General features: G+C 43.8%; 2 protein-coding genes across 2 annotated transcripts; one reads left to right on the top strand and one right to left on the bottom strand.

Annotated features, from left to right (window-relative positions):
• The first annotated feature begins 9,183 nt into the window (after positions 1-9,183).
• Positions 9,184-23,116, top strand: SRPX (sushi repeat containing protein X-linked). Its single transcript, XM_056861813.1, has 10 exons — positions 9,184-9,361; positions 10,281-10,340; positions 13,691-13,882; positions 14,953-15,129; positions 17,170-17,296; positions 19,744-19,865; positions 20,912-21,091; positions 21,297-21,430; positions 22,208-22,329; positions 22,927-23,116. Exons 1-10 carry the CDS (start codon positions 9,184-9,186, stop codon positions 23,105-23,107), a joined length of 1,473 nt encoding a protein of 490 aa, XP_056717791.1. The 3' UTR covers positions 23,108-23,116.
• A 9,230-nt stretch (positions 23,117-32,346) lies between these two features.
• Positions 32,347-125,202, bottom strand: SYTL5 (synaptotagmin like 5). The gene is made up of 17 exons (XM_056861812.1): positions 125,076-125,202; positions 112,573-112,788; positions 105,953-106,089; positions 103,513-103,627; positions 97,237-97,344; positions 87,322-87,469; positions 82,321-82,438; positions 81,598-81,704; positions 78,498-78,590; positions 72,148-72,213; positions 65,543-65,721; positions 63,343-63,445; positions 61,995-62,156; positions 57,116-57,224; positions 45,557-45,692; positions 34,487-34,695; positions 32,347-32,510 (listed from the first exon to the last, which is right to left on the bottom strand). Exons 1-17 carry the CDS (start codon positions 125,192-125,194, stop codon positions 32,347-32,349), a joined length of 2,289 nt encoding a protein of 762 aa, XP_056717790.1. The 5' UTR covers positions 125,195-125,202.
• Positions 125,203-131,147: the final 5,945 nt, after the last annotated feature.

Raw genomic sequence — 131,147 nt, 5'->3', positions numbered from 1 at the left:
ACTGATAACTATAAAAATATTGGGGGGGGTGTGTAAGCAGTGCTTGGTTGTGACCCAGCCCCTCGCGCCCTCCTCCTTGGGGGGGGGGTGAGGAGCGCCTCGTGGGGAGGGTCCGCCCGGCCCTCCGCGCCCTCCTGGGCGGCTCCCGCGACGGGACGGGGGGGGGGGCTCCAGCCGCGGGCCGCTCCTGCCGGCCGGACCCCCGCGGCAGACACGCGGCTCGCGGCCCCTGGTCAGGCGGGCGCGGGGCTGGAGGGGGGGGCCGCTCGGCCGGCGTGGGCGGTGGCCCGGGGTCTGGGGCCAGCGGGGGAGGGGGGAGGGGCCTCCCCAGGGCGACCCCGCCCCCTCCCCCCGCCCCCTCGCCGGCGGGGCTCCGTGGCGGAGCGCAGCGGCCGGGCGGAGGAAGCGATGGGGCGCCCCACCGGCGGCGGCGGCGGCGGCAGCGCGGCCCCCCTCCTCCTCCTCCTCCTCCTCCTGCTGGGCGCCGGGCGCGCCGACCAAGGTACCCCCCGGGTGGGGGGCACGCAGCCCCGTAGTAAGGGGGGGGACACGCTCTTTTTAGGAGGGGGTTCCTGGGGGCGGAAGGGCGCCGCGTTGCCCCCTCCCCGGCCCGCCCGCCCGCCCGCCCCGTGTGGGCCCCTGGTCGCCCGAGGCCGTGGGTGTGCCGCAAAGGACGGTGGGGGGGGGAACCCTCTGGGCCCCTTTGGCTCCCCCTGCCCCCTCCCCCCCAAAAAACCCCTCCCCCACCTGCTTTCCAGGCCGCTTTCACGGGGAGGGGGAGGGGGAGCTCTCCTCGCCTGCCTCCTTCTGACTGGAAGGGGCCCCCCAACCCCCCCCCGGGCCCCTTTGGCTCTCCCGCCCCCCGCCCCCCCCCCGCCCCCCCCCCCGCGCCCCCTTGCCCGCGTGGGGCCGAGTCCCGCCCGAGGTCGGCGCCGGGTCCAGCCGGGCAGCGGCCGGCGCCGAGGGAGAGAGAGGGCTGCGGGCCCACCCGGCCTTGGGGGGCCACCCGCTCCCCGGACAAGGAGGCCTCCGCCAGCCCCCTCCCCTCCCCTCCCCTCCCCTCCCCTCCCCCGCTGGCTGGTAGAATAGCAGACGTTCTTTGTCTTGCAAACCGTGTGGCCATCCCCTCAATGTAAATTCCCTGACTTTGGCCAATCCGGGGTCTGTATCAGCCCAGGACTTTACCCGCCTGGCTGTCCCGGACAGAGGGGCAAGGCAGCGAATTAGTAAGGCACAGTCGTCAACATTCACTGCTGTTGGCACTCCAGGTAATGGTAGGCTTTACGAGGTTGATACCTGCACGCGTAGTATAGGAGAGGTATATACTAACCAGTATTACAACTAGAACCTATTATACCAGATGACTGAGGAATTGGGAATAGATTTTACAACATATACACATGCCTGGTTGGGTTTGAACTGTTTGTATTTATTAATGTATTTCTGTAAATGTGTGCAGGCTTAACAAGGGTTTTAATTAACCGCTGATGAAGGCCCCATAGGCTGAAACGCGTTTGGTATGTGGTTACAGTTATCAACCTCAGGAAATGCCGTTGTGCTATTTTAATGCTTTTAAATAATTTTAACTTTTACATAGTGCTTCCAATAAATTATACTTTCAGTATTTATACATAGACTTATATATATATTTTCTTTCCACCCAACCTTGGGTATCCAGCTTCTGTTTTTAGGTTGGGTTTTATTCCCCTCTTTTTTTCTTGCACTTTTTGAACTCGAAACATAACAGCTAATTCTTCCCGATTCAGCTGTGGATAATTGTGTTCAGCAGGGAACAGGGTTCGTGACACAAATCCTATGGGTTTCTCTGATTCTCTGATGAGCCAGAACTGCCCCAGTTCCATAAGGGGAAGCATCACAAGTCAAAACCAAGGTTTTACCCAGTTGATAAAGAACCAGCACATCTGAGTTGCTTCCGAGTTCTCAAAGGCCTGGTCTTGAGAAGCTTTCTAGTGCCATTTGACTCGTTTCTTGGCCAAGGTGTAAAGAGTCCAGAGAAGCATTGAGAAGTTAGGCAAAAGCTTACTATAATAATTAAGCAATCCTTCAGTCTGGGAGCTTTCTGAATTGTTTGGATTTTGTCCATTACTAGGTGCAGCCCTTGAGCATCCTCTTTATATGCTAAGTAGATCAACTCTGGTTTCAAAAAAGAACACTTGCTTTTCTTAAGGTGCAATCCGGTCCCCTTCCGTCTGTTTAAAACTTCAGCCAAATTTCGTAAATGTTCATGTGTTGTGGTTCCAGTGAGTAATATGTAATCCAAGTAAACAAGTAGTGTCCAGATCATGCGAAATGATGGTATTGGTTTACTCTGCTCTGGTTACACCTCACCTAGAGTACTGTGCTCAGCTTTGGGCACCACAATTTAACAAAGATGTAGACAAGCTGGAACGTGTCCAGAGAAGGGCAACAAAGATGGTGAGGGGTCTGGAGACCAAGTCCTATGAGGAAAGGTTGAAGGAGCTGGGTATGTTTAGCCTGAAGAGGAGAAGGCTGAGAGGGGCTATGATAACCATCTTCAAGTACTTGAAGGGCTGTCATAGAGAGGAGAGTGCCGAGTTGTTTTCTGTTTGCCCCAGAAGGTCAGACCAGATCCAACTGGTTGAAATTAAATCAAAACTGTTTCCATCTTGACATTAAGAAGAATTTTCTAACCGTTAGAGCGGTTCCTCAGTGGAACAGGCTTCCTCGGGAGGTGTTGAGCTCTCCTTCCCTAGGGGTTTCTAAGCAGAGGCTAGATGGCCATCTGTCAGCAATGCTGATTCTATTACCTTAAGCAGATCATGAGAGGGAAGGCATCTTGGCCATCTTCTTTGCATGGAGTAGGGGTCACTGGGGGTGTGGGGGGGGGAGGTAGTTGTGAATTTCCTGCATTGTGCAGGGGGAGGTTGGACTAGATGGCCCTGCTGGTCCCTTCCAACTCTATGATTCTAGGATTTACTTTGTCAAAAATTTTAATGCTCATACTGAATAGTATGTCTTTATCAGTTCACCCTTTTTGCTTCCATCCCAAAAATGACAGCTATTGTCAGTTGGGGGCGTAATGGAGCCTACTGGACTTTTCATACCATCAGGGCTTTGTCGGGAAGCCTTTTTAACACCTATTCTCAGTACAAGCAGGAATGAAAGGATTTCTTAAATTAAAGTTCTTTATTTCTTCTTCTTAACTAATTGGAAAAAGGTGACTGAAACATGTACCTTAAGTAATGTTGCCATTCAGTGTACTGCTTATTTCTTTTTCCACACTTCATCAGTTGTGCTAAGGGCTTTATGGGATAGCCTTACTAAGTGTTTGCCAGTGTGGTATGGCAAAGCATGAGTTAGTCTTAGCCAGTCTGTCTCTGATTTACCACAAAGGTTAACCCTTCCAAGAACAGTGGAACTGGCAATTCTGAGAAGGTTTTTGTCACTGACTTTCCACTTCTGATGAAAAATTATCTCCATCCCCTGGATCAGAATTACATTAGAAAGCCTAAACATATAGTTTTCTCTTTATAAATGAGTTTCAAAAGACTTACTGCATATATAAAGTGGATTTCCCCCCCAAACAGATTATTCTGATTTATATCTGATAATTTTCCTTCCAAATATTTCACGGAGCTGTGGTAGTATAGTAGGTAAGAATGAACTGAGCAAGGGCATCCAGATCTCCTCTAAGCCATGAATTTACTATGTGTAGTTTTAGGCAAATCATATTCTCTCAGACTCAGCTGTCCAGTTGTCTGCAATATGAAGATAATGTTTGGGGGGGCGGAGAGAAGGAAAATAACCCACTGGCTTCTTTAGGGGTAATATCCTAGCACTAACCAAGTGCAGAAAATCCCACCTCTTTAACAGCAGTCCTTACAGCCAATTCTGTGAATGTGGAGGAATTTTGAATAGGACACGTATCAAATGTTAAAGAACAGCTGTTTTAATTCACAGTATCTGAAGAAGTGAGCTGTGGCTCACGAAAGCTCATACCCTGCCAGAAAATATTTTTGTTAGTCTTAAAGGTGCTACTGGACTCTTGCTCTTTTCTACAGCTGCTTTAATAAGTATTCATAAAGTCATTCAGAACAAACATTTTTCTTAAGTGGCTTCTGTAACTTTTACCTCATGTTAATTCATGCCATCGTATTCCCTATTACTATGTATGGGTGTGAGAGCTGGACAATGAAGAAAGCTGATAGGAAGAAAGTAGACTCCTACTTTTGGAGGAGAGTGTTACGAATACCCTGGACCGCCAAAAAAACAAATCAGTGGGGTTTAGATCAAATCAAGCCTGAACTGACCCTAGAAGCTAAAATGACTAAACTGAGGCTATCGTATTTTGGACATATTATGAGAAGACCAAAGTCACTGGAAAAGACAGTCATGCTAGGAAAAGTTGAGGGCAGCAGGAAAAGAGGAAGACCCAACAAGAGAGGGATGGACTCAATAAAGGAAGCCACGGCCCTCAGTTTGCAAGATCTGAGCAAGGCTATTAAGGATAGGACACTTTGGAGGACATTGATTCATAGGGTCGCCATGAGTCGGAAGCGACTTGACGGCACTTAACACACACATACACACAGCAAAAACAGTGTTAACAGCTTGAGAGAATGAGCTAGATAGAGGAGGCAGTGGTCAGTTGGCTATAACCATCAACAGAAGGGAGCGGCTGATCCTGGAGAAGGAAATAACCCTCCTGTCACTCAAATTAGGCTCCAGAGATTTTCCAACAGTCCCCTTCTCGATGGGCCTAATTTGAATTAACCAAATTTAACCTAACTTGCATGGTTGTTGGAAGCACTGCATTCATTAACGGTATCTTGCATAGTTTGTTTTCTACAGTGCTACTCACAAACATGTACATCCAGTCCAGCTGTCACATTTGCCAATCATAAACCAGTTGTTCTAGATCAGAAATGTATCCAGCTCATGTGCTTTTTCCTCCCCTCTCACATGTGTATTCTCCTTCCAAGGTTTGCTGTAACTATAATGTGCTATTGTGTACAAATTAGAACTAACTCTGGTTACCTCTACCCAGAAATAAAAAGATGTCAGTTAATTTTTTGTGGCGTTGCTTTCTTGAATGACTTGAGCACCCCTGAATCTTGTATTTGTAAATAAGTAAAATGTATTTTATCAACCTTCAAATACTCTGAAAATTAGTCTTGAAAGGGTTTTTTGTGTGGTAGGTATTTATTTGGCATTACATTTATAGTGGTATCCTCATAACTGAAAACACATGTAGAGGCTTACTCTCTGCTGAGTTTCAAAAACTTCACCAAGTGTGATGGAGCTATTTTTAGGTCCCTGCATTTCCCCCCAATATAAGTAAGTGTTTTTCCTCATCTTTGGCATTATGCCGTTGCAGTTTCTCATAACCAGTTCTTTTACTTTCCTATCCTCATAGCTTCTTAATCGTTTTGTTCATGGTCGTTTTTGATGGTCTATTCATTCCCTTATTTCTTGCTCTAGGAAGAGGGCCACTTTTACAGAAACCCCAAAGCCTTAATAGGGCTCAAGAGTGCCAACTGGAACAGGGGTCCCCAGTGTGGTGGCCGTGGGCGCCATGGTGTCTGCCAACGTTTTTACTGGTGCCCCGAGTGTTTTTTAGAAAGTGGGCGGGGCCACGCGGGGCTTTTGCCCTCCAAGGCTTCTGATCAGCCGCTGGAGATTTGATTGGCTGTACAGATTTTTAACAACATTGCTTTGGCAGCAGCTGCCGCTGCAGCACACAGATCTTCATAGTGTGACTGCAGGTAAGCTGGAGCAGCCATTTTGTGACAGGCTCCGCCTCCTGTGTCAGCCATTTTGTGGCTGCGCGCACCATGCTGTGTCAGAATTCCAAAAGTGCCAGCAGGCTCAGAAAGCTCAGGGGACCCCTGGCTTAGATCTGGGCATCTTAAATTAGAATAACCCATTCGTTTCCATTTCATACTGGGCCAGCCTCCCAGACTTGGTCCTTTTTGTACAAAGGATCATCCGGTTTTGGCCAGACCACCCGTTTGTCATGGAAGCTCAGGGCCATTGGCCAGGTGCTTGAGGGGTGGGACTATCATTTATTAATTTTCTGATTGGTAACAGTAGCCTCTGACATCAGACATGGGGCTTTGCATGGGATTGGCGAAATCAGCTCGTCACTCTCAGGAAGGAGGTTGGCTCAGGTCCAGTTCCAATGACCATAAATTTGTGCACATTTGGGGTTTCCCCTTGTCTTCAGTGGAAACCGGGGTCCACAGGAGGTTGGGTGGAGGTTAACGACCCCTTCGATTTCTTGTTACTGCAAGGAACTCTGCACATGCTCTGTGGAAACTGCTACAGCCTGTGTAACATGTTCTTAGCTGAATTAGATTAACTGTATGACTTTTTATTTGAAAGTCTGCTCTGTTACTGTGTGCCTTTCCTGTTTTCTGTCTTTTTAAAATAATAAACCGTTGTTTAGGAAGACTTTTTGCGGTGGGCTTCGTTTAGTACAATCTATTTCTCTGGGATATTTCTCTTAATCTTTCCCTATGTGCTGAATCACGTAGAGGCTACGTAGTTTATTATAAAGTATTTTCCAGGGGTTCTGCCCAGTTACTTTGTTAACTGGCCTAGTACTACACTGGAAGGATATTGTTTGAGCAGGTCAGTCTTGATATTCTCGGGAGGGTCCTTACTTACTAGAGTGTGTTCCAGGGAACCCTTGGTCCGTAGACCGTTGGTCTAAGGGAATTTCCCGGCAACAAAAGTCCACTAAAGCTTAGTCTTGTGCTTATTGAGCGGGACCCAAATGTCCAGGATGTGCCAAAGTTCTGATTTGCTTAGAAACCGTAATTGCAGATATATATATGGCAACTGTAAGAAAATTCTATGCATAGGCAAGTGCAGCAGTGCTCATGGAAAGGAACATTCAAGCATCCCCCCACTTTCTGCTGCAGCCTGCTATGCTCCCCCTAAAATCCTGCCCCTGGATGTTGGTGGACTTTCAGCAACAGCTTTGGAGGAAGTGGGAATTGGCTGAAGTCAACCCCGTCCCCCCACCCCCAGGAAAAAAAATGTAGTTAGGATCAAAGCCATGCTTTTAGTAATACTCCACACCTCCTAAGGTGAACACTAACACTGAAAAATGATAGTTTATTACCCCTTGCTTCCCTTTTATTCTATGCATGTTTGCTCTTGAGTAATCATTGCTGTTGTGAATCCTCATGTGAAAAATAAGATTTCTGAAGGAATTTTTTTGTACAGTGTAGTAGAGAAAGTGTTGTGAATAGTAATGAGTGACAAAAGACAGGTCTTCTCCTGGACTGTTGTTCTTCAAATAAGGCTGAGTGATGTTTGACTTGCAAGGATCGGTTGTATTTGGATGTAGGGGAATCTTAATTTGGATGCAAAAAAAATCTTAATTAAATTAGAAATGACAGTTAAACTACACATTTATTTGTGGCACTGAATATTCTGAAAGATGCTTTGCACTGGGCTTAATTAATTTGATGCGTTCATGAAGCATATGGGATCATCATCGACAGCTAAGTTGCTCAACAGTACTATTTCTTTTAACGTAATAGGTAGTCCATGAAAAAGAGAAATGTCAGAAACTCTCTTCTAACAATAGTGCCTCAGCCGCTTGCTAACCATTGCTGCTGTTACCATTGTATATTATGATTTCAAGTTTTCTCTTATTAATTCCTCTGATCAACTGTGTAACTTCTCGGAATGGAAGGTGTGTGCATCCAACCTATGAAAAATAAGTTATTTGTACTTAAGCTGGCATTACTGTTGATTTTAGGTATGTCAGGTTATGTGGGAGACCAACTTTGTGTTGACATGGATAAACTGGAAGCTGGGTGTGGGATGCTCAACACAGTGAAGACTTTATTGTGGTTCATTGGGAGGTTTTTTGGTACAGGTGGACTTAGTTTTGTTCGGGACCCTGAATTTAAAGAACAGGCAACTAAGGAAGAGCAGTGTACAAGTGATGATCCCTTTCCTCAATTAAACATAAGCCTTGATGCATGGTTGTAATGTACATCTTTCAAAACCTTGCTCCCCCTGAGCAAAGTTTTTTTTTCTAATTTGCATTTCAGCTCTGCAGTAAAGCTGTAAACTCCTCTGCTCCGCTTAGTTCAATGAATTTCAAGCATCATCTCAGGGAACCCTTTAACACAGGGATCTGTCTGCTGAGAAGCCTTTACATACCTACCTGTTTGGAGGCCTGTGGAAGCTGGCTGTCACACTTCGAGTCTACTTAATATCTGCCCAACAATTCTCTGCAGCTGTGTATTGCAAAGATAGATTGATTGTGATGGACAACGTCACCTCCTTTATCAGTCTCATGGAGGAATGCCTGCTAAAGTTTTGTGGAGCCCCAAGTTTCTTAGGAATATAGTTGGAAACCACTGGCTAAGAAAGTGATCTTAGTAGGTGAAATTAGATCCATGGATCCATGTGTTTGGCAGCTAGTTTTACATACCGCACACAAGATCGGTCACCTGCGGACTTTCCAGTAGCCTACTGACCCCTAAGAAATAGATGATTGGCTCTGTCAAAGCTGACTATGCCAATTCTCTGTTAAGGATTGCACAAATTAACATGATCTAGTTGTTGTTGATAAAGTTTATTGTTTGTGGCCAAAAGGCCATCACAATCTACCATACAAAACATTAAAAAACATGATCTAGTGATGGTCACCATTACAGTGCTGAATGGTGGATCTGGGATGTAAAAAAAAAAAAAATTGTACATCCCTCTTTCGCACTCATGGGGTCTAAGCCCTCAAATATTGCCCTTGCTGGATCAAAGCAAATATCTGTGACTCTACCATGTTGGCAAGTTTGTTTAACATGCTAAGATGACATGCAGTACTTCTGGTAACGTGGGATGTGTTCCTGACTTTGTATATGCTTTATCTTCAGTAATTAACAACGAGGCTATATTGATTGTCTAGAATACCATTATATGGTATAAGATGTACTCAAATCAAATCAGATCACCCCTTTATTTGGCATAAATATAAGATGAACTTATCATTGCAGTTGCATAGGCTATACTAAATAGCGTATTTTTCGCTCCATAAGATGCACCTGACCATAAGACGCACCTAGTCTGGGTGCCAGGTCCCCCTAGTTTTAACCCTCGCCTCCCCCCCCCCCTGCACGCACTCCCATTCCACTCGGTGGCCGTGCGTAAGTGCGGGGGCGGCACGTCTCCACACACATGGCCCGGGCCCTGACCCCAGACACACCTTCGGGCGGGAATGTTTACGCGCGCTCCTGGGCCCGGCCTGCCCGATGCCCCCAGCCAGCCAGGCGGGAGGAGGAGCGGCCGGTGCCTCGAGTTCCCGCAGCTGCCCTTGCCTCGCGCCCCTCGGCCGCGTGCCCTCCTCCTCCGCCCAGTACAGAAACTGCGGAAGGGGGGGATTCCGCGCTTTCTCCCACTCACCTTGGCTGTGCCCCAGTCCGGAGAAGTTCCCCCCTGAACCGGCAGCAAAGGGGTCGCTTTGGGCGGCGGGGGGCTTCCAGAAGAGCGGGAGGCAAACTGCTGGGGCGGCAAGAGGAGAAAAAAGCCCAGGAGTTGCCTCTACTGGGCTGGCAGGACTGGCTCCCTTGCAGGCGGCCGCGTCTTACAACCGTTTCCCTGGGCTCTCGGAGGCTCCTCCTCTCTCTGGTGAATGGAAGGCGGGGAGGAAAAGCCCTGGGCAAGGCGGAGGAAAGAGGGCAGGAAAGGGACTGCCTCCTTCTCTCCACCTCCACCAGCTCCAGTTACCGTAACACACACATTCACTCCATAAGACGCACAGACATTTCCCCTCACTTTTGAGGAGGAAAAAAGTGTGTCTTATGGAGCGAAAAATACGGTAGGCAGCTGTGATTCGACTCAGTCGCACCTGTCGAGAATGGTGGCTACATCTGAATTCTGCTTCTGCAGCTGGTTGCTGTGGTGGTTGGGGGCAGCCACTTGCATCACTAAACCCTCTTATAGTGAAATCTCTCGAGTCCTGCATAAGACATTCATTTATCATGTAAGTCCCAAGCAGGGTGAATCCTGGCCTTCTTTGGCTGTAAACTGGGCAACAGTTAAACTTCAGCCTGTGTAAAAAAAACCAAACCAATAGTTTCACCATCTGTAGTTTCACTATAAACTCATTTTGCTGCAAGTCTAATGGACATGAAAGCTTGCATTTACCTCGCTCTAGGAGGTTTTTGCCTCCTAATTCTGCCTCTGCTCATCTTTGCAAGAGTTCCCTTGTGCTTTTCAAATGCATTATATTTCTTTTCTTGCTGCATTTGTTTCTCTTATTTTTGTTGTTGTAGGATCGGGATATTCGCCCCTGGAAGATGATGAAGATGTGTATGCACACAATAGATATAAAGGTGAATTCTTTGCTTATATGCTAACGAGGATCAACTGTTTCCAGGAGAGCTTTTTTCTTTTCCTGCTTGGAGCATGAAGCCTTAGGGTATGTCTGTACAGGCCCATCGTTGCGAGATTTCTTTTATTATCTACTGCTTATGCAGTCTGCACCTAAAACACTGGCTACAGTTGTCACTCTACTGCTATGTTGTTGTTGTTTTTAAACAAACCCTGAAAACTGGTGCCTCACAAAATATGATTTTTGAGCCTGTTCACATATGCCCCATTCTTTATTCCTCAGAGACCTTACTTTTACTTTACTGTTATTATTGTTACCCTCTTTGACCAGTAAAATGCATATTCACATATATATAGAACATTCAAGTGAAGAAGGAAACAGTTTTTGATTAGCACCAGAAGGCTAATTCATGCTAACAGTAAGACCATTTTACCACTTGTATAATTCCAATGACAATGGAGTCTATAAATAAATCTATAAAAGCTAAAATAAAAAATAAAATGCAGTAAAAATATGAATATAAAATTTAAGATTTAAATTCATTTAACATTTTTTCCCATTGACTTACGGCGAAATGTGTATACAAAAACATAGAATTTAGCAACATTACTTGTGATCTGCGAATTTTCATCCGAGAGGAGTTTTTCGAGTTGAGTTTTTTCAGAACGACCTGGGATTTTCTCTCGTAGAGGGTAAATAATCTTCATTCGCATTCCGTTGTAAAAAGGACAACGAATTTTCAGTCTTCTGTGCAGCAGCCCCACAGATGGGACCTGCGCGTGCGCCGGCCGGCCGTCGGCAAGAGGTTTTCCTGGGTCTCCTGGATACAGTGAGGGGGGCGCCCCTCCACCCTTGCAGCAACTTTGACAATTTCTTCCCGCCTAAACCGTCACGTGACCGGGGGGGGGGGGTGCCCAACTTCTCCCTCAGTTCCTTTTCTGCTGCCTATGTGAGTAGAAGTGTATTTTGTCCTCCTGAGATCCTTTTACCTATTCAGTTGGTATGTGAGTTTAGCTGATTTGAAAATGTTTCGATTTTAAGGCACTGTGAGGCAGCTTTCACTGGCCTAATCTGCTTATTGACCCGACCGATTCAATCACTCCGGAGCAGGCCCGTACACACGGTCTGGGAGTGATGGCCTCCAAGGCCCCCTTCAAGAACTCCAAGAGCTGCGGTACAAAAATCCCCCGCCCAAATGAGCCGGAAGAGTGTCCAGTGTGCTTGGGACTTTAGACTTAAGGCCGCACTGTAGGAAAAGGCCCTGAAATCAGCGGTGACGCCCATAAGATCGAGTCGGGGCCAGCCTCGGCACACTCAATGCCTGCCCATTCACCCAGTGAAACCCATTCCGAAATGGCCTCTCAGAAATCAGCTCCAGCACCACTCTGTTCTAGGCCGGTTCCATCAAACCTGATGCCTCTCAGTTCCATGCCGATCCCATCAAATCTGACAACCTCCCATTCCATGCTATCCGCTTCGGATCCGGCTGCAGCTTCAGTTCCAATGGTCGTATATTTCTACTGGGTTCGTTAACCAGCGACTAGTGCTTCAGTTCTTGTATTTACTGAGATATTGGCGTCTGGGATATGCTTAGCTGTAAATGAGATGTTATGAGTGAGACAGGCTGAAATGAACCTGCACACAAGGCGCATGACCCGCTCAGAGTGTGAGGATTGTCAATTGATGATACACACCACCCTAGGTTGTCGCACCAAAAGAGGACCTTTAAATTAGAGAGGGATTCACCCTAGATAGTGACAGCTACTAATATCGGGAATAGTTATAGAAATGTTAAATCCCTCAGAACTCCAGACTGTGCCCATGACTGTGGCCACCTTCGGGAACACCATCGCCTGGCAAAATAGACCCCAAAACCAATACTGCCTGCTGCGTCCTGCGATTGCCATTGTGAGGTGCCGTTGTACTTGGCTAAAAACGACTGCCAGACCTGCAAGTTGGCCTTAATGCCATTCGTTACCCTGACCCGTGATTCGGGCTATCTGGATGGTGCTTCAGTACATCTTGTGTCTACCAGTGACCCCCCGCCCCCGCTTCACATGCTATCCAGGGCAAGGCTTGTCTTGTCATAAGGGCAATCTAATATAAATTCACTGCATGTCCAGGGAGGCTTAGTAAGTAAGATTGCATTATTTGGTATAACTGCTAATTCTGTCACTTGGCCATAGGGCATAGAATTTGGCATCCTAAGATCATAGGGTTGGATCTATCAAATCATGAGCAGAGGCATGGATCTCTATTGCTCCCCTTCCTGCTACAATTTCTGCAAAATTGATATTGATGACTGGTTGGGGAGTGATAGGAACAATATGGAACACAATGTGGAAGACCACAATTTGAAATGGAAATTTCAAACATATTTTCACACAAGCAGAATGGCCTTCCACTTGCACAAGGACACTTTTAAATCCAAACCATGAGTTTAATTTAACCAACAAAAATCTTTAATGATGAAGAGGAAGAATAAGAGTTGGTTTTTATATGCCAACTTCCTCTGCCACTTAAGGGAGAATCAAACCGGCTTACAATCACCTTCCCTTCCCCTCCCCACAACAGACACCCTGTGAGGTAGGTGAGGCTGAGAGAGAATGACTTGCCCAAGGTCACCCAGCTGGCTTCATGTGTAGGGGTGGGGAAACAAATCCAGTTCACCAGATTAGCCTCCACTGCTCATGGGAGGAGTGGGGAATCAAACCCGGTTCTCCAGATCAGACTCCACCGCTCCAAACCACCGTTCTTTACCACTACACCACGCTGGCTCACCACACTGATGCAAACTTGCTTAAAAGGACTGCAGAATTAAGTTTAATATAATCATTGGTGAATCCTGCTCCTTTACAAGAGATATTTTCTGTGCAATAGAAGTAGAGAGAACAAAATATTAGACCACAAATAATATTTTATCCATGTTTGAAGCAAGATCAATTGTTACAGTTTGGGAGTTTTTACAAAGAAAAATTCATCCTCTCTTGGGTAATAAACAGCTGATCATCCTATCTGTCTGCATGGTGGCAGATGTAATCCAAAAAGAAGTTAAGAGGGCCGTCTTCATGCCATTGTAATTGGCATCAGTAGCTCCACTGATTTTAATGGATGAAGACATGAAGTTTTTAAAACAGAAAATATAATTGTGTACGTAACACAGAGAGAAAGAGGGTGCCCCTTTAGGCTGCAGTCCTTGGGAGTCTCACAGTCAGCCTGCAGCTGGCATCTCTCTGTCCAATTGCCTATTCTCTTCTCAATACTCTAGTCCAAATCTGCAGTTGTAAGCAACTACTGGTATGTATTTTTAAATTTAGTCTTACGTATACCTGTGCCTACTCCTTTCACCAGATACCCCGTGGTGCTCTCCTATCAAAGTGAAATATGGCTATGCAAGCTGCAGAAGCCCTCATGGAGGGTATTACAGAAATGTCTTGGGGACAAAATGCGATATTCGTTGTCAGAAAGGTTATGAACTGCATGGGCCTCAGCAGCTTATTTGTCAATCAAATAAACGTTGGTCTGGTAAAGTTTTGTGCAAACGTAAGTAGCTTATCCTTGTACTGAAAGCCTATTTTCAGTCCCATTCTTTGTCGAGTTATTGTTTCAGCAGTATTTCCATTTAATATAAAGAAAATACAACAATTGTTGCTCAGCTTCTCTTTATCTCATCCATCTGTACGATGCGTACACTGAAATACTATTCATAATGTAACTTCAACATGGAAGTTATCGGAGGACAGCACTTTGTCCTAAGACATGTTCTTCCATGCTTTACTACTTCAGTCTTCCAGACTAATCCAGATCACAGTTTGTAAACAAGGTGTATCTTGAGTGGGCGCCTGCCAGCTTGACTCAGGCAAGTCAACCACTTACAAATACAGTAGTCACTTCAGTTAGTTTCAGCTAAAGTGAGAAAATAGACATTGTAGAAAGCTTAGTTTAATTCACTTGGATGGATTCCTTTCTTTTGGGAACTGTAGCATGTTCGTCAAACTGAGGACAGTTTTCTAAACCCAAATTGGGTAGAACAAAGACTGATTCATGCCATATATTTATTAAACATAAGCACAATAATGTGCTGCATTTGTATGAGCTCAGCTATTGCATGGGCCCCGTGGCGCAGAGTGGTAAGCTGCAGTACTGCAGTCCAAGCTCTGCTCACGACCTAAGTTTGATCCGAATGGAAGTTGGTTTCGGGTAGCCGGCTCAAGGTTGACTCAGCCTTCCATCCTTCCGAGGTCGGTAAAATGAGTACCCAGCTTGCTGGGGGTAAAGGGAAGATGACTGGGGAAGGCACTGGCAAACCACCCCATAAACAAAGTGCTTAGAAAACATCGGAATGTGATGTCACCCCATGCTTGGACAGAGGACCTTTACTTTTTTATTGCATCATGAGCACCCTTATCTGTTACACAATGAATACATTAATGTGCTTTTGCAATGCTGCCTTTTGTGAGTTGTCCTGAAATTGAGTAATGGGGGACATGTTGGCCATGTAGAAGTGTCGTATGACAGCTAATCCTCAAAACAAATCCTTCATATGCTGCAATGTATGCAAAGATGCTTTTTAATCTTCTTGGTAATTCGATGATGGATTTCTCATCCCCTAGAAAAACGTTGCCCAACTCTTTCAATGCCACCTAATGGAGGATTCAAGTGTTCAGATGGTGCATATTATAACTCCCGATGTGACTATTATTGTTCACCGGGATATCAGCTAAAAGGAGACCGAATTGTACAATGTTTGGATAACAAATTGTGGAGTGGAAAACCAGCTTCCTGTGTTGGTAAGTATTGTGAGATTGCTCCTGGGGATTATGTGGGCCTGTGTTCTCTGCTTTGGGTGAGACCCCAAATAAAGCAGTTTCCAGATGTGGAATCCCAACCATCATGGGCACCAGTGGGGCACCAAAGGCACCCCTGCATTTGGAGGGGAAGGGAGAGGGGGATCTGGATCACACATGTGGGACATGCACAGATGCTGCCAACTGCATAATGCAAAGAGTCTGTGTATTGTTGCAGCTGTGTCAACATCCACAGGCCTGTCAGGACAGCACTGACAAGTGGTGCCACATAACACGAGAAGCCAAACCAAGACTGTGGTAGGTGTCGAGTAGGGCAATCGGTGTAGTGTTGAGTAAGATCTGAATGGAACTCCTTGAGTGGAAGCAGAACCGTGTGCTTGCTCTCCTCTCTCCTTGGAAAACACAACATTGCTTCGATGCCACCTGACAGCCATTCGGGACTTTGCAGGCTTTCCCAGTGGGACTACGACAGAAGCCCAGGTATTACTGCCCCTTTGTGAATGTGGCGAGCAAGCGGGAAACAGTGGGGTGGGACTGCTGAAATATGCTTTAATTCGCTTTGAGTAGCTTGGTAGTTGGTTTAACACGAGCAGATTATGTTTCCACAGAACTGTCAAACTAGCAGAGCCAATCTTCTACACATACAGCCGCATGTTCTCACCCTTGCCTGCATAAGAATACACACATTAAAAGCATATATACTAGTACTAGACCTAAACTATTAGCAAAAAATTGCATTTGTGGGCTATTTGTTCTTTCAGTTTGTGCCTTTATGATTTTCATTTAGACATCTTAAGATATCGGTGTCTCTCTAGATAGCTTTGCTGAAGCTGGCTCTTAGTGTCTTGCCTTTTAAAATTGTTTATGCATGTGTAGCTAAAATTATATGTGTGGCTTCTGGTATTGGTGCTAAGAAATCCTTGTTCAAAAGATTTTAGTTTGTCATATTTTCTACTATCCTAACTCCTCACTATGTTATTACAGATTAGTGAGGAGAGTGTGTTTTGTGTGTATGTGTGTTTATCTAGCAATTGTCTCTAAGCAATTGAAATTGCTGGAAGCAGTCTGGTCCAGCAAGAAGAGTTCAGTGGGTCCATGGATGCCTGGAGAGGCAGTTCCTATAGTAACACAAGGTTGTTGGATTAATGTGGCAGAAATTCACAGTAATATATAGAAGCCATGCTTATTTGCTGCTTGGTAATGTTATCTTCTTCCCAATAATCCTATATGTGAAACACTGAACGCTCTGGAAAGATTTCCGGTTATGGTCTGCACATATTTAAGTACTCGTTCAAATGCTCGGAATCTGCACTTGTGCACACCGCTATATTACGTAGTGGGTGCTTGCTCTTGTGACTCATCCCTCCAATTCATTTTGCACAAGCAAAAGCTGTGATTTTGCATGTCCTTTCTCAGCCCTGTGGTGAAGATGCTTATAGTCATAAAGCTGCTTCATATATTATATTTTTAGTATGTATTGGGCTGAAAAGATAATGTGTAGTTTTTACATATGCATGTTTGCACTCCCAGGGGGGCATCATGTGCTGGTATTGGGAAATGTGGACCATGTAGTGGCCCTTCTAGCCATGGGGGGGGGGCACTTTTGCATTCTAAACAGCTCTCAGGCTGCATTCCTGTACACATTTATCAGGGAGTAAACCCCATTGAATAAAGTGGGACTTGGTTCTGAGTAACTACAACCAACTGGTTAACGTAATAGACATTGGGGGGATTTTCAAAAGCATTGCTGGTCAAAATTGAAGAAGCAGGATTGAACTCTAACAGTGTGGAAACCCTTTGTTGTTCAAACGTTGTCACCCTTTTGATATCAGACTGCCTTCTTTTTATTGTCTTCAAATTGGGGACTTCTTAATGTTACAACATCAACAACTTCAGAGATTCTGATACTAGCTTGATAATTCACTTATACAAAATCATTCCTGCCTCTTAATCAGAGTATCGTGGTATTTCTTGGGTATATCAGAGGAATCCAAACAGTATTGTTCTTTCATTTGTTTATAGATGCGGAGCCTCCCAGAATCCAATGTCCGCGTGTAAAAGAGAAAACAGCAGAGCCCAATAAATTGACAGCCCGCGTTTTCTGGGACACCCCAGAGGGACGAGACACTGCTGATGGCATTTTGACAGAGTAAGTGAACAGTAGTTACTGATGCCATCATCTAAGGGATGCCAGTTCAATCCTTGAAGTATATATATGCGTGGAGGAGTTTATATAGCAATGGTTTCAGACTTGTCCTCAACAAAGGTAGAACAAAGGTAGAACAGCACAAGACACCCGTATGGCATCAAAGGGTTATGCTTAGCAGGAGATCCCATATATGCTGGGAGTTCATGGGTTAATTTCCATTGGGTCCACTGGTGGTTCTTGCTGATCATCTGTATGCGGTGTGGTTTATATGTTGTCGCCAGTGGGTGATTTATTATTTATTTACATTAGTTATAGTCTACCTTTCTCAATGACATGGCTGATTGTGTGTGTGTGTGTGTGTGTGTGTGTGTGTGTGTGTGTGTGTGTTAAATGCCATCAAGTCACTTCCAACTCATGGAACCTGATGCATCATTGTCCTCCAAAACGTCCTATCCTTAACAGCCTTGCTCAGGTCTTGCAAGCCGAGGGCTGTGGCTTCCTTTATAGAGCCACTCCATCTCATCTTGGGACTTCCTCTTTTCCTGCTGCCTTCAACTTTTCCTAGCATGATTGTCTTGTCCAGTGACTCTTGTCTTCTCATAAGGTGACTAAAGTCTGACAGCCTCAGTTTAGTCATTTTAGCTTCTAGGGTCAGTTCAGGCTTGATTTGATCTAGAATCCACTTATTTGTTTTTTGTTTTTTTTAAGTCTGTGGTGTTTGTAATACTTTCCTTCAACAACACATTTCAAAGGAATCTATTTTCTTCTTGGCCTTCTATGCACGGGTCATCTGCACCGGATTTGCTACTCTTTAACTGTACAGTATTTGCAGTCGAGTTCTCAAAACACTATGCACGGGGGGCTTTTTGCCCTGAAGAAACCCCAGGAGGAATCAAGAGAAAAATTCTGTGATGCATAATTTCCCCTGTGAAAATGCGAAGCTTCTGTACCAGTGGAGGAGTGGTCAGTGACACCATTGGTGTTAAGTGGCTTGCACTCCCAAACAAAAATACCTGGTTGATCCCTGTGCTCTGAAACTGACCACTGTGAAATTGACCAAATAAGGCCAATGGAAGGCCAGGGGAAGGAAGGGGAGAGTTTCTACTTTTTCCTCTTCCTGGGCTGCTTTCCTGATTTATTTATTCCCCCCCCCCCCGATTTTTGGCAGAGGGGTGTGGCTCATAACTTCAGGTGCACAAGGTTGAAGATCTTGGAGAGGAGGTGGCATTCTCTCTCTCTCTCTCTCTTTTTGCAGATGATTTTTTTTTAAGTGGGAGAAATAAAGCAACAGCTGTAAAGTTATTGTCAATTCCTAGAGTGGTGCTTGGAGGTGATTGTTGGCCCGTGACGTGCGGTCCAAAGCCTTGCCTTTTTACAGGCTGTAAATGAAACATTCATCAGATAATTTGTTGTTGGTTTAAAAGACACAAATGCAAGCCCTTCAAGTCTTCGCACACTGGCCTGCTTTCTTCCCTCCCTCCCCCTTTCGCTCCTTCCCCTGTGGCTTGCCCAGCCCCCGTCCACAACCACCACCGCAGCCTGTGGGCCGCTGTTTCTATCTCCTTCATGGCTGCCCTTCCCAGTCTCAAATCTCCTTTGGATTTCTTGGCTGCAGTCTCCCCTTTTGGTTGATGATGGAAATAAGGAATAGAAAGTCCTGAATAATTTCATTTTCCTCACTGTCAGCCTTAAAGTTTAGTAATTCCCCAGTGGTTATTACTTTGTCTTCTTGATGTTCAGCTGTAGTCCTGCTTTGGCACTTTCTGCTTTAACTTTCATAAGTAGTTATTTCAAGTCTTCGTTATTTTCTGTCAGTAATGTGGTATCGGCATATCTCAAATTGTTCCTCCTCCCAGTTTTCACTCCACCTTCATCAGATTTAATCTTTATGATATGTTATGCATATAGATTGAAGAAAGCACATTGTAAATCAGTTCAATCAATACGATCTAATAAACAATGTAATAAGACTAGGAATTGCAGAAATCTGAAACAGCTGTTGTCTGAACAAAACATAAGTATTCAACGAGACATGTTAAACAATGCAGAACAATGGCATTACATCAGTAAAAACACAATGCATTTTTCTAGACCAATCTGTTATGGTTGTTTTTGTTTTATGCTGTCAAGTCGCAGCTGATTTATGGCAGCCCTGTAGTCTTCTAGGCAAGAGATGTTCAGAGGTGGTTTGCCATTTCCTACCTCTGCATAGTGACCCTAATATGCTTTGGTGGTCTCCCATCCAAATACTGACCAGGGCCGACTCTGCTTCGCTTCCAAGGTTGGGCTAGCCAGGTCGGGGCATTATGATTTGGAAAGGGTTAACCATGCATCCCTGATCAGATCCAATATGAACATTGGAACATGGACAGTTTCAACTGTATCTGCTGTAACCTCCCCTCCCCTCAACCTCTCTTAAAGTCTGTCATATCGTTTTCCATTTTTAGTGTCATTTTGAAAGGACTGCCACCAGGTTCACATTTTTCAGAAGGAGATCATAAAATCCAATACACTGTGTTTGACAGAGCAGAGAACAAGGGAAGTTGCAAATTTTTGATTAAAGTCAAAGGTAAGAACCACATTTAGTCCCTAGAAAAAATCAACTTGTATGGTACAGTCAGGATCCATTTACATGTTACTTGGTGCAAGTGGAGCTGCTGCTTCCATGCTTCCACTCCACTCACAAGAACATAAACATTTTCCAAACATGGTTAGGTGTTACATTTATATCACATCTGTCTTCCATTGAAATTCCAGGCTGCGTTCAAAGAGCTCCTAGGAGGTTTCCCAGTGAGGCACTGACCAGAGCCTGGCCTGCTTGGCTGCCTGAAGGGTGCTGCATCATATGCCTATATGGCATAAAGGAACATGAGCTTCTTTAACTCTCTGAGCTGATGATGTGGACCAGTAATCTTCCTGATAAGATTGGCTGAAAAGAAAGAGTGGAAACCTCATGCTTTTGGTATTTATGGAAGCATTTTTAAAGCATGACATTTGTTTTCAGAATCAAGTAAATGAACAGATCACCAGTTGATTGACAAATGGATTCTGAGATATCCTCTTGCGCCAGATCCCATGTATCTGCTTTAGCTGTGCCAGTGCAAATCATGGCTTATGGCATATCCTTTTAAGTGACCCCTGTGACTTGGCAAGCAGAACAGAGCAATGTGCCCCCTGCTTCACTTACTCTGCAAACTCCTTGCTTTGGGAAATACAGCTGTGGGCTGTGCCAACAATCTCAAGCTCCTGTGCTGACTCACTGTAGCGTCAGTGAGCAAAAACCACGCTGAAAGCTGCCATGCCAGAGCAGTCCGACCAGTTCTGGAATGACCACCTCACTTGGTCTGCACAGGACCCTCCCTCATACAGTTTAGGATCAGCTTAGGATACGGCTTAGGATCAGTACCTCCCTAATACATCTTTGGACATGCATTTTCTTCTTGTTGCAGGAGTCAGTTAATGTAAGTGAATTATATACCTACTTGCTTATTAATATATACGTTAAAATGATGTATTTTATAAATCAGTTCCCTGTATTTTTATATTCTCAGTTCATTAGGATGCATTTGAAGAGAGAATGAATTATTGACCGTTCCTGTTATTTTGTATTTCAAGTCAGGCGTTGTGGGAAACTGAATGCTCCAGAAAATGGCTACATAAAATGTTCAGGTGACGGGGACAATTATGGTGCTACCTGTGAATTTTCCTGCATTGGTGGCTACGACTTGCAGGGAAGTCCAGCAAGAGTTTGCCAGTTCAATTTAGGCTGGTCAGGAGCAGAGCCATCCTGTACACGTACGTGAGTAATGGGGAATTCCAGTGGGAGGAGGGGTGTCCTCCTGTGGGACTGGGTTGAGCGCGCTGTGTGATGAGGTCGCTCATCGCATATCACAGAGCATTAAGTTTGGTGCTTTGCTGTTCAACACTTCCAGGTGTTCTAAGATTACAGCAAGTTTAGACTCAAATCTTAATGTGATCATTGTTTTCTTACTCATTACAGCTATGAGTATTAATGTTGGTGTGAGGACTGCAGCGGCCCTCCTGGATCAGTTTTACGAGAAACGGAGGCTGCTCATTATATCCACGCCTACTGCAGCAAATTTTTTCTATAGGCTGCAATTGGGAATGTTGCAGGTGAGGCACAAACCCGTGAATATTTATAAGCAGAAATTACTCCACCCCCAAAATAGGTACAAACAAGCAGCATTCATAATTTTGGCTCTCCATGATAAATGTTGACATAGCTTCAAAAGATGTATCAATTATGAACGTAAACATTGTGCTAACTGAACTAGTCAGTACCAATTCATGGGACTTTGAGTTAATCCCGCAAGTGTCGCCTCCCTTTAAAAAAAATTAACAAAATGTTTCTGACACTCCCTGAGATTTGACAAGATCAGCCCTGGCTCCTTGGGTCAAGGCTCCCTTTATGATACCTCCTTTAAAAAGTGAGAAACTTTTTGTCATTAAATATTGTACATTTTAAAAATGTAACAATTGGGATAAAATTGGGTCCCACACTATTAAGCTTTCCTCTCCATGCTTACTTTTTACATCTCACACATCATTTGTGTCTGAGTGAAATTTTTCACAGTAAGCACAAATTATACTCTCCTGCCACCAGCTACCCTTTGAAAAATTATGGGTGCTTAAGGATTTTTAAGAGGGAGCAGCAGTTTCTGCCAAATCCCTCTTCCCACCTACTATTTCTGTGGGTCCACTATCTCTAGGAACAAAATTTTTAGGGGCTCAGTGAGCTGCAGCAGAAATTACCTCCCCTCATAAGAAAACCTGGTGGCCCCTTAAGTTTAATACCTAATCTCAGGACTCTATATAAAAAACAAACAAAAACAAACCTTTGAGTATATTTAATCTTCATGATGTCTCTCATTCTTGTCTTGGCCATTTTAGCCAGCACAGTGTGGCTTAGCTCTCCGACACATTACTGTAATTGAGTTGGTTGGGATCTTCCCATCCCAGTTGGGAAGAATCGGATTGAAACTGATGCCTCCTGCCCTGGCTTTGCAACTCAGGTAAGTAAAACTCTGTCTGGTGATAATTCTCATTCCTTTGGGGTTTGTTTTCCATGTTTGCCCTTAGTTGTTGTGATTGAATTTTTAAAGCAGAAATAGTTTAGGTGAACAAGATGATTGAAATTCATTTCAGCACATAGCATACCCAAAGAGATTATCTGCAAGAGTTTGAGACAGTTGGGTAAACAGAGATATTGAAAGGTAGTCACAGTGCACTGTATAGAATAGAATACATTTTAATGTAATGACCCAGTCTTATGATCCTGTGTGCGGAGGGGGGAACAAATTATCATGTGGTTGTTTTACCAGTGGGTCTTTTCAACTTAGTTCAGACATGAACAACCCATATAGGGATCATTTTACTAGTCATTTTACTAATCCTGCTTTATTTATGATTGACAAGAAAGATAAGACCCAACCCCCTAAAATTATGCATTATAATGATGCTTCTATTTCACATCTGAAAAGGCAAATATTGTCCCTTCTTTGACTCCAGTAAAAGTGAGGGTGTTTAATGGAAGTGGACATAGAAAACCAGACATATACTGTGTCAGTTGCTTAAGCTGTTCCAGATGTGACTCTCTCTTTTTCCCTCAGGTTGTTGCTTCGAATCCCCCACTATAACTTCAATATGGTGGTAGTTGATAAACACGGTGTGGACAAAGAGCGATATCCTTTCCCAGCTACTCCTGCTGAGCTCTTTACTCTCATTGACAGTTTCCCATTGAGAAAAGATGAGATGAAATTGCAAGCAGAAGCTGCCCAGTCCTGTCCCTGATTTGGGATTATGGCTGTCACTTTCCAAGGACTTTTTGCTGCCTAAATTTCTTTCAGGTGCTACACAAAGTATGGAATTATGGAAGCCACAGATGTACAGACCTTTCTGATGTGTGTATGGTGTTTAATCTTGTGTTGCAGCGCATCTTCCTCCTTAACATACGAATGCTTCTGCATTCGTTCTCCTCCTTGGAAAGTCCTGGAAAAGTATTGAAGTGTCTTGGTTAGGTCTCCAGAAATAATGCTTCCTGTGTAAATGTTTTCCTTCCTTTTGACAGATCTTTTATTAATAAAATATTGTTTTGCATAAAGTGGTAGTTTTGTCCTGAAGCAATCCTTCTGCTCAGAGGTCCAGGTGAAGAGATGCCCTCATCAATGATGCCAGGGGGAGAAGGAAAGGAAGAGAAATGAAGACCACCATTGTACCTTCCTTTTCCTTGGGGATCCCTTCCCTGAGCTGAGGCCGATGTGGGGAGGAGCAGCCTCTTGGTGTTGGTTCTTGACAGGGCCTCCTGGCACCAGCTTAGGCAAGCTGTGGGTTGCTCTGTCAATAGGCCTGTCTGCCACTGGTGCTTCAGAGTGCGATTGGGCCTGCCGGCCACGCCATGTCTATGCTGATACTTCGGCAGGGGAGAAGAGCACAGCAGCTAAAGAAGTGGCGGTTCTCTTCATGTGGCAGCTCAGTATCAGTCGCTGCTGTGGGGCATTGTGACCAAGACCATTTTTTCTTCTTTGCCCCTGCTATCACTCCAAACCACATGGGCCTTGGCCCACCAAAGCCACAAAAGGCTGCCCTCTTCCAGGGGAACCCCTGGATTCCCAGCTCATGCTGGAGGAAGACAATTTAGTTTGTTTCAGTCAGAGCTGGCTGGCCATGCTTTAAGCAAGACAGCAAGCTCTCAGAGGAGTTACTGGTACTGCGTAGCAACCCCTCTACTCATGGGCACAGAAAGATTTACAAGCCTCGTAAGCTAAGGCCTTCGGAGCCCTGAAAGGAAAGGTTCAGCAGGACCTCAGCGGGGTCTGCCACATCTAAATCCAAAGGGGCCAGAGGTTTTTAAGGGAAGGAAGGAGCTTCTTCAGTGAGAACTGAGGGGTGATTGGACCAACCCGTTGTCCAGTAAATCGGGCTTTACACCCTTCTGAGGAGTGCCCTTGATTGAATCCAGACTCCACTCATGGATTACTCACTCTGCTCTGATTTCACAGGTGATAGTGCCAAAGGACAAGAAAGATTTTCTCAAAAACCCCAGATATCACAGGCGTGAGCTTGTACTTTGTAAGACCCATAAGGCAGCAGTGTTCATCAGCAGCCATCTCTGTTTCTGCCAGTGCTCGGTTATGCATCTCCCCAAACCACCTTCAATTATTTCCCCTGGTGACAAGAGTGATGAGGATACAGAAGTTAGTCAAAGCATACATCTTTGTGGTAGACACCTTGGGGGTAAGGAAGCATTAAAGGCATATACTCGCTTTGACATATCTGGCATTAAACTGCTTTACTCAGCAATTTTCCAATGAGGCAAAGAACTTAGATTAGAAGGTGTTCCAGAATTGTGGGACTATTACTTGGAACATCTCCTGTTTCAGACACTATAACCATGGAAGCTCTGTCAGTTCAAGCAGGCTGCTCGAGACTTATGCAACCCCCAGTGAATTCCATGATCACAAAGTACAGGTGTTGCTCTGACCAAGCTAACAGGCAACTCCTGCTGCTGCAGGAACCGGAGCCTGGTGATGCCCTAACTGTTGGCACCTGTTCTTATTAAAACATGTTTATGTTGCATTCTGAGGAGTAAAGCCAGCATTCCAATTCTATACCGTCATACAGGTAAAATAAATCAGCTGTGACCCCTAAATGTACACCTGCCTAAGGATGCTTTGTCTCTATATGAATCACCGCTCTTTCCAGTCAGTGTCTGGCAACTAATGCTGCCATGTCTTTGAATGGGGTATGATTTGATAATTCAGTTACTTCCTCTGCACAGATGCAGCATAACTTCTGCTTCTAAGAAGGCAGTTCGTACAGTGACTCATGCAGAAGTGTTGGGGGAGGGAACTATTAGACACTACAAGTAAACATAACGAGATGACAACAATAAAGATTTGTGGGGAGAGCCATGTATGTGAGGAAACAAACTCGCTTGTAAGTCCAGAAACAAAAACCTCGGGGCACATATAGCATGGATTCTTATGTCTGTACACTAATGTACAGAGTATGGGAAACAAGCAGGAAGAACCTGAAGCCCTAATACAGGAAGGGGATTTTGACCTAATTGGCATTACTGAAACTTGAAGAACAAGGACATGATAAGCCCATTGCAGGGACCGGAAAATGAAAATGTAACAGGAGATGGAGAGAAGAATTGCGCAATTCCTACTTTTCCTCAGTCTTTTCTTGTGAGGGAAGAGGTGCTCAACATAGCATAAACAGAATACATGATGAGGGAAGGGAGTTGCAGCCTAGGATTGGCATTGGGGTGGTGCACAAACACCTAGTTTCTTTAAACGAAACAAAGTCCTCTGGGCCAGATGAACTGCATCCAAGGGTACTTAAAGAACTGGCAGATGTAATTTCTGAGCCTCTGTCCATTATTTTTGAGAATTCTTGGGGAACAGGTGAGATGCTAGACGATTGGAGGCGGGCAAATGTTGTCCCCATCTTCAAGAAGGGGAAAAAGGAGGATCCGGGTAACTACTGACCCATCAGCTTGACTTCTATACCAGGAAAGGTTTTCAAACAAATCATCAAACCGTCAGTCCTTGAGCATTCAGAAAGGATGAATCTGATCACTAAGAGCCAGCACAGGTTTCTCAAGAACAAGTCATGTCAGACTAATCTTATCTCCTTTTTTGACAAAGTTACTAACTTGCTGGATCAGGGGAATGCAGTAGACATAGTTTTCAGTAAGGCTTTTGATAAGGTTCCCCATAATATTCTTGTTGACAAATTGGGAAATGTGATTTAGATCCTGTTACTGTTAGGTGGATCTGTAGTGGTTGACAGATCACACCCAAAGAGTGCTTGTTAATGGTTCCTCATCCACTTACAGAAGAGTGACTAGTGGAGTGCCTCAGGGATCTGTCCTGGGCCCTGTGTTGTTCAACATCTTTATAAATGATTTGGATGAAGGAATAGAGAGGATGCTTATTAAATTTGTAGATGATACTAAATTGGGAGGGGTAGCAAATACGGTAGAAGACAGAGACAGGATACAGGATGATCCTGACAGACTGGAGAATTGGGCTAAAACTAATAAAGATAAATGTAAAGTTCTGCATTTAGGTAGGAAAAATCAAATGCATAATTAGAGGATAGGGGAGACTTGTCTGAGCAGTAGTGTGTGTGAAAAGGATCTTGGGGTCTTAGTAGACCAAACACTGAACATGAGTCAGCAGTGTGATGCGGTAGCTATAAAGGCAAATGCGATCTTGGGCTATATCAACAGAAGTATAGTGTCCAGATCACACAAAGTGATGGTATCACTTTACTCGGCTCTGGTTAGACCTCACCTAGAGTACTGTGTTCAGTTTTGGGCACCATAATTTCAGAAAGATGTAGACAAGCTGGAACGTGTCCAGAGGAGGGCAACAAAGATGGTGAGGGGTCTGGAGACCAAGTCCTGTGAGGAAAGGTTGAAGGAGCTGGGTATGTTTAGCCTGAAGAGGAGAAGACTGAGGGGATATGACAACCATCTTCAAGTACTTCAAGGGCTGTCATATAGAGGATGGTGCCGAGTTGTTTTCTGTTGCTTCAGAAGGTTGGACCAGAACCAGTGGGTTGAAATTAAACCAAAAGTGTTTCCGTGTAGACATTAGGAAGAATTTTCTTTCTTTTACATTTTTTAATTAATTTATTAATTTATTAAATTAAATTTAATAGTAATACAAAATACTGAGAGTAGTGAGTTATCTAAAGAGGAGACCATCACAAGGTTAGTAGAGATGGGAGGCAGTAAAGCTGGAGAAGATTGAGACAGGTCTACCTCTGCGTTGACTGCAGTGGGGGGAGGGGTCTGGACCAGAAACACTAAGGTGACCCTCCCTTGTTTCCAGAAGTCTGACTTGCAACTGCTCCAGCCTGTCTGTTATCTTCGTCTGCTCTGAGGCAGGGAAATCTGTGAAAGAGCTAATCAGATTCTCCTCAATGCTGTTCTCAAGATGGAGTTGGTCTTTGTTGTTTTTACTAAAATTAACCGCATCAGTCCAGCTAGTTAAGTCCTGTTGGATAGTGTTATAAGGAGTCTCCCTGGTAGATTTGTCTGGAGCCATAGATTTGGGTGAATACTCAGTCTTTGAAAAGAGTGAGGATTGAACAATATTGGAGAAAACCCATGTGGGACAGATGCCTTTGGAGCTTAGATAATGATTCTTCTGCAAAAGTAGTGAGGGAAATATGGAACTATTGAAGGTTAATAACACCTTACCGGACTGTTGTGAGAAGTTAAGAAGCTCAACTAACTTCAAGTCTATAGTACTGGATCTATTTCCAAAAAGGATCTCAAATGTTGGGTAGCAAGAAACTTAGTTTTCCAGTCCGGGATATATCCATTAAAATGGCGGATATTCAGACAGACCTTGTGTGGCTGGAGAACAAGCTGATAAGAATCTCCTTCTACATTGGAATGGAGGCGTTTAGAACCTGTTCAGCTTCTTGTAGTATCATGCTGAAATAAATGAGGCCTGCCCTGGAATAATATATTCTGAATACCCAGCCTGTACCTGGCTCTTATTAATGAGCTTGGTCACCTGTTGATAGATGGTCTAATTCTGAGCACACAAGGTTCAAAGTTTCAAAAATGCTATTCACTGTTTTGGCTGTCAGGAGAGAAAAGCCCCTTTAAGGTATTATTAGAATCCCTGGAGTTCCGCCTCTTCGGCTGTCAGCGGAGGCTTTGGGACTTCATCTGGGTCTTTGCACTGAGTATTAGGTTGGGAGGCTACCGAGGGGGGTGGGGTTGCTGGTACAGCGTAGCAGTTTGGAACAGGAACAGTACACTCAAAAGAATCAGCAGTGGTAAGATAGTCCCCAGTCTTACTTCGCTTGCATGCAGGGGTAGAGCTTACGTTCTCCGAGTCACGAGAGCGTTTGCCAGCCCCCATTAGAATGCATCTGATTTTTACTTATTGCAGAGTAGAAATACTAATTAATGTTAAGACTCAAACCCAGAGGCTTCCTGACTCAATCCAGAGAGAAAGTGTAGCACAGTCCACATCCAAGCAGCTGCCTCATGGAAAATAAATCTCTGGGTTGCTGAACTCCTACTCCCAGTTACCAGGTCATAGATTTATACGTAAAGCTTATCACAGGACCGGAATACTCCCCTGCAGGTAACAGTATTTCAAAGTTGGCTTTTTCAAAGCAACTTCAAGATAATTTGCTAAGGTTTTAAGTAGCTGAATTATCAAAAATTATATTTGAAAAACAATTATCACAGAGGAGATTCAGTTTTCTGGTGTTACTCGGTCGCTCACCAGAACCCCTGACATTAGGAAGAATTTTCAAACAGACCCGGTTCCTCAGTGGAACAGGCTTCCTCGGGAGGTGGTGGGCTCTCCTTCCCTGGAGGTTTTAAAGAAGAGGCTAGATGGCCATCTGTCAGCAATGCTGATTCTGTGACCTTAAGCTGATGATGAGAGGGAGGTCATCTTTGCCATCTTCTGGGCATGGAGTAGGGGTCACTGGGGATGTGTGGGGGAGGTAGTTGCGAATTTCCTGAATTGTACAGGGGGTTGGACTAGATGACCCTGGCGGTCCCTTCCAACTCTATGATTCTATGATTTTTGCATGCAAGAATGAAATATACTGGGAACATAGTGGGTCTCAACTGTGAAAAGTTTGGGAAATAATGACTTATGAGGTTTTACTTAAAAAAACACTGATAGCAAAAGGATTAAAATTTGTAACATGGCTAAAGATTTTAATTGTACACAAAATAAGACTTAACTTTACAATAGCTACAAATAGTCTTCTCCCACGGTCCACAAATCTGAATGTACAAATACAGGGGGGAAGGGGAACGGTAGCAACCTCGAGTGGGAAAAGGTGATTTTTGGCAGAGTATAGCATAAAGTAGATATATCATTTGTGAATTTTTGTGCCCAGAATACAAATTCCAAATGAGACAGTCTTAACAAATAACTTCTAACTGGACTAAATACAATAGAAGGACATCTAATTATTGCTAACAAATACAACAAAGCCTATTTGCTGGTAAAAATATCAGTAAATTACACAAGTGTTTTAATCTGCTGCTCCAGTCATCTGGAGACAACCAATTAAATTTCCCAGGACAGTTATTAAAGCAGGTGGTTCATGTAGTTTATTGCCATAAAAGAATTGTGCTGGTCAACCTCTAAAATTAAAAGTTAAGTGGAGGAAGGAAACAACCACATTTTTTTACAAGTTGAAACTTGCTTATCTGCATTGCCAGATGTACAAGGACTACAAGATGTAGTTAAACTATATTGTGCCAAAGAGCACATTGCATGCGCCAGTCACAAAGCAGCACCCCCACAGACAAAAGCATCCCCAGGGCAACTGAATATGGCTCGACAGTCCTGTCAAGTGTTATAGAAGTAACTGACACTTAGAACTTACCTGTTGGAATTTGCAAGACCCACCCTTTTATATCCCAGGTACCAACATTGTTACAACAGAAATAATTAGAAAAAGAGACAGGATGTACTTTTTCTGTATACCAGATTTGTTCCAAGAGGCCGTTTTGGTGTCATTCAGTTTTCAAATAATACAATGATGCTCCCAAATTTAAGAACTTATTATGAGATTGGTCTCTTCTATCTTTAGGCTTTTAAAATAAAACTTATAATTTATAGATGACAAATCTATAAACAGGAAAAAAACTAAACTTTTGTGGTTACATGCCAGTGGGTATTTTGGTTTAGCATCTTGTGCTTAGATCATTATTTAAAATAAATATTGTCCTAAAATCTGGTTATGTACCAATAAGCAGACATGAATTATTTCTGAAATTTCCAGTGTTTGGCTCTACTTATCACTTGTCTATATGAGTCACACACAGTTTAGCTAGTTAATTCAACTGTGACTAGATTTCAGTGTTGAATAAGAAACATGAAGGTTTTTTGACCCTGACCTTAATTGATTTACATCAATGAGCACGCAATATATATCATGACGCACAATCACAAGTGGGAGTGGGGGGTTAGCTCGGCACTGTATCAAGTTTTGAATGCAAACGGTCCCAGGGTAGAGATCTGGTTTCTCCAATGTTTTTTAAAAAAGAAGAGTTAGGAAAGATATCTGCCTCAAACTTCTGAGAGCCGCTGACAGTTGGAGTAAGTACTACTGAGCAAGATGGACCGACAATCTGACTCAGTATACAGTTCCTTCTCATCCAAGTTTCACAAATAATTAATGGCATGCCAGATCTTACCCATAACTAGATCTTAACTGTTTGCTTTTGGAAGGGGTGGCTTTAGCTTTAACAGTCCAGTGACGGGCATCTAGCAAAAGGTCCAGAGTAATACAGCCCAAGAGCCTCTACAGGAGTGATACCAGGGCTGGTCTGACACAGGAACCATTTCTGCCAGCTCCTTATCACAAATGTGGCTCGTTGCTTTGTTGCTGCTCCAGTGGCAAAGATCAAATTGAATACTGTCATTCTTACCCGCCAGTCCATTTACATGGAATGCTGCTATGCTGGACCATTTGACTCCTTCATGCAATGTCCTGTCTGAAGTTAGTCAAAAGGATTAGTGCGTGTGTATCTTTTGAATGCTAAAGCCAAGTAGCAGCAGCATGGGGAACAGGAGAAATTCATTAAACTCCCCCCCCTTGACTGAGCCTAGGTTTATGTGAAAAAGATGCTGGGTGTTGTAGCAAGGCTGTAATTCAAATTTTCATGTCTCAACCCTCACAAATGTATTTCTCTATATAGAAAACAATGGCTAAGGAAAGGGATGGAAGTGATAATAGATATATTATTGCATGAGTGCAAAGGGCCATCAAGTCACAGCCAACGTACAGCTGACCACGGTGGGGGCTTTCAAGGCAAGTGATTAAGCAGAGGTGGGGTTGGCCACGGCCTTCCTCTGCAGAGGCTTCCTTGGAGTACCTTCCAAGTACCGACCCAGCTTAGCTTCCGAGATCTGACGAGATCAGGCTATGCCATATGCCACTACACATATTATTAGTTTTCAAATATTTAAAAGAAGAGCTGGAGGCTTCTGTTTGTGTGTGTGTGTGGGGGGGGCAATTCTTCACTCCCACAGATTCCCACATCCACTGCTGGGAAGTAGATTTAGATTAAATATTAGGAGAAATCCGAACTATTAGTGCAGTTTAGCTCCCTCATGTGGCTGTAGACTCTCCATCCTTGGCACCAGCTGATAGCCTATCCTAGAGCAAACGATCTGCTTAATTTCCAAATACAAAGAAAATGGATCCTCTTGCTTAGATGGTATCTTCAGGTTGTAGAAAGAACTACCTTAAGAGTGCTCTATAAGAGAACATAATGACAACTGTGTCCTGAAGGTTCCCCCCCACACACACACACTACATGCCCTTGTTGCTTGGAACTTTCCAACCTTGACTTCTACATGCAGTGCTGAAATACAAAGGGGTGCACTTTTACTGAGATTTATGAGACTCTTGTCCCTCACGTGGCATTAATATTTGATGGTTGCGAGCTCCAACAAAGCAGATCTTTTTCTGACTGGAAAATGGAGATTGTCAACTTGCTTTATTACCAAATTCACTATAGGGAACCATTCATGGAAATGAGCATCTGGGTTGCAAGCAGGAAGTAGATGGAAGTAATTATTTTTGCAGCTTGCGTATAATCTGAATCTTCCTTTCCTCATTCAAATTATTCAACTTCTTTGAAAGGCGCTTACATTGAATGAGCCTGAACAATTATCACTCAGGTTTTTTGGCTTGTTTATTTATCACTGTTTTTCTATGACAACATAAACTATGTTTTAAAAAAAGTTATCAAAGGATGTGCTCTAATTGTGTCCTGTAGGGATAAGTGTTGATGGTAATTTTCACCAACTTCATTGGCGTTTCAAACTACGACAGTGGTAAGAATGCAAATGTAGGAAAGTGCCGAATGCATTTAAAATCCATTCCAGGAAATTTAAAAATCGAAACTGAAGAAGTCGGGTTGTCTTCTCCATTGTTACATGTGCAAACTGTAACTGAAAGAGCTCCCACTGCAAAACAGACTCCCACTCTTATATCCTACTGTAATCATATTACTAATGTATGGGGGAGCCGTTCTTGCGCCTTCGTTTTCCCATGCTGGCTCTCAGCATCAGTGTACCTTCCACAAAATCTCCGGGGCTGTCAATCATCCTTTGCCAAAGAAGCTGCTCCTCTCCATGAGAATCCATCCAGTCAACTTCTTTACCATTACTTAAACCTGGAAAGTTCAATATACATTATTTGTTGCACTCAGAACATACTTAAAAAAAAAATCTACCCAGTATATTCTGTGCTATAGCCTGTGGAAACAGCATTTGTTTGTTTTTTTAAAACGGGGGGGGGGGGGAGAGAAAATATATTTATCTAGTGACAAATATAGTTACTTTATAGACAAAAAATTAAAATGTATTATTTTGAAAATATATAGAAAGTTATGAAAATGCTGTTACACGTGTTCAATGGAGGATGCGCCAAGTGATCCCACTTTTCAATTAATGGAAAAAATAATAAATGAGCTTTGAACAATAAGTGAGAGAAATGTTGGGTTGGCACTATAACACATTGGAGATCGTTAAAAATGAGATCTGCAGAGACTTCTGGGAAGATGGCAGACCGACCGGAGTAACATACAATTGCTCCCTTTTCAGCCATTCTCCCTCTGGGCTCCGGTTTGCTATAATCGGCGCCAGGAGGGCAAAAACGTTTGTTTCTTCCTCCCCGCTAAGATCGGCAGCTGAGCTTGCCAGCAAGACCTCTTTGTAAGGCTTCATAGGATCGCAGCACTATCAAAGTGCTGGGTTATTTCCCATTCAGATCCTTCCTTCCCTACTTTCTTTTTTAAATTTGCTTGTCTTCCTGTATATGTCTTTCTGTTTATTTGTTAGAGGCATACATTTTTAAAAGTTTTTTTATAAAAGTTATACCGAAACATTTGGACTTATTTGCTCCCCCCACCCCCAGGTGAATGAAAGACTTGCTGACTCTTCATGCCTGAGAAAAACATCAACCAGTACAACTTAATAGTAAGAGAAGCCTTCGCCACCATTTCAAAAGCTCCCTTCAAAGTGCAAACAAAGTCATCCCATTTCCAAAGGGGGAGGGAGGGGTTCGGATCGGAAATCCCCAACAACAATTTTAATTAAGATCAAAAGCCCTCCCACTCCTTAAAGGATAGATTGGCTAAAGAAAAAGGCAGTGTTCATCATATATCTCGTTATGATTGGATTGCAAATGAGTCCCCTGGAGAGTGAATGGCATCTAGTGGCTTTTGGAATAATGCATTTGGAGTAATAGCTGGGTGGTTTAAGTGTTTGCTCACAGCACATGAGAGCATCTCTGTATAGCAACTACAAGAACTAAGACACTAACAGAGCATTCCTAACGAGTGTTACTCCAGTCTAAGCCCATTCATGGACTTAAACCGGAGTAACTCTCTTTAGGAATGGACTGTCTTTTCTCACTCCTTGTAATTTATTATAAGGCTTTTAGAAGGCTTTTTCTTTTCTCTCTCTTGGATTTTGTAGAAACAGACTTACAGCCCATTTCTTAAAATTGGGCCGAAAGTCTTCAGGAGGCAGCGTGACCTCACCACCAGCGTGTGTGTAATCGCATGTTTACCCGGTGACAGAGCGCCATGGGACCGTGCCTCCCCCCTCCGCTGGCGTGGCCTCTCCGTGGCGCAGGCCACGGTGTAGAGAGGCCACGCCAGCACAGGGGGGCGTTCCGGGAGAGGAGCCGCCGGGTAGGCGGCTTCCTATCCTGTTTCAGCCCTCGCCACCGGCACCAGGAACGGCATTGCTGTGCCTGCTTTTTAGCAGGCGCAGCCTCACTGTTCCCTATGGGGCGAAAGGCCCCGGTAAAACCAAAAAAAGCTGCGAAACGGCTTTTTGTTTTGTTTTGCGGAGTGTTTGAAATAAGCATCATGTTTGAAATAAGCTTTTCTCTAGTTATCTCCCCTATCCTCACCCCACCTTTCTATTAATGTAAACATATTGGCTTAAAGGGTTTAAGACTTGATAGGTCTGATGAAATCAGCTATGTCTCACAAAAGCACATGCTGATGACATAAATTTTCTGTTAATATCAAAGGTGCTGTTTGTCTCCTTTAACTTTGCTGCTACAAACTAACACAGTTACCCATCTGGAATTATGCAGGCCTATGTAGTCCACAGCTATTAAAATTACCCCTCTTACCACTTCCAGTGCTCAGTCGAACGCCTCCCAGAAAGATATTGCTGGCAAGGGATTCTTTGTCCCAGACCGTCAGTTCTACACAGACATTGTGTATATCTCTGGGATTCAAACCACTGAAAGTAAAGGTGTGATTCCAGTGGGGATTCACACTCTTTTTAATCACAGGAGTTTTATGTTTTGATGCTTTATTGTTGTCTGGAAGCAGGTACCTGAAACAGAGTAAATAAAGGAAACAAGATAAGCACAAAGGGTTGGTTTCGCATCTTGCTAATGCAGAAAGGCCCAGCTGAGAATACAACCACTGCACAGTATTATGAGGCACATCTAAGAATATTAAGAGAAGGTTAATACACAACGGAAGAAAATATTACACATCTTATTGGTAATGAACTACTAGTGCCATGTTATAAGGGCACGGCCTTTTAAAAAACCAAGCTAATCGTTAAGTCTTTTGCCCAGCAGATAAAGCTAAGACTAAAGTACTAATATTACCCAAGAAATAGCAGAGTTGGGAACTGATCCAAACTAAATCAAGGCCAAGAATCACAGGTATTTTGATTTCAGTGTATCACTGTTACAGTTTTTCACTGAATGGGTGCCTCTCTGTTTTCTCACTCTGAGGAGGAGGGCATCTTGAAACATTGGGTGATTCCCACTGGTTGATCAGGGAGGCAGGATCAAATTTCAACTTCCTGTCTCCTGGGCTGGAATTTCCCCTTCCTCCGTTCGTTTCCTGCCTAGTACAGTTGCAAATCAGCTCGCAGCTGCAAATTAGTTTCAATTTTACTTTAGGAAATTCTCTTTGTTCTCTCCTTTTTGCTCCCTACTGCAAATAGCTCTTTTCTTAACTTTAGAAACCTGCCTTTCTCTATTCATTTTAAAAAATTCTTACCTTCATTCCTAATCCCAACTCTGAGCTGGCTTTTGCTCTCTCTCCTCTCAAGGTTGTACTCCTTCCCGCCAAAACAAAATGATGAATTGGCAGCACAGAAAACAGATGGGTCCACTCGCTGCATAGACGCAGAGGAGCAACAAAACTTCCTGCAGCCATTGCTACAGCAAAGAACGGAGGAGGAGAGCTGATGCCAGGAGCGACGAAACCTCCCGCAGCCATTCTTATGGCAAAACGGAGGAGGAGAGTGGGGGCAAGCTGACCGTGGCAACAGGCAAGAGCACAGATGTGGCAACCAGCAAATGCCTGGAAAATAAAGTGCCTCCCCCCACCGGCTAACGGCTTGGTCCTATGCGATCCTTGCTCTCCAGAGGGAACACTTTTGAAGCAGATGGCTCTGGCTGAGTTTTCCATCAAATGCTAACGTATCAACCCCACTCCAGCAGCAGCCGCCAGGGGGTACCCAGCATTGCATGCCAGTTATGGTGACTGTACAAATGCCCTAGAGAAGGGGTTGCAGTTTCTAGACTGCCCTCTCGCCTCCATGTTCATTAGGGGAATGCAGGGTTCCTCCCCAAGCTCCCCCCTGCAAGGACTCTCTGATTACGAAAGCATAAGTATGGGACCTCATGCTTATCAAGGCCAGTGCTATGGATAAAGGTCCAGTAAGGCAGCTAGGAAGTTTATCCCTTTGAGTACCCACTCCAGCTGCATGGTGCAGTATGCTCCCTTCCCCCTCCCGCCCCTCATGATGAGGTATGGGAGGAAATAAAAGTTTCTTCAAAGGGACAAACCAACAAATTGAGATGTAATAACCAGTCTCTACGTAGAGGAGTACTATTCCCTGCCAGACATGGCCCTTAAGCCATGACTCTGGTTGAAAACTCCAGACTCAGGGGAGGAACCAGAGCAAGACCTCTTGCCCTAGGGCTCTAAGGTTTTCACATATGAATAGCCTAAATCAAACTAGCACCGCTCCCAGCATGTCTGAGTCAAGGCCGATGGTGTGTGCGTGGGGAAACCCTGGTAAGCAGATCACTACTAAAGGGCTTTATTGGCCGTAGGTGACCTTGGCGAGGTGCCCCCTAGAGGAACTCCTATCTCAGGCTTACAAACAGCAGATGTTCAACCAAGATTCCTTGGTTAGGAGAGCTCTCTTAGCTCCTGAAAAGGCGCACTGGCACCAGTTCTTGATATTCAAGCAACAGTGTCCTTAGCCAACATTACTGGAGCTGTGTTAGCCTGAGCCTCAGGTTATAAGTTAAACTCAGGACTGTCACATCCCAGGGGCAACTTGTGGTCTTACAAGGATCTCCTTCCTTGCTGTAACTCTGACATCATGATTTCCTTACCCTTAGTAGCTGCCTTTACCTATCAAGGTAAAAGGTGGGCACTACAGTTCAGGGCATGACAAGACTATCTGCACACAAGTCATGTTTACATTCAACCCCCGGCGGGGGGGGGGGGCTGGACTGTTCGGAGACAATTGACTAAAATATCTGTAGAACTAGAGACAAGAATAAGAGGCATGTTTGCAGGGAGACCAGGGGTTTCTATCCACAGTATCTCCTCCCCACTCTCATCTCTCCCTACCCCGGTAATTTCTAGAATAGGGGATACACAGTGGTTAAACAGCAAGGGTCCCCCTCTTGGAGGGTCTTCCCTAAGGACAGCTCTCTGCCAACATATTCGCTCTAATAGAACTGTAGGAGCTTACCATACATGGAAGTAGAGGTGTCAGGTCACCAGAGATGAGGGGAAGATTAAACTAGTCCCTAGCTGTTGGCTTCCTTCACTTCCTGAGTGCAATAATTAAAATTGGTCATCTCTCAGAGCTCCATTCTCCACCAGGGCCACCTCATTTGATCATGGCGGTCATTCAAATGCTAGAGGCTGCCCTCTGTTTGTTTCTATATGGAGTGATCAAAACAGTGCGCTGTCAAACACACATTAGGTGCAGCCTTGGCTCCCTTTTCTCTCTATTATTAAGAAAAAGGAGATTGACATAATGTACTAGACCCAACCGCACCAACACATCCATACTGCAGAAATCCTTCCACAGGGAGACTTGGTGGGTTGATCACTGCAGACCCAAGTGTACTCTTGACCTCCCTCATCCTTTCAAAGACTTTTGTTTACACAACACAATTAGCAGCAACCATGGCGGTTTTCCGTGGTTCATTCCCTGGGACCAGCCCTTCAGCTTTGGGCCCTGCCTTCAGCCTTCTTAGTACCCAGGGCTTTCCCAGGTGTTTATGTCTATAATAGACCAGTGGTCCGAGCCCTGATCTTTCGATCCAGCCCACTCAGATCCTAGGGGATCTCTGGAAAATCGCTAAGTGCTTACTTTTCATACATAGGATCAGCTCTGTAGGCCTCTCTTGCACACCAGACTACTCCAACAATCTCTCGGAACCTATCATTAGATGGCTCTGACAAGAGGGTCAAGTGATCACAATTACCACTCCTGTTAAACAGAGCCTGTTCTGGTGGGCCATTACAACAACATGACCAGGGGTCAGCAACACTCCCATTAGTAGTAGTCCCATTACTCTTTAATTCAAATCTCTTGTTCACCAGGCTAACTGGGTGTAGGGATTTCCCCCCCCCCCAAGATCAATCAACTCAAGTTTCATGGTCTGGCATGGGATTCTGAACATACTGGAACTAAGGGCCATCCCTAGAACACTAGAGGTGCTTCCTCACTGTCGAGGTCAGGCTAACCAATCCGGGTGGACCAGGCTAGCCCGAGCTCCTCACACCTTAGGAGCTAAGCATGGATTTGTGCCCTTGTTGATATTCTGCCCTTGACAGAATAGACTACTCACTGATGAGTCCACATAACAAGCTAGGAGGACACAGATCTCTTCCTTTGCCAGAGGATCAAAGAAAGTAGAGACACCAGGGCTATTTCTTTCCCATCTTTATCTAAGATGCCTGTTCCTTCCCACAAAACATACACAGGGGTAGCCCACAGTACAGGTGGAATGGCTAAGCCATCAGTTCACAATCAAATGAGAAGTCAATCACGTTTCCTCCAGCGGGTAGTGCCCAGACTGGGCTTCCACTGTGCTAGCCTCTAATCCAGGGGTGGGGAACGTCAGGCCCGGGGGCCGTATAAGGCCCGCGAAATCATTTGGTCTGGCCCTTCATGGGTTCTGGCAGATCTCTAGCTCAGAAGGATGCTGCCCTGCCTGAATCTCTTGGGCCCAGCTGGGGACAGCAGAGCTCAAAAGCGAGTCGCTCTATGTGGCAGACACTCGGTCATGCCTCTTGGCTAAATATTTGGCCAAATATAGCAGGCTAATTTTTAAGTTGATAATTTTGTATGGCCCGCGAATGATGTTATAAATATCCAAATGGCCCTTGGCAGAAAAAAGGTTCCCCACCCCTGCTCTAATCTCTATGGCCCAGAAATTTCTCCTGGTATCACCTCACAAGGGTGGGATGGAAGGGACGGATGCCCCTCTTTCTTCTCCTTGGTCTAAGGCCTAATGTTTGTCTTTTCTCCTCTATAGAGTATTCCATGAGCCTGAGAAGCTGTATTTGTGTACCTATGTTGGCTAAGGTAAAACATGGTTTCCATCTGGGGTAAACTGGTCCATATAAGAACCGTGGAGGCTCCCTGTATGCCAGAATTTTTACTCACAGTCTACTTTAATTCCCTGGATCCAGACTGACCATTACCAACCGCCTGGTTATCAAAAGAAACTGGCAGTGATTTGTGGGAGCTACTCCAGCCACAGCAAGTGCTTCTAACCCTCTAAGAGGATCTGCTGTCTCTCTTGAAGAGTGTGTGTCCCCTAGCTCATGCCTAAGCATATGAAGCCCTAAGTTATTAGGTCTAGGTCTGGCAGTTACTAGCGTTCCTGCAGGAAGGAGTACGCCATGGTGCCCAGTTCTTCACTTTGTGCAGACAAACGACAGTATGATATCAGCAGTTTTATTCTCTATTCCTCGTCTAATTATGGCCAGCATGGAATTTGCCTTTTTTACAGCAGCCACACACTGGGTTGACATCTTCATTGAGCTATCCACTACCATCCCAAGATCCCTTTCTTGGTCTGTCGCTGCCAGCACAGATCCCATCAGTGTATATGTGAAGTTGGGATTTTTTTGTCCCAATATGCATCAGTTTACACTTGCTCACATTGAATCTTATTTCCCATTTTAATGCCCATTCTTCCAGTATGCAGAGATCCTTCTGCAGCTCTTCACAGTCCGATTTTGTTTTAACCACCCTAAATAATTTGGTGTCATCTGCAAACTTGGCTACTTCACTGTTTAACCCCAACTCCAGGTCATTGATGAACAGGTTGAAAAGCACCGGTCCCAACACAGATCCCTGAGACACCCCACTGCTCACATCCCGCCATTGGGAGAACTGACCATTGATTCCTACTCTCTGCTTCCTATTTTTCAGCCAGCTCTCAATCCATAAGAGGACTTGTCCTCTTATCCCATAACTATGAAGTTTGCTGAGCAGTCTTTGGTGGGGGACTTTGTCAAAAGCTTTTTGGAAATCCAAATACACAATATCAACAGGCTCATTCCTGTCCACATGCTTATTGATGCTATCAAAAAACTCTAATAGATTATTGGTTCTTGTAGGTTATCCGGGCTGTGTAACCGTGGTCTTGGTATTTTCTTTCCTGATGTTTCGCCAGCAGCTGTGGCAGGCATCTTCAGAGGAGTAACACTGAAGGACAGTCTCTCTCAGTGTCAAGTGTGTAGGAAGAGTAATATCTAGTCAGAAAGGGGCTGGGTTTGAGCTGAATCATTGTCCTGCAAAAAATAACAAAGGTAATGTGCTAATCATTGTCCTGTAAGTATCCAGATAATGTGCTAATGAGGGTGTGGTATGTTAATATGGAACCATTGTATCCTGAAGTGATCTGTTAACATGTGGAATCCAAAGCTAATCTGCATGGCTATTGTTGACTGTAGTCTTTGTTAGTCTGGAGGTTTTCAAGACAGGAAGCCAAGCCTTATTCATTCTTAAACTCTCTTCTTTTCTGTTAAAGTTGTGCTGATGTTTATGAATTTCAATAGCTTCTCTGTGCAATCTGACAAAATAGTTGGTAGAATTGTCCAGTCTTTCAGTGTCTTGGAATAAGACCCTGTGTCCTGTTTGTGTCAGTCCATGTTCAGCCACTGCTGATTTCTCAGGTTGGCCCAGTCTGCAGTATCTTTCATGTTCTTTTATCCTTGTTGGAGTTTTTGTGTAAGTAGCGATCTGTGTGAGTTGGTTTCCGGTAGACCTTGTGACTTAACTGAAAGTTTGTTTTACGTATGACAAGGGTATGTGAACCACAGTTTCTCAAGGAAGAAACTAATCATCTAAATCATGCACTGCTAGCAAACGGCTATTCCAAGAAAGAAATCAGAAAGGCCATTAAACCAAACAAACATCAGAAAACTCAGGAAAAACAGTCTCCCATAGGAAAGGTATTCTTGCCATTTATTAAAGGAGTCACTGATAGGATGGAGAAACTTTTGAACAAACATAACCTACAAACAGTGTTTAAACCCACCAAGAAAATACAACAAATGCTACGATCAGCCAAAGACAAAAGAGATCCCCTCACCTCTGCAGGAGTATATCATATACCTTGCAGCTGTGGACAAGTTTACATCGGGACAACAAAACGCAGCATACAAACAAGGATAAAAGAACATGAAAGATACTGCAGACTGGGCCAACCTGAGAAATCAGCAGTGGCTGAACATGGACTGACACAAACAGGACACAGGGTCTTATTCCAAGACACTGAAAGACTGGACAATTCTACCAACTATTTTGTCAGATTGCACAGAGAAGCTATTGAAATTCATAAACATCAGCACAACTTTAACAGAAAAGAAGAGAGTTTAAGAATGAATAAGGCTTGGCTTCCTGTCTTGAAAACCTCTAGACTAACAAAGACGACAGTCAACAATAGCCATGTAGATTAGCCTTGGATTACACACATTAACAGATCACTTCAGGATACAATGGTTCCATATTAACATACCACACCCTCATTAGCACATTATCTGGATACTTACAGGACAATGATTAGCACATTACCTTTGTTATTTTTTGCAGGACAATGATTCAGCTCAAACCCAGCCCCTTTCTGACTAGATATTACTCTTCCTACACACTTGACACTGAGAGAGACTGTCCTTCAGTGTTACTCCTCTGAAGATGCCTGCCACAGCTGCTGGCGAAACGTCAGGAAAGAAAATACCAAGACCACGGTTACACAGCCCGGATAACCTACAAGAACCAATGAACTCTGACCGTGAAAGCCTTCGACAATATTCTAATAGGTTAGTGAGACAGGACCTACCCTTACAGAAGCCATGTTGGGTTTTGCCCTTCTATATGCTTGACAATTCTATCTTTAATAATGCTTTCCACTAATTTACCCAGAACAGACGTTAAGCTAACTGGCCTGTAATTTCCTGGGTCCCCCCTGGAACCTTTTTTATAAATGAGTGTTACATTGGCCGTTCTCCAGTCCTCTGGTACAGAGGCTGATAGAAGGGACATATTACATATCTTTGTTAGAAGTTCAGCAATTTCCCATCTGAGTTCTTGAAGAACTCTAGGATGAATACCGTCTGGTCCCTGTGACTTGTTAGTTTGCAGTTTGTCTAGACGTTCTAGGACTTCCTGCCTTGTTACCACTATTTGCCTCAGTTCCTCATTTTCCCCTCTCCAAAATCTCTGTTCAGGAGAAGGAATCTGCCCTGTATCTTCAACAGTGAAGACAGATGAGAAAAATTCATTTAGTTTTTCAGCAATCGCTTTATCCTCAGAGTTCCTTTACTCCCATTGTCATCCAATGGTCCAACCGCTTCCCTAGCTGGTTTCCTACTCCTACTATACTTAAAGAATTTCTTATTGTTTGTTTTGATGTGTTTAGCAATAAGCCCCTCAAAATCTTTTTTTGCATCTCTAATTATCTGCTTGCATTTCCTTTGTGCAAGTTTGTGTTTGCTTCTGTTCGTCTCGTTTGGGCAAACCTTCCAGTCTCTGAAGGAAGACTTTTTTTCTTTAATTGCTTCCTTCACCTTACCCGTTAGCCATGGTGGTGACCTCTTGGACTTATTACTACCTTTCCTGACCTGCAGTATACAAGCTAGCTGAGCCTCTAGTAATGTGGACTTGAGTAAACCCCAAGCCTTTTCAAGAGATTTAACCCTCATAACTGTTCCTTTCAACTTCCTCTTTACCAGTTTTCTCATTTTAGAGAAGTTCCATCTTTTAAAGTCAAAGGTAATTGTATGAGATTTCCCAGTCACTTTCCCACTTACATCTAAATTAAATTTGAAGCCATTGTGATCACTATGGCCAACTGGCTCAACTACATCCACATCCCGCACTAAGTCACCAGCAGCACCACAGAATATTAAATCCAGGATCGCCTCCCCTCTGGTTGGGTCTATGACCAACTGTTCGAGGGCACAGTCATTTAGGATGTCTAAAAAGTTTATCTCTTTGGCTTGTCTGGAGCATACATTTATCCAGTCAATATGAGCGAAGTTGAAGTCTCCCATTATTACTACTTCGTTACCTTTACATGCTTCCCTAATTTCATTCTCCATCTCAAGATCACCCTGATCTTGGGAAGTCTTCAAACTGAGGAAGGGGAGATTCCAGCCCAGGAGACAGGAAGTTGAAATGTGATCCTGCCTCCATGAGCAACCAGTGGGAATCACCCTATTTTTCAAGATGCCCTCCTTACCTCACAGCAGAAGGAACCTTCACAGTAAGTAATCCAAGGTTCGTTCTACTAATATAGATATACCCTTCCACACTTAATGTGGTATGTATTTTGTGTTGGGCAATCTTTCTACACTACAGTAAATGTGTACAAAACTCACCATGAGAATATACAAATACACAGTGGGAAGTTACGCTCCTCCCATCCATACAAACATAACAGCACAACCATTTTGTGTGTGCGTGTGTGTGTGTTAAGTGCCGTCAAGTCGCTTCCGACTCATGGCGACCCTATGAATGAAAGTCCTCCAAAATGTCCTAACTTTGACAGCCTTGCTCAGATCTTGCAAATTGAAGGCTGTGGCTTCCTTTATTGAGTCAATACATCTCTTGTTGGGTCTTCCTCTTTTCCTGCTGCCCTCAACTTTTCCTAGCATGACTGTCTTTTCCAGTGACTCTTGTCGTCTCATGACGTGACCAAAATACGATAGCCTCAGTTTAGTCATTTTAGCTTCTAGCATCAGTTCAGGCTTGATTTGATCTATAACCCACTGATTTATTTTTTTGGCAGTCATGGAATCCATAACACTCTCCTCCAACCCCACATTTCAAAGGAATCTATTTTCTTCCTATCAGCTTTAGTCACTGTCCAGCTTTCACACCCATACATAGTAAAAGGGAATACGATGGCATGAATTAATCTAGTCTTGGTGGCCAGTGACACATCCTTACACTTCAAAATATTTTCTAGCTCTTTCATGGCTGCCCTTCTCAGTCTCAATCTCCTTCTGATTTCTTGGCTGCAGTCTCCCTTTTGGTTGATGGTGGAGCCAAGGAATAGAAAGTCTTGAACAATTTCAATTTCCTCATTGTCAACCTTAAAGTTGTGTAATTCTCCTGTAGTCATTACTTTTGTTTTCTTGATGTTCAGCTGTAGTCCTGCTTTGGCACTTTCTCTTTTAACTTTCAGCAGTAGTCGTTTCAAATCTTCACTATTTTCTGCCAATAATGTAGTGTCATCAGCATATCTCAAATTATTAATGTTCCTCCCTCCAATTTTCACTCCATCTTCATCTAAATCTAATCCAGCTTTCCTAATTATATGTTTTGCATATAGATTGAAGAGACAGGGAGATAAAATACATCCTTGTCTGACACCTTTGCCAATTGGAAACCATTCCGTTTCTCCATATTCTGCTCTAACTGTGGCCTCTTGTCCAGAGTACAGGTTGCGGATCAAAACGATCAGATGTAGTGGCACACCCATTTCCTTTAAAACCAGCCATAGCTTTTCATGATCCACACAGTCAAAAGCTTTGCTGTAATCTATGAAACACAAGCTGATTTTCTTCTGAAACTCTCTCGTATGCTCCAGTAACCAGCGTATATTTGCAATATGATCTCTAGTGCCTCTTCCTTTTCTGAAACCAGGTTGAACATCAGGCATTTCTCATTCCATTTTGTACAGATGCAATTTCCTTTGCAAAACTGTGATTGGAGACACATGCTATTAATTCAACCTTGATAATTTGCACTGTACACAATAAATGTTTTCTCTATATTGGTACCAAGAAGAAAAGTCTAAATATTACAGATCCTGATATTAGCAACGCTTACAATTTGACTGTGCTCAGTGTGCTGTAACAGAAGGGAGACAATAGTGTTTCCTTTAAAAGTGACCGTCACGCTCAAACAAGAGCACAAAAAGACTATCAAACTCTAGCAAAATGAAAGTAAATTGACAGCAAGGCAAATGAAAAAAAGAAAGTCAAGCATATTCCTATAAATCATTTAGGGGAAAAATAACAATTTTTCTAAATACATCAGGAGCAGGAAACCAGAAAAAAAAGGGGGGGATAGATTGACACATTAATGAGTGCAAGATTTCTGAAGATAAAGAGATCAAGGAGAAGCTGAACAAAGTCTTTGCATAATATTTTGCTATGGAGGATGTTGGACAGATATCTAATTCTTGAGCTTTTGCCCCCAGTCTTTCCTAAACTTGCAAAAATGGATTGTGCCCATTGCTTACCACTATCATGCAAATATTGCATTAATCTTCAGACTCAGTGAACAAATCACAATGTCCATGCAGTTATAGTAGTCAGGACTCTGGACTAGGACTGGGATGATCCGGGGTTCAAATCTGCAACTCAGTCTTGGACAGTCCTCCTCTCTCAGCCTAATCTACCTCTCAGGGTTGGCATGAGGATAAAATGTTGGACAGGAAAACTATGTACTGCATCCTAGGTCATGTGAAGGAAAGATAAGTGATGTGCTATTCAACAAGCCTCCTTAAAGACTACTTTCCCTACAGAACATTTAAAAGAAGCAGGAAGAGAGGTTTTCCTTACCCCCCCCCCAAAGTACCTGATTGAACAAAAATATGGTCAGATAAATGATGCATAAAGCAGTCCAACATCATCCAATAATACTAAGCAAAAGACAGAGGGAGAGAAATTACCCTTTCACAAATGTGTCTGAAGTGCCTCCTGACTTCACAGCTGTTAAATTCTTGGCTTCCTTAATGACCACTTCTAAAATGCCTCCTGATGGCACTTGTGGGTTTACCTTCTTTCCTTTCTTAGAGCTTTTCTTTCCTTCAGTAAAAATAAACCAAGAGAAGAAAAATGTCAGCACTTATCTCAATAATGTTTTATAAGACTTCACTCTCTTGGGTAGCATCCTGCCATCCTAGACTAAAAAATCCAATAGGAATTCAAAATGCCACACATTCCTATCCCAAAATACCACCACTGATAAAGAACTCTCAGTATGCAAAGCAAGTCATACATCTAACCAGAGAGATCATTAAAATGCCTTTGAAGGATAGGCCAGTACAATTATCCTCATGTTACGGATGGAGGACTGAGACTGAGAGAGACTTGCCTAAGGTCACCTAGTGAATGAGAGATTAGATTTGAACCAGTGATCTCCCAGATCAAAGCTAATTCTCTTAGGTTTTATTCAGACAACACAAACAAACTGAAGCCTTTTAAAAAATAAGAATGAACTTGGTTTATTCTCATCTTAACATTCACCCTCCTTGCATACAAAACCAAGATTGAATAGGTCTGAGAAGTCTTCGATCTAACCTCAATTTTGTTATGATGTCTAAATTTAGGTCTTCAATAAACTGGAATTTCTTTTTTGCCCCAGAACAGGACTGGTTAACAACTAAAATACTTCAATTTTGGCTTTCTGTGTGATGAGAAAGGGTAAGATGAAGTGTAGGAGCACAAGAATAAACCAGACTCAAGTTCAGCACAAACAAATTCTGGTTTATTCACAACACATGAATACATGCTTAGCCACTCTGCAGTAGCAGTTTATCACCAACCTACATTTATTAACAAAATGTTTATCCTGTTTTTCATCAGGAAATTTCAAAGTGATGCACAAAATAAAACTATTAAAAATTTCAATAGTACTCAAACAAATTATAGACAAAGAAAACAGCGAAGAACGCTGTCACCAAGAAACATGCCTGTCACCCAGATGGATTCACGTGCCTCAAACTGGCAACATATCTACCAAACCAGTAACCAAGCTAGCCCTTGTCTCTCAACCTAAAGGCTTTCCCTCACCCCACATTAATTCATCCCTCAATATAATTATTTCCCTCTCATCAAAGGAAATCTTTGCCATTCCTATATGTCCCACCAATCTCATTAACTAAACTGGTTAGACTATCTCTATAAAAAGACCTAAATGCACTCTGATGAATATGACATGGTTTACCAAATAAAAGCATTTGAGAAATGTACAGATGTACACTCATTTGCCTTCCTTATGACAAGTGCAGTTATCACGACCCCTCATGTGTGTGCTGAGGGGGGGGGGGAGAGAGAGAGAGAGAGAGAGAGAGAGAGAGAGAGAGAGAGAGAGAGAGAGAGAGAGAGAGAGAGAGAGAGAGACTGCTTGTCAAAATGTTTGCTTGGAGTTTTAATTTTTCTCCTTAGTCCCCTTTACTTATTTTACCTCATTGGAATGAGAAACCAGAGGCATTTTCAAGTTAACAATCAAATAACAGAGATTTATTGAACACTGTACAAGGAATGGATTTGGAGGGGAAATGGTGGTTATGAAAAGCATAGAACCAGAGATATTTTATAGGTTTCACTTCAGAGATGGCATAGATCTTAGATGACATAGATGGTACTGAATTACAGTTCTTAACTTAAGTTCTCAAATTCGTTTCAGTTCCCAGAACTTCTTATAGATGTTCCTATTCAGACTCTGCTGCCTAGCTATCAGGAAAGGTAGAGATTAAACAACCTCTCTTTCCTAGAGAACACAGAAGTATGGAGATTTCTCCTCAAATCTCTCTTTCTATTCTCACTATAGAACTACCCCACCCCAGTGGCAGTAATCCATTAACAAAACCCTCTATCTGGAGTATCTCCTTCCAGTGACCTGAGAAAGGGCCCTTTTCCTTCCAGTCTCTGCCTGTCACTCCACTTGATTTGTTTTACAGCAGCTTAGGCAAATCTGAACCCTCAGGTTCTCAGAGTCAAACACAACTTCTGAACACGCAGGTTACCAAAATCAGAATCAATTCCTTTCTTCAGGACAGAGAGAGTGAGCTTCTTAGCTACACCCACTCCCCTTCTCTGAGCTTCTCTCAAAGATTTAACCCTTGTTTCATCACAGTAGTGTTCCAATTTGTGAGCTCTTGACCCATCGAACCAGAAATCACCACAGAGACAATCAGATTCCAAGCAGATGGCTTTACTGGTCAAATAGGCAATACAGTGCATGGAAGGCAAGATGACAGCTATGGCTTGTCTTGCCCGTTATTTGGAAATATAAGACAGAGAAACGGCGGGAGATTACAAAGCATAAACAGAGCATTATTTCCCAGGAGTGGCGTTCCCAGGCTTTGGTATGTGTAGCCGTCCTTGAGTCTGGACGGTGCAGCAGAGAAACGAAAGGAAACATCTAAACCAAGATAACAGCCTGACATCCTGCTCCCCTTAAGTCCCCCTCCCATCCGGCAAGGGGGCTGGTCTGTCCGGGTAGGCATCGTGAAAGGCGTTGACGAGTTTGGGGGCGGAGACATCCCGCGCGCGAACCCACTCGTCATAGGAAGGGGGGAAGTGTTTCCAGCGGATCAGTATTGCAAGGCCCCATGGTGTATGCGGGAATCCAGGATTTTGGAGGCTTCGAAATGTTCCTCCCCCCCCACCATTATGGGTTGTTCAGGAGGCGGCTCCGGGTGCCATTGTGGGGAAGCAACATGGGGCTTTAGAAGGCTGATATGGAAAACGGGGTGCACACGCCTCAGAATTTTGGGGAGAGACAGTTCCACCGTGACAGGATTTATGAGGCGGGTGATGGGAAATGGACCAATGTATCTAGCACTGAGCTTATGGCAAGGACGGGTGGAGCGCAGGTTCTTGGTGGAAAGGTATACCAGGTCACCCACTTGCAGGTCCATATTTGGGGAACGATGCTTGTCAGCCTGCGCCTTGTATTTGCGCTTGGCTCGGTCCAGGTTGCTAATCAGCCAGGGCCATGTTGTATGGAGGGTGTGAGCCCATGAAGCAATGTCGGCATCCCCCTCCCCCTCTGATCCTTCTACAGGGGTGATAGGACCGAAGTCCTGTCCATACACCGCATAAAACGGGCTGAAACCTGTGGACTGATGTACAGCATTATTGTAGGCATATTCTGCAAAAGGCAACAGTTCCACCCAGTCATCTTGGTGGTAATTGACATAACAGCGTAAATAACATTCGAGTACAGCATTGACACGTTCGGTTTGACCATCCGTTTGGGGATGGTATGCACTAGACAACCCTTGCTCCACCCCCACCAATTTGAGAAAAGCTTTCCAAAACTTAGCAACGAAACTACTTCCGCAGTCGCAGATTATCTTGCGCGGAAACGAATGTAGTCTAAAGACATGTGACACGAAGAGGCGGGCCAACTTCTGAGCGGAGGGGATCCCCGCACATGGAACCAAATGTATTTGCTTAGAAAATAAGTCAGTGATAACCCATAACACAGTTTTTCCCCCGCTGAGAGGGAGATCCGTCATAAAATCCATAGCAATCACTTCCCAGGGTTTGCTGGGTATTTCAAGTGGTTGCAGTAGTCCTGGGGGTTTGCCTTGAGATCGTTTGACCGTGGCGCAAACAGGGCAGCTGCGAATGAAAGAGTCAATGTCAGAACGCATTCCCCCCCACCAGAACTGTCTGCGCAACAGGTGAAGGGTCTTTAGGAACCCAAAGTGTCCAGCTGTTTTTACTCCATGAGCCAAATGTAAGACTTCTTTTCGGAGCGTTTTGGACACATATAATTTCGAGTCTTTGTACCAACAACCTCCTCGTTCGATTACATCGGGAGGCAGGGTTTGAGCGGAGTGTTCCATTAGGCATTGTGCCCGAAGGGAATTTAAGAAAGACTCGGAGACGGGAACCCCCCCGTTTTACGGTGGAAGCAGGAGCAGATATGGGGGTTGACGAGGGGGAAGCGCTTACGTGCGGCGGTGCGCTGACTGCAGGCGGCTTGGCGGCCGGTTGGGTTGGAGTTGATGCGTCGGTCCCGTGCTTCCGTTGTGGGGGCAGTGTTTGGGATCGGGTTTGTACAGCCAGCACGGGTAGGGCTTCTCTTTGCGCGGGCGTAAATAAAGAGTCTGTTGGCCAATCGAGTTTCACCGGGTACTGAGGCAGTCGGGAGAGAGCATCTGCGAGAACGTTTTGTTTTCCAGGGACGTGCCTCAGGATGAAACGAAACTGAGCAAAGAAATCCGCCCAACGCTGTTGTTTCGCGGACAATTTATGGGTCCCCGTGAGGGCAGCTAGATTTTTGTGATCGGTCCAGACTTCAAAGGGTACTTTAGACCCCTCCAGGAATTGTCGCCACAGAGTAAGTGCATGGTGAACGGCCGATGCTTCTTTCTCCCAAATGGGCCAGTTCAATTGGGAGTGCGCAAACTTTTTTGAGAAGTAAGCGCAAGGGTGAAGGAGACCATCTGGTCCTCTTTGGAGAAGGGCCCCTCCCATAGCCACGTCGGAGGCATCGACTTGCACAATGAACATTTGATTCGGGTCTGGGTGCCATAGCACGGGCTCCGAAGTGAAAAGGCGTTTGAGGGCTACAAAAGCGGCCTGGCATTGATCAGTCCACAGTATCTTAGCGGAGGGTAACGTAGCCGAGCTTCCTTTACCCTTTGTCTTCAGCAGGTTGGTGATGGGCAGCGCCACTTGGGCGAAGTTAGGGATGAACCCGCGATAGAAATTAGCAAAACCTAGAAACTGTTGTACTTGTTTGCGGTTGGAGGGAGGGGTCCAATCGAGGAGGGATTGGACCTTGGCCGGGTCCATGCTAAGGCCATGGTGGGAGATTATATATCCCAAGAACGTTATTTTGCTCTGATGAAATTCGCATTTAGCCAACTTTGCAAAGAGTTGGTGATTGCGCAGGCGCTGCAGAACTTCTCGGACCAGAGCAACATGCTCATCCATGGTTTTTGAATAAATAAGAATGTCATCTAAATAAACCACCACCCCGCGGTACAGTAAATCGTGGAGGATTTCGTTGATGAGTTGCATGAAGACCCCCGGGGCCCCTTTTAACCCGAAAGGCATCACAAGGAATTCAAACATTCCAAAACAGCTAGAGAAGGCAGTGAGGGGTTCGTCTCCCTCGCGGATACGGACGCAGTAGTAGGCTTCTACTAAGTCCAACTTGGAGAATATACGTCCCTCCTGCAACTGCCCCAAAATATCTGAAATCAGCGGTATAGGGTAAGCGTTGGCTTGGGTAACTGCATTGAGCTTTCGGAAGTCGATGCATAGGCGCAGGTCGCCCTCCTTTTTTCGGACGAAAAATGCGGGGGCTGAGTTGGGAGCATTCGATGGGCGAATGAACCCTCTGGCAAGATTTTTGTCCAAAAAGTCCCGTAGTACAGTGCGCTCGGAAGCACTCATAGGGTAAATCTTACTCTTGGTTAATGTGCAGTCTTTCACCACCTCAATTGCACAGTCAGTGGCCCGGTGGGGGGGTAAGGCATCACATTCTTTAATGTTAAAGACATCCGCAAAGTCCTGGTATACATCAAGTAGGGACGGCGGTGATGGGACATTGGAGGTTAATGCTGGAGCGGGTGGAGACAGCACCGCGACTTGCTGTCGGTGCTGATCGCATTTGGGGTTGGCAAAGGAGATAGTGTTCGTCTCCCAGTCTATACTGGGACTATGACCTTTAATCCAGTTAATTCCCAGGACCACTTCAAATCGGATAGGGGCTATGGTAAAGTCTATTTGCTCCCAGTGGGAGCCAATACCCATCGCCACCCCTGTAGTGCGATGATCAACTGGGCCCCCCTTGAAATGGCTTCCGTCCATTTGGGCAAATTGGACGGGGGCTGGTAAAGCCTCGGATTTGACTTTGAGTGCTGCAAAAGTGGCCTCATTGATTATAGTGCGACCGCAACCGGAGTCAATGAGTGCCTTAACGGGTAGTTGGGGACCACCTTTATAGTGTTGTAAAACTGCGTCCACATAAACGGTGGTTTCCACTTCCTTCACCTTGGTGGGAGCTTTCGGTTTAGCAGGAGATTCTGCAGGGGTCTGTGGAGACGCTCCACTCACCACAGACCGGAGCCGTTTTTTGACAAATCAAGGGGGGTTTCCAGGTTCAAAGCTGGAGGATCCCATGGGTTCTCTTCGTCAGAAGGAGAGTTGTCCCCCAATGGGGCATTTGTAATCCGGGACCCGGCGGGGTCACTCGATGTAGGAAGGTTAGATGAGTCCTCAACGTGAAGTGCAGAGGGTGTGGGTCTCCCCGGCGCTGCGCTGCGGGTGGCCGCGGTGCCTCTGCGTTGAGGTCGTCCTCGAGCTCGGGTTGCCATGCTGGGGCGAAAGGGTTCAGGGCGATGTGGGCAGACTGCCGCAAAGTGGCCCAGTTCCCCACAAGTGAGGCAAGCTCCTCTTTGAAACCGTGTTTCGCGATCCTGGGGTGGACGCGCGGGCTTCCGTGGATTGGGGAGCGGTGCCTTGGGCTGGGGTTTTTGGACGCTTTTCTCCTTGTTTCTTTGGCGGACAAGGGAAATAAAGCGCCGGCGGCTTTCTACCTCCTCGGCTAATAGAATCCAATCCTCGAGGGTGTCGGGATCACCCCGCATATACGACCAGTTCAGAATGTCAGGGTGTAAGGCTTCCCTGAAATGGTGAATTAGGGTGGCTTCGGGCCAGCCCACAATTCTGCTTGCTAGTCTCTGGAATTCATCGGCAAACTCTCGAACTGGAGTAGAGCCTTGTCTTAGCTGTAGAAGCTCCGCTTTGGCTCGTTCCCCCAGAAAGGGATCCTCAAACCTCCTCCGTAAGGCAGTCATGAAATTGTTGAGGGAACGGATAGAGCGGGATCGGGTGTCGAACTGGAGGACCATCCAGTCGGCTGCTTTACCTATCAAAAGGGAAGCCACATAGCGAACCCGGCTGTCCTCTGTAGGGAAGAACTGTCCTTGTTCTCGCATATAGCTGTCTACCTGATGCAAGAAACAGGGCAGGGTTTCGAGAGATCCATCGTAAGTAGTTTTCAATTTGAGTTGTTTCCAAGGACCGGGCATGGGTTGGCCCGGTTGCACGGGTGCCCTGGGTGCAGGTAAAACGGGACCTCCGGGAACCAGGGGTTGAACAGGCACATAAGCGGGTGGCTGGGCTGGCACTCCCTGTTGACCCGGTACTGCGGCCCCCTGTGGAACGGGTTGTGCCGGGGTTGTCAGGGCCTGCTGTAACTGCCTGTTGTCCTGAAGAAAGCGTTCCATTAGCTCCTGGAGTTGATCTACATGGCCAGATAGCTCCCGATTCTGAGCTCGTAACAGGTGAACGTCCTCACCCGGGCCACCTGTACGATGAGGTTTGCTTGTCCGAAAACTCGTGGCCCATTGAGAACTGTCCCCATACAAGTCCTCTTCCTCAGACTTCTCGGAGTCTGGGCGTCGTTCTGCGAGGCGGCGTGCGCGTTGGGTCGTGCGCGACGGGGCAAATACCGGGGAAAACGACAGACCCAATGGAGGACTGCTCCGTCCGGAGTCTTTGGGGCGGCTGCCTGTCCGCGCCCGATCCGCAGCCAACTGCTGCTCTTTGTCCCTTGCGGCTTGAGCCTCGGCTTCCGCCTTAGCCGCTTCAGCAGCTTCCCTATCCGCAAAAGCCTGTGCGCTTTCAAGTCTCAGAGCGGCAGCTGCGGTAATGTGCGGTAAAAGTTCCATTTCCAGGAGCGTGAGTAGGGGGTCGGGCTCCTCACCTAACAATGGTTGCACTCGGACCGCGACCGCGGGTGCATCGGCCCCGAACGTCGGGGTCAAACGTTGAGCCAAGGTGGCTATCGTGGTATCCTTTGTACAATCCGCAAAGAGGAGGGCTGTCTGGATAGCGATCCTCTTGGCTTCAGCTTGACAGTCAGCTGTATTGGGTACCAAAGAAAAACCTGCCGGTGCGGCTCCCGCCATGGTACCTTCCCCCAAGGCGGCAGGACGCCTTAGAGCCGTGGATGAGAGAGTCTCACGGGCAATAAGCTTATCCAATAAACCGGTTAGTATTTGTAAGTCCTCAGTTGCCAGCCGGGCATCATCCAGCAACTGATCAAAATCCTGGAGGTCTAAACAAGCATTAGTATCCTCCGACGTTAACATCCAGAGAACCCTCACTAGAGATCGCCACTGCGTCTGGACCAGTCCACTCAAGCGGCAAACCTCTGAATTAGTCCTAAAGAGTTCAGCTACTATGTCCCGTAGGAGGGTAGGATCCTCTGAGGAGGACTCCAGGGTTCCAAGAAGCAGTAGTCACGGTTCACTCGGAGAGCGCCCTCCTAGCTCCCATCCGAGTGGCAGGCGAACCCTCCAGGGCTCCAGCCTGACTAAAGAATCAATGAAGAAGAGTTAGCTGTCATAATGTGAGCTCTTGACCCATCGAACCAGAAATCACCACAGAGACAATCAGATTCCAAGCAGATGGCTTTACTGGTCAAATAGGCAATACAGTGCATGGAAGGCAAGATGACAGCTATGGCTTGTCTTGCCCGTTATTTGGAAATATAAGGCAGAGAAACGGCGGGAGATTACAAAGCATAAACAGAGCATTATTTCCCAGGAGTGGCGTTCCCAGGCTTTGGTATGTGTAGCCGTCCTTGAGTCTGGACGGTGCAGCAGAGAAACGAAAGGAAACATCTAAACCGAGATAACAGCCTGACACAACTCACAATTTAAAATGTACTCAAACTAAAAAGATCTAATAATAAAATGATCTAATAATGAAGGCATAACAAAAACAGTGTAGGGCCATTTCCACACCATGCACTTATAGCATATTATCCTCATGTTTGACCTGCAAAGTTTGGCGATGAATTCCAAATTTCTGTCCGCATTTCACCCCTATCTCTGTTGTATACATTATTCCCAAGAATGTTGGGAAACATATAAAAGCCAAACTATGTCTGCCCCTTCTAGGAAAAGGACCATGTTCCGCAGGGGAGCGTCACGGCATTTGTGATATCGCGAATGCCGAAGATGCTCTTCCCCTTCTCTTCTTTTGTTTTTGCCCATGCACTGTAACATTGGTGCAAAGGTGCGCTGTGATTGGCCGCCGTCTCACTGGGTTACTTTTTAATTCCCCCCCCTTGTTACTTTTGTGTGCTTCTTGTTCATACCCCATTTGGAGAATCACTTAATTTGCACAGCATGTAGAAAGATCCTAACCACAATGTCCATGCAAGCACATTCCCTACCCCCTTCCTCAAACAATCACACAGCCGCCATCCTGTTGGGGTTATTACAACACTCCAGTGTTCCTTTACTAGTTAAAAATTCAACAAATTAAAAAATGAACAGCAGTGAGAACGGGAGGGAGAAGGGAATCCTGTCCATGTGATTGTGTGGTATGGGAACCATTTCAGAGAATGCTGAACTGGTTGCCACCGCGGGGAGATGCCGCTGGCTTGCAGCTTGTGACACAGAGTACCTCATGCTGCCAATTAAAAGGTCCCCACAGCCTCTTTTCATTGCTTGCTTTCTCTCTCGCTGGCCCCCTTCCTCCTTGCCACACACGCGTGCCACCCTTCTTGGCAATCCTTGCTGCCACTTTAAGGGGTAGAGAACCAGAGAAGCAGAGATATTTGGGGCAAGGGAGCCGAGCGGGGCCTCTCTTTCCCCTGCCGCCCTGCTCATGGGTAGTCAGCCTAGTTACAAAGTGCACTTAAGGGAAATGAGATGTTATGGAAAAGTTAAATTACGACCCTGCACACATCAACGGGGTTAGGTCAATGTTCCAACATTCCTTTGGTAGTCCAAATGCAGATTTGGGGCAGGGGAAGCAAAGAAAATGATTGGTGGGAAGAAAGGGGAGGGGATCTGTGCTGGCAGCGACAGACCAAGAAAGTGGATAGCTCAATGAAGATGTCAACCCAGTGTGCGGCTGCTGTGAAAAAGGCAAATTCCATGCTGGCCATAATTAGATGAGGAATAGAGAATAAAACTGCTGATATCATACTGCCCTTGTACAAATCTATGGTGAGACCACACTTGGAATACTGTGTACAGTTCTGGTCACCACACCTAAAAAGGGTATTACAGAGCTTGAGAAGGTGCAGGAAAGAGCAACCAAAATGATTAGGGGACTAGAGCAACTGTCCTATGGGGAGTGGTTAGGACGCTTAGGGCTGTTTAGCTTGGAAAGAAGGCGGCTGAGGGGAGACATGAGAGAGGTCTATAAAATTATGCATGGTTTGAAGAGAGTGGACAGGGAGAAGTTTTTCTCCCTCTCCCATAATACTAGAATACGGGGTCATCTGCTAAAGCTGGAGAACGAGAGATTAAAAACAGATAAAACGAAATATTTTTTCACACAACGCATAGTTAAATTGTGGAACTCCCTGCCCCAGGATGTGGTGATGGCTGCCAGCTTGGAGGGTTTTAAGAGGGGAGTGGACATATTCATGGAGGAGAGGGGTATTCATGGCTATTAGTTAGAATGGATACTGGTCATGCTGCATACCTATTCTCTCTAGTATCAGAGGAGCATGCCTATTATTTTGGGTGCTGTGGAAAGCAGACAGGATGGTGCTGCTGCAGTCGTCTTGTTTGTGGCTTCCTAGAGGCACCTCGTTGGCCACTGTGTGAACCAGACTGATGGACTTGATGGGCCTCGGTCTGATCCAGCAGGGCCTTTCTTATGTTCTTATGGGAGGGAGGATGGGAGGAGACAGGCAATGCAGTGGGTGTTGCCAATGGAGGGGCGGAGAAAGCAAGCATATCCAGCTTGTCCTCACTCCAAGGATGATTGTCTTTGACATGGAGTAAAGAAATACACCGTCATATAAGCTTTTGTCAAAAACACAATGATTAAATGCTTGGAAAACTTTTCTGAGACCAAACCGGGTGAGGGTGGTGGTGGTGCGGACACAAAAAGATAAGACATTTCATTAAATGTTACAAATAATGAGTGTGGAAACAGCCTAGGCCAACCACACAAAAGGTCTACAAGCCTTTTAGTGGTCTACAAGCCTTTAATTAAAGGGTCTACAAGCCTTTTAGTGGTGGAATTTGAGCAATAGCACTAAATGATTACAGGATTTGGAGTGAACTGGGCCCCTTCCCTGAATGACTATCAATAGCAGATTATACAAAGAAATATGGATGCTGAAGAAGCCACATTACAGAAGAAGTGATAGCGCAAGTTTTTCTATAGATTTTAGCAGCATGTTTATTTATGTAAGCTGTTGTGTTCACGTAGTTTTTTTGAAGACGGTAAAAGTATAAATTTTCCTCAGCAGGAAAAAAAGGTTTTGTTGTACTGGTGGCTAATAAATCAAATTTAGCAAAACTGGCTTAATCTACTTGTTCCCAAAGCTGCGTTACTGGCAGCAGTTTGAAATTCTGTTAGTGATTGACAGCTAATTGAATACTAGGCAATTCCAATCTTCCATAACCATGTGATTTTGTGACCTATGTCAGTGCCCAACAGCACATTTCTGCTATCTACCATCCATCACTGGATTCTCTCATCAATGCTCCACTTACCTTGAATCTCTCCTAGGGGAAGCGTCAGGTTCCTCTCAGGTGGAATGTACCGTAAGACAACTATCAACTCTCCTTTATAGTGAAGACCAAGATCAGCTGCAACTTCCATCTGCACAGATGATGCAAAACACAACCGTTTTGTTGAAGCAAATGTTCTCCTCTGCTTTCCCTTGCAAAACTTATAAAAGCCAAACTATGCAGACTGGGGCAAACAACCACGTTTTTCCTGTCTGGGGTTTGTAACATGTGTACATATTTAATATGATGACTGCCAAGATAACAGGTTTTCTTGTACCTTTCCCTACTGCTGCTTCAACATGGTGGCAGGAAGCCAAAGAATGGAACTCAACTTTATACCTTGAAGGCAAAAAAGAGAACGGCATACGAAATGGGAAAAGCACCATCTTGGCCCCCCTGTGCCACTGAGAGAAGGTGCTCAAGCTGCCACTTGGGCCCCCACTGAAGGGCCCGGCTCCACACCTTGACGCTGTATGTTATGTCCTCAGACAGACTGCACACTGTCATCTAAAGTGATGCCACTGCTGGCCTTAGCACATGTTCGTTAGTATTGTGTTAACACATTACCTTTATTTCTTTGGCTTTGTGTAAGTTTCCAAATTATCACTAGACTCAAACTGTAGCACAACCTCTTCTCATAAACTGAGGGCTTCATTTGGGGATGACAAACCATTCAATGAATGCGACTGTAACACATTTTCATGAAGGAAGAGTTAGACAGACTTGAACAATACAGGCAAGCTGAACACTTGTAGGGTGCCAGAAATCTGCATCTCAGGTCATTATCCGAGTCTTGCAGAGCAATCCTGAAGGGAGGGCAAAGGTGGTTAGGAGCCTGCGTGACCCCAGCACCAGCGTTAGTGCCACTTGCGCCGGCTAAGTGGGCACAAATGCCGGCACAGGGCCAGTTACACCAGTGCCGGGGAGCAATGCGGCAGTGCAAGGCTCAGGTGCAACCACAGCCTCCCCGGCAGCATCTCCCCGGTGCAAGGGCTCGTGCTGGCGCCAAAGGGGGTGTGCCTAAGGCATTAGAATTATAGAATCATAGAATCATAGAGTTGGAAGGGACCACCAGGGTCATCTAGTCCAACCCCCTGCACAATGCAGGAAATTAACCACTATCTCCCCCCACATCCCCAGTGACCCCAACCCTGCCCCCGCCATGCAGGATCCCACAATCAAAGCACTCCCAACAGATGGACATCTAGCCTCTGCTTAAAGACCTCCAAAGACGGGGACTCCACCAACCTCCAAGGCAGCACATTCCACTGTCAAACAGCCCTCACCATCAGAAAGTTCTTCCTAATGTTTAGGTGGAATCGCTTTTCTCTTAGTTTAAATCTATTACTCCGTGTCCTAGTCTCTGGAGCAACAGAGAACAAGCTAGTTCCCTCATCAACATGACATGCTTTCAAATATTTAAACATGGCTATCATGTCTCCCCTCAACAGTCTCTTCTCCAAACTAAACAAACCCAACTCCCTAAGTCTCTCCTCATAAGGCATGGATTCAAGACCTCTGGCCATTCTGGTCGCCCTCCTCTGGACACGCTCCAACTTGTCAATGTCCTTCTTAAATTGTGGAGCCCAAAACTGGACACAGTATTCCAAGTGAGGTCTGACCAAAGCAGAATACAGTGGTAGTATAACTTCCCTTGATGCAGACACAATACTCCTATTGATGCAGCCCAGAATTGCATTGGCCTTCTTAGCCGCCATATCACACGGTTGATTCATGTTCAGTTTGTGGTCCACTAAGACTCCCAGATCTCTTTCACATGTACTGTTGTCAAGCCAACTCTCTCCCATCCTGTACCTGTGCCTTATGTTGTTTCTGCCTAGGTGAAGTACTTTACACTTCTCCCTATTGAAATCCATTTTATTGCTTATGGCCCAGCTCTCCAGTCTATCAAGGTCATTCTGAACTCTGACCCTACCCTCCGGGATATTAACTACCCCTCCTAACTTGGTGTCATCTGCAAATCTGATTAGAGTGCTCTCTATTCTATCATCCAAGTCATTTATAAAAATATTAAATAGTACCGGTCCCAGGACAGACCCCTGTGGCACCCCACTGGTCACTCCTCTCCAGGATGAAGTTGTGCCATTAATGAGTACCCTTTGGGTTCAGTTGGTCAACCAATTACCAATCCACCTAACAGTAGCAGTGTCCAGCTCGGGGGCAGAACTGACTTGAGTCAGCTCCCTAAGCCCTGTTGTCTTGGGGATGCCCCCTTTTGCAGGCAGCAATTTGCGCCTGCTGAAATGGTGGCAGAGCCCCATAAAACCCAGTGGAGGAGTTTCAGGTGGTGTGTGTGTGTGTCGTCCAGTCGCTTCCGACTCCTGACAACCCTATGAATCAATGTCCTCCAAAATGTTCTGTCTTTGACAGCCTTGCTCAGATCTTGCAAACTGAGGACTGTGGCTTAATTTATTGAGTCAATCCATCTTTTGAGTCAATCCAACTTTTCCTCAACTTTGGGGGAACTGATTTTATTTTCCTCACTGTGCTACTGCAAGCCGCTCAGGGGGCGGCAGTCTACACCATCCCCAGGCCTACTCCAACTGCCCCCCCACACTCAGAATTGTGCTGTAATGTTTTAATTAAGATGACCAATAAGATTATTACACTAAATCACAGAATTAATTATGAAATTTCAAAACATTTTAAATTTCTCCTCTGTTTCCTAAGGAAATGATTATAAGATAGTTTGCTAGAACAGGGACACACACATCAGGAATAGTGACAGAATATGATGGCTTGAGAAACATTTGGCAACCAGTTTTGTCATGGTAGTATTTTATTTATTAAAATATTTATACCTCTCCCTTCCTCATGGTTCAAAGCAACTTAACAATTTAAATGATGTGCTGTAATGCTCTTCCTTCAGTTATATTGGAAGGGAGATATAAAAAGTTACCTTACGGTGAATGTTTATGCCCTTGCTCTGACGAGAGCATAGAGACCCTCGATCATGTCATGTTTGACTGTAAAATCTATCAAGATACGTGAAACCATCTCCTCTGTAATAGATGGCTTCCCAGGGAGATCCAGAGCAATCCACCTTTCTAACATGCTCTCAGATAAGGACATGGAGCTAACCTTTAAAGTGGCCAAATTTGATTGACGAGCTATGAAGACTAGGCGTGCCTGAGTTGAACTTAATGGATGAACGACTTTTATATATATTGACTGCAATTATGTATCATATTTTATGTATCACATTTTAAAATCATGTTCTTAATGGCTTCCCCATGAGTGAGTGACTATTTTGTCAAATATTAATTGGTGTATATAGTCATTATCCTGTTACTATGTATATATTTTTATCTGCTGGTCTTGGACCATATTAAAGTTATTGGTTGATTGAACAATTTAAAACATAAAATAAAACACCAAATAACCCCTTACCCCAAATGATGCCTGCAGCCAAATAAAATGGTGTTGCAATATCTCCTGAACATTTCTAAAGATAGCGCACATAGCTCTTTTTCAATATTCTTACCTTTTGGTTTACCAGCTGCCTGGAGAAAAAAATGACCTGTCAGTAGAGGCTTAATAGGATGCTTTTTACCTCCATGCTATGAAAAGCTTCAGCAACCCATTTCCTCCGTTAAAGCGACAGGACATTTTTCTCCAAGCCTCCTGGCAACCCTTCTTAGTTTAGTTTATTAGTGTTACACCCTGCCCTCCCCTGGCAGAGCCGGGCTCAGGGCAGCTTAACATAATAAATATGCAACATAATTAACATTAAATATTCAAACATATAATTTTAAATCCTAGTCTTATTTCTGATTATTTCTAGACGGCACCCAAGGGCTAGGCAATCTCTTCCTGTAGGCTGAACTGATTTTAATATGTAAAATAGGTCCAAGATGATAATATGGAGACCGACAGCCTCTGAGAGGTCACAGGTCCACGGGTAGAAAGGAAGGAAACCAAGGACAGGAAGGAACCAAAGGAAAAGAAAGGGAGGAAAAGGAAAGGGAGGGAGGGAGGGAAAGGAAGAAGGGAGAGGAAGGAAGAGGGAAGCGGGAAACAGGAGGCCAGATTATATACATGACCGTCGCATTCCTCAAACATATGCCTGATGGAACATCTCTGTTTTACAAGCCCTGTGGAACTGGAACAAGTCCTGCAGGGCACGGGTCTCACTAGACAGAGTTCCACCAGGCTGGGGCCAGGGCAGAAAAGGCCCTGGCGCTGGTCGGGAACAGCTGGATAGTTCTGGGGGCAGGGATCACCAAGAAGTTGTTTCCTAACAACCATAGTGCTCTGTGAGGGGTATATTGGGAGAGGCAGTCCCATAGATACGATGATCTCAGACGAGGGCTTTGCAGATAAGTACCAAGGCCATGAGCTTGATCCGGTGCTCAATCTGGAGCCAGTGCAGCTGGCGGAGCACAGGTTGTGGGTGCACACTCAACGGGGGTCCCCATAAGGACCCACACTGCCGCATTCTGGACCAGTTGCAATTTCCGGAGCAACCTCAAGGGCAGCCCAGTAGTCCAATCTAGAGGTGACTGTTACATGGATCACTGTGGCGTTAGCACAGGACAGGAAGGGACAACTGCTTATATACTGTATTTTAGAAGCCAGAAGAACTACCTTACTGAGAACCAAGATTTTATTTAAGCTGTCAATTTTGCTGGCTTGGTCCACACAAAGCAACACACTGAGACATTAGCTCATTTCTGAACCTTCAAGTCCTCTGTTTGCAAAACTAACTTCTCAATGAAGAGATAGCCCAAATTGTGATCCACAAAGCATTTATCATCAACACACACCCTCTACACAAAACAAAAACACTTGGTTCACTTGATTTATATGCTGCTTTTCTAAATTAACTGGAAATCTTCACCTTGGGCTGAAGAACAAACCACTCATCCACCTGGTTCTCAAAGTTCCAGGAATCCAAAGGTATCTCCACTTCTCCAAGAAAGCTGTTATGGCCAAATCGGTCATAATGCCAGACAGAAAGCTGTAGGGTTCGAGTCTCAAGCTGCGTATGGCTGATGACATACTATTGAATTACAAAAGACCAATGGGACATATTAGTAAGCTCATAATGGTGACTCTAACAGACTTATTTTCAGGAAGGTGCCAGCAACTGAGAAATGAGGCACAAAAGAAACATTTCCCCCCTTTTACCAGAGCAGACTAATCATTCAGAGACAGTTGTTGTTAAGGAAGAGATCTATAAAACATAATTGTTCTCTTGAAAGGCTATTTTCTAGCTGCTGCTTTCTTGAACTATTTCTTTATTATACAAATATTCCCACAGATAGAGCTTCTTAAAATATCCTTTCCAATTTGTTTCTTATATTTGTTTAAAATATTTTACATAGATTTGTACTTTAAATGCCATTTTAATGTTTGTCATCTTTACTGCTTTGGGGACCCTGATTTGGGTGGAAAGGGAGCGTCATTTAAACCATTTTAAAGTGTATAACAATGTATATTGCTATTAAAAAAACTGACACCCCATAGTTTAAAAAAATGAAATAAAATTAACAGAAGGTATTGAACTGTCCAAAAATTGAGACATGGAAGTTACAGTTAGATGAGATGCCAGAAACCCATAACTCCAATGTCTTCCAATGCCTTTAATTTTATTGAAGAGCAGCTGCAGGTGGTTGTGGGATCAAGGGCACAGCCAAATTGCTATTGGTCCCAGCAGTGTGTGTGTGTGGGGGGGGGAGTAGTATCCTTTATTTATCCTAATAGCAGCTCACAGGGATGGAGGGTGGGGATTTCTATCCGAGAACTAGCACAGGGAGTTAACTGCCCAAGTGCTGTGGTCCCTATCCTAATTACTCCACCCCAGCACCTTTTAGTGAAAATTAAAGATGACAGATGGTCTATTCAAGGATCTCCAGCATTTTGTTCAGTTGCCTCATGACATAAACAAAACAACGTGTGGCTTAGGTCCTATAAACTGCATGCGCAATCGCACTCTTGGAATGGAACTTTCCCACCTCCTCTTTCTAGCTCCGTCTGAACACGTACTGTGAAGTTTTGAGCCCTCATAGATCACCATATACAAAAGGAAAAATTGATGGTGTTCAAAACAGAGTGTAAGGGAAATAAATTCCATTATGAAGTTTGCAAGCAGCCTTCTGTCCTTCCTGTTAACAAGGATGATAATCCAGCCTACCAAAATGACAAAGGGAATTCAGTGTGAAACAGGAATCTGTCTCAGTTCTCACCTTCAGGATTTCATTGAACTCTGGATTGATGCTATTGCTTTTGATTTTTGTCTTCCGTTTACTTTGGCGAGATTTGTCTGGTAGGAGGTATGCTTTGACATAACTGCAAAGTGAACAGTAAATCATTAACGTAACCCAAGTGTTACTCTTATGCCATTACTAAGGAGAGGGAGATGAAGGAGAAGCAGCAGCAGCATAACCAAGGACAGAGCTTTATATACTATCTCCTGTGTCACAGTTCAGGCTTAATATTCACAAAGCCAATAAACCTATCTGGGCTGTGGGGTTGCCAACTGTGGCCTGAGACATTCCTGGAAATTTGGAGGTGCTGCCATTGGAAGGAGGGGATTTGGGGAGGGATTTTACCTAGAATGTATAATAGACCCTAGAGTCTGCCCTCCAAAGCTGCCCTCCTCTCCCCAGGGGGTGCTGATCCCTGTAGTCTGGCGATCAGCTTTAATTCTGGGAGAACTCCAGGGCCCACCTGGAAATTGGCAACCTTACTGGGCTGCACCACTTTTTTATTTTTTTATTTATTATTAAATGCATATCCTGCTCCTCCCTGATGAAGGTCGGGCTCGAAACGGATTACAACCAACACAAACAAAACTTTATACAGTCAATTAAATAACCATATTAATTACCATTTAAAATTCCAATAAAAATCCACAAGGTACATATTATCAGATCCAGAGGAAACAATGAAGCATATATAAACCTTTAGTCAGGAAAGAAATGCGGTTAGGCAAGATGAACCAGGCTTAACTACACACAGTAAGCAGGAACAGGGAGCCCAGTTTTGGTGGAAACCGTTGCAGAGTCACCAACCACAGGCTTGGCGGAACATCTCCATCTTGCAGGCCCTGCGGAACGGGGCTAAGCCCCACAGGGCCCTGCTCTCATTCGACAGGGAGTTCCACCAGGATCGGTCGAGGACGGTCGGATACTTCAGACTACAGGTGGAGATTTGAAAGACCGAATGCTTATACAGACAAAACAGTCCCTATGTTCAAAAAAGTTATGCATCAGGGGAGAAAGTTCCAGCTTGGTTTCCTCCTCATGTTATATTTCTATGTTGTCGTGCTTGGCCTGGGCCTCCTCAATGGTGGGCGCCTCTGCCCTGAAGGGGAGCTTCCTTCGCCTCAGACCAGTCTTGAGGGAAAGAGCGAGCTCCCCTCTCCCCTCAGACGTTGCCAGGTTGTCAACAGTCCTCCTCTGCTGCTGCCACCTGCAACCTTCTCTTCTATGATTCTATTCTCCTCTCTGGCAGCAGCCCCCTCCGGGCCTTTTATACCCTCCAGGCCAGAGAGACTCCACCCTTGCTCCACCCTAATCCCTCCCCCCCCCAGCCACCGCCCGGCTCCCGGAGGCTTCCCTTCCCTTCGAGGAGGTGAGTGGGCCGGGAATGAAGGGCCCGGGAGGTCAGGTGAGAGCCCGTCCCGGGGCATACATGCAAGGTTTTTCTTTGTACAGCAGCACTTAATCTAACGTCGATGTAACATGGCTCAATGAGAACAAGGTTTGAGACTTGCATTTAATCTTGCATTCCATGAAGACTGTAACTGTCATTGTCCTTTTTTACTGAATAATGATTGAATAATAAATCTAATACACTACCCAAACATAAAGCGTTAACTAATAATATAGTATAGTTAAAATGTCCTTATTTGTATATTTGGACCTAATTCCCAATAATTTTTTGAACAGGCCACCTTCACATGGTAAAACAGATTTGTGAAAGCAACCTTATGTGATTCAAAAGCAAGTAATCACATGTTGGAAAATGCTCATTTTCTTGCACTTTTCAGGACATAGTAGCTTTTAATATTACATGGGGCATTCTTTCACAAGGCACATTAGTCTGGTGAATGTTGAGGGAGAAAGCCCACCTCACAATGGTCTCTGTTTTAAAACTGATTTTGTGAAACAATGTATGGTATTTCAAAGTTCCTAATCTTTAATGAGATTATTTTGCTGGGTTTGAAGAACATGAGGAACCCTTAGGAGTCCAAAGGTGTTTGAAAATAGTCAGCATTATAGCATATGTGCAATGTCAAGAGCTAATTAAAACATGGCCCATTAGGATGCAAGCCATATAATTACTTCAGAAATTACACATCGCATAGTCCCATGGGCAGCCTCACAAGCAAACTTAATGGCAAGACCAAAAATAAGCGAAATGAAAATCCTCTTTGCTTACGGATCGGTTCTTTGCTTCTTTTCATCTGCTACAGCCAAGTTTCTGCATTTTTTTACTAGGACGTTAAGGGCTCCAGTTCTGTAGCTGTAGCTGATATGGAGACATATTTCGCCACTGACCCTCACATTTCCATAGTCCCCAGTTTCGCTGTAAACACTCATCATACTATTAATACTAGTCTAAAAAGAGAAAAAAGGGAAAGGAGGAAGTAGAACATCAAGCTTTTTATTTAGTTTCATTATTTCTAGCCTGCCTTTTTTGCTAAGACTCAAGGTAGAATACACATTGATGTTTTACACTTAAAAAGTTGGATCAACTTAGAAAGTTAAATTCGGCATTATACGACTCAAGTGGTAAACAATGTTAAGTTACACGATCATAGTGCACTTTTGTAAGCCTAATTTCCATTTTCACTAGGATCATTGAGAAAACAGTAAACCTACGCCAGTGTTACCTAGCAAGTAATAATAAGTATGAATTCCCAAGCTGAATAATATCAGTGGTCTCTCCAGTTCAGAATTGTGCTTCAGGGCCAGTTCAAAATGTTTACCAATTTCTCCCAGCAGAGTTACTTTAGTTATGAAAAATTAACACAGTATTTTTAAAACAGGTGTTCATTGACCCCTGGGGGGGTCCATAGGGTACTCTAGAGGTTCTATGAATTCTTTGTAAAGACAGAGAACGAACCCTTCTCACACTATCTGGCTGGCTAACATTTAAAAACCCTCAGTTTTTCTTGGAATGGTGGCAGGGGAACCCTCGGGAACAGGACAGGGTTGGGCTCCCCCCCCTTTTCCTCCCCACCTCAGTTCCCTTTTATTCCAACAAAATATGATAATAGCTTTACCAATCACAAAGCGGTTTTTACTTTTATCTTATTGGGATAGATTGAAACAAAATATCAAACACTGGCCAAAAAATCAATACCATTACCATGGCAATACACTCAAAATATAGTTCAATTTTTGCCATTGATTTTTTAAACTTTCATGCCAAGTGTTCAAAATGAACTGTCCTTCAGTGTTACTCCTCTGAAGATGCCTGCCACAGCTGCTGGCGAAACGTCAGGAAAGAAAATACTAAGACCACGGTCACACAGCCTGGATAACCCACAAGAACCAATGAACTCTGACCGTGAAAGCCTTTGACAATAGTTCAAAATAAAATTTACTCTTTTCACATGGTTAGATAATATCCCAATATAAAAAGACTTTTCATTTCATTTATATAGACACAATTGTTTTCTGGCAACTTTTTTTTAATTTTCAAAAGAATAAAGGTGTGACCATAAAAGAAAAGGGATAGGGGGAAATAGGGGGTTACAAAATGTATCAAAAATACTACATCTGCTGTTAAATTATATAGAAGAAAAAGTATATACACTGGGTTAACCTCTAACATTCTAAAGTGTTATATATTTATTCTCTATTTCTATATATTTGTTAAACTAAACAAAAATACCTTTAAAACAGATTTTTAATATTATCCATATTGAAATCTTCCTTACGTATGCGGTTTTCACATAAGCATAACAAAGCCTAGGTTTTTTGTTTACTAAATTAATTAGTTTCACCATGACAGCATATTCAGCCAATTTATTCTTCCATTCTTCTATGTTGGGACCTTCATGCGATTTCCATTTCATGGCTAGTGCCATTCTGGCAGAAGAGCCCCGTGGCGCAGAGTGGTATGCTGCAGTACTGCAGTCCAAGCTCTGCTCATGACCTGAGTTCGATCCTGACAGAAGTTGGTTTCAGGTAGCCGGCTCAAGGTCGACTCAGCCTTCCATCCTTCTGAGGTCGGTAAAATGAGTACCAGCTTTCTGGGGGTAAAGGGAAGATGACTGGGGAAGGCACTGGCAAACCACCCCATAAACAGAGGGTGAAAAAGCATGGTCGCTTTAGCCTCCTTTATTCCGTTTCAGCCAGGATTCAGCCAGGATTGAACACACGTTCAGCGAAAGGCATGCGTTTGATCCTGGCTGAAACAGGGAATAAAAGAGGCTAAAGCAACCATGCGTTTTTGACCGAAGTCTGCTTAGTAAACGTCGGGATGTGATGTCACCCCATGGGTCAGGAATGACCCGGTGCTTGCACAGGGGACCTTTACCTTTACTTTACCATTCTGGCAGTTGTGACCGTATATCTATACAATTCCTCAGATGCCTTTTCTAGTGTTGCTGGTGTTATCCCAGGTAGGATGTACTTAGGATCAAAAGCAAACTTAATTTTTAACATTGTTTGCATTTCTCTATGAACTTGAATCCAGTATTTCTTCACAATCTTACAAGACCACCAGATATGAAAGAAGGTTCCTTCAGTCTCTTTATATTTCCAGCGGGTTTTTTCCTTTTGAATGTCTCTAGGTGTAATATATCAATGGAAGAACATTTTCACCAATCTTCTCTAAGAGCTTTGCAAGCTGTGAACTTGATCGCCTTTGTCCATAACATCTGCTATTGTTGCATAGGGATCTCTTCCCAAAAATTTTGCATCCATTTTATCATTCATGGTTTAACTTGGTTTAACTCGGTGTCATATTTAAGTAAGAGTTTGTAAATCCTTCCTTTATTTTTCAATCATGAGTTCAAATTCTAATTAAGAAGGCTTCTCTGGCTAGAGGCAGAGCTGGGTCAGAGCTGAGGCAGCTCTGGTGTGAGGCAGAGCTACTAGAGAGGTGAGTCCTACTTTTTGTTTTTCCTAAGCTGCTGGGGAGCAGTAGCTGAGGTTGCTGTGTGTGAGAGGATAGTGTATGAGAGTGAGTGGATGCAGGGAGCCTGCTAGGAGGGGATTCTGAGTGGTTCCCTTTGTTCTTTTGTCTAGTTGCAGCTGAGTGAAGAGGGCTTCTGTGACTGAGGTTTATTGCTGGCCCAGCCCTCTGCTGTTGAGTGTTGAGTTTGACCTTAGGCTAGCAAGAGATGCTAAACACAACAAGAAAGGGTTATTTTCCTTTATACAGAGTAAGAATAAGAACAAGGACATGATAAGCCCATTGCAGGGACCAGAAAATGAAAATGTAACAGGAGATGGAGAGAAGAATTGCGCAATTCCTACTTTTCCTCAGTCTTTTCTTGTGAGGGAAGAGGTGCTCAACATAGCATAAACAGAATACATGATGAGGGAAGGGAGTTGCAGCCTAGGATTGGCATTGGGGTAGTGCACAAACACCTAGTTTCTTTAAACGAAACAAAGTCCTCTGGGCCAGATGAACTGCATCCAAGGGTACTTAAAGAACTAGCAGATGTAATTTCTGAGCCTCTTTCCATTATTTTTGAGAATTCTTGGAGAACAGATGGAGTGCCAGAAGATTGGAGGCAGGCAAATGTTGTCCCCATCTTCAAGAAGGGGAAAAAGGAGGATCTGGGTAACTGCCTACCCATCAGCTTGAAGTCTATACCTGTAAAAGTTTTTGAATAAATCATCAGTCAGTCCTTGAGCATTTAGAAGGGATGGATCTGATTATTAAGAGCGAGCACGAGTTTCTCAAGAACAAGTCATGCCAGACTAATCTTATCTCCTTTTTTGAGAAAGTTACTACCTTGCTGGATCAGGGGAATGCAGTGGGCATAGTTTATCTTGATTTCAGTATGGCTTTTGATAAGGTTCCCCATAATATTCTTGTTGACAAGTTGGGGAAATGTGATCTAGATCCTATTACTGTTAGGTGGATCTGCAACTGGTTGACAGGTCGTACCCAAAGAGTGCTTGCTAATGGTTCCTCATCCACTTGGAGAAAAGTGACTAGTGGAGTGCCTCAGGTATCTGTCCTGGGCCCTAGTTTGTTCAATATCTTTATAAATGATTTGGATGAAGGAATAGAGGGGATGCTTATTAAATTTGCAGATGATACTAAATTGGTAGGGGTAGCAAATACAGTAGAAGACAGAGCCAGGATACAGAATGATCTTGACGGGCTGGAGAATTGGGCTAAAATCAATAAAATGCATTTCAACAGAGATAAACGTAAAGTTTTGCATTTAGGTAGGAAAAATCAAATTCATAATTATAGGATGGGGGAGACTTGTCTTAGCAGTAGTGTGTGCGAAAATGATCTTGGGATTTTAGTAGACCAAACACTGAACATAAGTCAGCATTGTGATGTGGTAGCTAAAAAGGCAAATGCAATCTTGGGGTGTATCAAAAAAAGTATAGGGTCCAGATCACATGAAGTGATGGTATTGCTTTACTTTGCTCTATTTAGACCTCACCTAGAGAAGGGTCTCAAAACTGCGGCTCCAGTGCCGCATGCGGCTCTTTGGCCCGTTGAGTGCGGCTCTCCGAACTTGGTTCGGAGCCCCTGCTCTTGCGCCCACTCAACTGTTGGGCGGTGCGGGCTTCCTTTGGTAGACCTGGCCTCCGGCTGAGTCCTATTGGGAGGCCATGTCTACCCACTGGCTTTCTTGGCGGTAGACCTGGACTCCGAGGAGGGGGAAAAGTCCCCCTTCAGAGGCCAGGTCTACCAATTGGCTTCTATGGGCCTCCGGAGGCCAGGTCTACTGCCAAGAAAGCCAATGGGTAGACCTGGCCTCCCAATGGGACTCAGCCGGAGGCCAGGTCTACCAATAGGCTTTTATGGCGGTAAACCAGGCCTCCAGACGAGGACTCCAGACGGGGAGGGGAAAATGGCAGGGACTTACAATTTAATTTTTATCAATAAATAAGATCACTATTAAGTATGATATCAAGTTTTATTCAGTGTACCTATAGTTTAATTAAGACTTAAAACTTTAATTAAAGTTTATTAAGTTAATAAACAGTGTACCTACCTATATAGTTTAAGTTTAAGAAATTTGGCTCTCAAAAGAAATCTCAATCGTTGTACTGTTGATATTTGGCTCTTTTGACTAATGAGTTTGCCGACCCGACATAGAGTATTGTGTTCAGTAGACAAGTTGGAACATGTCCAGAGGAGGGCAACAAAGATGGTGAGGGGTCTGGAGAAGTCCTATGAGGAAAGGTTGAAAGAGCTGGGTATGTTTAGCCTGAAGAGGAGAAGACTAAGAGGTGATATGATAACCATCTTCAAGTACTTGAAGGGCTGTCATATAGAGGATGGTGCCAAGTTGTTTTCTGTTGCTGCAGGTCAGACCAGAACCAACAGGTTGAAATTAAATCAAAAGAGTTTCTATCTAGACATTAGGAAGCATTTTTTAACAGAGCAGTGATAAGCTCTCCTTCCCTGGAGGTTTTTAAGCAGAGGCTAGATGGCCATCTGTCAGCAAAGCTGATTCTATGACCTTAGGCAGATCATGAGAGGGAGGGCATCTTGGCCATCTTCTGGGCATGGAGTAGGAGGTCATTGGGGATGTGGGTGGTAGGCATTTGTGAATTTCCTGCATTGTGCAGGGGGTTGGACTAGATGACCCTGGTGGTCCCTTCCAACTCTATGATTCTATTATTCATTTCTCTAGGCGCCCCCAAGACTGTTTTTCAGTTTAGAAACAAGTTGACAATATGTGAGTCATCTTGCGTTTTTACTTTCTTCTTTAATCCTTTGTCAAGTTTTGACTTCTACTTGTGCATTAATCATGTCCTTGTAAGTAATATAATCTTCTTGCTTTCTTTGTGATCTGTCATAGTATGCTTCAATCAGAGACATTAATAGGGATGGTGTGGGACTGAATCTCTTTTTGTTTTTTCCCATATTTTCAATAAACTTCCATTAACTATATGTTCTGAATACAGTTGTATGAAAATTCTTGATGTTACTTTCTTCCATAAATAATAATGCAGGCTGTTCTTAAAGTTTGCTTTCTCCAGTTTGATTAGTCTTGATTCTGGATTCTTGATCCAATCAGAAATCCATAGTAATCTTGCAGTGTGGTAATACAGTTTAACATTTGGTAACACCAAACCACATCTCTTTTTCTCATCTTGTAGAATTTTTAAAAAGTTTTTATGATTTTTATTTTCAACACTCAAGGTACAGGTAGTCCCCTGTGCAAGCACTGGGTCATTACTGATGGAAGGCTGAGTCAACCTTGAGCCAGCTTCCTGAAACCAACTTCCGTCGGGATAGAACTCAGGTCGTGAGCAGTGCTTTTGATTGCAGTACTGCAGGCTACCACTCTGCGCCATGGGGCTCTTTTATTTTCAACACTACACATAACAAAATACACAACACACATACTTGATACAACACTGAGACAAGACCACATTCTGCCCTTATTCGGGTGAATCATCCTAGCTTCTATTGCTCTTAAAGCTTTTTACACATATAAGGTATAAAAATTAGGTAAACCATAGGGAGAGGGAAGGGAAAGACTGAATATGCATTCAAAGTTATCAATAATACAGATCACATTATCTATTATCTATTACCTTATCTATTATCTATTACATTAATACAATATTAAAGTTATAACATAGATAATATAACTTAATAATATAATAGAGAATACAATTAGGTGTTGTATGGCATTTTAATATAATGCATATGATTTATATGTGATATTATATTATACTTTTATCTTTCAATAAATTGAGGACATTAGCATAAATATATACTTTTTTACTGAACAATTCTATGTACAGGGAATGGAAAAAGCAGGACAAAAGAACAAAAAGGGAAGCCCCCAAACGTGTCAGAACAGCAAGAGAACTTACAGTATCACCATCTGCTTCTGGAACATTTAAGCAGCTCCATTTCCTGTCAGAACTTGAAGGAGAACTCTTTAAGAAGAGAAAGGGAAGGAGGAATGGAAAGAAAAGCATTATGTAGCTGCCACAGAAATTCAGAAATGTGAGGGAAAACCTTAGGAAACAAAGATAAAAACCACACCCAAAGACATGAGAAATATGGTAACAAAAGCACGATGTACCGAACTGACCACTGATGAATTAGCAAGCAATTTCAACCCATATCAATGGAGTAGATATTAAGTTCAGAAGCAGTCAATATTTTTTCGCTTACAGCACTAAATGGAGCACTTGGATGAGGATGATTTGCCAATGAGGGAGATTCCTGTGGCACTTAGTTACTAACAAGCCACAATCGATGTATTTGAATCAACTTTCACAAAATTGCATAAAGGTAGAGGTTTCACTAAGTGCTATTAAAGTTGGTGCTTCTGAAGTGTTGTTATTTGCCAGTTTTTAATCAGCATAATATGCTACCCAAGTGAGGTTATCATTCTAGTTTATTAGGTTAAATATATGCATTAAACTGTTTGGCATTTATCTTAAAAATCACCACTGATGCGCAGTTTTGGTGGGTTTTTGGTGGGTTTTTTGGTTTTTTTAGTCACGGCCAGGAAAACACCCACCTACTTATGACTTTCTCTTCAGGGTGGATAAAATCCCAGATTTACAGTCTGGGTAGGATAGAAGTAGTCATCCACTATAGCATTCAGAGAAATCAATGTTGGGCCACAGCCAGGGTGTGTCAAAACCAGCCTTTTGAAAGATGCCCAGAAGATAGCGGAGAGCCAATGTGGAAGGTCTCATCGGAAGACAGACTGCCAATGGGCCACACTACCTGAAGAAGCTTCAAAGCAATCAAAAGGGAACCACACAGTGGGTCACAGTTGCTTAGATATGAACACGTGAAATGAACCAAAGAAGCTGAACTTGACAAAAATGATAGCAGCTTTCCTGACTGAAGTTGTTGAAAATTGGTTTTTTGCCACCACTTCAACCTAGCTGCCTCCATCTCCAGTTGTTGTACAACAGATGTGGACCTGAGTGACACAGCCAGGCTGAACCAAAGATGGTGTACATATTACCCTTACCGTCCTCAAATGGCGGTAGTGATATTTTGACAAGATACACCCCCAATCATTCCAGTTTCTAAACTGAAAAATATCCTACAGGATTATATACTAGGTTTGAATGAGTACTACCTGCCCCTCATAGTGTTGGCAGAAAGCTATTTTTAAATGATCCTTCAATATTATTTACTTGCAAACTTCCCTTGTAGCCTAAAAGACACAGTGTACATGCTTAGAGCATTATTTATCACCCACATCCTTTAAAAAAATGCATTACTAATCACATTCTATATTATTGTTCTGTGCCAGTGAACACAAACTATACGAAGTCATGAAATGCATTAAATGGAAGAGATGGAAGATGTGAACTAATTAGGAAGGCGCTGCAGGATTTTTGATTGTATTGTTCAACTTCCCGACAAAATTAAGGATTTCTGGAGGAACCCTGAAACAGGCAATATTTCTGACTAATTGCGAAGAGTGCCACCAACTTCAAATCAGGAGAAGGTTAATTAAATGGTGGGTTTGCAGACCCGGTCAACGAGAGCCCACAGTGGCCTTATAGCTGAGTCTAAGATTGATGAGAGTAGAGATACTGGCCACGGCCAGCTGTATTTTGTTTCTGAGAGGGAAGTACTTTCATCAACGCGGACGGTGACCTCCACCGATTTCTCATCCCATTCCCACTATATGGAGATCCCATTTTGTCCCCTACGCTGGGAAGTCTGCTGATACCCTCCCTATTCAGGAACAAAATTTTGGAAGGTTCAGCGGGCGCAGCGGGCTGCGTCACGGGGAACTGGGAGGATAGCAGTGGGTAAAGTCTGTAGATTTGAGGTATGGGTCATGGGGGTAGGCACTGTTTGACATTTGCCTGTTGGGTCGGGAGCTAAGAGAAGCGGAATGTCTTTCTAGTGGCACTTTTTATGTGACTCTGAGCGGGTGGTGTGAGAGGGTTGATCCATCTGGGGGGTTTCATTCGACTGTCTTGGATTTTTAAACTTATGATGGCTGCTTATGATAAAGACCGGCAGAACTGGGGAACTTTATTTTGACTGTGGATTATGGGGGCTGAAGAGTGCTTAGTGATGGAGGTGATTTCCATTTGAAATCACCTTGGTATCCATGTGTTATATTTCTATTTTTAGGTTTTTCTTTTGTCAAAGACACTGAACTATCTTGCAAAGTTTTATGATGGTTTTGCCAGTATTAATGGGGGCCGTTGGTCCTTTTGTTGTCTGTTTTGCCCTTTTTGAGACTTGGTTTTGCAGCCTAGATGGGAGTTTATGGGATTCTTATTATTCACTTTTTTAAAAAATGTATTTTATGATGTTTTGATGTGACCATTTCAAGTTAAATAAATAATTTTTTAATTAAAAAATGTATGGTCATTAGCAGAGGCATCATTAAAGTCCAAACTTTCCATCAGCAAAGCAAATATTAAGGACATAAAATAAGAGAAGCTACAATAGCCAGCAGGGGTTAAAGTAATCTGGTAGTGGCCAGTACAGAGTTCTGATGGTGGCAAAGAAACAATATTTCTCCTCCACCCCTGCAGTGTAGATATGCAGACCTCTTATGAGTAGTCAGGGGCCTCTATTGGGTTCTGGACTATAGCAGGAGGCGGAGGGCTCTGGAGCCCACTATAACCATTTTGCCCAACACTTTGCTGATTAAAATCTCTCATATCCATTCTGACTTGGACTGTGCATTAGCAGTGACAGGATCAGATGGTCCCAGGTGAAGCTGTTCGAATGACAGGCTCTTAGAATGTTTCACTTACTGAGAAGTGAAGGTGTCTTATTCAGCCAATCATCGAGTAAGCAGGACTCAACAACTTTACTTACTTTTAAAAAGCAAGTCTTTTTATTGAAATACTTCTAGTAAAATATGTAAATGCAGATTATAAAGTCTTTAACACTTCTATAAAAACTCTTATAAAATACAATGTATGTATGTACAATGTATGCAGTAAAAGCAAGAAAGTCTTACATACTATTCAGTTTCAAAATCCAACTTCTAAAATATAACAGTCAAATTATTCTGATTCAGTTCAAAGTATCTAATTCACAAAGTCTAGAGTAAAGTATTTAAGCCATACATACCATTCAGCCTTTTCTGAGAGCCTTTTGGAAGGTTCTAAATCTCTGGCTGTACTGTGGCTGTATTTATACTGTTTCAGACTCATTAAGAGTGAAGGGAAATCTTTTATCCCCACTTTCAAACAACATTTTTATCTATCAAGAGGAATACCTTTTATTCCCTCTGTCAGATATTCTGAGCAATGCAGCAATGTCATAGTAGCAGCTGCTCAGCTCTCCATGACCATATATGGGCTTCCTTTCCTTTCAGTCTGTTTTGCTTAAAGTATAAACACTCGTTTCTGAGTTTCATGATCATTTTTATACCATCCTCTTTGTTAGGACAATACGCATTAAATGAGACTACTTAGAAATCTGTAGCACAATATTTAACTATTTAACTCATAAAACACAATTATTGTTTACATTGTCACTTTGTGAACATCTGTTAGTAACACATAGCCTTGAGCAAGATTACAGAAGGCAAGAAAGCATATTACTTGATAGGACTGCAGGAACCTTTAATGCCTTTAAGTTATAAAAAGCACAGTTTAAGCTATTAATGTACTCTTAGCACATTAAGATATCTTGAGACCCTGAGAAGGGCAAAAGTGTTCTGCTTGTGAGATTCTGACATCTGGCAGCTGAGTCAGAAAGGTGATTTTAGTTACCTCTTACTGATAGATAAGGAAAGGTGCTCTGCTCTTCCCCTTCAAGGACAAGACCAGGGTAACATAATTAGTTAGCTCTTGATAGAACTGACCTTGAGAGAATTCTGTCAGCCTGTTCTAAGGACATTTGCATTACACAGGCTTTCATTATACATTACACAAACCTCTGCAGTGGCTCAGTTTGCATGTTATGTTCAAGCTCTACAAGGAATTAATTCTGCACATGTTCACAAAAACCATATTTATATCAGAGACCGTGACACAGGGTGCTGACTTGTCTAGTTGTATGGGATACTTTTGTTAGCTTGTCCAGTCTAAGGATGTGGACATTCTTGGAAGTTTGAAATCTTCCACTTGCTAGTATGACCCTTTCTGCTCCTAGTTTTTAAAATGTGCTGGAAGGGGCTGGTGGACTGGGTCCACTTCTAAAGAAACATACTCTGGACCCCGGGAGTTTTCCGGGGGGGAAATTTCATGCTTCCCCACAGTATCATGGCATTTTTGTGCACCTTCCAGATTTTCCCCATCTTTCCCAAACCTACTTTACAGCGATGTTTTGGGAGAGAGCACAGCAAAGATGGGATGGTGCCCACATGGACAGCAAATCTAGATCTCCCAGGATCCAGCCCACATTGGCACTATGTTCCCAGCCCCAGTCCCCTGCAGCAGCTATTTGCCTCCCACCCCAATGGAAGGTTTTTTTTTTAAATCTGTAATTGAATGTAATTAGAGCATTACAACACTATAACAATGTATGTGGCCAGGTTCTTTGAGATCTTAGCTTTCATTTTTTAAAAATAAGTTTCTAGTTCAGTGGTTCTGAAAAGGGGTTGTACCTCCCCCTGGGGAGGCAGTGGGATTACCTGGGGGGGCACTAAGAAGCAAGCGGGCATTAAGGGGTGCTGGAGGTGGGCCCCTTTGGCTGTGTTGTTCATTTATTCATGGAGTGACAAAGAAAGCTTGGGGTATATCAACAGAGGCATAACATCCAAATTGCAAGATGTCATCGTTCCGCTGTACACAGCATTGGTCAGACCACACTTGGAGTATTGTGTGCAGTTTTGGAGGCCCCACTTCAAAAAGGATGTGGACAGAATGGAGCAGGTGCAGAGGAGAGCAAAGAGGCTGATCAGGGGCCTTGAGACCAAAGCTCTATAAGGAAAGGCTGAGGGAGTTGGGAATGTTTAGTCTGGAGAAGAGGAGGTTTGGGGGGGGGGCGTGATTGCTCCCTTTAAGTATTTGAAGGGCTGTCACTTAGAGGAGGGCAAGGAATTGTTCCAGTTGGCAGCAGAGGATAGGACTCGCAATAATGGGTTTAAATTGTGGGTGGATATTAGGGAGAAAATTCTACAGTAAGAGTTGTTCAACAGTAGAATCAGCTACCTAGGGAGGTGGTGAGCTCCCCCCCCCACACACACACACACACACTGGCAATCTTTAAGCAGAGGCTGGACAAGCACTTGTCAAGGATGCTCTAGGCCGATCCTGGATTAAGCAGGAGGTTGGACTAGATGGCCCGTATGGCCCCTTCCAACTCTATGATTCTATGATTGCCAGGCTATGGCACCATGCTGGCAAATGGGACTCCAGGTTTCTGCCTCTGCATAGTGCTGAGTACCCAGCTTGCTGGGGGTAAAGGGAAGATGACTGGGGAAGGCACTGGCAAACCACCCCGCAAACAAAGTCTGCCTTGGAAACGTCGGGATGTGACGTCACCCCATGGGTCAGGAATGACCTGGTGCTTGCACAGGGGACCTTTACCTTACCTATAGTGCTGCATAGTGCTGAAATCTGGCGGAAACTATCAGAATCTTTAGTAAATAGGCCACCAAAGCTCTAGTCAGACCAGCATGCTGCATTTTGAGAAACCTCATGTGTTTTTTTTTATTTACCAAATTTATATCCCATCTTTTTGCATAATAGCAAACAGGCTGGTGGCTTCAGCCCCATGGGAGCCCTACTCTTTCTCCTTTTCCCCAGCGTTGGCAGCAGGGCCCTATCCAGGGTTGTTTTTGCCTCCCAGTCTCCACCTGATCACTGGGTGTAGGGGTGGAGTGGCAAGTACCTGTAGATCAGTTGAAGAGGGGCCTCCACCGCCCTGATCACCCCAGCTGCTGCCCACCACCCACCACAACTCCAGAGATGGCAAAGCGTCTGTCAGCAGCGTCACCATAGCAACTGGATCCTAGGCTGCTGACCCACGTGCCCCCTGTGGCTAAGGCTGCCCTGGTTTTGAATAGTTTAAGGGGGGGGAAGTGCCCCTTTAGCTGCAGAGAATGGCTACTTGGTGTAACAAATACAAACTACCTCATAAACAGCAGTACAGATGGAAGCTGAAACTCAGTCAGTACAGGAATAGAGCAGAATAAAATGTACTGAACACACAGGAATGCTAAGTAGGCATCATATGTTAATGGCCAAACATCCTTGAGAAAGACATGGTATGTTAACAACAAAATAAGTAACAAACACGTTGGAAGGAATGGAAGCCTTACCATTGACAATCCACTGGCTAAATGTGTCCGTCCCTTTGAGTAGCCACAGGCCACAATGTCATCAATATCTTCTTCTGCCTCATTTAGGTAATCCTAATGGGAAAGATGGAAATAAAATTAAATTCTCGTCAACTTGCTTCAGTTTAGAGGATCAGAGGAGACATTCCAGAGTGATCAGTTCCTCTAGCTTATGCCTGGTATGTGAGGGGTGCCCTACCCTCCTCACGATTCACACATCTAACAGATACATTGCACAAGCAGCACTTGTCTTGTCTCTGCTCCCTGACCTTCTGCATGGAACAATAGGTCTGCATGACAAAGATTAAAAATTTCTGCCCTTGTGGTGAGTGCTCCATCTAAACTCACATTTACAGACTGCATGTTTGAAAGATGCATGCATGTATAATTAGTCAAAGGAATTACATATCACAAAATGTCCTCTGTTAATGGTTACTCTCTCCATTAACTTCATGTTCTTTGATTCTGGCTGTTGTGCCAACCAAAACTTTCTCCGTGTTATTTCAAAGATCTTTTACTAATATATCTGTCTCTTCCTTGTCTCAGTTCTCACATTCAATTCACAGTTATATGGGCCTTCATGGACTCTGACCAGAACAAAGGGCTTTCGAGGCAAGCGGAAATGGTTTGCCATTGCCTTCCTTTAGAATGAAGTTGGATGCCCCAATACAGTGGTTGGCAGACCGTGGCTCCTGAGCCGCCTGCGGCTCTTTGGTTCCTTGGTTCCTCTGGGCTGCAGGATCGCGGCAACCCATCCAAGAGAAGCCACCTTCCCCGGGCGCGGAGGGCATGGGGGGAGGGCTCGCTTCCTTCGTTGGAGGATCGGGGCTGCGCAGCGCAGGGGAGGAGAGCCTGGTGTCCCTTCCCCGCCCCGGCCGGGCTCTGCGTGCATGCAGAAGTCCCGCAAAAGTTCTCCACCTTTCCGCCAGCCCAGAGCTGCGGCGGGTCTTTGCAACGTGCCGGCCCGAGCACCGGGGAGAGGGAGGGAGGCCCCGATCCAGCACATACACATCCTCCCCCACCTTCCTCACCTGCAAACTCCAGCGCATCGCCCTCGTGGCCTGCCCTTCCCTTCCGCCGCTGGAGAACGCCAGTGAGGGGGGGGGGAGGATGCCCCTCCTCCTTCCTCCTCCTCTTTTTCCTCCTCCTCCTCCTCCTCGGAAGCCAAGGCGCTGAGGAGGGGCGGACGGGCAGACGGCAGGCCGGCTGGGGAGGGAGGGAAGGAAGAAGCCCAGGCAGTGGCGGCGAGGAGGAGGAGGTCGGGGCCCGGGGGGGGGGGAAGCCATGTTTGATTCATGCACATTTTCCCCATCCAGATACTCAAAACTCTGCATGGGGGTTATTGGCCATTTATGAATGGGAGGTCTTGCCTTGGATTTGTCACTCAGATGCACATTTTCCCCATCCAGATTCTCAAAACTCAACAATAAGCCCCCCTGCAGAGTTTTGAGAATGCAGATGGGGAAAATGTACAGTGTTTGTCAGTCATTGTCATGATTTAATTTTATGGATACCTTTCTTACAATTTAATTTTTATCAATAAATAAGATCACTAGTAAGTATGATATCAAGTTTTATTCAGTGTACCTATAGTTTAATTAAGACTTAAAACTTTAATTAAAGTTTATTAAGTTAATAAACAGTGTACCTACCTATATAGTCTAAGTTTAAGAAATTTGGCTCTCAAAAGAAATCTCAATCGTTGCACTGTTGATATTTGGCTCTGTTGACAAATGAGTTTGCCGACCACTGCCCCAATACATCACCTAGCTCAATTATGCCCCATAACTGCTGAGGCGGGGGGTCACAATACTGATTCTCAGCTGTACTCTTAGCTAACAGGAGATGTTCTGACCCCTCCAGTTCAAGAAAAATGTCTCTGCTACATCTCAGAGGCATGCATTTCAGCTGCAAGCCTGTGTGACACAACATACAAATTTCCCCCTTTCATTCCAGCAGCTTGCAATTCAAATGCAAGACTCTGAGATGCATCAAAGAAGTGTATGTGTGGGGGTGGGTGGGGGGTGGGGGGTGGGGTGGAATGCTGATTCTCATCTGGAAGAGCAAGCTTCTTGCTATGCAGCAAGAAGTCTGGGTGGGGGGGAAGACCACCACTGTGAGCCACACAACACAGCCCCAGGGCTTGCATGCAGCCCATAGGACTATAAAGTGCACCCATGAACGACTTCATCAGTTCTCTCTTAGGGATGCTTGAGCACCTGCCTGTTCAACTCAATTCCCATTTGTCAGGGGTGATCAGTGGGAAGTTCAGCTGTTTGTGAACTGTTTGTGTGTATTCTTAGGAACAGGGTATTTGCAGCCACCAGCTGCCAACTTACAGCTGAAGAGGGAAATTGTGCTCTACGCCCAGCAAAGATTTGTGGGGGGATGAGGAGCTCTGATCTCCCATTCTGGAAATTTTGCTGCATTGCAGCCTCCCAGACATGCTGAGAAGGAACAAATTGGGAGAGAGGGAGGGAGGGGATGGTCAATAGCCCAGTTGATGTCTCCCCACTCCAAGCTCTTGGCTTGGGCTGCAGAAAAAAGGAGAGAAGCCAGCTTTCTCTTCTCCATTTTGCCACAGAGAGATCAGAAGCTTTGCTTCTGTCCCCACTCAGCTTGGAGGGAAGGAAGAGAAAGGAGCCTCTTTCTCCTCTCCCTTCTGCACCTTTTGTTTGTATTTTGCTGAGGGAGAAGGGTCAGAACCGAACTCCTAGCTGATCCCCCAGTCATCTGCTTCTGAGCAGCAGGCAGCTGCAAACTTGTTGGGCAGCTATTTGAGTTGCTCGATGCAATCGGAATATATCCCTGACAGTGATCGTGAGTGTTGAACAAGATACGTACAAGTGCAGAACAGGTTTGCTGAAAAATTCAAAGCATCCCTGTGTTCTCAGTCCTTATTCCCCATGATTGGTATTGCCCACTTCATCATCCTGTTGCTACAAATTGACTGACTTTATGGACTGTGGTACAAATAAATTGTCAGCTTCAGTTCAAAGCAAATTTCTGTTAGCCATTATGAAGGAAAACAAATATTAAGAATGTCCTCCTCACTTTATGGACTGGTATGATTCTAACTCACCAGCTCCTGATCTAATGCTCCGGGTACAGATTTACTCCTTAAGCTTAAAGTATCCTCATTGCTTTCTGAACAGGATCCACTGAGATCTCTCTCAGATCTGCTGCGATCTGTAATACAGAAGCGAGAAAAGAAAGTGTTTGAAATCAATACAACAAGACTAACTCAAGCTGTGGCTTAACACAGCTTTCAATTTCCTCTCCTCAATCCCCTCTCTTCCTGAAACAAGTAAAGGAAGGGAAAGGCTGAAGCATGTGGGCAAGAGGAAGAATTTAATTTCTGCATTTTTATTTTTCCATCCCTGCTGTTTTTACTTAATAGGGGGGCCGGGGGGGGGAAATAATTTAAACAAGTGGTTCCTCTAACATTTCACAAAACTTATGCTATCATTAAAATTAAAAGGCTGTACAATATAGCCATTTTTTTGCACCCTACTCTTATAGGTATGAATTAACCATATAATTAGATGTTAAACAAACCCACTCCTTATACTGAAGCAACGGCACCCACCAACAAAAGGTACAGTTTGCAGCTACTAACAAGTAGTATGCAAATTCATCTTTTTGAAAAAAATATTGAAAACGGCAAGTATATTAATCTTTGCGATGCGCTAGTTTCTAACAAAGCAAGAAAAAACATTAAAATAGAGGGGGAAAGGTAAAAAACTGGCTGAAGGAAGTGGTCACTAGGATGAATATACATGCTTCTGTTTTAACAAGAACTTACCAGATGACAGGGAAGTCCTAGACACTGCTACAGAGGGAGTTTCAGAGGCTCCCCTATGATGTCTTTTGGCTAAATCTTCACTTGCAGGGTTAGCTATACCATTTTCTAATCCAAGATCCTGCCCAAGGAGAACAGAAATATGTATTTCATGTACCACATTATTAAAGTATTGATATGCAAAAGCTACGTTCGTTAGCTTATTGAAATTCTGCTACAATCGCTCTTTTTGTTGGCAACAACATGCTCAACTTTATGCTAATAATGCAAACTTCTCCCACTTTCCATCTGTTTGTTTCCTCTCTCTATATAAAGAGCCTTAATATATCACTCCATAATTCTTGTTAAAAAACAACAACCCTGCTTTGTCTGAGTGAGCCAACACTCCCCCCACGTAAAAATAACTGCTGTACCCCAGAAACAGAAACGCATCCTGGAATCAAGTGGCAAAAAAGAAACTTAAGAATTAACACTTTGAAATGAACATTCTGTCAGTAATTACTATATGAAATGTAAGCAGAGTTAAATATGAGCACCTGTGGGAAATCTGAAGGGTTTGTGTACAGAAAAAAAATGCCACCTGCAAAAATGTTTTTTCAATGTGCCTGATTTTTCCTCTCTTCATTATCTCAGTTAACAAGTACATAATCAATTCACAACAACATTCCCTTCCTGAAAACCAAAATCAAAATTAGGTCTGATTTGACAAGGTCGGTATCAGTAATGTCCCAAGAGGGCTAGCTGCACATTTTGGGGGAACTGGGACAAGAGGTGCTCCAGCGGGCTTCATGAACACCTGCGCACTTACCCTCCCACCGGCAAAAGTGGAGCACGGCCCGTGCTAGTCCAGGAAGCACCACAGAGCTAAGAGGAGAATGTGTGATTCACGCTCTTTCACCTTTAGCTGCTAGTAGGCAGCGAAGCATCAGTCATTTACACTCTCCTAAGCCCCACCTGTGCTAGCTTGGCTGCAAGGAATACAAAAAAAAACCCTCACTCTGCTGCTTTTCCAGATGTTCCCAAAGGAAGTGGGAGACAGCTTCAGAGGCTCTATCATTATCTCCCCATTTCCTACTGGGAGCAGGAATCCAGTCAAGAGTTGGCAAAGGGTCTTCTGTTGGGCTGCAGGCCTTGGTAGCTGCTTCACTGTGCTGATTTTTGATGCTAACAATCTATATATCTAATTTCCACGTGTGACCCCTGCCTGCAGATACTTAAATCTAAAGATAGGAGGCACGCTTCCCAGCAACAGGTTTTTCTGCAGACTCAGGGGAACCCCTGGGTCTGCAGAAAAATTCAAAAAGTTTAAAAAATTAATGAGGGGGGTTTAAATCCCCCCCAAAACTAAACAAAGCATTGTCTGCACATGCCTGGGATTGGTGGAGGCCAGCACAGGGATCCACACTGGGCTCAGCTGCAGTGGCCAGGCACCGCAGGGATCTGCAGCAGAGGCTGGGAGCCACTAGCGGAACCCAGGAGTCCGGTGGAGCCCGTCTTGTGGCGGCAGGGGCCCCAGGAGCCCATCTGGGGCAGCAGTGGAGCCCAGCAGCTGACGATGGGCCTGCCCAGTGGCGGAGTGGGTCTAAAAATATTGGTTGCCAGGAGAGCAAAGGGGGCCCCCACCTACAACTATAAGGCTATCCTTAAATTTTTATTAATTTGTATTTTTAACATATTGTCTAATGTTTAAGGGGGCCCACTTCATCGGGGGAAGCGAACACAATGGCCAGTCTGCCACTGGGCCTGCCCACTCCCCATCATTGTAAGGTTAGCAATGGGAGGGGGAGGGGAGACGGGATTTCCTCCTCCCCCGCAAGCAAGGCCATCTTAATGCATGGGCCCAATGGGCACTTGCCCGGGGCCCCCACGAGCATAGGGGCCCTATGCTAATCTGTGTATGTTAAGTGACTTGCCATAAATAAATATTACTACACAGTAGTCTAGACTATACTAAACTATAAAATAATATTTGCTGCAATGTTATTGTGTTACAAATGGACATTGTGATTTGTCTATGATTTACTATCCCTGGGTTAGTATTGCAGTAACCTCTGCCACAGTGCTGTCTCACTTGCATGTAGGCCTATGTGTATGGATCTCGTGCTGTATAACGTAATTTAGCGTATATATTACGTCACTTAAACTCAGTTGACTCAATGAGTTTGTCATCTATGTCCCCTGTGCTGGACACAGCCTGAACTTGGTGGGAGTAAAAGCAGCAGTCTACAGACTGTAAAATTCTTTGACTTTGTTCAGCATCTGTATTCATTTTTTGCTGGTTCTACTCATCACTGGAATGTGTTGACATCATCTGTAGGAAAAGATTTTGTGGTCAAGCGTCTGTCTGACACACGATGGTCAGCACATTTTGATGCTGTTCATGCTCTGTATGGGGGTTTCGAGAAAATAAAACATGCACTGGATTCTCTATCGGCTGACAATGAACAGCAAGTGAATACAAGTCAAGAGGCAGAAGGATTGAGCAAAAAAATGGAAAACCTGGAAACAATTTTTCTCACAATTCTTTGGAATGACATGCTAGAAAGAATGAACAAAACAAGCAACGTCCTGCAATCAAAGGATGTGAACATCCTTTTTGCCACGAATCTTTTTGAGTCTATGAAAACCTATCTTCTGAAAACTAGAGACAAATTTAGTGAATATGAATTCAAAGCCAGGAGTATGTGTCCAGATACAGATTACAGTGATGGGGAAAAAAGGGAACAAAAACGAAGTGTGTGTCTTAGTAGATATGATGGATCAGAAGAGGTACTTCTTAGTAAAACCGAAAAGTTCAGGGTGGAAACTTTCCTGCCTATTCTGGACACTCTAATCTTTGAACTGACAAAAAGTGCACAGGCTTATTCACAGATTGGAAATCTATTTTCTTTCTTCAGTGAATTGACAACCATTGTTTCTGATGCACTAAAGAAAATGTGTGAACATCTGGCTAATATGTATCACAAAGACCTGAATTATGATGACCTTTTAAATGAATGTGAGCATCTCAAGCACTGCACGGCTCTTGATGAAAATTGTGAGACTCTCCCTGCACTGTACAGAAAAATAATTTCAGACAATTTGAAATCTGCATTCCCAAATTTTGAAATTGCACTCAGCGTGTTCATGTGCATGATGGTGACCAACTGTACAGGAGAACGTTCTTTTTCAAGGCTGAAACTTATAAAAAATCTGATTCGTAGCACAATGGGGCAGCATCGTTTGAACTGGCTTTCACTCATGTGCATGGAAAATGACATCCTGAAGACCACTGACTTCAAGCCAATAATAAAGCAATTCTCTCAAAAGAAATGCCGCAAATGCTTGTTATAATACGAAGTTCGTAGTAATTTCATACTCTAATCTGTGTGGCTTACTATTATTGTGTTTTTCAAGCCTTGTGTATTGTTCAAATGTTTATCATGTTGATTAGTTGCTGCTGTACAGCATGTTTTTAATGTTTTAACACCAGTTTTGTTGAAGTGCCAATAAAATAAATATATGTTTAATATTATTGACCATTTACTTCTTATTCCTGTGAGTGGTTGTTGTAGGGGGCCCCAGCACACTGGTTTGCCCAGGGGCCCATAATGCTGTTAAGATGGCCCTGCCCGCAAGTGTGGTGGGCCCCCAGTCTTGCTTCCTAATCCTTAGACTTGGGTTAGGGCAACAACAAAGCCTCCCAGAAAATGCATATCGCGCTCAGAGAACTCAAGAGACCTCCCAGAAAATTCTGAAGACCAAATGATCCACAGAACTGCTCCCATCATATAGAAAGAGAGAGGCAAGGGGCTCTGGTTTTACAAGGAGAAAGAACATGCGAGTTCTCAGTTCTCCTCACCATCATGCTCTCTTTGCTGGCCAAACCAGACTCAGGCACTTACAACCTTTTGTGTGGCTGAAGAAGTCAGTCCCATGTTTAAACATCAAGAGCTACCACCCTTGTGTTTAGTCTGGCTCTGAGAGGCAGAATAAGAAAAAAGAATCAGCTAAGTGATGTTCAACGAAATTCACAGAAAGATATTTCAAGACCTCCGTTTAAAGCTAGTCAGCCTCTCATTCAGAATCATTTCCAAAACTGGAAATTGCATCCATAATACTTAAACCTACAGCAGAATGTGTTCTGATGGGCAAATTACCCTTCTCAAATCTTATTTTTCCTTGTGATTAATGGGAACAGAGACCAACTTCACTGTTCTTAAAATGAATGTGAAAAGAGTGGGTTCCAATGTTATTGAATGATGATGTGCCAGAAAGTACAAGTAACTCATATTCTGTGGGGTTTTTTGTACTCTCCGGTGGAATTGGCATATCACACTTTACTGGGAGCTCATGGCAGAACAGCTAAAAATCAGCATCGGCTGACTAAAACCACAACTATGATTGCATAAAAAATCCCCCCCATGTAAATTTAAAAGAGTCTGGTTTCAAACTTACACAATAAAAACTAGAGTAAGTTTTCTCACAAATTTCAACAAACCAGGATTGCAGGCTTCATTAACCAGAGCCAATTAGGTTGGACTTAAACAACAAAGGGTACAGGTCTTTGGTAGCCTTCTCAATTTCCTGGACCTAGTGGGGATTCCCTTCCCCGGCCGCTATCTCCCACCCCCCACCCACCCCTTCAGAAATTGAGCAGCAGAAGAAAAAGTGGCCTCCAAAGCAAAGCTCTAGGTCTTTCCTGCAGAGATTAGTGGAAATTCCTAGAGTGTCATCCAGAAGCAACATCACATATATCCCAAACACCACCACCCTCCCCCAGGCACACCCCCAAACTCCCCATATTTGCCTAGACAGTACTGGGAATCCTAGGCATTTGGGCAAGTCACATTTTTAGGTAGGAATGGCCAATCATGACAGCCCCCCTCTCCCCAACAATGCCCAACAATGCTACAGTTCACCAGGTTTACTTAGTGGGTACCGGAACATTTCGATTTTCATTTAACCTTCTTGCTGCCAACGAAGTCTAAAGAGAAACCTTTTTTACCAACAGTGGACCCTTACCCTGCTGCCGTCTAGAGTCATGCTGAGTGTGCTCAGAGCTGGTGACCTGGGGCGGACTGGGGTGGAGGCACTGCTTCGGTTTGGAGCGCCCACTGCCCCTTTGAGGCAGCTGGGTATGTCCTCCATGTTCAGTGAATACGCACTCTCCCTAGGAAAACACACCAAAAATACATCCTCTTAGTTCAGCTATTCCAGCCTGAACAAAGTATATCATTTAGGACCTAATTAAATGAGATGTTGAGATATACATAAATGAATGGATCTCAGAAGTGTTTGTACTGGTAAAGAACAGTGACGGGGATCCCCAGTTCAAGTTGAGGCTACAGCAAAAGAGGAGGGTTTCCTCTGGAACCTGCTTCTAGATCTGCTGTTTCCCCCAGCAAGGCAAACAGAAGATGCAGGGGAGGTGTCTGAGGATGGGGGAAAGACGCAAGGGGAAAGGTTTAACCTCCCCTCCCCCTATGGTTGCCAGCTGAGCATTGGCAACCAGCAGGAGACTGTGCAAGGTGCCATTCAAATTGCCACTGCTCGGACAGCACAACGTCACTTCTGGTGCAATTCCAGAAGTGATATCATCATATCAAGCGACACCCTAGGATTCCGCTAAAACTCCATGGTTTTGCCACATAATTTCTGTGGAAGCCTAGAGAATCACCCTGACACAGAGGGCCCCTACTGGAACGGACACTGTGCCATTGGAGCAAAGGTGATTTCCCCAGCAATGCTGCCCCCACCTCCCTACTGAGGTGTGTGTGTGTGTGTGTGTGTGTGTGTGTGCACTTCAGCAGAAAACCTAGCAGCCTTACCTCCTCTGCATGGTGGCCTCAATCCAAATCAGGGGTCCTGTGCCTGCTATTTATCAATTTAAAATGCTTGGGAGACCCCAGTGTCTTTTTAGTTCACACCCTTCCTAAAACAACAAAGATAGCTCACCACTAGCTTAACATTTCACTTGACAATCTTGATAGATCATACGTTTAAATTAATCAGTACTCCAGCACCGAGATCACACAACACAGTTTTGGCTTCCTATCACCTGGGCTTCAACCAACATAAGTTTGCAACATAGCCACAACATTTAACACACACAGTCAGTTGCACTGAAAAGTATTCATCCACTGAAAATGTAGTCTAGACATCTAAGCTATGCTCCCCGCCTTTCTGAAACAGCTGTTCATTTTGATACTCAGCCGCCAATCACTCATATCCTCTGCAGATTATCACAGATTTCCAACATCACAAAATTGGCTTAGAGCCTCTTACAGTTTCAGCTTTTAAAAGCATTTCAGGAGGGAACTTTTCTTGCTCTGTGCTTCCTCCTACATGAGCCATTTTCACAGCAGTGTATGAAGTGAAATTAGTTGGCTTAGTCTATGGAGAAAGCCTGAAATCTTGGAAGGCAATTACACCAAGGCAGAAAGAGTGCATCTCCCCCCTTCTCACAAATGGACCACCCTGAAAGCAGCTTGGCCAGCTGGCTTCTGGAAGATTTAATGGACAAGTATTACACATTCTCAAGCCACAAATGCTGCATCTTCAGACCACCATGTAGACAACAGTAATGAGATCGGCCTTCAGAATAACACCAGGTATTCCGTAAATGGTTCTTTAAAAAAAACACTGGATACGCTCCACATTGGAAACACGTCCCATTTATCACAATATTTGAAACAGGGCTCAGTCTCTGGTGCGCAGTCATTAAAGGCCTAACTACAATACATACAGGGGCCTGTCCATGTAATAAAAGCCCCACAACCACTAAGTGCAGCTTCAGTGAAGGGCAATTTGGAGTGGAGAAACCGTGGTCAGTCATGCATGGACGGTTTGTCTTGCGATTCTCCCGTGAATGTCCTGATTCTCTGTGGAGATTATGGGTAATGCTTCCCTCCCTCGGGGCTCAGCTCACTTCTGTTCTGCGATTTCCCCAGGTTTTCCAATCCCTGTTTTATCCCGACATTTAGCTTACTTCTGCACCATTCACAATTCTTTTGTAGGTGCACAGTTCAGCCACGGGTCGATGTTTCCATTGCCTGACACACCTTCATTCTACTTTCCCCCTCCTCCTCCTCCTCCCATTTCCCCTCCTTCCATGATCTCAAAAAAAAAATTCCACCATATTCTGCCATTACTTGCCCATTGCATCCATTAAATTTTTCTTAAATTGCGTTGCTATACCGGTATTTTGACCCTTTGTTGGGATAAAAGAGCCTTTCTCGCTCTCCCACCCCCACCCCAGCCCCTCCAGCATTCATCTAAAACACCAAATAATGCACAAAAACATCAACTGTTAGTTCACTCCCCCCCACTTTTCCTTAGTTCCATCCTTGCTATCACTTATTCTTTTATGTAAGCATTTACGGCTGTTATGACCGACGTATCGGCAAAACGATTCTGTTCTGTTGTGCCATATTTGGATAACTGTACATAATTCATCAGAGTGTAAACACAATTGGTGTGAACTGTAAGTACGTCTGGGGCTTTCACTTTGTGTTTTGTGCTTCTACTGTTACATTTGGTGGTTTAGGGGGCAAGGGGGGGCAGATTTCGTTTTTTAGTTGGCCTTTTTTTCTTCCTATGAGCACCACCATTTTCTGTTCCCTCAGACTCCTGGAACGCCATCAGTATCTGTGCCATGAGAACAGCCATGGCTCTTCTCATGGGCAGTCTAGCAGGTGGCATGCCACGGAGAACTGTTTCACAGACGAGCTTAAGATTCTTGGCTCAGCCTTGCTCTGCGTGTAGTGACAATGGTCACTGAGGAACCGCTCTGTTAGAAAATTCTTCCTAATGTCTAGACGGAAACTCTTTTGATTTGATTTCAACCTGTTGGTTCTGGTCCGACCTTCTTGAGCAACAGAAAACAACTCGGCACCATCCTCTATATGACAGCCCTTCAAGTACTTGAAGATGGTTGTCATATCCCCTCTCAGTCGCCTCCTCTTCAGGCTAAACATACCCAGCTCCTTCAACCTTTCCTCATAGGACTTGTTGCCCTCCTCTGGATACGTTCCAGCTTGTCTACATCCTTCTTAAATTGTGGTGTCCAAAACTGAACACAGTACTTTAGGTGAGGTCTAACCAGAGCAGAGTAAAGCGATACCATCACTTCGAGATATCTGGACGCTATACTTCTGTTGATACAGCCCAAGATCGCATTTGCCTTTTTAGCTACCGCATCACACTGCTGACACATGTTCAGTGTTTGGTCTACTAAGACCCCAAGATCCTTTTCACACACACTACTGCTCAGACAAGTCTCCCCCATCCTATAATTATGGAGTCAGGAAGTGCTCAGCTGCTCCTCAGCTCAGGGTTCCAAACACATTTGCAATGGAAAGCATGCGTTTGGAATTCCATTGGGGGGGGAAAGCAGCTTAGGGAAAGGTGATTAGTAGCAGAGATAAAAGGAAGGGATGAGCGCCCCTTGGGATTTGTTCATTCCACATCATCCCTTAGAATCATAGACATCATAGAATCTTAGAGTTGGAAGGGACCACCAGGGTCATCTAGTCTAACCCCCTGCACATTGCAGGACATTCACAGCTACCTCCCCCCCACACACCCAGTGACCCCTACTCCATGCCCAGAAGATGGCCAAGGTGCCCTCCCTCTCATGATCTGCTTAAGGTCATAGAATCAGCATTGTTGACAGATGGCCATCTAGCCTCTGCTTAAAAACCTCCAGGGAAGGAGAGCTCAGCACCTCTCGAGGAAGCCTGTTCCACTGAAGAACCGCTGTAGCTGTTAGAAAATTCTTCCTAATGTCTAAATGGAAACCTTTTAATTTAATTTTATTCCATTGGTTCTGGTCCGACCATCTGGGGCAACAGAAAACAACTCAGCACCAACCTTCTGAAGCTGTGGTTCCTTAGGAAAAGAAGCTGAAAAGTATTTTTTTGCCGTGTATGATTTCCTGCAGAAAGCTGACTTGGCCGCCCTCACACATGTTTGGGTAACATCTGCACTGGAGTACTGTAGTGTGCTCTACATGTCAGTGGCTTGTGAATCAGACCAGAACCTTCAACTGGTTCATCTCATATCAGCCAGAATGCTAACTGGGGCTCGATGAAATGAACACATTAAACCAATAGTGTGTGTGTGTGTGTGTGTGTGTGTGTGTGTGTGTGTGTAAAGTGCAGTCATGTCGCAGCTGATGTATGGTGACTCCAGGCAGGGGCTTTCAAGGCAACTGATTAAGCAGAGGTGGGGTTGGCCACGGCCTTCCTCTGCAGAGTCCTGGGAGGTCTGCCTTCCAAGTACTGACCCTGCTTAGCTTCCAAGATCTGACAATACCAGACCATGCCACCTTTCCTCCTCAAACCAATATTATACTGGTAGTTTATTCTTCCTCTTCCTCCTTATTTCAGAGTTCAACTCAAAGGGCCGGTTTTGACCTTTACAGCTGTTAATGGCCTGGGCTCAACCCTCCACCCACCTGTTCCTGCCCACGGTGAACCAGTCTCACTGGCCCCTGTTTCAGCCCATGTGGGGGCTGGAAAATTCCACAACCACCCACGGGCTTGCTCCCACGTAACCTACTTCTCTCTTGGCATTTCCGCTGCCACCAGCTAGTCTTAAAGAGTATCTCCTGCTAAAAGACCGGCCCTCTCAACACTCTTTGCCATGTTGCCATTTCAAGGCTCCACTCGGTTGCTGTGTCTCCCACTTTGCTCTCACTAGCTCTCGAGGGGACTGGCTAGGGGTGGATGCCTGTCTCTGACACCGGCTTACCCCGGGGACAAAGGAATCAACTGCACCCCCTCCCCCTACTTCTCCTTGACAATCATGACCGAAGGGGTTTCGTGTGGATACCAAGATCATACTACCAGCATTTAAAATATAAACACATTTAACAGGAAATAAAGAAATGCAAGTGTGGACTAGGTACACAGCAAGGGTCCAGATCAAAAGCGACACAGCCACCATCCTCTAACCCTAACTCTCACATACCCTAAATGACAGCAAAATTAGGACAGGCTATTTATTCTTGGGGTTGCAAGCATTCAGAAACATACCATTACCCTGCTTTTATGGTGGGAATTCTCCTTCGCCTTTGATCAGCAATACATTGTCAAATCTACTCTTGCAATGGAGTTCAAGTGTGAGGCACCTCCCAATAAGAGGGTAAGATGTCTGAAGAGACGAAATGGGTGCTTCTTCCTTGTGTTCAGGGGTTTTACTCCCCCTCCCCTCAGGTTGCTAGATGCACCTGTCTTTCCTGTTCCCAAAGGAAGATTAACATCCCACTGTTTGGTCTCCCCAACTTCTGTGGCTTAGGTGTAATTTTTCCATCCTTTGGTCTTCCCTTTCTGAGCCTTCTGCATCTCTACTGAGCTGGATAACTCTTGTGCTGGGAGATGTCATGCCCACCCTGCCTTTCCCCTGTGTACCCATTAGCCCGTACTTAGCACTCTCTGGGCATATACAGAGTGCAGAGCCAATTATTTAAACCGTGACATAAATTCTGGGGTGTAAGGCATTTAAAGCCAAAACCTTCCACCCACATGTTCTTGCCCATACTCTGAAATCATCTGAGGGGGTTCTGTTACAGGATCTTGCACCTGGACAGAGGCATCTAGCAGGAGCCTTCTCAGCAGCCACCCCTAGACTGCCATATCCCCCCTGTGATATTCTCTCCTCTGGAAACATTGCGTAGACCCATATCCATACAGGTCTTCCAATGTCAGCTCATCTGTTCCAGAAGGCCTCTGAGTAGTGCATCCCGAGACTGCAGTTGTTTTATCCAGTGCTGTTTTACTATGTGTTTTAAGTTCTGTGTTTCGGTGGTGTTTTCACAGAAAAGTAGCATAGAAATTCTCTGAAGAAACAACATGTAGTTCTACCCTTACATACACCAGTGTTAGTTATGGCTGAGGCGCACCGTTTCCATCACATGCCCTGTTACGCAACACTATGGCATCTGTGCCCTATGCAGTGGCCATGGCCACAGTCAGATCGCTCGCGAAATCCTTGGGGGCTCCCATCACTACTCCCTGAGGCAGCTGAGACGTCTCTCACGGTGCTGTTCAGCTGTTCTGAGTGTCTCCATCTGTTCGCCTTTCCCCCCCTAGAGAAACGATGTTCCATTCTGTTGAGTTTAGCTCAAGCTACCAATTCCTGGCCAGAGCTGCCTTCTAATACCTGATTTCTTGTGACATTTCAATGTATAATGTTTTGCCCACAGTGCCCATTCAGTAACATAACTGTATTAAAGATCTGAAAAAGCCAACTTTTCAAAATTTGGCACTGTCCTCAAAATCTGGCACTGCAGTATTTGATTCTCATTTGTCATGATACAAAATATAAAGACAATGGATGAATCTTTTAAAATAAACTTAACAATTTTACTCAAAACACATTGGTTCCCTGTCTAAGCAATCTTTTTGGATTGCTGGCAATTCCATTCATACTAAAAATGATATCTGAATTACACCTTTGCTTGGTTGATCCTGTCATACCACAATCTGATTCCCTGCGGGTGAACAGCCCTTCTTTACGGAAATGAAGAAACCTTTGCTAAAAGGTTGACGACTCTGATTAAAGTTTAGTTGAATTACTCTCATTGCTGCTCAAGAACCCACCAATCCAATCCAATCTGATTTTTTTCAAAAAATATAACATCTGACAAATGCAGTTATAGAGACCCTGATTTATTGTGCTTGATATTTCCACTAAGTGAAATGGAATTCTTCTTGCTCCTCAGCACTGGGAAGAAAATTTTTATGGAGCAAAATCCTTGTACAGCTCTCAGTGGAAGCCTCTGCAATGGCAAAGGCTCCCACTTCCCCCAAGGAGCACCAAAAATAAAAAAGAGCTATGAAAATGTGTATTATGCACACATAATAGGTGATATAAATTAAAACACTTCAGCTAAAATCAATAGGCAGCCCCAAACAACTGCCCTCTCTCCTCCTTTTTTCTCCAAGCTGAGAACTACAATGGAAGAAAAAATTTAACCCAACACTCCAGGCAACCCTGGGACACCAGCTGCGGTATAAAGTCAGGAAAACTGTGTGTGACTCTGCATGTGTGAGGGGGTGGGAAGCTTATGCACATTCACTACACACACTGTTCCCGATCTGAATTGGCCCCCGGTGTACCTGGGTGGCACAGAAATTTAGAACCTGTCCTGCACCGGACGCCACCATCCCTGGCTTGGGACTATCCCCTTACACACACACACACAGATAAGACAGCAACTCACCAGGGTTGTCCGGACAGGAGCCGGACAGCTGGGGCATACCCGAGGTTCTGGTCTCTCCACTCCCAGGGCTCAGGGGGAGCACCCAGGATAATGTGGCACTGGGGCTTACTGGGGCCGAGCCAGGCATCATGGGGCCCATGCTCCTCTGGGAGACACTGAGGCTCGCTGCAGCTGAGTCAAGTGCAGCATAGGGGTCGGCTGCTGATTGCCCCAGGAAGCGCCTTCCCAGAGCAGGCTGGAGGGAAGGAATGGGCTTCTTCAGAAACGGGGGTGGGGACAGGAACTTGATGGGTGGGACAAGTGTTGAGCGGAAGGGGATAAAGGGGGTGGAGGACACAAAGGCTCAGGAGGAAGGCAAGGAGGTAGTCTGGGCTGCCTGACTGACCTACACCCTGTGGAGTGAGGAGAGGACGCCCGGCCCCAAAACTCCCAGTCTGAGGTCTTGCTGTCTCCTCCTGCACGGAGGCGAGGACTCCAGACCCGAACCAAGGTGCCATCCTGGCAGGGAACCCATCTTTGTAATATGTGAAAGCTATGTGTGTGTGTGTTTGTGTGTGTGTGTGTGTGTAGCAATCCACCTTGAGCCTCAGTGAGACAGGCAGGCTATAAATGAAGTAAATAAATAAATTCTGAGAGCCCTTACATGCAACTCTACAGCTGTAACTATAACTGAAGTAATCTGTTAGCATGTGGAATCCAAAGCTAATCCGCATGGCTATTAAGAATGAATAAGGCTTGGCTTCCTGTCCTGAAAACCTCCAGACTAACAAAGACTACAGTCCACAATAGCCATGCAGATTAGCTTTGGATTCCACATGTTAACAGATCACTTCAGGATACAATGGTTCCACATTAACATACCACACCCTCATTAGTACATTATCTTGATACTTACAGGACAATGATTAGCACATTACCTTTGATACTTTTTGCAGGACCATGACTCAGCTCAAACCCAACCCCCTTCTGACTATATATTACTCTTCCTACACACTTGACACTGAGAGACACTGTCCTTCAGTGTTACTCCTCTGAAGATGCCTGTCACAGCTGCTGGCGAAACGTCAGGAAAGAAAATACCAAGACCATGGTCACAAATCCCGGATAGCCTATAAGAACACGTGTAAATTGGTTGTATTGGAAATTCCTGAATATTGTGTCCCTTTGGGGAGAAAGGTAGCACAGAAATTCCTCAAATAAGTAATTAAAGAAATTCAGTGCAGGTGTTTGCAAAAATGGAATGACTGAGCACAAATGTGATCTAGTGTGGAAGCTATCTCTGTATTCTTTTGAAGTACAACCAAAATGATCTAAAGAAAACTGGTTTAGGACATCTGGACTACCTGTTCTGAGAATATGCCTCCAATTCAGGGGAAAAAACACAGTGAAAGCACACCACTGTTTTTAATATACCGCTCCTCCATTGAATTTTTCCCTCTCAGTGACTGTGTGTGTTAAGTGCCGTCAAGTCGCTTTCGACTCATGGCAACCCTATGAATGAAAGTCCTCCAAAATGTCCTATCTTTGACAGCCTTGCTCAGATCTTGCAAATTGAGGGCTGTGGCTTCCTTCATTGAGTCAATCCATCTCTTGTTGGGTCTTCCTCTTTTCCTGCTGTCCTCAACTTTTCCTAGCATGACTGTTTTTTCCAGTGACTCTTTCCTTCTCATAATGTGACCAAAAGACGATAGCCTCAGTTTAGTCATTTTAGCCTCCAGGGTCAGTTCAGGCTTGATTTATCTATAACCTACTGATTTGTCTCCTCCAATACCACATTTCAAAGGAATTTAGTTTCTTCCTAACAGCTTTTTTCAATGTCAAGCTTTCACACCCATATATAGTAATAGGGAATATGATGGCATGAATTAACTTGATCTTGGTGGCCAGTGACACATCCTTACACTTCAGAATCTTTTCTAGCTCCTTCATGGCTGCCCTTCCCAGTCTCAATATCCTTATTTCTTGGCTGCAGTTTCCCTTTCGGTTCATGATGGAGCCAAGGAATAGAAAGTCTTCAACAATTTCAATTTCTCAGTTACTAGTTATCAACAAATAAGGGAAATAAGGGAAATATATCATGGAATTTGAAGCATTAAATATTATAAGTAGGATTTCATTTTTAACTGGAAGATTGTGTCCCAAAACAAGAATCTCACACATTCTTATATGTTAGGACTCTCTATGGCACCATTTGGAGGCTGGCTAAAAAACTCAAAGCATCACACCCTCCTTGCCATGAACAGCTCCACATTTTACAATTTCTACATGTAAATTGATGCTACATCAGTGCTTTCTGCAGCAACTCCCCTCCTCAAATGCTGATGACATTAATATCCTGTACAAGAATCTGATAACTTTCAGTCTGATAAGGGATCCACGTTTAAAGATGTAAGTTAAGTCTGCAACAGTGTTTTCTGCAACAGCCACAGCTTCCATGCACCAATTGTGCTGGCCAAGCAAACTGGAAAACCATAGTGGATTATTTAAGCTAATCCTTGTTGCTTTGGAGTCCAGGCAAGTCTGAGTCATAACATTTCTTGCTTTACAAGAAAAGATAATAAAATCTCAATAGGAAATGGGTATCCAAGAACTTTAAACCAGAGTAACTTCTATACAAAGCCATGTTGAAGGATGGCACTATTTGCTTCAGGTTCTGCAGGTAGCCGAGGAAAGCAAAATCCATAATAAACAAGAGATACCTTTTCTCTTACCTGTCAGTGCTAAGTATACTTTGGATATCTGCATCCGAGCAGATGCTTTTTCCATCCTCTGCCTTCAGACTTACAAGGTCTCCTTTGTTTACTGCTTTGAGGTCCTTCCTGTTGGACAGATATTTAAAGAAGAACAGGGAGATAGCAAACCGATCAATTCAATCACAATCTCCTTTATTGGCATAAAATCGATACACGGAGTGACTACATAATAACATAAAATTGTTGCAATTGAGCATTGCTGAAAAGGTTAGAACAAATGGGTCAGCTTAGCCTAGCGGTTCCTTTGCATTTTTTGCATCAGAATTTCTGATAGCAAATCAAAATGTTAAACCTATAGCTACCTTTCTTACTGTTTAACAGGTTCATGATACTGATGTACACACTATGGAATATTTTTCAAGGAACCTTGACCTTGAACATTTTAATGGGTTTTAATCAAAATGCAAAAATGATGGCTTTACTAGTTCCTCTAAATGCTCAACTTTTATTAAAAAAACTTTCTAGCTCCTTCATTCCAGAGATCTGCCTTATTATCTCAAAACAGGACTGTTGTGAGGATAAAACAGAAGTCAGAAGGATTTAAACCACTTGGGAGAGAGGCAGGGTATAAATGAAATGAAAAATTAAATATAAAAAATCTCTACAATAGAAAGGGCTGGAGACTTACTTTTAAAAAAATGAGTGCTGGGAATTCAGAGGCACTAGTGGATCCTGGAAATAAATCACTATAACGTTATGATGATCTACCAGTTGCTGGTTTGTTGGTTTTAAAAAGCCAACATATAGCACTCCAGTGGCATGGTGGGGAAGTGGTGAATGTGAGGGGTTAAAGGAAGGAAAATGGCACCAAAGTGGGCAGGGACCTTCAGTGGTGCGCACCTTCCAACTTAAGACTGCCCGATAAATGCACCTGGACCACACTCTTCCCCAAAAGAAAGAGAAAAGCAGATTTGGGGAAAAAACCATATTGTGTAGGGGAAAGGACAATGGGAACAAAATTAGACCATATTTGTCATGTGACTACTCCAAAACAAGTTTGGTAGCCAAAGCAAAGAAAAACCTACATGCGGAAGCAGCATACTTCAAAAAGTAATGCACTGCTTAATATTTGCCATCTCAAGACATTGGCCCTTATCCCCAAAGTCAGAGATTTAAGCATTTTTGCCTACTGTTGCTATTTGAACTATACAAAGTCTGACAGATAGCAGTGACTACCAGTTTCTTATGCTACAGTCTGGTTTCTTTACATGCAATAAAACTTTTCCTTTTGCAATGAGGTGAACGCACATTATCAGGATTTGTGACATTTCTCTTCAATAACCACTACAGTTCACTATGCTGTAAGATATTAAGGAAGGAAGGAAGGAAGGAAGGAAGGAAGGAAGGAAGGAAGGAAGGAAGGAAGGAAGGAAGGAAGGCCCTGCGATATTTTATTATTACTACTAATTAATCAGAACAAAGAAGCATCCAGTTTCACTAGTTTATCTTGTGGTGACAGTCCACAAGTCGAGGACAGAAGAAACATTTTATTTCTAAGAGCTGCAGTTTATAGTTAAAAACTATGGAGGCGGAAAAAATCTGTTCCAGTCTCCTTTCAAAGTAGAATCTGCTTTTTAAATGCTTCTCATCTTGTACGTATTCCAAATAATGGAATACTCAATTCAATTCAATACCTTTATTGGCATATTGGTTACAATGGCAATCGTATAAAACATGGGTATCCAATAAATAATACAACTAATAAAATAAAGTTTTATTCATGGTTGCCTTCCGGGAAGTTGCACTTCGTTATTCGGATACTCATGGAAGCTAAAAGAAACTTTGCTACCTTCTCCGTGGCACAAGAGGGCCGGTCAGCCAAAACAAATGCCACTTTAGGGGTTATCACACCCAGAACTTACAGTGTGTTATCATCGTCTTCGGTGTGTGAGTTTTGGCTGCATATTGGCAATTCCTGATTGCACTGTGCAAACCCACAAAGCTTCCATGACGTTTTACTTTCGTTCTGCACCTCCCACGTTTGTGCAAAACATTTAGGGGAGGGAGTGTGTGGAAGCACCACATCATGCCTATGATGCGGATGTTTCCCTGCCTCCTCCTCCCCCCTTTTTTTATACATGCGTTGTCACTCATGATTGGAATATTAAGATTGAGGGGTTGTAAGCTCTAGCCCTGCGGCAAACCCATAAACAGATTCCAGCAGACAGCAAGTCCACGAAAGCAGTTTTATTAATTAGACTCGACAGGTTTCAGAAGCCATGCTCAGGATGACACTAGTAAGGGGCTAAGGGAAGGTACACACCATATATGGAAAAGCAAAAGGAGATAACCAGTAACCCAGGCAACCCCCCTCCCAGAGGCAGGAAGGAGCACTTGGCAATTCCCACACTAAAGGAATCTATGAAGGAGTCTCTGAAGTCTAAACATGGGGCACGGACTGGCCTTGGAAAGAACTGCAAAACAACACCTGGGAGCACAACCATGAACTGTCTTCATGGCCTGCTCCTGACAGGGGTACAACTTGTTTAAAATGGATAGACAGATAAGGAAGGGGGGAGGAGTAGCATTGTATGTCAAAGATGTGTACACTTGTGAAGAAGTACATGAATCTGAGCATGGTGGTGCAGTCGAGACTCTATGGGTAAACATAAAAGGAATAAGAAATAATAGTGATATTATGGTGAGGGTCTGCTATTGACCACCAAACCAGGCAGAGGACTTGGATGGGACACTCCTAGACCAGATCACAAAGTTCTCAAAGAGACGGGACATGATGGTCATTGGAGATTTTAATTACCCGTATATCTGTTGGAAGTCCAACTCTGCTAAAAATGCAAGATCCAATAAATTCCTGACTTGTCTTGCTGACAACTTCCTATTCCAGAAAGTGGACAGGGAAACAAAAGGGTCCGCTATCTTAGACTTGATTCTCACCAACAGGGAAGAACTGGTCGATGAGGTTAAAGTAGTAGGCACCCTGGGTGGTAGTGACCACTTACTCTTGGAATTTACAATCTTGGGGAAAGGAAAAACTGTACGTAGTCAGACATATAGGTTGGACTTTAGGAGAGCAAATTTTAATAAACTTAAACTTATGCTAGGTAGAATCCCATGGTCAGAAATACTTAAGGAGAAGGGAGTTCAAGAAGGGTGGGAGTTTCTTCTCTGACCCTAAAAATGAAATACTGAAGGCGCAATCGCAAACCATTCCTATGAGAAGGAAAAATGGGAGGAGCCTAAAGAGGCCAGGGTGGCTCCATAAACAGCTTTTTAAAGAGTTGAGTAATAAAAAAGACTCATTTAGGAAGTGGAAGGAGGGCCTTATAACCAAAGTGGAATATAAACAAATAACTATTGCTTGTAGGGAGAGTGTTAGAAAAGCTAAAGCTCAGTATGAGCTTAGGCTAGCAAGAGATGCTAAACATAACAAAAAAAGGGTTCTTTTCCTATGTACAGAGTAAAAACAAGGACAAAATAAGCCCATTGCGTGGACCAGAAAGTGAAATTGTAACAGGAGATGAAGAGAGGGCAGAACTCCTCAATTCCTACTTTTCCTCAGTCTTTTCTCGTGAGGGAAGTGGTGCTCAACATGGCATAAACAGAACATATGATGAGGGAAGGGATTTGCAGCCTAGAATTGGCATTGGGGTAGTGCACAAACACCTGGTTTCTTTAAATGAAACAAAATCCTCTGGACCAGATGAATTGTATCCAAGGGTACTCAAAGAACTTGCAGATGTAATTTCTGAACCTCTGTCCATTATTTTTGAAAAGTCTTGGCAAACAGGTGAGGTGCTAGAAAATTGTAGGCGGGCAAATGTGGTCCCCATCTTCAAGAAGGGGAAAAAGGAGGATCCGGGTAACTACCGACCCATCAGCTTGACTTCTATACCAGGAAAAGTGTTTGAACAAATCATCAGTCAGTCCTTGAACATTTAGAAAGGATAGATCTGATCACTAAGAGCCAGTACGGGTTTCTCAAGAACAAGTTATGTCAGACTAATCTTATCTCCTTTTTTGAGAAAGTTACTACCTTGCTGGAACAGGGGAATGCTGCAGACATACTTTATCTGGATTTCAGTAAGGCTTTTGATAAGGTTCCACATAGTATTCTAGTTGACAAATTGGGAAAATTTGGTTTAGATCCAATTATTGTTAGGTGGATCTGCAACTGGTTAACAGATCGTACCCAAAGAGTGCTACTTAATGGTTCCTTGTCCACTTGGAGAGAAGTGACTAGTGGAGTTCCTCAGGGATCTGTGCTGGGCCCTGTGTTGTTCAACATCTTTATAAATGATTTGGATGAAGGAATAGAGGGGATGCTTATTAAATATGCAGATGATACTAAATTGGGAGGGGTAGCAAATATGGTAGAAGACAAAGCCAAGATGCAGGATGATCTTGACAGGCTGGAGAATTGGGCTAGAACCAATAAAATGCACTTCAACAAAGACAAATGTAAAGTTCTGCATTTAGGTAGGAAAAATCAAATGCATAATTATAGGATGGGGGAGAATTGTCTGAGCAGCAGTGTGTGTGAAAAGGATCTTGGGGTCTTAGTAGACCAAACACTGAACATGAGTCAGTAGTGTGATGCAGTAACTAAAAAGGCAAATGCGGTCTTGGGCTGCATCAACAGAAGTATAGCTTCCAGATCACGCGAAGTGATGGTATCGCTTTACTCTGCTCTGGTTAGACCTCACCTAGAGTACTGTGTTCAGTTTTGGGCACCTCAATTTAAGAAAGATGTAGACAAGCTTGTCCAAAGGAGGGCAACAAAGATGGTGAGGGGTCTGGAGACCAAGTCTTATGAGGAAAGGTTGAAGGAGCTGAATATGTTTAGCCTGAAGAGGAGGCGACTGAGAGGGGATATGACAACCATCTTCAAGTACTTGAAGGGCTGTCATATAGATGATGGTGCTGAGTTGTTTTCTGTTGCTCAAGAAGGTCGGACCAGAACCAACAGGTTGAAATTAAATGAAAAGATTTTCCGTCTAGACATTAGGAAGAATTTTCTAACAGTTAGAGCGGTTCCTCAGTTGAACAGGCTTCCTCAGGAGGTGGTAAGTTCTCCTTCCATGGAGGTTTTTAAGAAGAGGTTAGATAGCCATCTGTCAGCAATGCTGATTCTGTGACCTTGGGCAGATGAGAGGGAGGGCATCTTGGCCATCTTCTGGTCACTAGGGGTGTGGGGGGGAGGTGGTTGTGAATTTCCTGCATTGTGCAGGGGACTGGACTTGATGACCCTGGTGGTTCCTTCCGCCTGTATGATTCTATGATGGGACACTGTGATTGACCTGGTTTCCAAGTTCCCTTGTTTTCTTCTGCCATTTTAAGAGTGGTGGTGCTGGGGCGGCGGAGGCGTTTTGCTGCCGCTGCATAGCATATCGGAAGAACTTTTCCACAATTTTTCATGCAGGCACTCCCACCCCCAAATCAAAAGGCATACAAATCAATGTGCGAATCACAGAGCCGCTGTACTCTCAGGGGTTAGACCAATGACCTTTCATTCCTTCGTTAGTAAAAGCACCATGAATAAAAAAAAATAGGAACTGGAGGAACAGGGTGGGAGATTGGAACCCTGTATGTCTGACTGTGGTGTGGGAGCCCTTTTGGAAAATGCTGAGCAGACGGGAGGGAGGGGGAAGGCTTTGAATTTGGTGTCACCAACAGAGGGGCGGAGAAAACAATAGCACTTATGACTGAACGCACCCCTTGGATTGCCGTCTTTAAAACGACATGAGGAAATACTTCATGGAATAGGCGTTTTGGGAAAACATTAATATTTGACGCTTCCAAAGCATTTCCAAGCCAAAACAGGAGGTCTGAGGTACAATCAAACATAGATAACAGGTTTTTATAAATGTATTATATACCTAGTGCGGTCACCCTCTTTGTCTTTTGCAAAGAGATATAAGATGTCTTTTATCAGCAGTTCAATGTAAACTTCCCATAAAGACACATAAGAGGCACAATGGAGCAGCACATGGGTCATTCATTCTGGGAGGTTCTGTGGACATGGGCAAGTCCTATTGTGGACAGTGATGTTCTTAAATCTGCCCCAAAGGATTTCAGATGGAAAGATGTTTAGACATGCTAGCATGAAAGCCTGTCGGAGTTGTGGGGAAGTTAAACCAGAGAAGTAGGTCGGAAGAGCTCAGAGTGTTGGGTAGATACCAAGTTCGAATGGAGAACAGACACCCTACGCAAAACAGGAATACTATGGAGTCCAACAAAAATACAGCAGTGTTCAGTTTGTAAAAGTTTGCTTACCCAGTTTTCTTGGGCCCGCCGATGGCTGATTTCATCCCACTTGAAAAGGAAGCTGGTGTGTCTTGCTTTGATGTATCCTCTGCGCTTGCCTGTGACTGATCTTTGGGTTTACCTTCTGGCGCCAGGCCAGAGGAAGAATCTTAAAAGAAGAGAAGTGGTTTAAAAAATTAAAAGGGGACTAAAAACAGACTACTCAAGTAGACCATAACTAACTAAAGATTTGAAACCAACTGTCCTGAGTCCAACAGTAGCACACCATTCACTTGTACATGCTGGGACCATTATTCAGTGCATCACTGTGGAAGATTCAATGGTATTCACATATTCAGTGACGTCTGCTTCATATATGTCATAAAGGAAGTATAATCACTATTAGAAGACACCTCCCAGTGGCAGGGACTTCGTGAGATTGCTGCATGATCAACCCCATCATGCAGAACATCTCAGTACCACCACTGCAACTTTCTGGGAGCCACTGGCAAAGCATGAAGCAGTAAAGCATGAAGCACGTGTGCATTTGAAGCTGCTTCCTTATACAGAGCTAGACCACTGATCCATGTAGCCCAGTACCGACTGACATCAGATCTCCAAGGCAAGGAAATCTCAGTCCAGTAACCAATAATCCATTAACAGGGAGCTGCAGGGAACTGAACCTGGAATTTTCTACACATACCACATGCATTCCATGACTAAGCAGTGGCTCTCCATATATGCATACACATGACTTTATATACATTATACAGTGGCCAGCAGCAACTATGCCGTAAGATAGAGGTCTCTACATATTGGTTTATTTCATTAGCTGGCCTGTAGTTGCTCTCACCATCAAACTCATGATGTTCTTAAATGAATAAATTTTACATAAATGTATGTTCTTTATGGTTCACATTTAATAGTGGGACATTTGAATTTAATTTTTTGTGTTAGTCACTCCAAAAAATCCTATAAATGTTGAAATATTTTAAAAATCAAGTCAGAAGAATTAAATGCATACAAATAAACATTCTCAAGGCTGATCACATTCCTGAGAAGTATTATTCTCATTAAAATGTACAAATGGTCTTCTAAGCTAATAATGGCTTTTGTTGAATTAAACTGAATATTTATATTAAAATATGCACGGGGCTATCACCATGCACTATGACAAACTCCACCATGCATTATTCGCAGTGTCTGCCAGCAAATTAACTCCTATGAGAGATCAGTGTGTCATGAGATCCTGACAACAAGGGTTACCGAAGCACTTTGTATTCCCAGCAATGTATTAAGAGTTTGAAAATGTTATTAAAAACATAGCTTTAAAAGGGTTTTTGGATACCACGGCTTATAAATGGTTGGAAGACGTCTTCACAGCTAAAGGAGCCAAACAAAGTGCAAACAGTATTTTTTATAACGCTTTCAAACTCTTAATACATCAGTGGGAATACAAGTGCGGTAACCACCATATGTACTATATATGTTTTAAATAGAAACCACTGAAGTGCCACTCTAATATTTATGAATTTGTAAGGACTGGGTGCCCTTTGGAGGGAATGTTATCTTCTAAAAGAGAAATACTTCATATTCATATAGGGTTCTGGTCAATAAACAAGCACATGGAATCCCCTGCTGGGAAGTAACTTCATGTATACTGACCCTGCTGCATTGCAATTTATGCCTGTCCACTGGTGCCCCCCAGGGAGTTTATGTGTTGCACTGAGTTCAGCAGGACTTTAGGAGAGACGCTCAGGAGAAATAATGGAATGGGACAGAACAGAATCGACACTGGGGTGCAGCTGATTTTTAATGTCACATAAGTCCAGTAAGTAGTCTGGAAGCACTGCTGATGAGTTCATTGGATGGAAGATCACTCAGAAAGGCATATAAAACATATAGCATTTTATTAAATTTTGGAAAACAGTTGGCACATGCTAGTTCAACACGCAGTAGTAAAACTAACACCAACAATTAGGACAATGATAAGGCTGGGCAGAGCAATCCTAACGGGGTGGGAGGGTGTTTGGAGGAGGCGTGACCCATGTTGGCCTTAGTGCCCCTTACACCAGCTAAGTGGGCACGAAAGCCTGCGCAGGGCAACTCATGCTGGCTGTGGGGAGCAACGCAGCAGCACAAGGGCTCAGGCACCGGCACTGCCTCCCCAGCAGCGTTTCCCCGGCATAAGGGCTCGTGCCAGCACAAGGGGGGTGCTCCTAGAGCATTCCTGGGCGCAGAGCTAACTTTAGTCAGCTCCCTAAGCCCTCTCACCCCAGGAATGCCCCCTTTTGCAGGCGCAAACTTGCACCTGCTGAAATGGTGGCGTAGCCCCGAGAAACTCAATAGAGAAGTTTCGTGGGGCTTGTGGGGAAATGGATTTTATTTTGTCCCGTGCGCTGCTGCAAGCTGTTTGTGGTGGGGGGGAGCAGATTGTGCTGTTAGATATGCAGACTTGAGGAGAACAAACCACTTTTCCTATTTTTATTTTTACCAGGGTCTCTGCGTATGGATTGTCTGACAACATCAGCACCAAGGGGGTTGGACTGTTTGAAGCGCTTTGCTCTCTCTTCAAAAAACCATTCACCGGTTACTATCCGAAGCTGCCTGTGTAAAAGCAGAAAGGGGGGAAAAATAAAATGTTGCAAGCTGTTCTATGCAATATGAATTCACTGTCAGATCACTATCTATTCAAGTATATACACACACATTTAAAATCCTAACATTACCCCCCTCCTCAGTCAGGGTGCCAAATTAGCCAGCTGCTGCTGGGGATCTGAAGTGGGGTGGCCAAATCCAACGGAGGGTCTGTGGGATTCTTCCCAGCCAGTCCCTGCCCCCACAGGTCTTTCGTCTTTGTGTGTGTGTAAATGTCTTCGAAATTGTCTAGGAACAAAGTGCTGGACAAGACCAGAACCAGATTGACATCTGGAGTGGGATAAGGACTTCCTTTTATACCGACTTTACAGAGAAAAACAATTGGAGTGGAGCATGAGAAAGTGAAAGAAAAGGAGGAGGGGGGCTGAAAACCGAGTGGGGTGCAAGAAACTCTTTCAAAGAAATAAACTGTATTTAATAGACCCCAAACAATTTTGATTATGTGACAGTGAATGAAATCTAGACCAGTATTGTTTTTTTATTTAAGTAATGTTACATGGAAAAGTTTTGTAATCATTTGTGGTCCAAAAGGCATAATAATAGACACAAACTCATGGGAAGAAAAAGGAGAGGCGTTACAAAGTCACCTAGTGAAGAAGAGTACGTAGAGGAAGAACAAGAAGTCATGGGAAGTTCTTCAAAACCATCTTTATCGGTGCAAATCCAGGCTCTGGCTAGTAAAGTGGCGAACTTAGGAGAAGCTATCAGCTGAGGACTAAAATCAATCAAAAGAAGTGAGAGAACTACATCAAGGCTTAGAAAAGAAGTTAAGAGGAGATTTAAAGGCCTTCAAAACAGAATTCCAAGAATTTCATAATGATATAAAAGGAAAAATTTATGATAATACAGAGAAGATTCAAGAATTGAAACTACAACATCAAAAAGTGGAAGATAAGGTTTTGAAACAAGATATATGGAAAGACAGGGCTGAAAGAACATTGCAACTAGTCGAAACAGAAAACAGAGAGGCTAATCTACGCATGAGAGGCTTGCTGGAGAAGTTTGAAGGGGAAGACCTTGAAGGAAGCTTTAAAGATTTTATCCAAGACTCTATGCCAAATTTGGAAGAATACTTGGAAATAACTAAGATTTATAAACTCATATTTTGTAAGAAAGAATAAGTTCCCAAGAGATATCCTTGTGAAATTTTCGCAGAAGAAGACCAGAGACAAGATCTTACAACACCAAAGAGAGAGTCCATTGGAGATCAAATACAAATTTTCCTAGACCTTCCAGCTAGTTGTGTTGAAGAAAAGGAAGGAATTCAACTCTTTAAGATATACTGGTCAAAGACCGCAATAAATTTTATGATATGATTTATGATTTGAACTCTTTAAGACAGCTCCTTCTAAGAAGAGAAATCAGATACCGCTGGATACTTCCTTCGGCACTTGAGGTGTTTTTACCAACTGGTAGGAAAACAATTGTGGATTTTGATCAAGCAGATTTACTCGAGAGGGAACTGAGGTCACAGGAGAGATTGGAAAGAAGAGAGAAAAACAGCAAAGATAAAGATCTGAACCTCAAAGAGAAAGAGGTACACCTAAACTGGTACACCTAAAGATCTTGGAAAACAACAAGAGGCCAAATTAGCAGACCAAAGACAGAGAGGACCAATGAGTCCAGGAGAGACGGAGAAAGACAAACATTCAGCAAGAGTTTCAAAGATATTTTGAGGAATTATACCAACTAAAAGCAATCAAAACAGGAGTACAGATGTACATAAAAGAAGCACGGATACCATCCTTCTCAGAAGATGATGTGGAATTTTTAAAGCAAAATATAACAATGATGGAAATTACTCAAGCATAGCAAGACTCAAACTAGAAAAGGCCCCAAGACAAGATGACCTAACAGCAAGATATTATAAATGTTTTGAAGAAGAAATTGCGGTTAATTTACAAAAGGTAATGAACGAAATTGTGGATATATCTGGCTTTCCCCAATCCTGGCAAGAAGCATATATTTCTTTGATTTATAAAGAAAATAATGACTCTTTACTCCCTCAGTCGTATAGACCAATTTAGTTGCTCAGGTTGGTATAGACCAATTTAGTTGCTCAACAAACATTTTTACTTCTATCATTACAGAAAGATTGAAAAAGATCAAGAAAATAATTCACCAGGACCAAACAGGATTCATTCCAAAAAGGCAAATGAAAGACAATATAAGATTAGTATTAAATGCCATCAAGTATTTCAAAAATAAAAACCCCAGAAAGCAGTTCTTATTTTTCTTGACGCAGAAAAAGCTTTTGACAATGTTCAGTGGACATTTTTTATAGAGATCCTAGAACACATCAATCTACGATACAGATGTATGAGCTGGATTAAGAGTAAATATGAGCTGGATTAAGAGTATATACAAGGAACAAAGTGCAAAACTATTAGTAAATGGGAAAGACAATTATATACCAATATGGCAGAAAATTGTGAGAGACCTAGAAAGATGGACTAAATTAAAAATCTCCTGGCTGGGAAGAATTTCGGCCATCAAGATGAACGTCTTGCCAAGAATTAACATTTTATTTCAAATGATCCCATTTGTTTTAGAAGAAAAAACATTGGAGAAATGGCAAAGCCAAATTCATAAATTCATTTGGAACAGGAAGAAACCAAGGATTAGATTCAAAATTCTTCAGGACAACAAAAATAGAGGTGGACTTGCAGTCCCGAATTTGAGACTGTATTATCAGGCTGCAGGCCTAACTTGGATAACAGACTGGATAAAAAATCCTGATGACAACCTTTTGAAGTTGGAAAGAGATGGAATGAGTGAAGATTTCCACTTTCATCTATGGAAAGGAACAAAATATCAAAATCCTGAGTGTCAACACATAAGTGGAGATAGTTTATTCAAACTCTGGTTTAGTGTTAGAAGAAGATTAAGCTCTTTGCCTTCTCTTTTAATGTCTCCATCAGATGCTTATTATTATTATAGAGGAAGATGTTGAGTTTTGTCACATATCAAGATATGATTACCTCCAATGGACAAATAAAAAATTGGGAATAATTCAGAACAGTCTACCAATGAATAGGCTGGCTAACCTATTCTCAAACAGTGTCCAGATTTAAGAAAGACTGTATGGAGGCCGGTAAACTTGGAGACGTAACAGAATTTGAACAATTAATTTAAAAAGATACTGATCACCTGTTGGGAAAAGCTGATAAACTTATTAAAATATGATACAGAGATGGAACAAATCAAACAGTGTATGATAAAATGGATGCAAAATTTTGGTCAAGAAATTGAATTAAAAGACTGGGAAGACTTGTGGCTGAAAGCAATCAAATTCACTGCCAGCCAGAGCCCAAGAGAAAACCGGTATAAAATGTTTTACCATTGGTATATTGCACCCAAAGATATCAGTAAAACAAGTAAAAACACACACGGAAGATGTTGGGAATGCAAGGAAGCCGAAGGAACTTGCTTTCATTGTTGGTGGTCCTGTAGAAAAATAAGAAAATCTTGGATTGGGGTACACCAGGAGCTACAAAAAATATTAAAGAGGAACTTTTTGCTGGATCCAAAAACTCTGCTCTTAGGAATTTTACCACCAGAGATTGAGAAAAACGAATCAGAAATATTTAGATATATGATTACTGCAGAAAGAATGGTCCTCACCCAAAGTTGGAAACAAGAAAATATTCCAATGCTAAGTAACTGGCTAGACAAACTTGCAGAACATGTAGTGTTGGCCAAGCTGACGAACACTGTTAATAAAAAACCGAGAGAAGATTTCACAAAGAACTGGAAATTATATTATGAATATATTGCTAAGCAATTCAATTACCGTATTTTTCGCTCCAAAAGACGCACTTTTTTCCTCCTCAAAAGTGAGGGGAAATGTCTGTGCATCTTATGGAGTGAATGTGTGTGTGTGCCGGCTCGGGTGCTGACAGCCAACTGTGGGGCGGGGCCCAGCCGCCCAGCACTGCTGAAGCCCAGCGCGGAGCCGGAGCGCCTGGGGATCCAGCTGGGAAGCCAACAGCCAGCTGGGGGCGGGGCCCTCCCCCCGGCCGCCCAGTGCGCCTCGGGAGCCTGGGAGCCAGCTGGGAAGCCGACAGCTAGCTGGGGACGCGCGCGCCTCTCCCTCCTCTCCCTTCCCTGCTTCGCCTCCCTCGAGTCCGGCGAGCGTGGAAGGAGAGCGGCTGGCGAGGGCGGGCGCGTCCCCAAGTGGTTCGCCTCCCCCCGGCTCCGCTCAACCAGCTCGGCTAAGGCGAGGAGGAGAAGGGAGGAGCGCGCGCGCCGGGAGGGCAGGGCGCGCACGCGCCTCTAAGCCTTGCCCCTCACACCCCGCCCAAACGTGCCCCAGGAGCCAGCTGGGAAGCCAAGAGCCAGCTGGGGGGTGGGGCCCTCCCCCCTGCCGCCCAGGGTGCCTTGGGAGCCCAGCACATCCGGGAGCCAGCTGGGAAGCCGATACGGAGTCCCGGGAAGGGGGGCGGTGGGTCTTTAAACTGCTCTGTGCTGCCTGCCCAGGCAGCGCGGAGCACATTCCCCCCCTTCCCGGTCCGATGCTCAGCTGTTGGGCAGGGACCCACCCAACAGCTGAGCTGGGGGGAAGTGCTCTGCGCTGCCTGGGCAGGCAGCGCAGAGCACTTCACCCCCTTCCTGTCCCGATGCTCCCGCCCAACAGCTGAACTGCGGGGGGGAAGTGCTCCGCACTGCCTGGGCAGGCAGCGCAGAGCACTTTAAAGACCCACCGCCCCCTTCCCAGGAGTTCCGGGAGTCCTGCCCAGGCAATGCGGAACACTTTCCCCCCCCTTCCCGATCCGATGCTCAGCTGTTGGGTGGGACCCCAGTTCAGTTCCCTCCCAACAGCTGAACTGGGGGGAAAGTGCTCCGCGCTGCCTGGGCAGGCAGCGCAGAGCACTTTAAAGACCCCCCACCCCCCTTCTCGGGAGTCCCGGGAAGGGGGCGGGGGTCTTTAAACTGCTCTGCGCTGCCTGCCCAGGCAGTGCGGAGCACTTCCCCCACTTCCCGATCCGATGCTCAGCTGTTGGGCGGACACGGCCAACAGCTGAGCTGGGGGGGGAAGTGCTCTGTGCTACCTGGGCAGGCAGCGCAGAGCACTTCCCCTCCCCTTCCCGTCCGGATGCTCCCGCCTAACGGCTGAACTGGGGGGGGGAAGTGCTCCGCACTGCCTGGGCAGGCAGCATGGAGCACTTTAAAGACCCACCGCCTCCCTTCTCGGGAGTCCTGGGAAGGGGGCGGTGGGTCTTTAAACTGCTCTGCGCTGCCTGCCCAGGCAGTGCGGACCACTTCCCCCCCTTCCCGATTCGATGCTCAGCTGTTGGGCGGACACACTTAACAGCTGAGCTGGGGGGGGGAGTGCTCTGCGCTACCTGGGCAGGCAGCGCAGAGCACTTCCCCTCCCCTTCCCGTCCGGATGCTCCCGCCTAACAGCTGAACTGGGGGGGATGTGCTCCGCGCTGCCTGCCCAGGCAGCGCAGAGCACTTTAAAGACCCACCGCCCCCCTTCCCGGGAGTCCCGGGAAGGGGGGCGGTGGGTCTTTAAACTGCTCTGCACTGCCTGCCCAGGCCGCGTGGAGCACTTCCCCCCCTTCCCGTCCTGATGCTCCCGCCCAACAGCTGAGCTTATGGAGCAAAAAATACAGTAAGTGGAAAGCCACAATTGCAGATGATTTTCCTTTTTCTCTCTTCTGTAACTAGTAATTGCATAGAGCAGGAGCTCAGTTTACAAGATCCAGAGACTACATCAGGAAACTTGCAAAAGAACAAGGAATCAGTTCACTGTTAGATATGTTACAGAATGTTTTGTTGGTTTTTATTTGCCTTTTAAGCCACACTCAGAGTTTGTTTGCTTGCTTCTGCCCAACCCCCCTCAATTGCTTTTCTTTCACTGAGTGCAGGCACAACATACATTCTTATTTACTTGTTTGTTTATTTACTTCATTTATTACCCGCCATTCTCCCCAATGGGGACCAAAGAGGCTTACATTGCTCCCCTTTCCTCCATTTTATTCTCACAACAAACTTGTGAGACTGGTTAGGCTGAGAGTATGTGACTGGTCCAAGGTCACCCAGCAAGCTTCTATGGGGACTCGAACCTGGGTCTCCAAGATCCTAGTCTGACACTTTAACCACTACACAATTCTGGCTCTCTCCACCCCAAGCACCTCGATTCTTCAGTTCCTTTCGGACAGACCCCTTAGTAAAGAGAGAGCAGGAATGGTTGGGGCTGGGAGTAAAAAAACTGTCTTCTTTCAGCAAGAGCTACCACTGCAAATGCTTTAGTATCTTATTTCATCTGCTTCAAGACTCAGCCTTAGTTCATATGAAGTCCACACACTTCTCTATTTGCCCGTGCATTTTTACAAATTTCTTCCTCCTTTAAATATATCTAATATCATAACAAACAAGTACAGAAACGGAATGTGCCACTAAAATAAGTCCAAGAACAAAACTTACGCAATCTTGGCACACACAGTGCATTTCCAGTTGCCATCAATTGCCACAACCCGACATTTGTTGCAAACTCTGAGTCTGCATGTTTGGCACAGGTCCCCTCTGTCAAAGATTAAGCCCAGATTTTTTTGACAGCGAACGCAGACCCTGCTGTTGTCCAGCTGGCGATGCCCCCGTCCACCTTTCCGTTTTGCTTCCAATAATTCGTTTTTTAATTTCCTGGGGAAACAAACAGATTTTTCATAAAATATTGTTTAAGGCAGATATTTTGCCACTCCAGTGACTGGTCCACATGCATTAGTATCACAAAGAGAGCATAATCAAGTGTGGATTTGTATGTGTGAATAAGCCATAATAGAGCAAAACTTCACACACAGAACTTCCATATTTCTTCACAATACCACAAGCAATTCATACAATTAGCTTCAGGGTGAGGGTTTCCAGGCCCCTTTTTGCTACTGGTGGGAGTCCAGAGGTTTTTGGAGCGGAGCCTGAGGAGGGCGGGGTTTGTGGAGGGGAGGGACTTCAATGCCATAGAGTCCAATGGCCAAAGCGGCCATTTTCTCCAGGTGAACTGATCTCTACCGGCTGGAGATCAATTGTAATAGCAGGAAATCTCCAGCTAGTACCTGGAGGTTGGCAACCCTTTGCAAGGTATTAAGTGTTGAGTCATACATGCAATAAAAATATCAGTACAAGATGCAAGCTACACATTAAATTAAATACAAACCACATGCCCAGCAACAGGACCTGCTCTGGATTTGCAGGCACAACCCACCTTGGCTGAGGAAGCCACACCCAGCTGGCAGCCGCTTCACCCTTACCAGGACACGCCTGAAACAGGCAGGATGGGCTGCAGACTCCAGCTAGAGCCCATCCCATCATCAAACCCCACCTGGGGAGGGGGGAGGGAACAACCCAGGAGGTGGCTACAGCTGAGACTAGGCTCCAAGACACTTTCTGTTTGAGTGAAAAGGTGAAGGGGAGGAGTCAGCCTTGGGAGGGGATAGGAATAGGGTTGCCAACCTCCATGTGGAGCCTGGAGACCTCCTGGAATTACAACTGATTGCCAGACTACAGAGATCAGTTCCCCTGGAGGAAATGGCTGCTTTAGAGGGTGGGACATTACACCTCGTGGAGGTCCCTCCCCAAACTTCACCCTCCCACACAGGCCCAAATCCCAAATCCCCAAGAGCAATACCAACCGTTTATAAGAATAAAGGCCACTCAACAAGCTTCATGGCAGAACAGAGATTTGAACCTAGCTCTCCCAGATCCTAGCCTGACCTCTGACTAATTAATCCCTTACATAAGACCAACTCTATAGAACTGATCTATTTATATAAAACAGGGTGTTGGAACCACTTGCAAAAGGACAGATAGATGTTTCTGCTACAGCAAAGTGTGCCCTGCTTCTAAAAGGCATTCTTTAAAAAATGATAAAAAATTAAAAGCTTCAAAGTATCAACAGCAGAGGGGAAAGGATGTGTTACTGGTGATCAGTATAGGTACTCTTGACACTCCCTCAACCACTATCCAAACTACCCAATCATTACAAAGTACAATGGCATTGCTTGCTTGAGCGAAAACCACATTCAAACCAGCCATGACCCTTCCACAGAAACATATTCAGATACAACTTGCAGACTGTCCTCAGCAAAAAAGCAACTAATGTCTATATCTGAGAAAACCGCATTGCTGGAAAGGCAATGTTAGATACACACATTATCAGATCACTTCAGGATACAATGGTTCCATATTAACATACCACACCCTCATTAGCACATTATCTGGATACTTACAGGACAATGATTAGCACATTACCTTGGATACTTTTTGCAGGACAATGATTCAGCTCAACCCAACCCCTTTCTGACTATATATTACTCTTCCTACACACTTGACACTGAGAGACACTGTCCTTCAGTGTTACTCCTCTGAAGATGCCTGCCATAGCTGCTGGCGAAACATCAGGAAAGAAAATACCAAGACCACGGTTACACAGCCCGGATAACCCACAAGAACCAATGAACTCTGACCGTGAAAGCCTTCGACAATATTTTGCAATGTTAGATAGTTTAAAAGGTAGGAATCTTTTCTCATAAATGTGAAGTTGGCAATACTTCAACAACCTTGGGGTGGGGTGGTGGTGGGGAGAATGGAAGAAAAATGGAAAAGCCAAAAAAGGAGGACAAATAAGCTAATTCCCAAATTACAAGAATACTTGAACTACTCAAAACCCACCTTATGAACTGTCAAAATTAGTCAGGATATGAAATGTGATGAAAGACCAGTGATAGTTAAGCAAATTTTATCAAACTTGAATGGAAATCAGTAGAAATGTTTCTGAAATTAAATGCCTTACATTACGCTTTCCATAATTAGAACAAAGGTTTACTAATGAAGTCAAATGTAAAAGAAAGCCTATTTCTGTATACTTAGGAAAATTAAAAGAACATTTTGTGTGTGTGTGTGTGTGTGTGTGTGTGTGTGTGTGTGTGTGTGATTTCTAGCCTGCCCTCCCTGGCCAAAGCCAGCTCAGGGCAGGGTTACATCATTTAAAACTATACCAGCGATATTAAAATTCATAACAATAAAACCCAATTAAAACAAACACAATCCAAAAATGCCGCAACAATGCAGACATATTGGCCAAGCAAACAGGCAGGCAATCCCCTCAAGTGGATCTTATATACACATGGGGGTGGGGAGTAGGGAGGCCAGCAGTTGTAATATCCGTGGCTGTCCTCAACTGTATGCCTGGCAGAAAAGCTCTGTCTTACAGGCCCTGTGGGACTCCTTAAGATGCCATCAGACAGAGCCATTCCACCAGGCTGAAAAAGCCCTGGCTCTCGTCGAGGATAGCTGTACACTCTTAGGGCTGGGACTACTAGTAGATCATTAGCAGATGATTTTAATGCTCTTTGGGGCGGGGGGGGGGGTAATACCAGGAGAGATGGTCCCAAAGATATGATGGTCCCAGTTCATTGAATAACTGTGGTGCACAATTTATTCAAATATGGCTCCTGTTCCTACATCACATTTCATTCCTCATAATTAAATTGTATGAAGATAAACTAACTAAGTCTAAACATTCTGTTCCTTCAACTACCGAACATGCGAGTTTAAGCTGTAGCTCGGGCCAGGTGCAGACAACATACAGTAGTTATTTGTTCCTCTCCCCTACCCTTGTCTGTCTTCTTCCCCGCTCACATATTTGTCCCCTTTCAGTTTTGGAGTTAACAATGGTAAAAATTACATCTGCTCCAATGTTAATCCCACTTCTGAATATGGCTGTACATAAGGCTAACGAAAGCCAATTGTTAGCTCCAAAACGGAAAGGGAAATGCCCATGTCTTAAGAAGAAGGAAGAGGAGGCGCGTAGGGACTGCCGTGTGCTCCTGGGTGCTCAACTGTAGGCTGGCTACCTTTCCTTTTACTTTCCTTTTATCCCTTAGAAGCTCCTTGATCAATTGATCTTGAGCAGCATATATCTAGTGTTGGAGGGATATAAGGACTGAAACAAATCTTGCCACTGACAATGTAGCCTTGGGGTCCCTGTCGCTTAGTAAAAAATTCATTATGTCAGTCACAGAGGCATTGGATTTGTATATTAAATATAGTGCGATCGAAGTTCCTCGTAAAAGCGGCCTTCCAAAAGGGCCTGGGCTAATGAGTCAATAGAGCCAGAAGAGCAAGGGCAGATCCTGTCTGAGTATGGTATATTCAGAATTCTGCCCTGCATTACCATAGAAGGGTTAGCATTCAATCTAGCCAAGCAAAAAGCTCTACAGAGAGGAGGAGTTGTCAGATAATATGTATAGGCAGGCAGACCACGTGGAGGGGGTATTCCGAAGAACTGGGATGAACAGACGCGACGAGCACGAAAAGTAGTGCTGTTATAATCGAGCTGTTTAATGCGCTTTTTAATTTTGGCAAAAGCTTCAGTTTTCCCAAGATCTGATAACATATCCTGCGAGAAGCCCAGCAACGCCAGTTTCTCATCTAAGATTTTTTGCCATGAGGATTTGAAAGGGTCATGCTTCAGAGAAGCTAGGAACCCCTCAGTGCTAAAGCACAGTTTAAGGTGGAGTTTAAAGGCGGCCAACCACGCCCTAGCTTCAAGTGACATTTGGCCAAACTCGGAACGAAGAGTAACGCCAGCAACACATCGAGGGGCATTTAGGAGTTTTCGTAAGAACTGAAGCAGTGGACGATCTATAGATTCATTGATGACTGTAATCCAGATGGCAACACCAAAGAGGATAATTGGGGTAATTTTCAGGTTAAAAACCTGAATAGCCCCTGGAATATATTTGCCACCTTTGGTGTGAAAAAAATTGACAATAGCACCAACCCCAGGTTTAATTTTGTTGGACACTGTTTTTTGATGGGCATTCCAATTTAGGTTATGGGAAAACAGAATGCCAAGGTAAACAAACTCCTTGACTTGGTCAACCTCAAAGCCATCTATTACCCAGCGAAAAAGAGGCATTTTTCTCCTCTTAGTGAAGATCATGATCTTAGATTTATGATGGTTTATTTTAAGACCTTCCCTAGAGCAGTACTCAGAAAAAGTTTGCAAAGATCTTTTCAAACCAATTCTTGTGCGGGACAGGAGAACTGCATCGTCAGCATAGAGTAGAATCGGGGTGGAATGGCTTGCAAGCTTTGGGGGGTGGCAAGACTCTGAGAAATTGGTTGCCATATCATTCAGATATAAATTAAATAAGAGAGGAGCAAGGAGGCAACCTTGTCTAACTCCCTTGGCCAGTTCAAAAGGCTCGGTTAGTTCTCCTTGGTTGCCACAGCGAACCTGAGCTGTGAGGTCAGTATGAAATTGCTGAATAAGCCATAGTAACCTCCTATCCATAGTAGAATGTGATAGTTTCAACCATAGCCTCTCCCTCGGGATGGTATCAAAAGCTCCCTTAAGATCCATAAAACCCACATAAAGGGTGCCATTTCGGGGGGAGGAATATTTCTCGGCTAGATGGGAGAGCACTAAACAGTGGTCCATGACAGACCAACCCCTTCTGAAGCCAATCTGTTCCCAGCCAAGGATGTCATTACTCTCAACCCAGTCCAACAGCCTCTTTAATAAGTAGGAGGAATACAATTTGCCTAAGCAAGACAAAAGGCTGATTGGACGATAACAGCTTGGGTCAGAGTGCTGACCTTTTTTAAAGATTGGGACGATAATGGTATGTCTCCAAGATTTTGGAATAGCTCCTGATGCATTAATTTGTGTGAATACAGGAGCAAGAATGTTGGCCCACCATTCGCTGTTGACTTTAAAAAGTTCGTAGGGAATTAGATCAGGACCTGGGGCTTTGCCTGAGCGTAGGCGATCAATGAGCGGTTTAATGTCCTTAGGAGATACATCTGGCCAGGAATTCAGCAAAATAGAAGGTGCTACAGGTATAAGACCCTGGTTTTCCACAGAGTAGGAGAAGAGGCTCTTGAAGTAAGCTACCCAGACCGAAGACGGGATACATGCGGGGACTCTGACATAGCCATTACTTAAAGAATTCACAGTCCGCCAGAAGGTTGAATTATCGTTGTTGTTTATAGCTGTAATCAAGCTCCTCCAATTTTTATATAGGGCCTCTTTTTTCCTCCAGTTTACCAAGTCCTTGTAGTTCTTTTTAATAGTTAACAATTCCTTCAGTACTGAAATAGTGTTGTTCCTTCTGAATTCTCTATGTTTCCTGTTTATTGCTCGTTTGAGTAGTCTACACTCGCGGTTAAACCAAGAATTTCGTTTGTATAGAGCGTGCAAGCTTGAGGTGATTTCTTTAGTAAATAGAGGTTTAAATAAATCAATTAATCTGAAAAAAACATTTAAGACAGTAGCTGCAGACTCTTGCTCAAGGAGGGCAGCTTTCAATGAAGTCACCTCCAAAAGCTGCATTTTGCCCCGCACCAAGGAATCAAGCTCAGGGCTCCAGTAAACACGAGCTAGGGCTTTTTGGGATTGGTGCAATATTTGATGGTAGGACGGTATTAAGTGTGGAACACATAACTGGTTGATTGAAAGAGAGATAGGGAGATGGTCACTGCCCATGTAATCGCAGACTTCCATATTACTGATGAGAGGTAAGAGATTTAATGAAACCAGAAAATAATCGATAACACTGGCACCATTTTGGCTAAAAAAAGTGAAATCTCCATTAGGGTCTATCTGTGATCGCCCATTTACTATTATTAGGTTCCTCTGAATAGCGAATTGGGCCAGACTTAAGCTGGAAGAATTGATTACCGAGTCCCTGGAAGTTCTAGTATACCATAGGGAACTCAGGAAAGATTCATCAAAATTCCCTATAAGATTTTGGAAGAGAGTATTATCATCCGGCCCTATTCGTGCATTAAAATCACCAGCCATAAGAACTGGAATAGTTGGGTGGTTGTTTTTGATGTCATCAAATAATTCTCCCAGACGGGCCCAGTTTTGTGCAGTATTACTTGATCTCGCAGGAGGAATATAAACAGAAAATAAAATAAGTGAAGAAAAAGTCAGATTTACTCTAACTGCTAGCACCAACTCTTCAGCCAAAAGAAGGTCAATTGAGCTTATGCTTAAAGAAGTGGAGATAAAGCATGCTAGTCCTGCACGAGGGCGGCCCACAGAGCCTTTGATTGCTTTTTGGGTAAAAGAGGTAAAGCCTGGGAGAAAGATCTCATTTGTGGCCCAAGTTTCCTGAACAAGGATGATATCAAACGTCGAGAGAAATAACTGTATATCAGGATCAGTAAGTTTAGCTGCCCATCCAGCAACATTCCAGCTGAGAAATTTGCAGCAAGATGAGACTCAGTCCTTATCAGGGAGATCTGTAGGAGACATCTCCCTAAGCAAGTTAGAATCTGCTGTAGGAGGACACACTATTATGGTTGGCCACCAGGCAGCATTACATTTGCATCAAACCTCTTATTTACACAACACACAACACAACACACACAAGCCTTTATTGGCATATAAAAAGGAAGAACATACATTTGGATAAAACCGAGTACAAATAAATAAAATTGGATAAAACCATCCCAAATCAGCCATTAAGGAAAACCACACACCATTCACGATACCTGATTGATAGCTGCAAGAACCTTGCCACTGATTCAATTATTTTTGGGTTTTGTGTGGTCATACAAACCTCTTATTCTACAGTAAACTACAGCAAAGGTCCCAGAGTTGTGCTGCACAACCAACTAACCAACCTTGAAGGCTGCTTTCTGCAATCGCAACCTTCTAATAAGCACCACTGCCCACTGATTTTTCTGGCACAAATTCCCCTGAAATGTTTTGGGCAACCAGTGGCAAAAACAATAGAATAGGCAGCAAATAGTTTCACAATCCATGGGCTGCTTATGGTAACCTGACAGGCTTCGTCTAAGTTCTTGCTTATTTTAATTCTTTCTTTACATTGTACAGTGTTTCCCAGCACATGCTACACAGAAAACAACAAAGTCTTTCTTCCTGGCCAGCAGCACAGGGCCACATGATAGTGCCAGATGTGGCTGATAAGACGCTCAGCTCAGGCTGTTTATTCTGTGGTAGCCCAAGCTGAAGCCCCACCTGAACTGCTCAGTGTAACGCAGCTGTGCTTTGCAAAAGGAATGCGTTTATATCCAAAGGGAAGATGCTGGATTAAAAACAAATGCCCTGTCTAAGGTCAGCATTAAGTCCCAACAACGCTGCCCTGGTAAATCACGCCACATAACACTTCTGGAACATGTGCCACCAGTAGGGTTGCCAGCCAGCAGCTAGCCACCGGCAGGAATCGGGGAGGGGGCAGGGACATTCCTGGCTTTAAAACAGAATAGTTAACTATACGAAGAGTACATAAGAACAGAAGAAAAGCCATGCTGGATCAGAACAAGGCCCTTCAAGTCCAGCAGTCTGTTCACACAGTGGCCAACCAGGTGCCTCTAGGAAGCCCACATCATGCACCCCAATTTTAAGGGCTCAGTAGAGTCCCGCTGTTGTCATGAAGAATGTGCTTAGCCTCAGCTTGGGATCTTCCTTCTTTTTCTTTTGCCACAGCTAGTGTCATGACATATAGGAAAGTATGACATTGTGCTTATTACCATAGCCTCAGAATGATTCTGTGTGATCATTTGCCATATTTGGGAATAGGAAGGCATTTCTCCCATAGTCAGACTGCTAACAGACTCCCCAACAGCATTGGTTCCCTTGGGTGAATCACCTGTAGCGAGTAATCTGTAAGCACTTTTAAAAACATACCTGCTTGTGAGTCATTATGGACTGGTTTACATGGGTGGATCGATAGCTGGACAGCACTGCCATTGGGCTGCTGAGTCACAGCTAACATGGTCACTTTGTCCTTCCCAACTTTATACACAGCAGCTCTGACACCAAAGAACTGGAAGTAAGCCAAAGCAAGGCCAGTCTTCGAAATTACTGAAAGTAGCCCAGAGAACGGCCTATAGGTGCTGGATGAAGCTGAGCCTCCTGGGCCTGCTGGGCCAGTACTTGCACGGGAGACGCTGTCTGGAAACCACAGATATGCAGCTCCAAGGTCCTTAGAAGGACCAGGACACAGATGTGATGGCACATATAAAAAAATCACAGTGTTCAAGTTTACCAGAACCTTGGTTCAGCATAAAACTCATTCAGACAGATGTTTTTCATATGAATTTCCTTCCATGTTACATTCCAGTGACTAGAAGAGTGAATCACTGAATGAATGTGACAATGTGCTCTGATTTCAAAACAAGGAAGAATTAAGTGTTCCAAGAGTAAAGGAGATGGAGACGGAGGAGCGGAATGAGTCAGACCACAATCCACCATCAGCACAGCCTCTTAGTAACTACTGCCTAGGCATGTCAAACAGCACTAAGAAAACAAAATAGCATATATATGTTGAATGAATTCACTTTCAGCTCATTTATATGCAGTACTAGACCAGCTTTTACCAAACAGCAGAAGAGCCTTAAAAACCAGACAAACATCTTAAAGGGACAGAAAACATAAGCAAACAAGTAAATCACATTGCTCAAAGGTCCATTGTTCAAAATATTTTGCTTCATTTATCTTATTACACTGGATCTTATATCTTGCCTGCCCCTACCACTGCAAAATCATTGTGATATCTTGGTGGCTCCTCGAAAAGAATGCAGGGGGTTAAAATGCAGAATCTGATCAGGAATGTGCTAAACAACTCCTACTCCAATATCTTATGTACAAGGCGGAGACATATATTAATGTATTTTTCATCTTTCTCCTTCCCTTGATAACAGGTGCAGCAAATGTTCAGACCTTCAAATGATGTTGCACAAGTACATACCAAGAAGGTGCCATATTGTAGTTTTACCTCTTTCTTGGCTACGTTGAAAGCAGATACTGAAGGTCCAACTTGAGATGGAGAATCATGTTATGAACAATTGTACCATATCTCCATGTTCAAGAGAGGTATGTGTTATTAATAACTAGCAAATCAAACATTCACATGAGATTAGCAATTGCCTCAGCCAATATTAATTGTACCAAGGTTTTAAAATGCAGGGTTGTTGTTTTTTTATAAAAGCAAGTTTTAGGGATCAGATTCAAATTTCCAAGAATGGACTTACCTTATTTGCAGGACTACTTGAGTACAGAAGAACATTTGGCAACTCAGATGATCAGTTAACTATAAGTGCTATTTAAATGATCAGATAAATATAAGTGCTATTTAACATTGAAGTGGAACTACGAAGGGGAATAGCTAAAGGAAGAGCTTGGGACAACAAGAAGGTCCTACTGAACTCTAAATATTCACAGGCCCTTAGAATTTGTTCCCCTACTTGCTCTTCTTTCTTCCTGCCGTGCATTTCTGCTTTTCAGTGGTCTCTTTAGGTTCCTTACAGCCTGCTCCATTCATGGGATGTCTAATGCAATGGATCAAGCTGTTAGTCATATTGATTTTGTAAACTATGTGTTTGGAGATGAGCATTTTCTCCTGTGCATAGGCTAATTTGCTATGTATTATTGCTATGTATCCTCTTCTACTCTCCCCAAGGGATTTATTGGCTTTTAGGAAGAATATACTTGGTAATGGGCTAGAAAAAGAATAGAGGACTTCTGCAAAACTCAAAAACTATGAGGAGCGGTTAAAACGATTAGGGCTGTTTAGCTTAGAAAGAAGGCAGTTAAGGGGAGACATGGTAGAGGTCTAAAAAATTATGCATGGTATGGAGAGATTGGACAGGGAGAAGCTTTTCTCCCTCTCTCATAATACTAGAATGCAAGGTCATCTGATGGAGGGTGACATACTCAAAACTTATAAAAGGAAGTATTTCTTCACACAACACATAGTTAAACTGTGGAACTCCCTGGCCCAGGATGTGGTGATGGCTGCCAACTTGGAATTCTTTAAGAGGAAAGTGGACATGTTCATGGAGGAGAGGGGTATTCATGGTTACTAGTAAAAATGGATACTAGTCATGATGCATACGTATTCTCTCCAGTACCAGAGGAGCATGCCTATTATATTAGGTGCCTTGGAATACAGGCAGGATGCTGCCTTGTTTGTGTGCTTCCTGGAGGCACCTGGTTGGCCACTGTGTGAACAGACTGCTGGACTCGATGGGCCTGGGTCTGATCCAGCAGGGCTTTTCTTATGTTCTTATGCACTTCACTGCTGTGTAATTGTATTGTGTTACTTTCCTGTTTGAACGGCAACCATCTTGTTATATTGCCAGCTTGGCAGGAAGCATCATTTCATTTAGGCCTTGTTAATTTTTACCACCCCCTAATGTTACATACTAGTCATCCATTTTCTTTAACAAAGAGCTTTTGGTACTAAAAAGAGAGAAGGAGGAAGGAAGGGGAGAATGTAAACAGAATTACTGTACTTTATCCTATATAACCTTCACTGAAAAGCTGCACTATGGTGGTTAATAAGCTTAAACCATTTTAAATGGAGCATAATGATTAAGCAACATGCCCCCATCAAATATTAAAGCAATCATCTTAGCCTACAGCAATTTGATCCATGAGTCACCAGGGAATGCACACTTCGAACTTCAACTGTAACAGTAAGTTAGCTGGCAATAATGATAAAATATTGTGCCTTAAAAATCCCAAAAAACAAGATCTGCGTAAGAATGTGAGTGTTGGAAAGGCAGCAACCTGCTATTATGTCAAGGTAACAAAACAACTACAAAAAAGGAGCCAATAGTCATTTTCAATTTAATGACTATTTGCCATTAAAGAAAGCCTCATGGCTGCTGACTACTAACTACTCAGGTATCAGTACTAATATACCGAAGTCCCAGGCAGTTGGAGCTTTTATATGGTAGATTTTCTGCCTCAGAGACATGGCTGCCATGAGGAAGAATCTCAAAACACTCTTTCAGCCTGCGCTACCAGTCAGGTTGTTGGGAAATTCACTTTACAATCTCAAGAGCTTTTTCTGCGAGTCAGCTGATGCCTTTTAGAACTGACCTTGGCCATTTAAAAAGGCCACGAGGCGGGGCCACGGCAAGGTGATACCAGGCAATCTTGGTTCCTCGCCCCGTGCTTTTCAAGTGTGGAAATAGCAGCCAGTTTTGCCCTAAGACCATGATCTGCAACGGTTCAAAGTAAGAGATACAACTAGCTGATATCACTAAAAAAGGGATATTACAGAGCTTGAGAAGGTGCAGAAAAGAGCAACCAAAATGATGAGGGGACTAGAGCAACTGCCCTATGAGGAACAGTTAAGACGCTTAGGGCTGTTTAGCTTGGAAAGAAGGTGGCTGAGGGGAGACATGATAGAGGTCTATAAAGTTATGCAAGGTTTGGAGAGAGTGGACAGGGAGACGTTTTTCTCCCTCTCCCATAATACTAGAACACGGGGTCATCTGCTAAAGCTGGAGGGTGAGAGATTCAAAAGAGATAAAAGGAAGCATTTTTTCACACAACGCATAGTTAAATTGTGGAACTCCCTGCCCCAGGATGTGGTGATGGCTGCCAGCTTGGAGGGCTTTAAGAGGGGAGTGGACATATTCATGGAGGAGAGCGGTATTCGTGGCTGTCAGTTAGAATGGATACTGGTCATGATGCACACCTTTTCTCTCTAGTATCAGAGGAGCAGGCCTATCATATTAGGTGCGGTGGAACACAGGCAGGATGGTGCTGCTGCAGCCGTCTTGTTTGTGGCTTCCTAGAGGCACCTGGTTGGCCACTGTGTGAACAGACTGCTGGACTTGATGGGCCTTGGTCTGATCCAGCAGGGCCTTTCTTGTGTTCTTATGTAAATGTCAGTAGGGTTGCCAACCTCCAGGTACTAGCTGGAGATCTCCTGCTATTAGAACTGATCTCCAGCCGATAGAGATCAGTTCGCCTGGAGAAAATGGCTGCTTTGGCAATTGGACTCTATGGCATTGAAGTCCCTCCCCAAACCCTGCCCTCCTCAGGCTCTGCCCCAAAAACCTCCCGCTGGTGGCAAAGAGGGACCTGGAAACCCTAAATGTCAGTACCCCAAAATTTAAAATTCATAAAACAACAAAGAAAATTTTAAAATTACCTGATTCGCTTATCTTCAATTTTTTTCAAGTACTCATCTCTCTTCAGAACTCCCAATATAATTTCCTTTTCATGTTCCAATAAAAATGACAAATTGATAATCTCCAAATTTTTAGACATGTTTTTTCCGTTGGTGTGTGTGTGTGCTATGGAGCTCAAAGGCACATCTTCGCAAAGGAGAGACAGATACAATCAGATCACCTGAGAGGAACTAATAAGTGCATTTAAGCCAAACAGCTTGTCTTCATCAGAAGAGTCTCTGCTTCATATTCATAAAGGAATCTGATCATTTTACTGACTTCTGAGTGTCCACTATAGCGTTACTGGAATCCCTGAACATGCAGCAGGTCTTCATTCACAGATTATCCTCGAGTTAATCATTCAGCGTAATCAAACCACAGAGATTTCCCAAAATCTGGTTATTTTTACTCTTGCTACCTGAAAATGAAAACACAAAATATTTTGCCATTAACAGCATTTTGAGTAAGCAACATAAATCAAGTGGGGGCTTGGGGATTTCTAGATACTAAAGAAAATCTAATGGAGTGCATGTTGGCAACTTTCATCTTGGATACTTATGGTACCTAATATCACAGATTAATTTATTTCCTACTAACATTAAAGTAGATCAGTTTGTCCAGCAGACATCATATGAAGAACTTTGCAAAGACCAAGTTCAACCACTTCTCACTTCCCAAATCAAGTTTTTTATGCTGAACTGAAGATTGCTATAAAGTGCATGTATAAGTTTTATTCTGGGGTACTCCTACTGAGATCCACCCTGGTACACAGAGGTTACAAGGTCTTGCGTTATTCCTTTCTGGAGCCCTTTTAAAGCTAATTTCCCTTTCTCTGGGCCCAGTTTGGGTAACAAAGCCTTCCCATGGCTTTCCTCAGTCAAATGAGCTGTAGAGGTGTCTGGATGATATGGCTGGAGTGGCCATGCTTCCTTTCTAGATTGTTCAACTGTCAAAAGGGACATTAATCCCTTCCTGTAAAGTCCCCATCTGTAGAGTTCCCAGGAATGTGATAATTACAGGGTTCTTACTGGGTATGTCACAGTCCTTCCCATAGTGAAGGGCACTGTATTTCCTGTGTCCTTTTGAAGTGCCCCAAATAAAGGTATTTTATCTGTGGCACTATTAATTGCCCCTGTGTACATAAACAGGTGCAGGAATCCTCCTTTTAGACATGACACCCGTGTAGATGCGTGTCAAGAACCACCACCCCTTCCTCTCTTTTCTCTTTCTCTCAATTTAGTTAGTTTGCATAAAGCACATAATACACTAACATTCCTCAATGATGCAACCTCCCAAAAGACAGCGGTTTCCTCTACTTTGCTAGCGCGTTATCTATTACAAAGACCTTCGTGTCCCGGCAAAAGACTTTGCTTTGCAGAAATGCTTGTTGATCTCAGTAGCCAAGAATGTCACCATGGGAAAAATGGGAAAGTATCTATATTGTTAGAATTCTATAAAGGTTGCTGAATGTTAAGCGACAGTGTTCTTTCTTTGCTTGCGGCTGGGGAAACTTGAACCCAGTCTGTATCGTTAAACTGGTATACCATTAAATAGCACAGCTGTAAAAGTACTTCCTGATCTCCAGTGTGTTATCCTTGATCAGATCTACCTGGGGTAACGTTCTCTAGGCACAACACTTTCCCTTTTATGTGTTGGGGGGAGCAAGATGACTTCAGGAGAATATACCACCATCCGTGTGCTATGATCGGCTGATTCCATATATGGCCAACCGGGGGCCATTGTTGACATGGTGCTTCCTGAATGGTGGGTGTCAGCAGTGCCCCCATGAACTCCAGCGCAGTTGCTGTGCTCTCAGCGCCTGGGTGCTAAATAAATTGGCTTTCGCCAATTTATTTTTCTTCTGAGATAGCATAGGATACCAACTAAACGTACTGTTGCTGTGTTCATGATGTGTTAGCACCTAAGGCTTAGGACTGAGCTGATACTTACCAAGCAACTAATATGTGCTCCCAAAACCTAAGAAGGTATCTCCTTATGATTAAGATTGTTTTCCATATTTCTCGGTGTCAATTCACTGCTTGTTTTTCAGGTGGTATTTTCTTTTAGTGTTAGGAAAAGTAATGCTGTAAACAGGAAAACAGAGTTTATCAGCTTGATTAGATCTCTCATATAGTTCATTCCTGAATGGAATGGATTGTTTTGGATCCATTCCAATATGGTTTCAGGCCTGATTATGGGACTGAAATGGCACTGTTTTGTGGAGGTTTCAATTCTACCTCAAAGGTAGGTTTCAGGGTGTGACGCTGAGGGACCCGGCTGCTCAAGAAGACCTTCTGCCCTCTGGCCTGTGGTGTCCCTCAAGGTTCCATCTTGTCCCCCATGCCTTTTAATATCAACATGAAGCCACTGGGAAAGACAGCCAGTAGATGTGGGCTGATCTGCCAAGAATATGCAAACGACACTCAGCTCTCTCACACACTTCCAGCAGATCCCAGGGAGGCCATGGAAAGCATGAACAGGTCCCTCAAGGCAGTTCTGGGATGGATGAGGGTTAACAAGCCGAAACTTAATCCTAACAAAACAGCGGTGCTACTGGTGGAGAGAAGGTTTGACCCAGGAACTGAGATGTCTTCAATTCTGGATGGGGTTGCATTCCCCCTAAACATACCAGAATGTTGACTGGAATGGGTCATAGGGACCATACCACTGCAGTCTTGTTCCACCTCCACTGGCTCCCAATTTGCTTCTGAACCCAATTCAAGGTGCTGGTATTGACATTTAAAGCTAGTTTAGGGCCAGCATATCTTAAGGAACAGCTTCTCCATATGAACTTATCCAAACACTTTGGTCATCTTTGGAGGCCCTGCTTTGGGTGCCCCCACCAACTGAGGTAACTCAGGTGGTAGCTCAAGAAATGGCCTTTTTGGTTGTGGTGCCAACATTTTGGAACTTCCTCCTCAGGCACATTCACCTGTCTCCCTCTGTCATTGCCTTCTGCCAGCAGATACATATTTTTAAAATTTTGCTTGCCATTCCCCTGTATTATTAGCCCTCCTCCCTGTTTGTGTGTCTATGTTTTATTTATATTAAATAATTTATACATATTTATAATTTAGAAGCCCCGTGGCGCAGAGTGTTAAGCTGCAGTACTGCAGTCAAAAGCTCTGCTCACGACCTGAGTTCGATCCCAACGGAAGTTGGTTTCGGGTAGCCGGCTCAAGGTTGACTCAGCCTTCCATTCTTCCGAGGTCGGTGAAATGAGTACCCAGCTTGCTGGGGGTAAAGGGAAGATGACTGGGGAAGGCACCGGCAAACCACCCCGTAAACAGTCTGCCTTGGAAATGTCGGGATGTGACGTCACCCCATGGGTCAGGAAAGACCTGGTGCTTGCACAGGGGACCTTTACCTTTATTTATAATTTAAACAGTTTTTAATGTTGTGAAATGTTCTTAATGTTGTGAAATATTTTTAATGTTCTATACCTGTACAGGAAAACTGTATTCAGTAGAAAGGTATTAAATAAACTGTATTGGGTAGAAATATTTTAAATAAATAATATAGAAAATCCTTTTGTCAAGCATGTGTTTAAACCAATGTCCTGTAAATACTCCAGATACAAGTATGCTATTTTGAGGTCACAAGTCATGCAAATATTAAGTTGGTAGTTCTCGGAGAGATCTGTAGTTGAGAGAAAGCAGGTGAATATTGTCGAAGCAGGTGAATATTTACTAATTACTGCCTTTACTTTTGTTATGTGGGTTTTCAAGTGTTAAATATATTATATATATTTTCTAAAAATATTTTTTGGGTATGAAGTTTATTCTGAAATGCAAAATATTTTGAAGATTAAATTCGCAATGGACCCTAAAGTACCTATTACTGGTGGTAAAATTCCTAACATCAGTAATTATTTTAATTAATTAAATAAATAATAATAATAATAATAATAATTTTGCCATCAGTAATAGGCAAGTATATGGAGGAATTGTTCAGATATATGATTACAGTTGCAAGAGTGGTTATAACTACAAAGTGGAAATTGGAAAAACGTCCAAACATAGAAGATTGGAAAGCTAAATTAGCAAAATATGCTGCGATGGTCAAGTTGATGAATTATGTGAATAAAAGATCCACTGAAGAGTTCAATAAGAAATGGAAGTTATTGTCACGATAATTTTTTGAATTGAACATTAGTGCATATTAAATATATTAGTTTATATTAAATGAGTTTGGGTTAAAAATAACCACATGCATACCTTAATATTATAACCTATAGTCACACAAAACCTGACTAAGGCTTTCAGAAAGCAGCCCTTTAGCTGACCCCAACTTTTCCTTTAGGTTCCTGACCTTAGAAAGTAACAGATTTGCATTGCTAGCAGTTAAATCACCCACAGCACATCGGATGCCCAAAATTTATGTTTATAATAGCAAGGCCGTTCAAGCAGGCGGCAACTTGTCTGCTCACGTAGCGGGGGAGATTGTTTTGGAACATTGACGGATGGACAGGACAATCAGATATCAGACTTGGACACTGGAAGAATTATTATGGAACAAGATATTTCTAAACAATTTTAGTCATGATTTGTGGAAACTTATTTCCTAAAGAATGTGACAGGGAGGGGTCATTTGAGACCCTCTCCTCACCGTCCAGCTTATAAAAGGGCAGTCCAAATGTCCAGTCTTTGTCCTTCCCAGGGAGAAATCATTCTGTCTCTCCTTTGGAATGACCCAGAGCGGCTCTGTCTGTCTATCTGTCCGTGTATCAGTCTCTATGTGGGATGTTGTTAAATCTAAGTATTATTTTTCTCTTTGCCTTACAAACTCTTTAAGTTCAATAAATCTATATGCTTTACTGTTATGTGTGTGTGGTCTGAGACTGTCCTAAGTACATTTTTCCTATTACACACTCTGGCTTTGCTTGGTAAGTAGCAGGCAGAGGAGTCCAAAAAAATAAAGAGCTCAAGGGAGAGAACTTGCAGAATTCTCACATCAGTTATATAATGCCTATGCTCTGTAGTTTATGTTTAAGCTGTATTTAAATTGTCTAGTTAATAGACAGTTGTAGAATATAGTAGAATTTAGTGAATATAAATAAATCAATATAAGATATGATATTCAGTATGATTCAATAATGATTAGGCTTTTGGGATCAATTTTATTGCAATTTTATTGCAATTTTATTTGTGGGAAAGAACTTTTAAAATGAAAAACAGTAAAATTTATGATAGAGTGTTATGAAAGTGGAGTGTAGGGAAGATAGTGAGATGGTAAAAAGATGTGTATGTTCACCCAGTTAAAAATGTGTGTTGATTCGTTGTTATGTTAGTCTAGGTTGAGATGTTAAAATGTATTGTGTATGTGTTCTTTTTTGTTAGTTGTTTTTGTGATTTTTTTTCTTGTGAAAAATTAATAAAACTTCTTCAACCCGCCCCCGGGAAATAAATAAATATATAAATAAATGTGAATGAGCCATGGAAAGCGGCTACCTATTGCCTAGGCTACCCCGACATCCTATGAAGTCCACGTTTTCTACAGTTGCCCATATAGTTGTACCTGGCCATGGTGTGGTGTTTTAGCTGCTCAATAAAACAGTGGTTTTTTCCCCTCAGATGTAAGTAGGGCTTCTCCAAGAAAAGAATGTACTATATAAGAGCCTGATTTCTGATTACTATAAACCCTTTAAAATGTATGACCTGGGTACATACTATATTTTAATCTGACATTTATTTTTAAATGAAACTATCTTTGTTCAGATTTTTCTTCTATGATAGGATTTTAGCCTATTGCTAAAAGTGACAGCACCATGGATGACTTGCCTATGTTGTATAAAACAGTAAATATTTTAGAATGACCTGTTCAGATTTGTAAAACAAGTCAAAATAGAGCTCTTTCTGCAAGTGAAGGAAAAATTAGGATCTTTCTTGAACAATGACACCCACTCTAGAATTATTCCTAATGAAATACTCTAACAAAGCCAGCGTTGCCACTCTAATGCTCTACTTTAAGTTTGTAAAATAATATAAATACATTTACATCAGGAAGTAAAGAGAAATAATCATGTTAACAAAGAATGCTGCATTTAAGATAAG

This window comes from Euleptes europaea, chromosome 16, assembly GCF_029931775.1.
Source record: "Euleptes europaea isolate rEulEur1 chromosome 16, rEulEur1.hap1, whole genome shotgun sequence".
Classification (NCBI taxonomy): domain Eukaryota; kingdom Metazoa; phylum Chordata; class Lepidosauria; order Squamata; family Sphaerodactylidae; genus Euleptes; species Euleptes europaea.
The sequence above is the reverse complement of the archived record's forward strand: the minus strand, read 5'-3'. Positions and strand labels throughout refer to the sequence as shown.

Bases quoted from the DNA above. Each gene is read 5' to 3' on its own strand.
- SRPX (XM_056861813.1), top strand. From the start codon at position 9,184: ATGGCCCGGGCCCTGACCCCAGACACACCTTCGGGCGGGAATGTTTAC. The intron at 9,362-10,280 runs GTACAGAAACTG...TTGTTGTTGTAG, and splicing joins GTGCCCTCCTCCTCCGCCCA to GATCGGGATATTCGCCCCTG. The intron at 21,092-21,296 runs GTACGTGAGTAA...TACTCATTACAG, and splicing joins AGCAGAGCCATCCTGTACAC to CTATGAGTATTAATGTTGGT.
- SYTL5 (XM_056861812.1), bottom strand. From the start codon at position 125,194: ATGTCTAAAAATTTGGAGATTATCAATTTGTCATTTTTATTGGAACAT. The intron at 65,722-72,147 runs GTAAGTTCTCTT...TTCTCTTTTTAG, and splicing joins CAGAAGCAGATGGTGATACT to ACTAGTATTAATAGTATGAT. The intron at 62,157-63,342 runs GTGAGAACTGAG...GTAATTCAATAG, and splicing joins AGTTCAATGAAATCCTGAAG to TATGTCATCAGCCATACGCA.